The 121,896-nt window shown below is 36.2% G+C and overlaps 1 protein-coding gene and 1 pseudogene across 4 annotated transcripts; one reads left to right on the top strand and one right to left on the bottom strand.

Annotated features, from left to right (window-relative positions):
* The first annotated feature begins 5,831 nt into the window (after positions 1 to 5,831).
* SS18 (SS18 subunit of BAF chromatin remodeling complex) lies at positions 5,832 to 95,940 on the top strand. Of its 4 annotated transcripts, none has more exons than XM_019465504.2 (11): positions 5,832 to 5,960; positions 9,068 to 9,144; positions 17,674 to 17,758; positions 47,678 to 47,831; positions 51,914 to 52,135; positions 67,736 to 67,903; positions 68,559 to 68,663; positions 71,476 to 71,568; positions 72,280 to 72,402; positions 75,199 to 75,332; positions 94,165 to 95,940. In XM_019465504.2, exons 2-11 carry the CDS (start codon positions 9,068 to 9,070, stop codon positions 94,189 to 94,191), a joined length of 1,188 nt encoding a protein of 395 aa, XP_019321049.1. In that variant the 5' UTR covers positions 5,832 to 5,960; the 3' UTR covers positions 94,192 to 95,940. The 4 variants fall into 4 exon arrangements, with proteins under 4 accessions (XP_019321049.1, XP_019321053.1, XP_019321054.1 ...); XM_019465508.2 differs by lacking the exon at positions 5,832 to 5,960 and adding an exon at positions 6,329 to 6,468; XM_019465505.2 differs by lacking the exon at positions 5,832 to 5,960 and adding an exon at positions 17,529 to 17,565.
* Positions 95,941 to 118,405: 22,465 nt separating this feature from the next.
* Positions 118,406 to 119,473, bottom strand: LOC109276528 (ferritin light chain-like; annotated as a pseudogene).
* Positions 119,474 to 121,896: the final 2,423 nt, after the last annotated feature.

Below are 121,896 nucleotides of genomic sequence, written 5' to 3'. Positions count from 1 at the left end.
TCCGTTTTGCTCCTTTGCAGCCACCATGTCCCCCATCCTCATTCCTAGTCAACTACTGACCTACTTTGTCACTATAAATTGACTTTGCCTTATTTAGATTCTTATATAGATGGAACCTACAGTACCCTTTTGTGTGACTTTTTCTATGCAAACTAATGTTTTTGAGATTCATCCATTTTGCTGTGTATATTAATATTTCAGCCCTTTTTATTCCTGAGTAGTATTCTATTACATAAATGTATCATAATTTATTTATCTGTTCACCTGTGTTGAATATTTGGGTTGTTTCTAACTTTATGGTATTTTTATCAAAGGTGCTATGAATACTCATGTACCAGTCTTGGTGTGGGCAATACGTTTTCATTTCTTTTGGGTAAGGAATAAATACCCGAGGGTGCAATTGCTGGATCATACGATAGCTGCATGTTTAACTTTATAATAATTACTAGTTGTTTTTCTATGTGGTTGTATCATTTGTACTCCCACAGGCAATATATGAATGTTTCTAGTTGTTCCACATACTTTCCGAAGTGTTATGATGTCACTCTTTAATTCTGGAAGTTTTAGTGGGTATGTAGTGGTTTCTCACTATGGCTTTAATTTGCATTTCCATGATGATTAATGATGGAGAACTACTTTTCATGTGTTTATTGGCCACTCGTAAATCATTTCCAAGTCATGTGTCAAGTCTTGTGTCCATTTTGTTAGTAGGGTTGTTTGTCATATTGAGTTGTAGGGTCCTTTATATATTCTAGATACAAATTCTTTGTTTTAATGTTTCATAAATTCATTATCTTTTCTCCCAGATTATGGCTTGCCTTTTCTTTTTTCTTTCTTTTTTTTTTTTTTTTACGTTTTTTTAAAGTTTATTTATTTTGAGAGGGAGAGGGAGAGAGCATGTATGCAGGGGAGTGGCAGAGAGAGAGAGAGAGAGAGAGAGAGAGAGAGAGAGAGAATCCCAAGCAGGCTCTGCTCTATCGGCACAGAGCCCAATGTGGGACTCGATCTCACAAACAGCAAGATCGTGACCTGAGCCAAAACCAAGAGTCGGTTGCTTAACTGACTGAGCCACCTAGGCACCCTAGGCTTTCCTTTTCATTTTCTTATGATATCTTTGAGGAACAGAGTTTTTAATTTAATTTTTAGCTTTCATTTTGTTTAGCAATCTCTGTACCCAATGTGGGGCTCTAACTCATGACCTCAAGATCAAGAGTCACATGCTGTACCAACTGACCCAGCCAGGTGTCCCCCAGAGTTTTTAGTTTTAATGAAACTCAATTTATCAAATTTTTCTTTTATGCTTCTTGCCTTTTGTGTCTTATCTAAGAAATGTCTGCTTCACTCAAGGTCATGAGGATTCTCTGTTATTTGTTTTTTTGCAGAAGTTTTATAGTTTTACTTTTAAAACAATTGTTTTTTATTCTTTTAAGTTTATTTATTTTGAGAGGGCGGGGTGGGAAAGAGCAGAGAGAGAAGGAGAGAGAGAGAATCCCAAGCAGGCTCCACCCTGTCAGCACAGAGCCTGATGTGGAGTTTGAACTCACAAACTGTGGGATCATGACTTAAGCCCGACGCCCAACTGACTAAGCCACCCAGGCACCCCCAAATATTTTTTCTTATAATTATATCTGCCATTAGTATTGATGGGGTTTTGGAGTGATGGGAGTCTGGAGCTGATTAAAGCAATTAAAGCACGGAGACAGGACCCATGGGCAGAAAGAGCTACCTAGCCAAAATATTTCTTAAGGGTGGACTGCATATTAGGTATTTTAGACCATTTCATGTCTTGAAGTATGTATTTTTCTCTATTAGATTATTAAGTACAAATCTTATCCTTGTTTAGTAATTTATAATATCCTATGTGTTTTTACATATTTTATCCATTAAAATTGGGACAATCTTAAAGAGTCTAGTCTAAGATAGTCACTTAGTGGTAGTGCATAATAAGTAATAAACACTGTTATTTCTTTTTGTTAATGTTTATTTATTCTTGAGAGAGACAGAGAACAAGTGGGGGAGGGGCAGAGAGAGAGGGAGGCAGAATCCAAAGTAGGCTCCAGGCTCTGAGCTGTCAGCACAGAGCCCAATACTGGGCTCAAACCCACAAACTGTGAGATCATGACCTGAGCTGAAGTCTGATGCTCAACTGACTGAGTCACCGTAGTGTCCCTAAACACTTATTTTTAATAGCCTTTTAGATAGGGTGGTTATTTTTCAGGAAAGTGAATGAAATACGAAATGTAGTGTCCGGTGTCATGCCAAAGGTGGAAGAACTGGGGACTCCAAACCTGTGCATTTGTCACAGTGAGTTAAGATTGAATAGAGCTTCACATAAAAGCTTGTTTTAGAAAAGCAATACTTTGTTATAGCATTAACTCCCCAAATATATTTGATTCAGCTCCTCCTTAATTCATTCAATGCTTGATAATGTAAGAAGAGATGGAAATGCTCTGGGTAGTCTTTGTGATAGTCTACTTTGAATGAAACCTTCTGGAGTATTGGAAATAGTCTTTTGAGGAGAATTGGGAAAGGTGATTTGGTTTTGCCTAGCATAATGATTATTTATATAGATATATGCTGTTCTTCTTATGGTCTTGAAATGTGTGGAAGCCACAACTCAAAATAACTCATCAAATACCATGGAGACAGTGAGCAGAAATATTTTGAAAGATACTACCTGACGGGTTTTGCTCTGAGCCCAATTATGAGCAAACAGGCTTGGTCTGTGCCCCCTCCCCGTGTTCAAGGAATTTATGGCAGCAAAGGGGCTTCAAATATCAGCAAATTTGATAGTCTGAATATTATTATTTTTAATATGAAATTTATTGTCAAATTGGTTCCCATACAACACCCAGTGCTCATCCCAACAGATGCCCTCCTCAGTACCCCTCACCCACCCTCCCCTCCCTCCCACCCCCCATCAACCCTCAGTTTGTTCTGTTTTTAAGAGTCTCTTATAGTTTGCCTCCCACCCTCTCTAGCCTTTTTTTTTTCCTTCCTCTCCCCCATGGTCTTCCGTTAAGTTTCTCAGGAGTGAAAACATATGGTATCTGTCTTTCTCTGTATGACTTATTTCACTTAGCTGAATATTATTATAAAACAATATGTATTAAAGAAATGCTTAGATGAAAGTAATCTCAATTATCTATACATGTATGATTTTTTTGTGAACTGAAATAATTTTTAATGCCATGATTATAGTTTTACTTAATATTAAGCATATTCTTGGAACACCTCATTTTATCACTTTGGTGAAATACATTTGAGGAATATAAATTCATGTAACACAAAAAATTGAAACATTTGAAAAATCAAACATGGACAATTTTCTTACATTCATTAAATGTGTCTATATTCATTGGTATGAATAATCAAGAATGAATAGTTCATGTAGATTATTTTACTTATTCTAAACCACCGTATAGTTTTATTAGGATTATTCTCAGACAAAAAAAAAAACCCTTTCACCTCTTTGTTATATGACCTCAATTCCGTCTTCAGATATCTCAGACCAAGATGAATCTAAATAATGGGACTGATTTTTCTGGTTGGGAAAATGGTTGCCTGGGTAGGTCAGTTTTAAGTTCCTAGAGTCATTTCTCAGACTTGGGTCAACTTCCCATCTTCATTTTTTGTTTTCTCCTTAACTAAGTACTGGGTACTCTTTATTCTCCTTTTTCTCCCAAATCTGCTACCACTCAATTTGTACTTTGGGATTCCTTTCTCCCCAAACTAATGGTGAAATGAGACAAGATTTACTCTGTGTCCCAAACTGTCTTTCCCCTAACTCAAGGCTCTTACAGTTACAAAGACTCCAAAATTGTAAGAAGGTTCCTCCAAGTTACAACTTTTCTGCTCCATATCTGAATTTTCTACTTTTGCAGTTCAAGCTGACTGACCGTGTTTACCAAGGAAGCTTGAGAGTAAACATAGGGTCCCTTTAAAGTGTCTTCTGAGATCATTTGTATTTCCAGCTGGATCTTTACTCCAGTGGCCCCCTATCAATGTCATGTGATGGACATAGAAAATAATGGTATTTTTATGGCACACATGCCATCACAGAAAAGGCTGTGGTTATTTATGCCTAGTACCCTAACCTGCTACTCTGAAGAAATAAACACCTTCGGCTGACCTGTTACCTATTTTTCATTGATTTTTTCCTGATGTTGGGGAGCTAAAATTTAGACAAAGAAGGTGCTTATCTTTGGGTACCTCCTTGGAATGTAAGTCTCCTTGGCACTCTTTTTTTTTATACTGTAATACAGAAATTCAGACTACTCCCACAGGTTCATGTTAAGATTTTGGTGCTATCTGCCAAGCAGACATAAATGGAGCAGGATTGTTTCATTTTTCCTACTGAAATATTGCTCTTAACAATTTAAAGTACTTTCCTGTAAACATCGAGACATGGTGATGAAAGCCAGGTGTTGGACATACTGTGTTGATGGTGGACAAGAAGTAGGTTCTGTTCTAAATTCTAGTTTTTCCAATTTCATGTGATTACAATTAACTCCAAATAGAACAGTGGTTTTTTCTTGTTCGTTTTTTAAGGCTTAGGGTAGTGAAAGATAAAAATTTGTTGACAACACTGACTATTAGGAGTATAAGTTCTCTTCCCTTTATTCTTAGGATGGCTTGAGTCTTTATCCTTTAGATGTCAGTTTAAAGAGAAGGCATTCCACCTTAATTCATGTGAGTGCTCATCATTCTTTCAGTCCCTTGTTAGGCTTCTAGTCTTTCTTAGAAGTTTACATATTTACATATTTGTTTCTACTCTGTCAGCCCTATCAGAATATAAACTCCAAGAGAGCAGGTTCCATGTCCACGTTATTCACAGTTGAATCCTAGGTGCCTAGCATAAAGCACACAGAATACACCCACATTTGCTTACTCAATGAAATTTAGGACCTTTTGTGAAGAGCATGTATTTGAAACAAATATTTTTTAAAATTCGCATTTTTCTTAATTTTTCCAGTTTATTAAAAAAAATTTTCTTAACGTTTTTGAGAGAGAGAGAGAGAGAGAGCGAGCAAGGGGAGGGGCAGAGATAAAGGGAGACACAATCTGAAGCAGGTTCCAGACTGAGCTCTCACTGCGGAGCCCTGCGAACCCACAAACTGAGAGATCATGACCTGAGCCAAAGTCAGACGCTTAACCCACTGAGCCACCCAGTGCCCCTCCAGTTTATTTTATATGTAAAGGAAGGGCTTGATATTTGAGCCTCATTAGTGTTGGATGACATTTTACATAAACATTTCCTTTGTGTTATATGGAAGTCCAAATTTACAGAATAATTACCTGCCTCGCCCCTCCTCCAACACATTACCCACATTTGCCTGTGTTCCTGCCATAATTAGAGACCTTTGGGTCCCCCGCCGCCGCACGCATATTTGAAGCCTGGCAATTTGGGCCTAATTTACAAGGCATTAAGTATATAATTGTAAAAGAGTGAAGGTGTCCTATCTCAAAACTTAATCCCAAAGATCCAAGTCAGACGAAATCAACGCACTTTTCTGCTAAGGGCTTGTCCCAAGAAGCGAACTACTCTCCTCTGGCTCTCTAGCCAAGTTGGCCGACTGCCCCTGAGTACTGGACACAGCCCTCGTTTCCCGATTCGGGGTCAGGTTTACTTTCAAATTGTTAGGCATGCTTGTGTGTGCGTGCGAGACTGTGAAGTCCGAGGTGCGCCTTTGGGGCGTAGCCGAGCCGTTTAAACCAGCGAATCCGCGTTCACCTAGACCTTGCACACCTCTGCACATCTCGGCAGATGCTCCACGGGTTTGCACGAACTTGAGGGTCTTGACCTTCCTCCTTTCCTCTCCACCGTGCCCGGACAACCTGGGGCGTCCACTTCTTCCCCGGGGGCGCGGGGTTAAGATGAAGTTGGAAAAACTGAACCAGATCTAGAGCCGAGCGCCGAAACGCACTTGGAGGGAGGCTTCAGCGCGCCGGAGAGAGAGGCAAGTTGCACCCGCGCGAAAGGGGCGGGCCGGCTCGGGCCGCTCGCATTTCCTGTGACAGGGTCTGCCCCAGCCTCTCCTTCTCCCGCGGCGGCGGGACCATTTCCTGAATCGCTGAAGCGGAGGGAGGACTGGGGCGCGGCCCTACCACTAGCTTAAAAGGGAGGGGGGACGGGTCACGAAAGGAGGAAGGACAAGAGGTCTACCTAGAGCAGGGCAGTGCTGCGAGGCAATGCCTCGCTGGTAACGTGCCAAAAGAGGACTTCTATGGTCCGGAGTAACTCCTGTAGGCCAGGCCGGCTGGCTCTTCGTTCGGCGCCGGAGCATCCCCCCTCCCCGCATTCCCGAGGTGGTTCGGCCCGAGAGGCCGGCGTCTCTCCCCCAGTTTGCCGTTCACCCGGAGCGCTCGGGACTTGCCCGTAGTGGTGACGGCGGCAACATGTCTGTTGCGTTCGCAGCCCCGAGGCAGCGAGGCAAGGGGGAGATCACTCCCGCTGCGATTCAGAAGGTGAAGCCTCGTGGGGTCGGGGATGCCAGGCCCATCCTGCCCTTGGGAGCGCCACCCGGGGCCGGCCCGGGAGTCGGCCGGGCCAGGGGCGGAGGCGGGCCTGCTGGGAGGCGGTCGTGTGTGGGAACCCGAGCCGCGGGCTGTGCCTGAGTGGGTGGCGGAAGGCGGCGAACCGGTTCTCCCACGGAGTCCTTCGCGCGTTTGGGCTCTTTCCTACAGGCACAAAAGCCCAAGTAACCGCCGCCGGATTTCTCTAGGGATGGGGCGGCGTTCCGGCGGCGGGGCGCGTGCGCCCGGCGGCAGCGGCCGCGCGGGGAACGGCTGTTTGTCGGAGCCGGCGCCCCCCGCGGCCCCGCGCGTCGCTCCGGAGTTACTTTGGCGTCGCCCCGCCCAGCGCGCCGCGGCTGCTTCGCGCACACCCGATCTCGGGTCGCGGGAGGCCGAGGGGAAGTCGGAGCGCGGGTCGCCGCCCTCCGTTGCGCTGCGCACTCTGGCCGACTTGGGGAGCTCGCTGGAGAACTTGGAGGGGAGGGGGGACGCTGCAAGAGTCCGAGGGGCGGGCGAAGGAGGGCCCCCTGGACTTCGGGGTTACCCTCGGAGTTCTCCTCTCCCTCCCGGATTCACTCCCTATCCGTGTACATCAGGAGATACTCACTGAGCGCCTACTCTAGGTGCTGAGGCTACGGTGGTGAGCCATGGTCCCTGCCTTCATGGGACTTGGAGTCTAGTGGTGGAGACAATCTGATAATCGTGACCTATTGCAGAAGTCGTGATAAATAGTCGGGGAGGTGCGTCCCTTTTTAGAGGGTAGTGCCTCTGTCGCTGCTGTGTTACTGCCAGTTAGGGACACAAAGGTTCTTTATTGTCCGCTACCCCGTGTTGCCTATGAGCAAGACAGTATTCTCAATTTTAGTCAGCCAGACTTTGAAAAGTTACTTTCTATATCTAGCAGTTTACCTTAAATATTTCAGTTTTGTTGTATACACGGAGATGAGGACGGAAGTTGAAGAAAAATCAACTTTTCGTACCAGTCAGGGCACCGATGTATGCCTAGTAGATTATGTTAATGGGCTTCTGTTCACTGTCAAGTTCTTTCTGGTGTGGCATTTGACATTTGCCCAACTGTTGCTTTATTTTATGAACAAACCCGCTTGTCAGTGCCTGGAGATGCAGTGCATTCATAGAGTGCATTGGGCTAAGTCTGCAGGCTGGCAATCAGCTGCAAGTACATACAGGTTTCTGGAGGGATTCACTTTTTACTTTTATTTTTGGACTGTAGAAGAGTTCTGAGGTTGGTGGGTGGGTTGGTTTTCCGAAAAGAGTTTTTCTTCCATACATCTTAAGATGTTTATTGGTGATTAATTCAGGAGATGCAGATCAATTAGTGTTCATTCTCAGATGAGAAGAGAACATGGATTCCAAATTCAGTGCCTTATTTTACGTGTGAGGGATTGATGTTAGAAATGAAAAGATATATTCTAATGGTGAAGTTTGTTAGGTTGAGGAATCGACTGAGGAGACACGTTGTGAAATCATTAGACTGGACTAATGGATTTTAAAGACACATTTTTTTGGCATCCAGTGATTCTATTTAAGAAATAAGTACGCTTTTTGGAAGAGGATGTCACTATTTTTTTTCCTTTTTTTTTTTTAGCAAGTGAAAATTATTCATATGCAGGAAGAAAGTCACAATTAATGTTAAATGGATTTTTGTGTTTTTTTTACTTAAAAGAGGTACATTAAATTATTCAGATAGAGTGATTTTGGTATTATGTTATGCTTATTGAATTTGGGAAATGTGGGCCAAGTTCAGGAGGGACATCTACTCCTGTCCCTTGACCTTAAGATAAATCTGAGCCTCTAGAATCATAAGTGCTTTGCAAAGGATTGCAAAGCTGGCACTAAAACTAACTGGCCTTTTCGTTGCTACATCAGTATTCTTTCCTCAATGCCACCTTGTTTAGAGGAATTATTTGACCCTTAAAGCCAATATTGCTTTGAATTGCTATGAGACTGTAGAATGATAAATCGATACGTGCTTTTGTTTTTAAACTTTTGGGACGACTTAATTTTAAGGTAAGCTCATAAAGTCTGTAATAAATATTGTACATGCTTATAAATTATCTAGTTGATTATTCCATATTTGGAGAATCATAGAACCATACTGTATAACACAGGGAAACTAGCCAGCTATCTCCTCAAGCCTCATGGGCTGGTGTTTTCATGTATTCATTGTGGATAAGACGAAATTTTTCTTTACTACTGCAAAACATAAGAATGATGCAAAGTCAGCTTAGACCCTTACCTTTTAGTCAGGACAGACTAAAGTTTCTATTACAGGCAGTCGAGGTAATAAAATGTTTGAATACAAAAGAAACCTCTTCTGGGCTTCAGGTAATAATTCAAAAGGTGAATAATTGGAATAGAATTATTTAAAAGTTGTTGATTAAACATATCATTCCAGAGGTGTAGAATAAGATTGAGAAGACTTGAATGGGTTCAGTTCCTATGAATAAACATTTCTAGAAATCTGAAAGATTTTTGAAAATTTAACATGATGCACTGGATTTACGATAAACTTTTTCTAATTTTATTTCAGATGTTGGATGAAAATAACCATCTTATTCAGTGTATAATGGACTATCAGAATAAAGGAAAGACCTCAGAGTGTTCTCAGTAAGAATGATAAGAAAAAATTTTTTGTTTTCATATTTCCGTGTCGGTTAACTTTTTGCTTTTCTTTTTAATAGCAGCTTTACTGAGCTATAATTCATATACCATGCAATTCACCTGTTTTAAAGTGTACAATTCAAAGCTTGTAGTATCTTCATAGAGTTGTATTATTATTACTTCAGTCAGTTTTAGAGCATTTTCATCATCTCCAAGAGAACCCTATACCCACTAGCAGTAACTTTCCATTTCCACCTAATCCCTCACCACCTGACAACCACTAATCTGCCTTCTGCCTATGTAAGATTTACCTATTGTGAACATTTCATTTAATGGATGCTACAATACGTGGTCTTTTTTGACTGAGTTCTTTTACTTAGCATGTTTTCCAAGATTCATCCACGTTGAAGTGTACGTCACTACTTCCTTTCTATCACTGAGTAATTATTCATTGTGTGGTTGGTTATACTATGTTTTATTTATCCATCAGTAGTGGACATTTTCATTTCTTGGCTGTTATGAATAATGCTTCTATGAACGTTCATATACACATTTTAATGACTTTTCCTGATTTTTACAAAAGAAAAATTTGTTCTTTGGGATGCAGTGGGTATCTTTCTTTCTCTTTTTAAAGGTATCTTGCATTGTAAAATAATGACTTCAAATTTGTGTGTTGCCTGATCAGTGGAAAAGTTAGATCTTCACATGTATAGAATAGTTACCATCCATATATGTGGTTAAGAAAGCAAAGCAATAGAGAATTGGTTATCATTCATAAGAATCAAACTTGTTATTTTGAAGTGATGTGTTGGAAATAAATGGTATCCTTAATAGAATCTGATACAGTGGAGCAAGTTGAATATTTTATCAAAAGTCTCTAGAAGGGGCTCCTAGGTGCCTCAGTAGGTTGGGCATCTGACTTTGGCTCAGGTCATGACCTCGCGGTTCTTGAGTTCAAGCCCCCTGTCGGCCTCTGTGCTGATGGTTCAGAGCCTGGAGCCTGCTTCAGATTATGTGTCTCCCTCTCTTGCTACCCCTCCCCCACTCTCTCTCTCTCTCTCTTTCAAAAATAAATAAACATTAAAAAATTTTTTAAAAAAGTCTCTAGAATACCACTGTCCAGTAGAAATGTATTGCAAACCACAAATGCAATTTTATATTTGCTGGTAAGACACATTAAACAAGTAAGAAGAAACAAGAGAAATTAATTTTAATAACATTTTACTTAACCCATTATTTCCAAAATTCTATCACTTCAATACATAATCAGTATAAATATATTATTATTATTAATTTTTTTAAAGTTTGTTTCTTTTGAGAGAGAGCGAGAGAGCATGAGCAGGGGATGGGCAGAGACAGAGGGGGAGAGAGAATCCCAAGCAGACTTTGTGCTGTCAGTGCAGAGCCTGATGAGGGGCTCGAACTCACATGTGAGATCATGACCTGAGCCGAAATTAAGAGTTGGACACTTAACTGATGGAGCTACCCAAGGTACCCGAGCTACCCAGTATATACCCTATATATATACCCGGTATATATTGAGATAGTTTACACTCTTGTTTGTATCTAGTTTTTTGAAATCCCTTGTAAGTCTTACTCTAAAATGTCATTTTGAACCAGCCACATTTCTTTCTACCTAGTGAGTGCTTTGTTGGACAACACAGCTCTAGAATATTTTATTCTCACCATAGTTTTGTGACATCTGTCTTTCCTAGAGATCTCACTGGTCTGTTCCCAAGTAGATTTTCCCAACAGCCCTGGCTCTTGGCTCTGCATGGGCCTTCCTGCTGTGCTGGACTTTTGCTATCCCTTCATTCACGCTTTATCTAATTTTGAGTCTCTCATGGTTGCTTTGTCTTTTTCCTTTTTGTTTAACATTTTTGAAATGAAGAAGTCATGTAAAAAGTCATTGTAGAAAGGACATCATAGGGTGTAAAAGTCTATAGAGGTTAAAGCAAGTCACATTTTACTTTTCATTCTTAGGCTTCTCTCCTTTCCACAGGGGTAACTACTTTTGATGGTTTAGTACCTGTCCTTCCAAACATTTTTTGTGCATTTGCACAAAGTGCACTATTTTTTTTTTTTTTTTTAACGTTTATTTATTTTTGAGACAGAGAGAGACAGAGCATGAACAGGGGAGGGGCAGAGAGAGAGGGAGACACAGAATCTGAAACAGGCTCCAGGCTCTGAGCTGTCAGCACAGAACCCCACGCGGGGCTCGAACTCACGGACCGTGAGATCATGACCTGAGCCGAAGTTGGATGCTTAACTGACTGAGCCACCCAGGCGCCTCCAAAGTGCACTATTTTTAATGGGTTAGAATTTTCTAAATGGAATGGCTGGGTCAGAGACCATCCCTAATAGCCAAATTACCCTGCAAAAAGATTGTATTCATTTGCTTTCTCCTAGCCAGGTTTCAGAAGCTTGGTTTTCAACACCCTCTGCTAGCACTGGATATTAGTCATCTTTCAAAAAATTTTGCAATTGGTGAAAAGTGGTATCTTTTTCTAAAAATTTTTATTTTGAAATAATTTAACTCTTAGAAAAGAAGTTTTAAAAACAGTGTAAGAAATTCCTTATGCCCATCACTGAAATTCCTTAAATGTTAACATAGTATCTTACTTGCCTTATTACTCATTTTCCCCCCATATCATTCATTTCCTCTCCATATCGTTTCTCTGAAATATTTGAGAATAAGTTGCAGCCATGATTCTCTTATCTTTAACTACCTCAGTGTGTATTTTATAAAAACAGACACAAATACTTAAATAATCAGAGTATAGTCGTTAAAATTAAGAATGCAATACTATTACCTAAATTTCAGACCTGTTTAAAATTTTGCCGATTGTCCCATTAGTATATATATTTTTTTGGTCTAGGATCCAGTGCAGGATCAGATGTTTAATTTAATTGTCACACGCCTTAAGTATTTGATCTGGAACCGGTCTTCAATCTGTTATTGTTCGTGTTGTTGATGTTGTTGAAGCGTACATAGCAGTTATTTTGTGGAATGTCTCTCATTTTGGGTTTGACTGGTGTTTTCCTTGGTTAGGTTCATGTTACGCACTTTTGGCAGGAGCACAACGATGTTTTGTCCTTTTCAGGGTATTCTTAAGTAGCCATATGAATGGGAGCCATGGGAATAAGAATTTCCTCCCAGTATTTGTGAGAATTTTAATCAATTAGGATGATACCAGTTCCTCCACTGTGAAGTTACTATTTTTTTCTTTATAATTCATATGTGTATCTTGTTGGGGAGATACCTTGAGACGCACATAAGCTGTTTCGTACTTTCCCTTTCTTTCCTCTCATATTTTCACACATTAATTTTAGCACCCACCATGCAAGGATTCTTGATTGAAACCGTTATTACTGTGGTGGTTGCCAAATGGTGACTAAGTCCATCATTCCTTCTACATGTATTTGAAATCCCATTTTAAGAAAAAAATTTCTCGTTTCCTGCCTCCATTCATTCGTTTATATCTGAATGGACTTATGGGTTCTTAACTGTATTCTTTAGGTTATATGTAATTCTGTTTTCTTTCTTAAATTGTTTCTGATGTTGGCCACTAGAACCCCTCAAGATGGCCTCTTGATAAGCATCCATTATTTTTTGAGCATTTTCTTACTTTCTTGCACTACAAAATGTTCTAGGCTCATCTTATACTTTTTCCTTTCCCAGTTTGGAATCACCCATTTCTTCAAAGCCCTGATTGTATTTTGGAGAATGGTATTTAGAAACTTAAGTCTGAGTACTAGGGTATTTTATTTTCTAGTCACTTGTACGTTTTGTATTTTATATGACCATTTTCATTACTTTATGTATGTTGTTTCATATCTGTTTATATTTCCAAATATTCTTTTTTTTAAGATTTTATTTTTAATTAATCTCTACACCCAATGTGGGGCTGAAACCTATAACTCCAGGATCAAGGGTCACATGCTTTTCTGACTGATCCAGCCAGGTGCCCTTATTTCAAAATGTTCTTTAAAAAATAATTAGCTGATCTATTTCCTTAGTTTAACTATGGATAGTAATCAGTAGTAAGGAGCTCGCTACCTCAGATCAGCCATGGGATAATAAAAGTTGACAGGTTCTGATTAGAATACTTATTTTCACGTATGGCTTTTTAAACTGCCAGATAGCCAAGCGATTTTGTGGTATAGGACTGATTGAGTTTCTTACAGGACCCAGCTATACATGACATGGATGGGAAGTGTTGATCTAGAATCAAATTTTCCAACTTGAGTCAGCAAAAGTTTATACTGTTTTGTTCTTTATGTTCTCAGCTTTTTTGTGTATAATGATAATTTCCCCCTTCTTTGCATATTGGAATAGAGCTCATTTTCTCATGTATTTTGTGCAGATGGGGCTTAAATTGATTTAGATAGTCTTATACTTTGCTCTTCCTGATAGATTTAATTTCATTCTTAGAGTTCTTTAGTCTTTCTTTTTCAATTTGTTAGTGTTGTTTTGTGAGTGAAGAGAAAAAAATTCCTTGTCTCAACCTTAAATGTTCCTTTTTCTTGCATTGGGAAAAGGAAAAGGAAAATGAAGAGGAAATGAATAAATGACAGGCATCTGGGAATTGGTAGTTCAGTTTTAATTAAACAATTCCTTAAGATGTGATAACTTTGCCTGAAACCTTTTAAAATATAAAATAACTTTATTTTTATGAAAGCAGCATATGAATTGTAGAAAATTAAAAAACACAGGTAACATAAAAATGAGATCTCAAATACTGTATTCTCACCACCTAAAGATTTTTTCACCAGTAGCATGTTTGTATATATTGCTGTATTTTTATCTACATACACACACACACAGTCATGGTACACTGAATAAAATTAGTAAATCACTTATGGAGCTCATATGCACAAGTCCTCTTTAAATTCTGATAACATATGTGCGAGAATGTATTAAATGTATTATTATTATTATTGCTCTATGGTAGTGTTTGACTTGAGCATTTTCTATATCAACTTCTATATTTACTTAAATCAGTCCTTATTTATTTGTATTTTATCATGGGTGCAACTTTCAGAGGGTCCTGTAAGTGGTTTTCATGCAAAAATTTTGTAATAATCATTATGTAAAAGAGTTTAGTTTTAAATCTCCAGTATGGAAGATAACTTTTAATCTATAAATTATATTTCTATTGTCTTATAAATACTATCTTCATAGTTTCTTGGTGAAGGTTTTTTGTTAAAAATGAGATCTGACTTTGTCGGATTTTTTAATTACATAAATAAATTTAACAGTGGTTATTTTATGTTGTTCAAGATAATTGGTGGAGTGGTTCTTAGTGGAATCTTTGGGAAGTATAACTGCCTCTCATGGAATAGGTTAACAATTATGGGTGTACTGGAATGTCTGTGAGTGTGTAGTAGGAAGTTACCATCATCCAGTGTAAAATGTTGAAGTGTTTATATCTGCCCTTATCAGCACTCAATTTTCTTTTGTTAATGTAGACTGTTCTAGAGATAATAAGCATGTACATTAAAGTGATACTAATTCAGTGATAAATGTAATAGTGTTTGAAGTTTAGGAAAATGTTTCTTTAGTATTTATAGAAGAATCTGCTTTTTATTATCCTTTCATTGGGGTCAGCTGAAGCCAAATTCTTCTGGAATATTTGTTTATTGCTTTTTGGGTGACATATACACAAACTTGTAAGAGAATATGTATATATACTACCTTTTCATTACCGTTCATCTTTGAGTCTTGAATGATCTTAGAAAAAGCTTATTAGATGAATGCTGTAAAAATAATGCAGTTTTACAAAAAAGAAAACCTACTGAATATTGGTAAGATACCTTATATTAGGTAAAAAGATTTAGGGCTATTGGGACAATTGGAGTAATTTGAATGGGTTCTGTGGATTAGATGATATTACTGTCCTAATTAATTAATATAAATTAATTATCAGTTAATTAATATCAACATTAATTTGTTGTACTGTGGTTGTATATGAGAATTTCCTTGTTTTGGGGAAGTTTACACTGAAGTGTTAGAAGTATTATGTTTGTAATTGATTCTCAGAAGGTTTTGAAAAAAGTATGTGTGTGCTTGCATGTGTGTGTATATTGGTGTGTGTTTAAATATGGAGGAAGACATGTGAAATTCCAATGCTTGGGGAGTATGGGAGAAAGATATTTGGGAGTTTTTTATACTATTCTTAAAATTGTAAGTTTAAAATGATTTCAAAATTGAACGTTAAAAAGATTTAGGTTGGGGAAATGGCTTAAAAATTAAGGTACTCCATAATAGATGCTCTATTTATAGATATTTAGAACCATAAGGGACTTTGGAGATCTACTTTAACTCATTATCTTACAAATGAGGCTTTAAGACCTTGGCAGATTAGATTTAACAGTATTTTAACATTGACTTGTTAAGGACTAATCAGCATGACTAACATTTTTCCTTAAAGGGGTAGTTAGAGGAAACCATAGTCCCTTAGTAAGGTTTGTTATTTTTATTTTTGCAGGGTGGTCAGCAAATCTCATATCTGAATATATTAAAGCCATATTAATACTCAGAGAAGAAAAGAAAAACTTCATGGAGTAGACTTTGAAATGGGTTATATGTTCTAATTAAAAATGGCAAGATTTGGGAACCCTGTATCTTAAATTCCATTCAAGAGCTCTACAGAATAATGAAATAGTTCCAGCTAGTGGTGCCTGTTAGTGCTGTTGTAAGAATTTTGACCACATAATTAACCATTGTGAATAGATCAGTACAATTTAATCATTTCTGGTCCTTATAACAAACGTTATATGCTTTCTGATTGAGCAGCATAGGGTAATATGTGAGGAGAAGCGTTAATAGCCTAAATTATTTTTAAGCAAGAATAACAAGAACAAAAGGAAACAAAGGAACTTTGGGAAGTGTTGGGTATGTCTATTATCTTGATTTGTGATGATGGTAGTCACAGCTGTTTGTATATGTCCAAATTCATCAAATTGTACAAATTAAATATGTGTTTCTTTGTATTTTAGTTATACCTCAATAAATTTGTAAAAAATAAAATAAAGAGCATAAACTTGTCAGGAAAATTTAAGGTAATTGAGAAATAAGGTTTTTTTTTCTCTAATAAGAAAAAAGTAGTGAAACCAGTTTTAATAGAAAAAAAATAATGCAGCAAAAACTTTACTAGGATTCCTTATATAGCGTCTAGAGAATGACTTCATCTGGGATCTGTATTAGAAGACTTTATTTAGCTGAATAAAGTTCTTTTATCTTATTTTTATTATTTTAACTTGTATTTAATGTTTCTCAGTACACAAAATTCTAAAACAGCCTGACAGTTTGGTATAGGATTTAAGTTTATATTTGGAGGGTTGACAAACACTAGTAACTGGATCATTACTAATTTGCGAAGGTTAGCAAAACCAATTCATAAGATCACAATGAACATGTTTAACCACTTCATTGCAGTAGTGAGAATTTGCTGTATTTTTAAAAGTAAATTCTTGGGGCGCCTGGGTGGCGCAGTCGGTTAAGCGTCCGACTTCAGCCAGGTCACGATCTCGCGGTCCGTGAGTTCGAGCCCCGCGTCAGGCTCTGGGCTGATGGCTCGGAGCCTGGAGCCTGTTTCCGATTCTGTGTCTCCCTCTCTCTCTGCCCCTCCCCCGTTCATGCTCTGTCTCTCTCTGTCCCAAAAATAAATAAAAAACATTGAAAAAAAAATAAATAAATAAACGTTAAAAAAAAAATTTTTTTTTTAAAAAAAGTAAATTCTTAATGGTATTGGTGTCCTGTTATTTTGTTTCATATATATGATACATACATACATATATATATATGTAATTATTTTGTCTCATACATACATATATGAATATGTATGTATGTAATTGAAGACACCTGTTCATTGTCTTCTCTATATGCTGAGCCCCAATAGATGGGCAGTATAACTGTAGCAGGCATAAACTGTTGGTCACTGCTGCAGGAGAAGGAAAAATTGTGTGGTTCCTACCTCTTTTTTGACATTTTTAGCATGAGCGTGTTGCCTGTACTTGGCTTTGAAGTTTTTGGCAACATGAAAATGGCAGAGGGAAGGGAATAAACATACCAGTTTTGTTGAATTCTTTCATTCTAGGTCTCTTTTTTAAAAGCACATGTACTATGTATAGAGCCAGTACATTTCTCAGTAATTCCATTTACTAAGCTGTGCAACATTAATATTGTACATGTTACTAACTTTTCTAAACCTCAGTTGCCTCATCTGTGAAATGGAGAAAATATGAACTTTTACCTCATAGTGTTAGTTTAAGGACTAGATAAAATATATAGGTATATAAGACAACTGTAACAGTATCTAGCAAATGGTAAGATCTGTGTTTATTATTATCTTTGAATGTATTTATTATTTGGAATTATTTTGCAGAGGAACTAGGAAAAATTGAAGTGCTATTGATGTTCAGGTAACATAAATCTTTTATTAAACTCGAGAAATAATTAGAATGCTATTTGTATTTAAGCAGATAGGAAGAAAATTATTTTTAATATTGATATTTGTTTTGTTTTAATAGGTATCAGCAAATGTTGCATACGAACTTGGTCTACCTTGCTACAATAGCAGATTCTAATCAAAATATGCAGTCTCTTTTACCAGCAGTAAGTACCTTTAAAATAGTGTAAAGTAGACCATCTTTATAGAGTTATGTATAGTATAACACATTTTTGTTTAGTGATTTTTAAGTATTGTTTAGTAAATCCTGCCCTCTGAGAACATGAGGGTATTCTTCTATTTGTTCTAAAAGCTTTATTGTTTTGCTTTCATATTTAATTTGAATTAATTCACCTGGAATTGATTCCCTCCCTGAAAAAGTTATACCCATCCATCCATTCACCCACATACCCACTTGCCTACCAATTTATTTATTTATTTTAATTTGTAATTGCACAAATAATTTATGAATAAGTTTATAGTATTTCAAAGCAAATCCCAGGCACCCTATGCTTTCGCTGGTAAATACTTCACTATGCATCTATGGCAGAGAAGAACCCTTGTTCCACCCAACAAGATTAATCAAAATTCCTTACTTCTTATTATAGCCGGCCTATCTTCAAGTTTCACTGATTATCTTAAAAAATCCAAATGTTTTTTTTTCTTAATTTATTTAATTTTTTATTTTTTAAAATTTACATCCAAATTAGCATATAGTGCAACAATGATTTCAGGAGTAGATTCCTTAGTGCCCCTTACCCGTTTAGCCCATCCTCCCTCCCACAACCCCTCCAGTAACCTTCTGTTTGTTTTCCGTATTTATGAGTCTCTTCTGTTTTGTCCCCCTCCCTCTTTTTATATTATGTTTGTTTCCCATCCTTTATGTTCATCTGTTCTGTCTCTTAAAGTCCTCATATAAGTGAAGTCATATGATTTTTGTCTTTCTCTGACTAATTTCACTTAGCATAATACCCTCCAGTTCCATCCACGTAGTTGCAAATGGCAAGATTTCCTTCTTTTTGATTGCCGAGTAATACTCCATTGTATATATATATACCACCTCTTCTTTATCCATTCATCCATCGATGGACATTTCGGCTCTTTCCATACTTTAGCTATTGTTGATAGTACTGCTATAAACATGGGGGTGCATGTGTCCCTTCGAAACAGCACACCTGTATCCCGTGGATAAATGCCTAGTAGTGCAATTGCTGGGTCGTAGGGTAGTTCTATTTTTAGTTTTTTGAGGAACCACCATACTGTTTTCCAGAGTGGCTGCACCAGCTTGCATTCCCCAAAACATCCAAATGTTTTAGTGATTGTTTGCCGCAGAATCCAAACAAGGTCCACGTGTTGCATTGGTTTGATATGTGTCCTAAATCTCTTTTAATCTATATCAGTTTATCTTTTTTATTCTCCATTTATTTGTTGAAGAAACTGGGTCGCATATTTTGTAGCTTCTCACATTCTGGATTTGGCTGATTGTATCCTCATGGTCCTTTAACCTGTTCTTCCATTTCATCTCTTATTTCCTACAAACTGAAAATTGGGTAGGGAGGCTTGATGAGGGTTAGGTTTAGTTTTGTGTTAGGAATATTTCATTGATGGTGCTGTGTATTGTCTATTGTATCACATCAGGAGGAACATTTTGGTTGTTCCATTTTTAGTAATGTTAAGATTGATCGATGAGTACAGCCTGATCAATCTATTATAAAGTTCTCCATCAACTATTCCCTTAATGGTTTTAGCTGTCATTGATGCTTGTTGATCAGATCTGTTATTTTATTTTGGGATCACAGAATGATGAATTTCTAATTGTTCAGTTCCTCTTACATTTGTTAGCTGTACTTCTTTTAAAAAGAAAAACTTCCTTTCATTAAGTATTTGATTATCCTGAAATAGTCCCTATATGAGAATCATGATAAAGGCTGGTTTCTATCCTCTTATCAATTTTTAGAATAACCAGTTGGCGCCTGGCAATCGGTGAAAGTGACCAGTGATTTTTTTTTTTTTTATTATTGTCATCTAAACGTACAGGTTTTTATATTTTTAATGGGTTTAAGTCCATTGCAGTCATTCTTTATGACACTTCAAGTTATCTCATCTTTGGTCAGTGATCCCCTCTTCATTTGGTTCTTGTGTCCTTCTGACATGATTCCGGTATTCTTGTATAGCTTCTTTTCTTTTAGGAGTTGGGAGAGCTATCAGGCTGACTATTTCTGCCCCAGAGCTATTCTGCCTCAGCCATTTATTCAAGCAGTACTTTTTCAATGGGAACTGATATTTAGAGACCACAATTTAGATGTTTGGGACATTCATTATTACTGGGTTTTCGTTGTTTTTAGGTATTTTTGGTGGACAGAACTAGTAAACACGTTTTTTAGAAAAAGAAATAAAGTATTGAATTAGTGATATTTCCCTTCAGGAAAGGTTTTTTAGTTAGCTTTGATTTTATGTATTATCTTTTCTGTTTTATTCTAAAAATCTTGGTACCTTAATGATATTATTATAGTTATTTGGTTTATGCTACTACATATATAAAGTAATTTCGGTATAACAATACCAAGGTTGCCACTAACAATAAGGTGCTCATCCTCAAGATATATTCCACTAGGAATAGATAATCAATAAATTTCTTTTTGAATCAGAAGTAATTTATGTGATTATTATTATGGACTTGATTACCAGCTAGGTAGAATTTATTTTTGTGAATGGTATGAGGAATGGGTTTTATTTCATTTGTTTCCATTTGGATAGATCTCTGTCCCAGCATTATCTATTGGAAAAACAAAACAAAATAACCTTTCTCTATTTTGTTATGCCACCTATATCATATATCAGGTGTCCATATATGTGTGGGTCTTGGATCTCTATTCCATCCCATTGGTCTGTTTTTATAAAGTCCACTATCTTGTCACACTTGTCATAGTCTAATAAATCTTGATGTATGTTAGAAAACTTCTTACTCCTTGTGTTTTTCAAGAATACCTTGGCTGTTGGTCCTTTGCATTTCCATATATGCTTAAACATCAACATTTCCAACATAATCCTGTTGTGATTTTCACTGAGATTACCTTGACTCTAAATTAATTTGGGGAGAATTTATATCTTTACAATATTGAGGCTTTCAAATCATGATCGTTGCACGTATTTTTATTTATTTTGTCCTTTAAATATCTTTCAGTGGAGTTTTAAGATTTTCTCTGCAGAGGATTTGCATATCTCTCATTGGACTTACTGCTAGGCACTTCATATTTTTTGAGGCTATTTTAAGAGTCTTTGTTTTTTAAGTTTTCTAACTGCATTTGCTATTTACATGGAAATGCAATTGATGCTGAATTTCACAGTCTTGTTCAGTTCTTATTTCTAGCAGTTTTTCTGTAGATGCCTTCTGTTTTCTGTATTCACGAACATATTTGTGAATAATGAGTTTTGTTTCTTTCTTGCCAATCCTTACACCTTTTATTTCTTTCTCTTGCCTTACTTCTCTGGCTAGGACCTCCACTACATTCCTGACTAGAAGTGGTGATAGAGGACATCCTTATCTTGTTCCTGATCACAAAGGGAAAGCTTTCACTGTTTGACCATTAAGTATGATGTTTGCTGTAGTTTTTTTGTAGATGCCTATCATCAGATTAAGGAAGTTCCCTTCTGTTTCTGTTGTACTGAGTTATATGTTGAATGGATGTTAAATTTTATTAAATACTTTTATTGCACCTAATGAGATGGTCATAAATTTTTTCTTCTTTAATCTGTTAATGTGGTGAATTACATTGATTTACTTTTTAATGTGTAGTAAATCTTGCCTTCTTGTAATTAACCTGCTTTTCATGACCCACTTGGTAATAATGGTCTTTGGTTTGGTTTGGTTTGGTCCTGGTCTCTTAAAAAAAATTGCTGTATCCAGTTTGTTAAAATTTTGATCAAGATTTTTATATCTTTATTCTTGAGTGTAATTGATCTTTAATTTTCCTTTCTTATAATGCATTTGTCTGGGTTTTATTTTGAGGTTATGTTGGCTTTATAAAATGAGCTGGAGAATTTTCCTACTTTTTCTTATCTGGGATATTTTGCATGATAGAGCTACTGTTTCTTAAATGATTGGTGTAATTCTTTAGAAAAACCATCTGGATCTGGAGTTTTCTTTGCGAGAAAGCTTTTGTTTACTAACTCAAGTTCTTTGTTGGTTATAGGACAGTTGATAACTTCCATATTTTATGAGTTGCCTATTTTGGTAAATTGTGCTGTTTAGCATTTACTAAGTTTCAAATTTATTGGCATAAAGTTCATGAAATAATCTTATCTTTCCAGTATCCTCAGGGTCTGTGGTGATATTTTCTTTTTTATTTTTAACATAACTTATTAATGCTTTGTCTTTTAAAATGTTTTTGATCACACTTCCCAGTTGTTTTTACCTTTTTTTTTGTTTTTAAGTCTTTTCAAAGAATCACTTTTTTGTTCTCAACCCCATTATACTTAAAAATTATTGAGGACTCTGAAGAACTTTATATAGGTTATATATGTTGATATATTTGTAAATTTTCCTCAGTTTTTTAATTAAGACAGAAATTAAAAAATTTTTTATGTTTTATTTTATTTTTGAGAGAGAGACAGAATGTGAGCGGGGGAGGGGCAGAGAGAGAGAGAGAGACACAGAATCTGAAGCAGGCTCCAGGCTCTGAGCTGTCAGCACAGAGCTGGATGTGGGGCGCAGACTCATGAAACACTAGATTATGAGCTGAGCCAAAGTCAGGTGCTTAATCGACTGAGCCACTTGCGCAGCCCAGGAATTTTTTTTTTTAACATTTATTTATTTATTTTGAGAGAGAGAGAGAGAGAGAGCGCGAGCGCGCATGCGCATGTGTGAGAAAGAGCAAGTAGAGTAGGGGCAGAAAGAGGGAGAGAGAGAGAATCCCAAGCAGGCTTTGTACTGATAGCTGGGAGCCTGATGTGGGGCTTGGTCTCATAAAGTATGAGATCATGACCTGAGCTGAAATCAAGAGTGGGACGCTTAACCTGCTGAGTTACCCAAGTGCCCCAAGACAGAAACATTTTTAATTTTAGGAGTTCATTTAAATTGAATAATAATAAACCCACTGCATGTTAATACAAATAACATTCTTTAAAGGAAAAATAACTATATCTTTTAGAACAGATTTAGTGAGCTATGAATAGCATTGTTTAATAATATTGCAAATTTCTTTTAAATGTTTGACTTAACAGAAAATAGCTGTATTCTCTTCACTACTTTTTTTTTAAGTTTTTTTAAAATGTTTATTTATTTTGAGAGAGAGAGAGAGAGATCACATGCACTCTCTATGGAGAGGCAGAGAGGGAGAGAGAGTATTCCAAGCAGGCTCCATACCACCAGTGCAGAGCCCGATGCGGGGCTCGAACTCACAAAGCTGTGAGATTATGACCTGAGCCGAGATCAAGAGTCTGATGCTTAACTGAGTGAGCCACCCAGACACCCCTCTTACCTATTTCTGAATTCCATCTAGTGTAATATGTTTTGGTTGAAATAAAATAAAATTTAATCTCTCACTCAGATACAGAATCAGAAAAGGGAAGACTGTTTTAATAGCCTTTTCAGATTGTTGTACAATAATCTTCTTTGATAGTATGGAGGATCTCAACAAGTGTTTTTTCTAAAGGTTGTTTGCAGTATGGAATCTGAAACCATATCAATAGAATTTTCTTATTCTGGTACATTAAAGTTATGGGTCTGCCCTGCATTTTGGATGTATCTTCTAATCATGCATAATTTTGTAATATGCTTTGGTCATTTGGAAAATGTAAGTGCATTGAGTTATGTACACTTCTAAATATTGACATATTATATGATACCAAAACCCACATTTGATATCTCCACCAGTCTCATCAAAAGTAAGCATTGGGAAGCTGTCAAACTGAAGACAGTAGATACAAGTTTGCCAAATTCCCATTTCTTTTTTTGTTTTAATTTTTTTTTTTAATGTTTATTTATTTTTGGAGGGCCTGGGTGGCTCAGTCGGTTGAGCGTCCATCTTCAGCTCAGGTCATGATCTCACAGTTCGTGAGTTCAAGCCTCTTGTCGGGCTCTGTGCTGATGGCTCAGAGCCTGGAGCCTGCTTCGGATTCTGTGTTTCCCTCTCTCTCTGCCCCTCCCCCACTTGTGCTCTGTCTCTCAAAAATAAATAAATGTAAAAAAAAAGTAAAAAAAATAAATAAAATGTTTATTTTTGAGAGAGAGAGAGAGAGAGCACGAGCATGAGCAGGGGAGGGACAGAGAGAGGGAGACACAGAATCCGAAGTAGGCTCCAGGCTCTGAGCCGTCAGCACAAAGCCCGACACGGGTCTCGAATCCACGAGCTGTGAGATCATGACCTGAGCTGAAGTCAGACGCCTAACTGACTGAGCCACTCAGGCGCCCCACCAAGTTCTCATTTCTTGCTTGAAAAGTCGAGTTTATCATTGGCAGCAAATGCTGTCAGTTGCTTTCCAGGCTCACTGTGTTGATTTTTGAGCAAATGTCTGCCAGATACCAAGCCTGGATAACTATAGTTTAAACGTCCAGCAGTTTTTCTTTCAAGTAAAAATGGTATTCCATGAAAATGCCTGTATCAGCAAGCAACTCAGTGACAGGGTGCTTTTATCTTACTTTGATTTGCAGCAGATATATTTATTATTTTTTCATTTTGTCACAGAATATTTAACTGACATGGAGAATTTAATAAATGAGTACTTTTTACTTCTTCATCAAGGACATTCTTAAGTGAAAATGACTTTTTCTTTTTTATTTTAACTGTTAGTCTGTGGTAATCAATAATACAGTGATTTACTGTAGAGTTTGGTGCCTTGATTCATGCTTTAAGGCTCTTGCAGTTACGTCCACTTTTTTACTTTTGCACCATTGTTGTAAATATCAGCATAGCATAAAAATATTGTTATGGAAATTGTTTTGACCTTTTAGACTCTAAAAGAGTCTGGAGAACCACATTTTGTGAACTGTTGCTCTTTTGTATATTTTTGATTATGATTAATTTCTGATCTTTATTTCCTTTTACTTTTGCTGTATTTTGCTTTTCTTATTTCTGAGTTTTGAGGTGAATGCCTACTTCATCAGTTTTCATTTTTTAATGCTAATAATTTGCATTTAAGGGCATACATTTCTCTCTAATAGTGTGAATATGTAGTATATTCATATTTATTCGGTTTAAATATCTTCTAATTTCCAGTGTCATTTCTTCTTTAAACATGGGTTGACAAACACATTTTTTTAGTTTTGAGACATATGGGCATTTTATCATTTTCTTTTTATTAACGATTTCTGGCTTTGTTGCATTGTGGTTATGTAACATTTTGTATGATTTAGTTCTCTGGAATTCTTTGAGATTTGTTTTATGGTGCAGTGTATGGTCAGTTTTTGTAAGTGTTCGTGTGTAGTTAAAAAGAATGTGTGGTCTTTTGTCCCTGAATGCAGAGGCCTGTATATGTTTACTGGGTCAAATGTGGTGATCTTGTTTGAATCTTCTATAGCCTTAGTGATATTTTTTTTTTTAACTTTTCTGATACTTCGTTTATTCTATCAGTTATTGAGAGATGTATGCTTAAAATGTATAATTGTGGATTGTTCTTTTTTCTTTGTAACTCTTCCAAGTTTTTGTTTAACACAACATTTTGAGGCATTGTTAGCAAGTGCATATATATTTTAAAATGTTACAGCTCTGCGGTTCTTTGTAACATATCATTATGAAATAATTTCCTTCTTTATGTCTAATAATGCATCTTGCCTTAATGTCTGCTTATCTGAGATTCATGTAGCTGAGTTGGTTTTCTTTAGTGTTTGCATAGTATATTCACCTTTCCATTCCCTTGTGTTAGAGATAATGTGTTTTATGAATGGCATGTAGATTTTAAAAAATGGTTCAGTCTAGCAATCTTAATTTGGAACATTAAATCCACCCGTTTATATTGAATGTGATCACTCACGTTTCTGAGTTCAAAGCTATCATCATTCAGTGTACTTTCTGTTTGTCTCCTTTGTTGTATATTCCTTTTTTTCTTTTCGTTTGTCTTCTAATTATTTTTTTTTTTATTCCTTTTTTTCTCTTCTAAGTTGGAAATCATACATATATATACTTAATATTCCTTCGGTGGTTACTATACAGCTTGTAGTGTGCATCCCAGATCACGGACCCTTGGATGTTTTATTTCTGTTCATTCCTCATGACTCATTCATTGTTGTCATGCACTTTAAATCTCTACATGATTACTCACAAGTGATTCTTACTACTGTTTTTATTTTTAGTTAGTATTCATTAGAGTTATCATCGTTACCATTTCTCATACTTTTTATTTCTCCCTTCATTTACAACCTTTTTTCTCTGATCATTCTCTTTTTCCTCCCTAAAGCACATATTTTAGTATTTTCATTTGGACTGGTTTGCTGGCGACAAATACCTTCAGGTTTGTTGTTGTTTGAAAATGCCTTTATTTCAATTTCCCCATCATTTTTAAACAGTGTTTTTGCCAGGACAGGTTATTGTTTTCTGGCTTGTATGTATTGGAAATTTAGTTGTTAGTGTTACTATTTTGAAGGGAATCTATTTTCTCTATGTTGAAGATATTTTGCTTCATCTGGAGTTTTCTGAAGTTTTACTGTCCTATCTGTAGGTGTGGATTTCTTTTATTTATCCTGCTTGCTGTGTGTTGAGATTTCTGAAATCTGTGAATCGCTATCTTTTATCATTTTTAGGAAATTATCAGTTGGCTTTGTAGATTGCGGACATGCCTGTGGCAAATGAACCCCTCCTAAGTTTGGGCCCACTTCTCTGGATTTCCTTTCTTCTTCTGAACTTGGCCTGATCATTTTTTACTACCTTGTCTGCTCTTCTATATCTTCAAACATATTTTTAAAGTATCTTTCCAGTTTTTTTTCATTGTTCTCAGTGGAGTTGTTTGAATGTCCTAGTTTATCATTACCTTAGATAAGTCCTTTAAGTATTAGAATTGTATTCTGTTTTGCTGTCCATAGAATAACTAATAGAATATTAGTTACTTTTATGGCTACTCAAATATAACTGTTTGGAGAGAGAACAGACACTTGCAGAATGACTACTATGCATTGAGTCCTTCAGAACTTTTATTTCATCTTCAGAAGGCTTTTGGATATTAGTCCCATTCTACAGCTGAGGAAACAGTCTCAGATAGGTTAATTAACATGCCAAGGGACTCATAGTTGGTAAACGGTAGCATGGGATTTGAACACAGGCCTTACTGAAAGCAGTTTGGGCATTATGGTACCATGTCTTGTTGCTACTAGGATGGAATGGAAATAAAATCTTGCGTTTACTCTTGTTGGTGTATCAGTGTAGGATTCGCCCAGGTCTTCACAGAGCTTGAATCTGAATTTTATAACCTGCGATGTCTTGATTATTTTCTTGTGTTGTTATGGAAATGAATGCAGTGATCATTTTCATGTTGTTTTTTTTTTTTGGTCTAGCATTATTCTTATAATTAGGTATTAATTTTTAAAAAATGTTATGTGACTGGGTCTGCTTATAGTTTAGGGACTAAATGATTGGTTAAAGTGGCAGGTTAAGAATTTAGCTTATCATCATCATGGTGACCTGTAATTAAGTAATTCTTTTTTTTTTCTAATTTTTTTTTTTTTAATGTTTATTTATTTTTGAGACAGAGAGAGACAGAGCATGAATGGGGGAGGGGCAGAGAGAGAGGGAGACACAGAATCGGAAGCAGGCTCCAGGCTCTGAGCCATCAGCCCAGAGCCCGACGCGGGGCTCGAACTCACGAACCGTGAGATCGTGACCTGAGCCGAAGTCGGACGCTCAACCTACTGAGCCACCCAGGCGCCCCTAATTAAGTAATTCTTAACCTTGTTTCCCTGTTCTAGCACATCTGAAGATAGGACAGATTCTCAACATGTTCTCATCACTGACAACAATTATGGCAGGGATTCAAGTTTCAGGGTATTGAGGGTGGAAGGGGGGACATTTCCCTTTAGATAGTCTTACTAGAATCTTGTGGGTGGTTGGGAAGTGGTAGTTTGCAAAATGTCCTCTGCTGTTTCTGTATCCCTTCTACTTCCCTTCTACCCACCAATTGCAATTCTTTTTGCAACTTACGATCCAGTGCAAACTGTGGATTTTGTCAGTTTGTCTTGATTTGAAATATTGTCTCCATAAAATGTGGAAATGTCTTAAAGTCTTAAACATTACAGCCTCTTGGATATGTCCCATATACTCTCTAGCTACTATAAAAATAAAACATAAAAATATTTGGTCAGATCATGTATCTTGAGATTCAGTCACTCATCTTTTGCCCTTCTTGAGGAAACTCTTTGATTCTTGAGATGCCAATGTGGTAAAAGTGAGCTTACCATAGAAATGCATTATGGTACAACAAAATCTCTTAGAATTTACTGTTCTGTTGTCACCTGTTAAGTTATAAACTCTTAAGTGCATTTTTGCGTTTGTTTTTTTATAGAATTTTCATTTTTCCTTATAGATTAAATAGGACAATAAAAATCATTACCATTGTGTTCAGGGACAATATTATGTTATTTGACACCACCTGGTTAGGAACCATCACAAAGGAAAGAGACACATTTCATTCCTAACCATCTACCATTATTTCACTCCTTTAATATGGAGTCACCATTTTATATCCTCTTTTACTAACACATGGAAATACTACCATTTGTAGGGGCGCCTGGGTGGCTCAGTCAGTTAAGTGTCTGACTTCAGCTCAGGTCATGATCTCGCAGTTTGTGAGTTCGAGCCCCGTGTTGGGCTCTGTGCTGACAGCTCAGAGCCTGCAGTCTGCTTCTGATTCTGTGTCTCTCTATCTGTTTGCTCCTCCCCTGTTCACGCTCTGTCTCTCTCTCTCTCAAACATAAATAAACATTAAAACAAAAATTAAAAAAATACTTAAAAAAAATAAAAAGAAATGCTATCATTTGTATATTTTGAAATAAAATTTTTGCCTCCTAATATTGGTCAAAGTTTAATTTAAAATACATGGTCAAATTTTCATAAAAAATTCAAGTATTTTGAAAGTCAAATTGCTTGAGAAGTTGAGTTAACAAAGGAGGAGGAGTTTTTGAAAAAATAGAAATAAATATATTCTCATAGTAGGAGGTATTAATAAGAGAGACTTGAGGTAGTAAAGAAAAGTGGGGCTAGAGAGAGGGAAAAAATCAGCTAAAAGGTAAGTAATTGGATTGGAGGTGAAATAGGAAGTAAGGTAAATTTGGGAAAACCAGAATAATAGAAAAATAATGAATACAACCAGTCTGACAAAAGGGAGAATACTAGTCTGAGAAATTTTGACTCAGAAAAAAAGCTGTATGTTTTGGGGTAAAAAAGTTTTCCAGAATGGAGTTTTTCACTTTACTTCATTAACTAGCTGTTGGAATTGGAAATGTGCTTATAATTATATATAGGTTCAACTTTCAGGTTTTTTATGTCCCCCCAAAAGAAGAATTATGTATTTATAGTACTAGTCATGTATCTAGGACTAGTCTCCATCTAGCAAACTTCTCCTGTTTGAAAGAAAGTCAGGAATTCAAAAACCAGAAATAAATGTAAAAAGATTTACAAGGAGAAATATAAATTATAAAGCCAGTGCACTATGACTTAGGTATTTTACTTTTTGTTGGGCCCTATGTATTCTTTTCTTTAAAATTTTTTTTACATTTATTTGTTTTTGATAGAGACAGAGCACAAGTGGGGGAGGGGCAGAGAGAAAAGGAGACACAGAATCTGAAGCAGGTTCCAGGCTCCGAGCTGTCAGCACAGAGCCTGACACGGGGCTCGAACTCACAAACCACAAGATGATGACATGAGCGAAGTCAGACACTTAACCGACTGAGCCACCCAGGCACCCCTGTATTCTTTTCTTATGACAAAAGCATTATAAGTTTGTAACAGAAGCTATTTATTCTTAACCTTATACATATTTTAATAAGTTTGGATCTTTAATTTTAAGCCCATAGCTGAGAAGCAGCAAGTCAGAAATGGGAGAATAGATTCTGTAGGCAGACATACATACAAGCAACGTAACCAGACAGCAGACGTGGGGTGGAAAGAGACTGAATATTTATAAAAAGCTGACATAATTGAGAATATACACTACTCTGGCTTCTTTAGTATATGAGGGGCCTTATTTACCTTGGTAAACCTTGGAGGCATCATTTGAATATTAGTTCTCATGTTGGTTTTTACTTTCTGAAATAGCATAAACCATTGACATAATTATTTTCATCATGTGGACCAGGAACATTTTGTCAGTAGAAAATATGACTGTGCTATGTACGCATATGTGCTATGTGTAAGTCTTTGCTTTCCTTCTCAAATGTACTTCGAAGAAATTGCATTTTTAACTATTAGCCTAATGTTAGTTATCGTTCACTTATTTTTGTCGTCTACCGGTTTTAGTACATATGAAGTGGTGGGCACCATCAGTTTTAGGAAAGACTTATGAGAGAAAACTTTAAATCAAGGAAAGTTTTTGTTAATTTTTATTGGGGAAAAACTTGGGGGAGACAAGAATCTTTTTATTGTAGTTCATTTTAAGGCATACAGTTTGGAAATATTTCTGCAGTATTGAAAGTTTTAGAGATGGAAAGAACCTGGACAATCATAGTCTTGTGTTTCTCTGCCTTGGCTGCATATTTTAAAAGCTTCTTAGGTGATTCTACTGTGCATATAAGAATTGAAGACCTTATATTTCCATGCTTTTTAAATGAAGTATCCAGTGACATTCTGGGGATATACAAAATTTAGGAAAACATTCCTATTCCTGTACTGGCAACTTCATTTGATGTTGTAGACCACGAACCATTTTTGCGATATGAGGAAGATAATCCTTATTCTATAATGTTGTTGTGAGGATTAAATAAAACAATTCATGGTGTCCAACATGGAGGGAGCTACACAGGAAATAGTGATGATGAAGATGAAGGTAGTACACAGCTAGAAAGTATAAATTGGAAGAAAAGTCAGATTCGGGAGTATATGAAGTAAGACTGGCAGGATTCAATCACTCAATACATATGAAGGGTAAGGGAGAGAGTGGAGACTTGACCTGCCTTGACATTCACTGAGATTGAGTATATCAGCATGTCTGTTAATTTTAAAAGAAGGTTGAAGGCTGTTAGGAATTACTTATCTTGCTTTTCAGTGAATTCATTATGAGTATTAAGTTTTTTAAAATTCCTAATTTAACTAGATGTACTTCTTGAATATTAAGCTTTTTAAAGATACCTTTTGTTTGTCAGGTATTCTGTACAAAGAATAAAAGTCTGGACTATTAATGAAAATTGATTTAGAGTAAGTACAGTCGTCTTACATTTCGTATTTCCTAAGTTGCCTTTTTTTTTGGTGAGGCACACTCAATGTTCTCAGCAGCCCTCAGGCAGCACTTGCTGAACCTTTCATTCCACATGCTTCAGGAAAAGTGGTCACACAGAGTCTTCAGATGCGGTGACTGTGCTGGCAGAGCATCTGTGTGCTATGGTAATTCATTGGCTGAAATTGGGTATTCCAGAATTCATTGCTTACAGGTTTGACCCACCCGAAGTGAAGGAACGTGTGGTCAGAGCTGTGGAACATCTTACATGTGAGCAGAGTGTACATCATGTGTAAATTTTACTTTAACTTTTAGCATAGGTGATACTTTGATGTGGTTAGAACATCAAAAACTACAAAAAGTCATACAAAATTCTACTCTCATCTCTATCTTACACCTTTTTATGCAAAGAAAAGCCGATATAAACACATGCTTTTCCTTTTTTCTATGCATGTAGAACCTTGCCATAGCACACTGTTTTATTTTTTTAGTTACATTTTTTAAAAATGAAAGTGTTTACGGGGCACCTGGGTGGCTCAGTCGGTTAAGTGTCCAACTCTTGGTTTCGGCTCCGGTTCGTGAGTTCCTGGGATTGTTTCTCTCCCTCTCTCTCTGCCCCTCCTCTCTCTGTCTCTCAAAATAAACTTAAAAAAAATAGTGAAAGTGTTTAAATTCTTATTTAGAAGTATGGAAAGAACTTTCTTAAATATTGACATCATTTGAAGAATTTTTATTTTTGACTGTTTGATAAACATAATGTGTGTTTAGTCATTATGATACTGACTTTTTTCTCTTTTGAAACTTTTGTTGTTTGACTTTGTGATAGTTTTTTTTTTATTTTACCTTTCTAGCTATTCAGCTTCTTTAACATTCCCATCAAATGTTGACATTCTGTTCTTGAACATCTCTTTACCATATATACTCTTTTGGGGAGATTTCATCCATACTTCTGGTTTCTTACATTCCTGACTTTAGGTTCCATGTATACATCGATGACTTCCAAATATGTATCTTCTTGCCTGAGTGGGAAACATGAATACATCTTCCAGTAGACCTATCCATTTGGATATTCCACAGGTCTCCCAACACAGTGTGGGCAAGACTCCATTTCCCTCAGCTCACCCTCTGTTGTTTCCTGCTGCAAAAAGAAAAAAAGCCCACAAGCTTGAATTTTTATACTTCCTATCTCAAGTGAGTAGCATAAACACTGAGTTCTTTTACTCAGAAATGTTGTGGTCATCTGTGATTTACTCACCTGCTACAGCTAGTTTCCAAGTCTTCCTCTTGTGCATAATATGGTGCTGCACAATAAGAAGCGTCTAATTAAAACATTTTAGTATTAAAAACAAGCACGACCACAAGTGAAATGTCTTTTTAATTTTGTATTTGTATGAGATTTAGTATAAAGACGTCAATTATATATCTGATTTTGAGGTGGGGAAGACTTCATTGAGAATAAAAACAAAGGAGGAAACTATAAAGAAGATATTTAATTTCATCCTTTTAAAAATATTTAAAATCTTTTATGTGCCAAAAAGTTCTGTAAATGAAATTAAAGACAACTCTCAACCGATGGTAATACTACAGTGTAATATATGTTATTTTAGAAGTACTGGACATTTAAAAAAAAAAAAGAAGTACTGGACATTTAAGGTACATTTTCCATAGTAGAAGTGATAAGTTTTGCTGTTGAGTGTTAGGAAACGTTTCACAAAGGAGGTGACCCTGTATTTTGTGGAGAACTGAATTATGGAAGCATGTTCTCTGGATTAGTATAGGGAGTATTTTGCCAATATTATTGCCTATCCTGTCATTTCAGAATCTTAGCAAAAATCATGTTAACTCTCTGCTGGATAGTATATATGAAATTCAAGCACTGTCTAGTTGAGTCCAGATATGTATAGCAATTGGCTATATCTTGCTGTGAGGAATATAAATATTTGTGTGTATATGTGCATAAATACATTTTTTTTGGCAGAACTGTATTGTTAAATCAGTAAAAGTGGCTTCCGTATGTACTAAGTAAGGAACTTAAAGATTGTCTCTTCATCATAATTGAAAACAATGTATCTAGCTCACTTCTCTAAGGAGAAACATTTCTTTGCCATATAATTAAGAAAGAAAAGAACCTAAATGTTGGAAATTAAGTAATTCACTCTTATTTACATGGAATAAGTACAGAAAAGTATTTGTACAGGGCTCTTAATTTAAGCATTGTTTATACTGGCAAAATAAAAACAAACTAGGGAGCTAGTGTCAGTATTGGGAGTAGGTAAAAATATAGCTTATGGGGTACCTGTGTGGCTCAGTTGTTAAGCATCTGACTTCAGCTCGGGTCATGATCTCATAGTTCGTGAGTTCAAGTCCCACATCAGGTGAGCTCATGCCCTGCTTCGGGGGAGTATGAATCCTGCTTTGGGTGAGCTGGGTGAGCCCTGCTTCCCTCTCTCTCTTTCTCTGCCCCTCCTGGGATTTTCTGTCTCTCTTTTGCTCTTTCTGCCCCTCGGTCACTTGTGCTGTCTCTCTCTTTCAAAAAAAAAATAAATGTGTGTGTGTATATATATATATGTATATGTGTGATATATATATATATATATATATATATATATATATATATATATATATATATATGTATACACACACATAAAATGTAAAATAAAATAAAAATTAAAGTAAAATATAAAAAATTTATGTGTATATATGTATATGTGTATATATATGTATATGTGTATATATGTATGTGTGTGTGTGTATATATATGTGTGTATATATATATGTGTATATATATGGCTTATATAGTTGAATTCGTCCCTCTTTTTTTTTTTTCTGGGAAGAATCTTTTATTACAAATACAAACCAAATTTCTGTTTTGAAAATTTGGGTCATGGACATAGCAGCAATAAATATGAAGTATTTTTTTACTCTCTTGTTATTTATTTATTTTTTTAATATATGAAATTTATTGTCAATTTGGTTTCCATACAACACCCAGTGCTCATCCCAAAAGGTGCCCTCCTCAATACCCATCACCCACCCTCCCCTCCCTCCCACCCCCCATCAACCCTCAGTTTGTTCTCAGTTTTTAACAGTCTCTTATGCTTTGGTTCTCTCCCACTCTAACCTCTTTTTTTTTTTTTTTCTTCCCCTCCCCCATGGGTTTCTGTTAAGTTTCTCAGGATCCACATAAGAGTGAAACCATATGGTATCTGTCTTTCTCTGTATGGCTTATTTCACTTAGCATCACACTCTCCAGTTCCATCCACGTTGCTACAAAAGGCCATATTTCATTCTTTCTCATTGCCACGTAGTATTCCATTGTGTCTATAAACCACAATTTCTTTATCCATTCATCAGTTGATGGACATTCAGGCTCTTTCCATAATTTGGCTATTGTTGAGAGTGCTGCTATAAACATTGGGGTACAGGTGCCCCTATGCATCAGTACTCCTGTATCCCTTGGGTAAATTCCTACCAGTGCTATTGCTGGGTCATAGAGTAGGTCTATTTTTAATTTTCTGAGGAACCTCCACACTGCTTTCCAGAGTGGCTGCACCAATTTGCATTCCCACCAACAGTGCAAGAGGGTTCCCGTTTCTCCACATCCTCTCCAGCATCTATAGTCTCCTGATTTGTTCATTTTGGCCACTCTGACTGGCGTGAGGTGATATCTGAGTGTGGTTTTGATTTGTATTTCCCTGATAAGGAGCGACGTTGAACATCTTTTCATGTGCCTGTTGGCCATCCGGATGTCTTCTTTAGAGAAGTGTCTATTCATGTTTTCTGCCCATTTCTTCACTGGGTAATTTGTTTTTCGGGTGTGGAGTTTGGTGAGCTCTTTATAGATTTTGGATACTAGCCCTTTGTCTGATATGTCATTTGCAAATATCTTTTCCCATTCCGTTGGTTGCCTTTTAGTTTTGTTGGTTGTTTCCTTTGCTGTGCAGAAGTTTTTTATCTTCATAAAGTCCCAGTAATTCACTTTTGCTTTTAATTCCCTTGCCTTTGGGGATGTGTCAAGTAAGAGATTGCTACGGCTGAGGTCAGAGAGGTCTTTTCCTGCTTTCTCCTCTAGGGTTTTGATGGTTTCCTGTCTCACATTCAGGTCCTTTATCCATTTTGAGTTTATTTTTGTGAATGGTGTGAGAAAGTGGTCTACTTTCAACCTTCTGCATGTTGCTGTCCAGTTCTCCCAGCACCATTTGTTAAAGAGACTGTCTTTTTTCCATTGGATGTTCTTTCCTGCTTTGTCAAAGATGAGTTGGCCATACGTTTGTGGGTCTAGTTCTGGGGTTTCTATTCTATTCCATTGGTCTATGTGTCTGTTTTTGTGCCAGAATTCGTCCCTCTTGACGGAGATTGAATTGTATGTTGATCAAGAATAATTCCTAAAGAAGAATGAAAGAAATCAGAGAATAGTGTAATTCTACTTGTAAAAACTGAAAATACATATATATGAATTTTTAATAAGTTTCTGGAAGTATGCATATCAATTTTTAGCAATGTTTCTTATTTGCATGGTTTCTTAGTGATTACACATTAGTTTTGTAATTTATCCAGATTGGTATAAATGTAAAAATAATAAATTCAAGATTAAACAAATACATACACTCTTGTTTCTTAACGGATGGTATTATTACAACCTTAGGAAAGGCTTAGAGTCCTATCCTTCCATGTTTTGGGAGTGGATTAGTTGTTTTTTGAAGTATATTGTAGAGAATTCTGGTCTGGGAAGAAGGAAATTACTCTCTAAGATTCTGGACTGTTTAGTAATTAACCTCATTAAGGTTAGATGGGCTTAGTTTTTCATAGTGGAGATAGTCTAATGTTCTATTTGTTATGGTGGAGGTGTTTGCTGTTTCATAAAATAAAGGTTGAATTTCTGGGGACCCTGTTACTAACTGGGGAGTATATTGTTAGTGAGTGAGTCATTCTGGGGTTTAACTCCTTAGGAAGTTTGGAGAATCATCATGCTATGAAAATCAGTGGAAGACATTATTAGTTATAAAAGTTCAACTGGTCAGATTTTATAGTGGGTCTAAATTCTGTATTAGCTCTCTTACTTGAAGGACAAGATAACATGACAACATGATAAGATTATTAAATTGAGGAAATCATTTAATAAGTTTAAAAGCCTGCATCAGTTCAAGGCTATCCATGATGGCATGCTGACATTTCTTATGGGAATGAATGTGGAATCAGGGAGATCTTTGTGAACTGTTTCAGTTATGTTTAGAGCTCATTTTTGGTGAGACTTACATAGGACTAGGAAGTGAGGCAAATATAATACTGATGAGGGTTTTGGATCCATTCTTGGTTGACCAGTCCAACTCTTTCATTTGTATATGTATTGGTCATCAATCAGCTTTTGGCAGTATTTTATACATATGTTTCCTGTTTTGCTTAATAATTATTTTTAGATCTCCTATTCCTGTGTGTCATTTTACTGCCTCCTTGTGGGGAACCATACTAATGACAGTTATACAAATGATAGTTACACAGATGAAGGATTATTAAACTAAAAATTATATTTTACAGTGATATGTTTATATTTTAAAGAAACATAGAACATAATTTATAGTCAGAATTGTTTTTAATTTTATAATAAATAATTTAAGTTTGAGAGTTCATTTATTTACTAGATATTAAGTGGCTACTATGTGTCAAGCAATAGTTAGGTATTTTTTGAAACATCAGTTAACAAAATAGACAAATAGTCCCATTTTCTTGAGTTTTACATTCTAGCAAGCAAGGCAGGCATAATAAATGATTAAATCATATAGCTTATTAGAAGATAATAAGAACTATGGAAAAGGAAAACACAGGGCAGGGAGAGATGCGTTAGGAATGCTGGAGGTGGAGGATGGAATTTGCAGTATGAGGCAGAGTGGTCAGGAGGACCGCATTGAGAAAGTGACATTTGAGCAAAGATTTGACAAAGAATGTTTTAGGCAGGAAAACAAACAGTGGAAAGGTCCTGAAGTGAAACTCGGCCTGGCTTGTTCAAGGAACAACATGAAGCTTATGGCTAGGACAGGAAAAGGTGAGGAAGTTGTATGGACAAATCCTATCTTGTAAACTGTTGTAAGGACTTTAGTTTTTTTCCTTGAAATTGGAAGCTCTTAGAGCATTTTGAGCAGAAGAGTGAACAGCCATGTTTTAATAAGTTCATTCTGTTTCCTGTGTGGAAAATTTATGATAGAGGAGCATGGATCAAAACATGGCATCCAGTTAGGAGGCTGTTGCAGTAATCAACATGAGAGTTGTGATGGTGGCTCGTACCAGGGTGGTAACAGAGGGGGAGGTGGTAGAAATGGTAAAATTGTAGGTGTATTTTAGAGGTAGAGTCTAAAGGATATCTAAAAATCGAATGTGGGGGGCAGAGGATGAGAATAAGAGAGGTCTAAGGGATGACTCCATGGTTTTCAGCAGAGCAACTGGAATGAGGGAATTGCAATCAACTGAGACTCCTGGGTAAAGGGATTTGGGTGAGCGGTTGTAGTGGAGATACCAGGGATTCGGTGTTGTAGATTTCAGGTTTGAAATATCTGATAGGCTTCCAAATGGAGATGAGGAATGTAGAGAATTAAGCAGTGTTGACAATAAAAATCATTATGAAAGTTACCACAAAAATATTGGTCCCTAATCGAATTTGAAATGCTGCTTGTATTTCAAAGTAACTTTTTCATTTAGTAAATATTCTTGAGTACCTTTGTTTGATACTAGATGATTGGGGGCTACAGTGATACACAAGTATAATCATGGACCCAGTCCCTACAGAACTTAACATATGATGCAATAATCAGACGTTAAGTAATTGCACAGACATTTTATTTTTTTAATTTATTTTGTAAGTGTTTTTATTTATTTTTTGAAAGAGAGTGCAAGCAGGGAAAGGGCAGAGAGAGTGAGAGACAGAGGATCTGAATCAGGTTCAGCGCTGACAGCAGAGAGCCAGATGCAGGGCTCAAACTCACTAACTGTGATCATGACCTGAGCCAAAGTCAGACGCTTAACCGACTGAGACAATACAGGTGCCCCCACAAACATATTAAATGACAGTTGTAGTGAATGCTATGAAGGAAGGGCACCTAGGACTATGGGAGCAGATAATGAAGCCTGACTATTCTCATGGTCAGAGAAGGCTTTCTTGAAAAAGTGACATTTGAGGTGTAATTCACATAAAATAAGATTGACTCATTTTAATTGTATACATAGATGAATTTTTACAAATCTGTGTAATTATCACTACAGTCAAGATATAGAACAGGTGTGTCTGGGTGGCTCAGTTGGTTAAGCGTCAAACTTTGGCTCAGGTCATGATCTTGTGGTTCATGAGTTAGAGCCCTACATCGGGCTCTACACTGACAGTGCAGAACCTGCTTGGGATTCTCTCTCTCTCTCTCTCTCTCTCTCTCTCTCTCTCTCTCTCTCTCTCTCTGCCCCGCTCCCACTTGTGATCCCTTTCTCTCTCAAAATAAATAAAAAGGCTTTTTTTTGGGGCGCCTGGGTGGCTCAGTCGGTTAAGTGGCCGACTTCGGCTCAGGTCACGATCTTGCGGTCCGTGAGTTCGAGCCCCGTGTCAGGCTCTGTGCTGACAGCTCAGAGCCTGGAGCCTGTTTCAGATTCTGTGTCTCCCTCTCTCTCTGCCCCTCCCCTGTTCATGCTCTGTCTCTCTCTGTCTCAAAAATAAATAAAACGTTAAAAAAAAAAGGCTTTTTTTTTTTTTAAAGATATATTGGGGCATGTGGGTGGCTCAGTCGGTTAAGCGTCCAGCTTCAGCTCAGGTCATGATCTCATGGCTCATGAGTTTGAGCCCTACATCGGATTCTGTGCTGACAGCTCAGAGCCTGGAGCCTGCTTCCGATTCTGTGTCTCCCTCTCTCTCTGCCCCTCCCCTGCTCACATTCTGTTTCTCTCTCTCTCTCTCTCAAAAATAAATAAACATTAACAAAAAAAATTTTTTTTAATATGTAGAACAGTGTTGTCATCCCAAAAAAGTTTCCTGATGCCCCTTTCTGTCCATTTTTTATTGGGTTGACTTTTTTTATTATTATTATTGATTTATAGGAGTTCTTTATATGTTCTGGATATAAATCTTCTGTTGGCTATGTAATATTTTTTCCCTTTTTTAAAGTTTTTATTTTATTTTTACTTTTATTTAAAAATTTTTAACATTATTCATTTTCGAGAGACACAGAGACAGAGCATGAGTGGGGGAGGGGCAGAGAGAGAGGGAGACACGGAATCTGAAGCAGGCTCCAGGCTCTGAGCTGTCAGCACAGAGCCCGATGCAGGGCTTGAACCCATGGGCCGTGAAATCATGACCTGAGCTGCAGTCAGATGCTTAACCAACTGAGCCACCCAGCTGCCTCTTAAGTTTTTAATTCCAGTTAGTTAACATGCAGTGTAATAGTAGTTTCAGGTATACAATACAGTGATTCCATGATTCCATACAACACCCGGTGCTCACTACGAGTGCAGTCCTTAATCCTCATCACCTATTTAACCCATCCTCTCACTCACCTCTCTCTGGTAACCATCACTTCTCTGTAGTTAAGAGTCTGTTTCTTGGTTTTCTTTTTCGCCCTGTGCTCATTTGTTTTTGTTTCTTAAATTCCACATATGAGTGAAATCATATGGTATTTGTCTTTATCTGACTGACTTATCTTGATTACCATTATGCTCTCCAGCTCTACCAATCTTTGCAGCTGGCAAGATTTCATTTTTTTTTTTTAATGGCTGAATAATATTTCATTATATGTATCTTCTTTATCCATGCATCTTCTTTATCCATGCATCAGTTGATGGACACTTGTGCTGCTTCTGTATCTTGGCTATGGTAAATAATGCTGCTGTAAACATCAGGGTGCATGTATCCCTTTGAATTCGTGTTTTTGTTTTTGTTTTTTTAATATATGAAATTTATTGTCAAATTGGTTTCCATACAACACCCAGTGCTCATCCCAAAAGATGCCCTCTTCAATACCCATCACCTACCCTCACCTCCCTCCCACCCCCCATCAACCATCAGTTTGTTCTCAGTTTTTAAGAGTCTCTTAAGCTTTGGCTCTCTCCCACTCTAACCTCTTTTTTTTTTTTTTTTTTTTCCTTCCCCTCCCCATGGGTTTCTGTTTGTTTTTGTATTCTTAGGGTAAATACCCAGTAGTATTGCTAGATCTAGGGTAGTTCTATTTTTAACCTTTTGAGCAACCTCCATATTGTTTTCCAAAGTGGCTGCACCAGTTTGCATTCCCACCAACAGTGCAGGAGGGTTCATTTTCCTCCACATCCTTGGCAACACCTCATTGTTGTTGATTTTAGCCATTCTGACAGGTGTGAGGTGGTACTGCATTGTAGTTTTGATTTGTATTTTCCTCATGATGAGTGATGTTGAGCATCTTTTCATGTGTGTTGGCCATCTGTGTATCTTGTTTGGAGAAATGTCTGTTCATGTCTTCTACTCATTTTTTAATTGGATTATTTGCTTTTTGGGTGTTGAGGTTTGTAAGTTGTTTATGTATTTTGGATACTAAACCTTTATCGGATATGTCATTTGCAAATGTCTTTTCATTCCATAGGTTGCCTTTTTTCTAAATTCTGTTAATTGTTTTCTTCACTTTGCTATCTTCTCTCATTTTGAAAATTGTCTTTTTATTCTCTTTATGGTGTGTTTATATGAACAGGGTTTCTAACTGAAATGAAATCCAATTTATCAATCTTTGTTTTCTTTCTGTATCTTGAGAAATAGTTTGTTGTATCAAGGTCATGAAGATATGCTTCTGTTTTCTTCTAAACGTTTTTTTCTTAATCCATGATCCATTGCAAATTAAATTTGTGTATGATCTGAGTCTACGAGTCAAGGTTCATTTTTGTTCATATAATATTCAACTGATACAGTACCATTGATTGAAAATATCATTTTTTACCCATTGAATATAAGTTGTTTTGTTATAAGTACGGTAACTGTATGTGTGGGTCTATTTCTCACTACTGTTGGTGTATTTATTTATCCTTATACTAACAACATATCTCAAATTAGTATAGCAGTTTGTGGTGGTCTTTTTCAAGAGTATCCTGGCTATTCTAATTTCTGTGCATTTCCATATAAATTCTAGAATAAGCTTGTGAGTTTTCTTCAAAAAGCCTCCTGGGATTGTGATTGAGATTGCATGGAATTTCTAGGTCAGCATTGGGGAAACTGGTATCTTCACTATATTGAGCCTTCTAGTCAATAAAAATGGTATATCCCTCCATTTAGTAAGCGTTTAATTTCTTTCAGCAGTGTTGTATTGTAGAGCTATTGCACATCTTTCTAGATTCATTCCTAGTTATTGAATTTTTCGATGCTATTATGTATGCTGTTATTATTAAAAGTTCATTTTCTAGTTTGTTGGAAATATGTAGAAAATACAGTTGATTTTTATATATTGATCTTGTGTACAATTATTCTAATAATTTGTTACAGATTCTCTTGGCTTTCTGTGCACTCAATCATGTCAAGTGTGAATAATGACAATTATGTGTCTTTTCCAATTTTTTTTTACTTTTTTTAAACTTTATTCTTAATGCTATTGATTTGTTTATGGGTTTATTTATTATGTTGAATAGATATGGTGTTAATGGATACTCTTATTCCTGAATTCAAAGACTCCAATATTTCATCAGTAAGATAATAAATTTTTGTAAATTAGATTTATTGGATTAGGAATGCTCCTCTAGTCTTAATTTTTAAAAGTTTGTATTATGAGTAGGTATTGAATTTTATCAAATAATATTCCTTTATATATTGAGATAATTATATGGATGTTATTTTGGTAATTTTGTGAGTTACAAGGATTAATTTCCAGAAGTTAAATCAGCTTGCATTCTTATATAACCAAGTCCGTTGTTTATATAATGCATCATCTTTTTAATACAGTCTGAGTTTCATGGTATGCTAAAATTTTGTTAGGATTTTTGTTCATGAGAAAGTTTGGCTTGTAGATGTCTTTCTAGTAATGTCCCTGTTAGGTTTTGATATCATAGGTTTGGTGACCTCATAAAAGAATTGGGAATTGTTCTCCTTTTTGTGTTCTCTGAAAGAATTCATATGATTTGTAGTTTTGTATCCATCTATGTTACTTCCTTCATTGTACTACTTTGGATTTGATATGCTGTCTTTTCCTAGCTGCTTGAAGTGGAAGCTTTTATCATTATTTTTTTTACTTTTCTTAAACATGCATTATAAATATGCATTTTAAAGCTACAAATTGTCTTTTTAGCATAGCTTTAACTGCATCTCACAGATTTTGATGTTGCATTTTCATTATCTTTCAGTTAAAAGTATTTAAAAAATTTTTTTTGTGATTTCTTCATTGAGTAACAGGTTATTAGCTTTCTGTTATTGATTTCTAGTTCAATTCCACTGTGCTCAGAAAACATACTCTATATTATTTCAATCTTTTGTTATTTGTTGACTTGCTCTATGGCCCTTTATATGGTCTAGTTTGGTCTATGTCATGAGTACTTGGGAAGAATGTATATTATGCAGGTGCTGTGTATAGTATTTTACATATACTAATTGAGTTAATAGCCGTGATTTCACATCTTTTATATTCTTAGGGTTTTTCATTTTTGTTTTGGTCTCATTATTCTACCAATTACTAGTAGAAGTGTGTTATTCTGTTTTTCCTTTTGGTTCTGTTAACTTTTGCTTTATAGACTTTGAAGCGGTGTTACAGGATGTATAGAAATTTATGATTGTTACATATTCCTGTTGAACTGATCCTTTTATCATAATGAAGTATTCCTCTAGTATTTTGAGTAGTGTTTTTTGATTTAAGTCAACTGTCTGATATAAATATAATGATATCACCTACTTTTATTAGTGTTTGCATAGTATCTTTTTCTTTTAACATGTGTATGTCCTTAAAGTGGATCTTTTGTAAACAGAATATAGTTGGGTGTTTTAAAAATCCAATCTGATAATATTTGTTATCTAAGTGAAATGTTGGGTCCAGATACATTTAATGCAGAACATGATATAATAGGATTTGAGAATATCAGCCTGGTATTAGTTTTCTATTGGTCTCTTCCTTGCCTTTCTTTGAACTAATCAAGCATTATTTTTTCCTCTCTACTAGTTTTTTAGCTGTACATTTTTATATGTGTATGCATTTTTAAGTAGTTGCATATGAAATTACAGTGTACATTTTGGATTTATAAAGATTCCAGTCTAAATTTGTACTTTTAGCACTTGCTGAAAAATGCAAGAGACTTAGAACAGTGTACTTAACTTATTCCTTTTTGTGTTTGTCTTTTGTGTTAGTTCTGTCATATATTTTATACTTTTATGTCTGTTTAAACCATATAAGCCTTTGTTACAATTATTCTAAATATCAATGTTAATTTGTATTTGTCTAAACACTTACCTTTCCATTTCTCTGTATTAAGTCCTCTACTTCTGTGCTGCCATCTGGGGTTATTTTCCTTTAGCTTGATGAATTCCCTTCATCTGTAACAAGTTCTCTCAGCTTTTGTTTATTTGAAGCTCTTACTAATGCATCTTCATGTCAGAAGATATTTTCTCTTGTAGAACTCCAGATTGGTTGGTTTATTTTATTTTCTTGTTTTGTCTTAAGATTTTAAAGATGTCATTTTATTGTCTTCTATTTCATTTATTTCTGATAAAAAAAAATGTCGTTAGTCTTGTCCTTCTCCTGAAGATAATGTGTCTTATTTTTTCTGACTACTTTTAATATTTTCTCTGACTTTGGTTTTTAAGACTTTGACTCGGGTATCGTTTTCTTCATATTCTGGTGAGGTTTATAGAACTTCGCATGTCTGCTTAGAGACTTGTGTTAGCTTTGGAAAATTTTTGACTGGTATTTTTCAAATATTGCCTAAGATTCATTTACTCTGCTTTTCTAACTCCAGTTAGATGTGTGTTAAACCATTGTAGCATGTTGTACATGTCTTTATGCTTTTATTTTTTTAATGTTCGTGCCTTTATGTTTCTTGGTGTGTCATCTTTTTTATACATTTCTTTCAGTTTACCAATCTTCTATTTTGCTGTTTCTAAACTAGTGAGTTCTTAATTTCATTGATTGTATATTCCAGTTCGGAATTTCCATTTGACTTTTCTAAGAATTCTAGTACTTTGCTGAAATTCTCCATCTATCCTTTTTCTTTTTTAACCACTGAGCATATCAGTCGGTTATTTTAAGGTCTCTCAGATAACTCCAAAATATGAATGACCTGGGTGTCTTTTTCTGTGTTCTGTTATTTCTTTTAGTTTTTCATCTATTCTTTTTTTTTTTTTTTTACAAAAATTTGAGATAAAATTCACATAACATGAAATTCACCATTTTGACTTTTTGAAGAATACAATTCATTGGTTTTTAGTATATTCATAGTGCTATCCGACCATCACCACTGTCTAATTCCAAAACATTTTCATCAACTCAAAAAGAAACCTCATAAATGTGGGCATTCAATCCTAGTTTTCCCTCTGTCCATTCCCTGGTAACATCTAATTAGTCTACATTCTTTCTCTCTGGATTTACCTATTTTGGATATTTCATATAAATGGAATTATACAGATGTGTGGCCTTTTGAGTCTGACTTCTTTCACTTAGCATAATGTTTTCAAGATTTATCTATGTTGTATGTTGAAGTATGTTGAAGTATTGATACTTCATTTCATTTGTGGCTGAATAGTATTCCATTGTATGAATGTTTTTTTTTATCTATCATTTAATAGACATTTGAGTTGTTTCTGAGTTTTTTGGTTTTTTTTGTTTGTTTGGCTATTATGAATAATGCTACCATGACATTTGCGTGCAAGTTTTGTGTGACTGTGTGTCGTCAGTTCTCTTGGGTCTATACCAGAAGTGGGGTTGCTGTGTCATATGGTAACTCTATGTTTAACTTTTTGAGGAATTGCCAAATTGTTTTCCATAGTGGCTGCACCCCTTACAATCCTGCCAGCATGTATGAGTTTCATTTTTTCCACATTCTTGCCAACCCTTGTTACTTTCTGTGGTTTTAAAAAAAAATTATAGCCATCCTAATGAGTGTTGTCTGTTTATTCTTGTTTTTGGAATGCTTTGTAACTTTTCATTGAATGCCAGACTTATGAATGAACAGTTGTGGAGCTCTACTTGGTGTTATCTAATTCCAAAGAGAGTTAAGTCTTCCTTTGGAAGGTGAAGTACTTAGAGTACCTTGAGTACTGAGCGTTGTCTATAAGAGTTGTTAGGGCTGATGTAGTTGTTTTGACCTTAATCTAAGAAGAGCCTTTTTTGAAGTCTCAACAGAGAGCTTGCGTTATTTACAAAGGCCTTTCTGACTTGGTAGGGACTACTGCCAGTCTTTTGTTTCCCTAGCCCTGGGCAGAAGCTGAAATTTCTGCTCAGCTCGTTAGCCTCTTAACTGCTGTTCTATGCTAGTTTTTGTGAATTTTCATCCTGTTTGTGGTTCTTCCACTCTGGGATTTTGTTCTTCAGGTTCTAGCTTTCTGATAGTCCAGAATTCTTCCTCCTTCTCAGTCCAGTAGGGCTGCCGCCTCTGCTCGGGCTCTGTTTTCTTGTTACACAGCAAAGTTAGGGAAAAAGCCAAGGTGTTTGGAGGAGCTGATCTTCTGTGCTTCCCTTCTTTCAAGAGTTGTAGCCCCTCCTGTTTCTCTCCGTGTAGATTGCTCTTCAGTGCCTTCAAACAATTTTTACATTTGTGTAGATTTTATAACTTTTATTGGCAAATGGGTTAGTTTGATAGAAGCTACTCTGTTACGATGGGAGCCGTGAATACTGATGTTTCATGAAGTGCGTCGCAAGAAAATGAGAAAGCTCTTACCTATTGAGAGTGAGAACATACATTTTCAGCAGAGAATTTGGACAAGAATATAGAAGGCGGGATTTTTATTTTCAAATGAGAAGAAGGTCACAGTCAGCCATATTTGAAGGATAGTAAAGGATCATTTCAAAGTAAGATATGTGACACTGAGTTGATGTTTGGCAATTTTTTAAAATTCTGAATGAAGTTATTAAGTGTTTAAAGAATCTGAAGTGGATAAAGAATTTAAAATGAGAATTGAAGAAAAAATATTTAATAAAGAGCAGTTATTTTCTAGATTTAGTAGTAAAGGAACTAAGACTCTGAATTCTATTTATTTACTTATTTGTTTTTAAATTTGTTTTTGAATTTTATTTATTTTAGAAAGAGAGCATGAGTGGGAGAGAGGGGCAGAGGGAAAGAGAGAATCTTACATAAGCTCCATGCTCAGTACAAAGCCTGATGTGGGGCCCCCTCCTGGGCCCGATCCCACAGCCCTAGGATCATGACCTGAGCTGAAATTAAGAGTTGGATGCTCAACTGACTGAGCCATCCAGGCACTCCAAGACTGTGAATTTTAAATGGGTGCTATTAGAGTTGTACTTGGTTATTTGTGTAAATGTTGGTGATGTTAAATGGTTGGCGATTTGAGTATTTACGTGTGATGACTACAAGACAGTGTTTTATCGGTTAAGGGTATCAGAGAGGATTGTGTTCACAAAATCGAGATGGTACAGAAACAGTAACTAAGTAGCCATGTAAAAATGTGGGAGAAGGACACCCGAGTGGCTTAGTTGTTGAGTGTCCAACTTTTGGTTTTGGCTCAGGTCATGATCTCACGGTTTGTGGGATTGAGCCCTGTGTTGTGCTCTGTGCTAGCAGCGCTCAGAGCCTGCTTGGGATTCTCTGTCTCCCTCTCTCTGCCCCTCCCCACTTGCACTCTTTATCAAATTAAATAAATAAACTTAAAAAAATGTGGGAGGAAGAGAATGACTGAAGTATGGGAGCCAACATTATGTTTTTAGAACATAGAGAGGTAGAGAAAGAAGGCAGAAATAGATCTGTAAATAATAGCTCCTTCTCCTCCTGTAGGCTTAAAAATGGGGATTTGGAAAGAAACTAACCATTTGCTTTCTTCACCAAAATATCCCCAAGAAGGGAACCAGGTGTTGCAGACCACCTTGTATCTGTGTTTTTCCTTTCGCCCTTTTGTGAACTCTCAAGGTTAGTCAGTGATTTTCTTCACACTTTCATTAGGAAATTTGCCAAAGGCATCCTTTTGAGGCAGCTGTCTCTGTACCCTTGGAGGCCATCAGTAATGTTTCCGATCTATAGGAGTCATCGGCACAAAAATGTTGGACTGAACTGAGTCTTCGTAGTTTAAAACATTCCCTTGCCAAAATTTATTTCCCCCTCGAACAGTACAAAGTATATCATATTTAGGGGCTTCCTGTCCTTTTATAAATTTTTGTTACAGTGACTTTTCAGGTAAAATCCATCATTAATAGTAAATATGTCTAAATATATTAATAATGAAAGGAAACTTAATTTTTAAAACATAATTTAAGTAACAACAGTGAACACATTAAAATCCTTGTATATAAACAAATGTGAATTTTGGTATAGAATATTTAAAAAATTTATTTTCACTATTGAGATTTTATAAAGTAAAATATACTTTAATTGTGGTATTCTTTTGGTCTGAGGTGGTCAGAAGGTATCTTCACACTAATGATCTTGTTAAGTTTGGGGGTCATATTAAATTTGATGTAAATAATTTGTTATTAAAATGCATTAGAATAAGTTGAAATGTATTTGTGTTTTTGTTCCTATTTAGTTTAATAGTACAGGCAACTGTTACATGCATCTTTAATATATTAGTCTAACTGTTTCTCTTGTTTTACTAAACTGTCTTCTTTCAGCCACCCACACAGAATATGCCTATGGGTCCTGGAGGGATGAATCAGAGCGGCCCTCCCCCACCTCCACGCTCTCACAACATGCCTTCAGATGGAATGGTAGGTGGGGGTCCTCCTGCACCACACATGCAGAACCAGATGAACGGCCAGATGCCTGGTAAGTTTTTCTCCTCTAAGACATTAACACCAGAGTTGCTTAGCAACTGAAACGACATGGGGGCTCAAGGGATACTAGATTGTTGATGACAAAACTGCTTTGAATGCCCCCGAGTACAAGCTCTCTTAGAGTTTGTTAGCTACAGAGCTACGTGACCTGTATTCAGTGTTTATCAGGCTGCCCTTGGGCTTTGATGTAGCTGACACACAGCATTCCTCTGATGAACAGAACTGGCTAAATTTAGTCTGTCTGAAACTATGCAATACAGCTGGCTTTAGAAGCTTTTTGGAAAAAAAAGGCATTGCGCCATGACTTAAGAATTAAAATCTCTTTATAGATTATAAAGGTATTATAACATTTCCTTGGGTTTTGTATTTACTTAAAAACTTACTGGTCTCAGAAACAGTATTGCTGGAAAAAACACATGAGGAAAAGAAAGAAAACAATCTGTAAAGTGCTAATGTAATATATTTAGTATTTCCACATTGATACTATTGAAGCTGAGTATAAATTTTTACAAATATATATGTTTATGGCATAATATAAATATGGAAATTGATATTAAAGCAAATTTAAAGGAAAAATAATTTCAGATGTTTTAGATAATGAGTTATTCCTTTTACTATTTTTCCGTTCTAAGTTTGGAGCCATTTAGAGTATCTTCCAGGCCGTTGGATGCTTAATTAGTTACCTTTTGCTGATTTGAACTTTTAATCTGAAAAGTATCATTAAACTCTTTTGTTTTTGCAACAATAGCTACAACCCATACCCATAATTCTTGGTGGGTTGTTTTCTTCATTTAATGTGAGAATATTTTTACTTTCTAAAGACAAAGGCTATTTTCATTAACAAAGTATTATACAGATAGCAATAATGAAAGTAAATGAAATAACGAAGCAATTCATTTGTAAAATTAGTAATTAGCATCTTTAGGATTGTCTTGTCTTAGCTGATTGTGTTGGTTGGTAGCATTGGTATCCAGGGACAGTGGGTGTAGAAAATGAAGTAAGTGGGGCGCCTGGGTGGCGCAGTCGGTTAAGCGCCCGACTTCAGCCAGGTCACGATCTCGCGGTCCGTGAGTTCGAGCCCCGCGTCAGGCTCTGGGCTGATGGCTCGGAGCCTGGAGCCTGTTTCCGATTCTGTGTCTCCCTCTCTCTCTGCCCCTCCCCCGTTCATGCTCTGTCTCTCTCTGTCCCAAAAATAAAGAAAAAAAAAAAAAAAAAAAAAAAGAAAATGAAGTAAGGAGAACACAGAGCAAAAGAAGCCAGGTAGCCCGGTTTATAGAAGATGGGTGTGCGATTGATCGTGTAGAAGGGTGATGCTGTTTCAGTGGCTGTCTTCTGTTTCCTTTGGTGGCTTGCCACAGTCCATGGCCCCCATGACCCACACCATGGGAGGGGAGGAATAGGAATAAAGACCTCTAACTACTTGTTATGTTGTAGTCAAGAGGAAACTTCTGGTGAGTCCACATTTAGCTCATCAGGACCTGTTGCTTTTAGAACTGGAAGGGTAGTGCGAGTTAGGAGTTTTGTGACTTTTTATGGTCGTACTGTTAAGTAGAATTTTGACTTCTCCATATAAATTCAAGCTTAAGGCCAGAGAAGCACTTGAACAGCAATGTAATTATTGTTAACGTGACATTTGGGTTTTTGTATAAGGCCATCTGGAGTAGTTACATTCTTTATAAACCAGAGATTTTTCAACTAGTTATGACATAGGTTGTCCAGAACACTGTAGAGCTTCCAAAATAGTCTCTTATAGAGTGTTCTAGTTAGGTGTAGGAGAAATTGGTCCAGTTACTTGTGTTTCCTTTATTTAAAACCTGCTTAATAGAGCTTAGCCAACTTTTTTGTGCACACAAATTTGTATCTAGTCTTTCAGTTTCCTATTTTTGTGTTGTTTTTTTGTTATTTTGTAAATCTAAGTCATAGAGCTACTTATATCTTCTTTGATCTTGGTCAGATAACATCAGTTTCAGATTCCTTTTTAAAAATGTTTAACTGATTTGAAAAAAAATAAGATAATGTGTGTCTCTGGTACCAAAATCAAAAGGTACCAAAGGGTATACAGCCCTTACCTCCAGATACTTTGTTCCAGAGAGTCATTGGTGTCTGGGTATCCTTCAAGAGATAATTCTCTGTATCTAAAACATATGCATATGCACATTCCTTTTTCTTTTGTCTTACTCTTAAAAAAAAAATACAAGTTGTGGCATATATTATGTAGTATTATGTTTAATATTTTTCCCTCTTAAAGATATATCTTAGAGACCATAAGTATATAAAAATATATTTTGGAGACCACTCAGTACATAAAGAGCTGCCTTATGCTTTTGGTGGCTGTATTTCATTCTTTTTCATGGATGCCCCTAATTTATTTGAACTATTCCCTTATAATGAAATACAGGTCATGTCTAATCTTCCGGTATTAAAAACTATGCTGATGTGAACATGCCTGTAAAATAAAAGTAAGTAAACAAGTAAATAAATCCATATGCAGTTTTGCATTCATGGATGTATGCACACGAAGACCTGTATATTTATAGGATAAAGTCCTAGAACTGCAACTGCTGTGTGAAAGATATATGCATTTTAAAATATGGTAGTTATTGCCAGGGCACCTGGGTGGTTCAGTCGGTTGAGCATCTGACTTTGGCTCGGGTCATGATCCCATGGCTTGTGAGTTCGAGCCCACGTCGGGTTCTGTGCTGACAGCTCAGAACCTGGAGCCTGCTTCCGATTCTGTTTCCTTCTCTCTCTGCTCACAATCTGTCTGTCTCTCTCAAAACTAAATAAACATTAAAAAAATTAAATAAAATATGGTAGTTATTGCCAAATTGCTCTACATAAAAATAGTACTTATTTATATATTTATATACCTCAACAATGTATGAAATTACTTTTCTTCAGAGATCAAAACTTTGGGTCTTTAGAATCTGAAAAATGAAAAAAGGATCTCATAATTTTAATTGGCCTTTTTATTATAAATGAAGCAGGCAGTCCTCTCATATTTATGTCTCTTTGGTAGTTTTTGTGTGAACTAATCATTCCTGTCCCTGCCATTTTTTTTTTTTTTTTTTTAACTGCTGGTGGTCTTTTACTTTATATGTTCACGTAATTAGTTCAGTCTGTGATATGTCTTGTAAAAAATTTTTTCCTACTTTTTAATACTTTCGTTTTGTCTGGTTTAGTCATACTTACATTTTTTTATTTTTATGTAGTCTAGTCTAGTTTATCAGTTTTTTATGGCTCGGTTTTCTGGCATGCAAGAAGGCTGTTCCACTTCAAGAATATTTTTTAAAAGTTCTTTTTAAAATTCTCTTTTATGGTTTCTTTTCCTCATTTTCTTTTTTAATGTTTAATATTTTACTCATCTGGAACTATTTTTGGTGGAAGGAATGTGGTAGGACTTTTTCCAGATGGCTACTCATTTGTCACACTATTTATTGAATTTCACCACTATTATCATTTACAGAATTAGAAATTTGGGTGTGTTTTTAGACTCTGCTCTGGGTCCATTGACCTGTTAATTCATTTATATGCTAGTACTACACACTTTTCATTACTTCAGCTTTAGAGGCACCTGGGTGGTTCAGTCCATTAAGTGTCTGACTCTTGATTTCGGCTCAGATCATCGTTTCACGATTCATGAGATTGAGCTCTGTGTCGAGCTCTATGCTCTTCGGGCAGAGTCTGCCTGGGGTTCCCTCTCTCTCTGCCCCTACCCCGTTCATGCACACATGCTCTCTCTCAAACTTAAAAATAAATAAAAATAAAAAATTACTTCCACTTTATATGTTTGCTCTCTTGTAAAGCTAGTTGATCATTGCTTTTCTTTTTCAGAATGTTGCTGGCTTCTAAAAGCATTAGTTTCTTAATCTATAAAATGGGAATAAGTTCTACCTCACAGTATTTGCTCTCATTCATGTAATGCATTTACTTTGCTTGCTGTTGATTAAATACTCAAGTTATTGTTTGCTATTGTTATGGTATGCAAAAGAAAATAAAAAGCTCTTTAAAGTACTTTTTAATAGACCATGTGTTTTAACTTTCATATTTGGTTCTGACCACTTTTCTTTAAAGGGCCTAACCATATGCCTATTCAGGGACCGGGACCCAATCAACTCAATATGACAAACAGTTCCATGAACATGCCTTCAAGTAGCCACGGATCCATGGGAGGTTACAACCATTCTGTGCCATCATCACAGAGCGTGCCAGTACAGAATCAGATGACGATGAGTCAAGGGCAGCCAATAGGAAGCTATGGCCCCAGACCAAATATGAATATGCAACCAAACCAAGGTAAATAAGCTTGATATCGTTCTCCACTAGAATGCTATGTTAGCCTTTGAAAGTAAAACAGTTATTTCAAGTTGGTAGCTGATTCTTGAAAATACAGTTTAAAGTAAGTAATGGTCATTCCTATAAAAAAGGAACATTGAACTTGACACTAGTTTAATTGTTTTTGCATTTAGAAGTTAAATTGCTTAATTTAGCTTTTAAGCTTATTTCATGTCTTTTGGACAGTTCATTTGAGATTGTTGTATTTTTATTAAAAAAAATTTTTTTAATAGATGAATAGCCAAACATTTGTTTAGAGCTAGAAGGTTGAGAAAATATAATTTTATCTTAGCAAGTATAAGCTGTTAAACTTTTACTCGATGGTTTTGTTTTTTTTTTTTTTTTTACTTATTAAGGATATGTTAATTTATATGAATTTCCCTTGATTTTTATGAATGTTTTCTGATGTTGTGTTTCAGCATTAAGAGGTAATTTTAACGTAATTTGTTATTAGAGTTTTCAGTAGAGATGCTGCTGTATTCTTCTATTCTTAGAATGGGGTGAAGTCTATTAAAGTTTGTTACCAATCTCAGAGAATGAAATTATCATGTTTCTTTTTTAAATATTCTTGTGAATAATAACTAAAAACCAGTAAGTGGCGCTCTCTTCTGCTAATTGCCTGCTAAAACATTTGGCATATTGCCAGCCTAAAGCTATTTCAGTTGCAAAATGTGAGGTTAAGTGTAAGATAGAATTCATATTTGCAAAAAATTTTTCTAGATTTTGATTTTGAAAAACAAAGCACAAAAGTGCACCCAGATAAAGGGAGTTAAGGTTAATTTGTTGATAATTACTTATGATGAAATAATATATTCTAACACTTAAATAGTAATACAGAAGCTTTTATATTTTTGATGAGATACACTGAAAACAAAGAGAGCCAATATAATAAATTATCAGTGTAGCTTCACAAAAGTGGCACTTGCTCCATTTCTCCCGTCCCCCTCAAGTTGTTTAGTGCCCATGATGGAATTTCTTTTTTTTTTTTATAAAATTAGGTCAATTAAAGGTTTAGAATAACAGCAAGATCCAGTCAGTGGCAGGTCAGAGGGGAGTTCGGAGGTTTCTCCATACAGTTTGGTTACCAGGAGAGAGAGAGCAAGAAATTTGGTAATGATTCTCACAGCATCTACAGTAATGATGGCACACTATTTAGAAACTGTAATTAAGAAAATGATAGGGTGTTTACAAGAATGGACGTTGCTATAAGATTTGGAGAACAAAAAAATAATGCATATAGCAATGTGCATGTAGAAAATAGTAACTGATTTTTGGAGAAAGGAATTGAGGTTTTTATAAGAATTTTTTGTTCTAAACGTAGGGACCAACTGTTCTTTTTATTATTTATTTAAAAAATTTTTGTAATGTGTTTTTATTTTTGAGAGAGAGCGTGTGAGTAGGGGAGGGGTAGAGAGAGAGGGAGACACAGAATCTGAAGCAGGCTCCAGACTGAGTTCTCAGCACAGAGCCTGACATGGGGCTCGAACCCATGAACCGCGAGATCATGACCTGAGCTGAAGTTGGATGCTGAGCCATTCAGGCGCCCCTTTTATTTATTTTTTTGAGACAGAGAAGGCACAAGTGAGCAAGGGGCAGAGAGAGAGAGAGAGAGAAAGAGAAAGAAAGAAAGAAACGGGGCTTGCCCGGAGCTCATGTTTTACTCGAAGCAGGCTGGAGGTCACCCCAACTCATGAACTGTGAGATCATGACCTGAGCCAAAGTCAAATGCTTAACGACTGAGCCTCCCAGGCATCTGGGACCAACTATTTTTAAAAATGTCACGTTTTGTATTTGTATTACTAATGTATAGTTTTTCTTTCTACTATAGTAGTTCATTGCTTTTTGCTTTGTTTGCATAATTTATGAATTTCTTACTAGTCATTTTCTGTATAGTCTGTTTTCTGTGTAGGGATCTGACTTAAAGAAATAAAAGTTATTTTTCAGAAAACAATACGATGGAAATCTGTGAGGAACTTTTCAGTATTTTAAAAGTCTCTTCAGGACAAATAAACTTATCAGTTAAATTTTGATATTTCATATACAAAGAATGCCAAAGAAAATTATAGTTGCCAAAAAAAGAGAGAAAGTTATATGAGCTTGCAGGAATATCTACTTTCTTAATTATGAGTTCCTTGTACGACATTTTAATTCTATGATATCTATTGGATGAAAAAAAAATTTATATGAGTTTTATTTAAAGTTTTAATATTCATTGCACATAAAACATTTTCTTAGCTTTAAAAGTAGGCTTCATGTTTTACATTAAAAGTTTTGTTTTGATAAATAGGTGGAAGAAATCAGAGGGGACCACTTTTTAAATAGTTCTTTGAGGAATGCTTAGAAAACATCAAAATCCTATAAAAGGAAACAATTTAACTTTCAGAACTCTTTAACATTTGTTGAGATATTATTAGCTGTTCTTTGAGTTAAAATCAAAATATCGAAATCTTTTGGCTATCCCTGTATTTCTACATACATATTTCTGTATCAAGAGATCTTAGAAAAACTGTTAAATCTACTTACCATTTTTTAAATAATGGGGTTAATTAGTCAAGGAAAAGAAACATTTGTGGGATTTCTTACATTAAACTTCTGTCAAGTGACAAAAAAATGGAAAAAGACTAATGTGGAGAATTTTTATTTTAAAACAGAGTAATTAAAAGGCAATTACTATTACATTAATTATTATTTAAGTGACATATTTGGGAGCTTTAACTGATAATGTGGTAGTAGTTTTCTAAACAGAACGTTACAGATCAAAGTCTAGATGCATTTATTCTGATAGCTTTGAAGTGACTTTTGTTTTTCCCTTTTTCTTCCCTTCCTTCTTTCTCTCTCAGCTTTGAAAATGAAATTAAGTGGGGAGGGGAAGTAACTTGTCTAAAAATGTTGTCATTGTAATTTAGGAGTCTGATGGAAATTAATACAAAGAACAGATAGACATTTATAATTTATCGTTGTGATTGTTTAAAAAAGCAGAGAAGTATTCTGTTAATTTATACTATTAGCTCTAGTATAATAAGGCACATTGTGTACTAGTGTTACAATAAAAGTACTATCTCTAGGAATGAAATTGTAGAATCTTTTGAGCTTCATTAGTTCTTTAAAAGCTGTTTTTAGCTTTTAAATGTTTTACTGAAAAATTAAATCAAATCAGCACAAAGACCGTTATAACTAAAACTTGCAGACCAACGACACAAAATATGTCTTTTCAAAAAGCTACACAAAAAGTTGACCCCATTAAATTTACTAATCGTATATTACTGTGTTCATGGTTAGTAAAAGAAAATTCAGCAGTTAATGTTTTTTTTTACTTAAAAAAAATGCATGTGTAATAATGGCATTGATATTGGTGATTTGTAGTTGATTTGCAGTTTTATACATATCTGTGAATTGAGAAGACTGAAATACTTTTTAATTTAGCAACTAAGTTTATTACTATAGCACAGTATTTTTCTCCGTGTTCTCTTAGAGGGTCTACTACTTCCAGATAAAATGAAAAGTTTAGGAACTTTTTAAGTTGTTTCTTATACTGGTGGCAAAATGTTGTAGTCAATCCAGCATAAACTTTCCTGTGTTATTTTCACTATTATCCAGATAAAAGTTCAGGGATTATTACTTTGAACTTTAAGAATAAGACTTGTATTCAAAGTAAATCACCATCCTCTTACATAATTAGATCTGCTTACTCCTATATACAGCATAAACTTCACTGGAATTCAAATACTTGAATTCACTAGAATTAAAAAAAAAAAAAAATGGAGGAAGTGTATCTGTTTTGTTCTAGTTCCTAGAACAGTGCCTCAAAGTAGGCATGCAAGATCTGTTTCTTCAGTGAATAGGAAGTAAACCCAAATGTTACATGATGACCTGGAAATACAGAGTTAGTACTTTAAAGTTATCTCTTTAATAAAACAAGTGGTATGTTCATTAGAGTATTAAAAGTCAAGTTAGAATAGCAAGGCTTTCTGAAAGTGACCAACAGTTACATTTGGTAGAATCTGCAGCTTTTATTCCCAGGCATTAATATTTGTAGTTTTTCTCATTTAACATCATTTTAGTAATTACACATTCAAATATAAAGAGTTTTCACAGATTACTTTTTGCTAAAACATGTATTTCACAAGTTCTGTGTGGATAATTCTTTAGACTTGGATCCAAATCTTGGCCCAGTAGATTATTGTATGTGGGACCTTTGACGAAATTACTTAATAAGGAAGGTGAAGTGAAATGATGCATATACAAATTCTGATTCAGAATTGTTTGCATAATTTGTATGAAATTAGTTGGTCAGAATAAAAAGCTTTTTAAAAAAATACTTATTTTGAGAGAGAGAGGGAGAGTGTGAGTGGGGGAGGGGCAGAGAGAGAGGGAGAGAGAAAGAATCACAAGCAGGCTCCGTGCTGTCAAAGGCAGCACCTGACACGGGCTCGAAATCACGAACTGTGAGATCATGAAATCAAGAGTTGGATGCTTAACTGACTGAGCCACCCAGGTGCCCCTAAAAAGTATTTTTTTAATAACAACAACAAAAAAATTGAGATAAGTTTATTAGTTGTCTCTTTTAGGCACATCAATTTATTTCTGGTTTTAGTTTTGTTTGAATAATATTAAGAAAGTCCTGATTCACTTAGGTAATAAGTTACAAATGATAATGGTCTAATCTGGACGCTTGATGTTAGAGTACTGGGAAATTTTTATCTCAGTACTTTTATTATGTAAATATGAAGGACAAAGATTATGTATTATCATAGCTGGGAGTGTTATATGTATCTTATTATATTGTGGATTATTGTCTGATAAGAGCTATACCAAGCAGATGTGCTTGAGATGAGCCTAGCACTTAATTGTATATGTGATCATAGTAGTATATTTCTTTGCACCTCTTTATTATCAGTATTTGTAGATCTACCTCATTTTAAAAATAGCATTCATGATATGGATCTAACTATTTAATTAAACCATATCCCTCCCCTTTTTTAAAATATGGATGGTTTTATTGGTTGATTTTTTTTTTTTTTTAATTAATGTATTTATTTGAGAGAAAGTGCAAGTTGGGAAGGGGCAGAGAGAGGGAAAGAGAGAATCCCAAGCAGGCTCCATGCTGTCAGTGCAGAGCCCTGCGACGTGCGGCTCAATCTCATAAACCATGAGATCATGACTTGAACCAAAACCAGAAATTAGATGCTTAATTGACTGAGCCACCTAGTCGCCCCACCGTATACCCCTTTTGATAATGCTTCTAGTCTTTTACTATTATAACTACTTCTGGAACAAACATTTTTGTATATAGACTTTGTGTACTTAAACAAGAATTTAGTAGAATGAAGTTTAGAAATAAAATTGCTAGGTAGGATACATAAATACTTAAAATGAGAGGCACAAATATTCAGCCCATAGCATTTGCTATTTGCATTTTTTCTGTGAATTGCCTATTGTGTTCTATATTCTGTGACTTGTCTATTTATTACTAATTTGAAGGAGTTCTTTATAGATTAAGGCTAGTCACCCTTTATTTAGTATATATAAACATTTTGGAAGTTTTAGAACACTAGGAATTTAACTTTTTTAAATGACTTGTTCTAGTAATAGGATTCTGAAATGGTAATGTTACTTTTGTGGAAATATGTAGTTATTTATTAATTATGTCAGGCCTTTTGTTCAGCATTTGTTAAATTCTGGTCCAGATAGACTTAGGTAATAATTATTGCTAAAATGCTTTGGAGGACTCTGCCTGCTTGCTAGTGTGTTAAAACGTCTCAGAAGTCCTACAGTAAAGAAACGGATTTGATTTTGGTTAACACAAGTGTTTCACAAGTATAACACAAGTGGTAACACGAATATTTTTTGGGGGGGGGGGGTGCATATTACTGATCAAAAATAGGAACTAATATTCAGCGAGTGCCAGGTATGTATGTATCCAATTTAATCCTCACACTATCCTTGAGGTAGTAGTACTATGATTGTCTTCAGTCCCTGCATGAGAAAACACGTCCTGTAGAAATCTAGGCAGGCCTCGTTTGTGCAGTTCTGGTATGCATGAATTTGAGTTACCACAGTTTGGTTAAATGACACCTTTTACCCAACAGCATGGTTCAGATTTCAGTTATGGTAGATGAGCTGTGAGCCCTTGTATGAAGTACAAACTTAGCTTCTGTCTCTTCAGTTTACGAATCACTGCATAAATAACAGATGACTGTCATAATCAGTGACTATTCATGTCACTTTTAGATGCTGCCAGTGATTGATCGCTGTGTATTTATCAGTTTATGCACATAAAGCAGAGTATATAGCTGTATTGCTTCCTTGGTTCCGAGTTATAAACCTTCATGATATTTTATGAAAGATAGAAGTGTAGTAGGGAAATGAGAAGTAACACTGCTGGAAATGAAATCCAAATCCTTTGTAAATAAAGTTAGAGAAGAAATTGCTGACTGGGAATGTTGACACTACTGCCATTTGAGAGACTCTAGATGTGCACTGCAAGTACTTTAGTGAAGGTGAACTCATTGATAACGTGAGAGTACTGGTTGTGATGAAAAGAACGAAGCTGTCCCAAAGAAAGTAAGACTGACAAAATACTTCCTGTTGAAATTCTTGGAGACATTTCATAACATTGAAAGTAGAAAGGATAAAATGTTGGAAGCTGACCCGGACTTAGAAAGGAAGATGACAGTTGGCCAAGTTGTAAAAAAGATGCTAGCTCTGAGAAGTTAGCCGACTGCAAAGTTATCGGGAACGGTTCCTAAGACTGGCCTCACTTATGACACTGACTGCAAGTTCTGGGGTTCCCTTAAGCACTCTCGGGTTCAGAAATTTACTGGAAAGATGCACAATACTCACTGAAAACTGTTACACTGAAGAATTATGATTTATTATTATTAACATCAACCAAGGGAAAAAGTGCATAGGGAAAAGTCCAGAAGAGGTACTAAACATGGAGGGTCTCTTTCCATGGGAGTCAGGATGCATTGCTCTCCTGGTCCCAATGTGTAACAATATGCACAGAGTATTGCCAGCCAGGGGAGTTCACCTAAGCCTCAGTGTTCAGAGGTTATATTGGGGGTCCATTATGTAGATTTGATTACCCAAGTTATTAATCTTAGTCTACAGTATGTAGTTCTTCTGAGTATGACCCAAAGTCCCTACCCAGGCTCAGGAGCTGTACGAATCCCCAAAATTTAACAAATATAATAAATCTTCAATATGAAAAAAACACTAAAACTTTTTTCCTTCCAAATGCAACACAGAAAATTTACAAATGAAGACATTATTTCAAATATTGTATCCCATGGAAATGGCATGTTTGACTTCTAGTTGATTTGAATATGTGAGAATTGTGTGTACACTCATCTCTCTTCACTGTTAAAATTGGTAAATCTATGTAATATTGCTTAATATTGTAGGCTTCTGTTCCGTTTCAGGTGTATGCAGCAATTATATCATAGTTCAGATTATATTAGATATTTGTTTATAATTTGATCACTATTGCTGTCTTGGATGAGTTTTTCAAGGTTGTAATTTTTTCCTCAATGATGACATTTTTCTGGTTATGAAAATAACTAATATTTAATATGAAATATCTGGAAAATACAGAAAAGAGTAAAGTCTAAAAATCACCTGCAGTCTTACTCTACAAGTTTTAAGTTACTTTACAGACAAGGTACAGTCCACCTAGGTGTAGTAGGTAGACTGTACTTAGGCTCTTTGTAGCAGACGTTTGTTTGAGTACTTGTAATTACATAATTATTTGTAGTATCTGTTTAATTATTTTTTCCTAGACTCTTAAGTTCTATGAAGTCAGGAGCGTGTCTTGTTCACTACTTTGTCCTATTTGTTGACCGATAGATAAGCTAGGTTTCCTCATGTCATAACAAATTAGAAAGCTAGCATTCTTCTCTGTGCTATTGTCATCCATCAACTGTCATTCCAGAAATGAACCAAATAAAGAAGTGTCAGTTACTGTCAGATAAAACAGATGACCATCAGTTTACTGAAACCTTTTGGGTTTAGGGGACAAAATCCAGATGAGTTTCTTCAATAGATTATAAACTCAGTTTCATTACATTTTTTATTTAAAGATTTTTTTTTTTTTATGTTTATTTACTTTTGAGAGAGAGAGCATGTGTGAGCAGGAGAGGAGCAAAGAGGGAGGGGGAGAGGGAGAATCCCAAGTGGTCTCCTCGCAGTCAGCACAGAGCCGGACACGGGGCTCAATCCCATGAACCAGGAGATCATGACCTAAGCTGAAATTAAGAGTCAAATGCTTAACCCAGGCGCCCCAATGATGCATTTTTTTAAAACTTTATTTTGAATTAATTACAGGTTTATAGGAAGTTACAAAGGTAATACAGAGAGAGCCTATGTGTCTTACCCCAAGCCATCTCTAATCCCTCGCAACCACTGTTACGCTTTCATTTTTATACTTTTGTCATTTTCAGAATGTTATATAAATGGAATCACACAGTATGAGACCTTTAGAGATTCACTTTTTTCACTCAACCTAATTAATATTTTTCCAAGTTGTTGCATGTATCAGTTGTTCATATGTTGGTATTGCTGAGTTAGACTTCCATGGTATGGATATACTGGTTTGTTTAACCCTTGAGGGATATTTTAGTAGTTTCCAATTTTTGGCTTTTTACGTAAAGGTGCGATGTACAATTGTGTACAATTTCGTGTTTTTATTTGCACGAAAGTTTTCCCTTTTTTGGGATAGATACCAGCAGTGCAATTGCTGGGTCACATAGGTATATGTTTAGTTTTTTTAAGAAACTGCCAAACAGATCACTAAAGTAGCTGTACCATTTTAATGTTGCCCCCCAGCAACGTATAAGAGGTCTGCTTCTTCTTTTTTCTTTCTTTCATTTTTATTTTTTATTTTTGAGAGAGAGGGAGCATATGTGTATGCACAAGTGAGGAAGGGGCAGAAGGAGAGGGAGGGAGAGAATCCCAAGCAGGCTCCACACCCAGCACAGAGCCTAGCACTGGGCTCAATCCCAGGACCCTAGGATCATGACTTGAACTGAAACCAAGAGTCGGATGCTTAACTAACTGAGCCACCTAAGTGCCCTGAGAGATCTGCTTTCTCCGAATTCTTGTCAACATTTGGTATTGTCAACATATTTTTTTTTAAATCTTAGCTGTTCTAAAAATGTGAAGTGATATCTCATTGTGGTCTTAATTTGCATTTCCCTAACGGCTGCTGATACTGAACATCTTTTTTGTGTGCTTATTTGCCATCTGTATGTCCTCTTCAGTGAAGTCTCTTCATGTCTTTTGCCTATGTTCTAGTTGGATTGTTTGGTTTTTTTACTGCTGAATTTTGAGAAGTCTTTATATATTCTCCTAGGATTAATTTTTAAATTTTCTCCCAATATTTTTTTACATAAAATTCAAACATGCAGGACACTTGAAGGATTGTATCTGTATAGTTGCCACCTGCATTCTACAGTTAGTATTTTACTAAATTTGTTTATTGTCTGTCTGTCCATTTACTAATCCATCAATTGTGTCTTATTTTTCAAAATGCATTTCACAGTAATCTGCAGATATCAATATACTTTACTCGTGAACACTTTAGTCTGCATGTCATTAGGACTTAACATTGTAAAATTTTATTTATTTTTAAAATAGTCTTTTTAAGGTAACATGTATATGCAGTGAAATGCATAGATCTTAATTGTATCATTTGATGAGTTTTGATGTATTTATAACACGAATTCCTTATGTTTTTTTTTTTTATAGCTAACACCTTAAGTACTCTATGAGATGCAATCTTACTCCAATTTAAACATTTAAAAAAAAATTTTTTTTAATGTTTATTTTTGAGACAGAGAGAGACAGAGCATGAACGGGGGAGGGTCAGAGAGAGAGGGAGACACAGAATCTGAAGCAGGCTCCAGGCTCTGAGCTGTCAGCACAGAGCCCGACGCGGGGCTCGAACTCACGGACCGTGAGATCATGACCTGAGCAGAAGTTGGATGCCCAACCGACTGAACCACCCAGGCACCCCCCAATTTAAACATTTTATATGAACCATAATCCAGCTTCTTTTATGGTCGAAGTGGATGATTGGTTATTCTTTCTCTTAGAACTCTATCTCATCATGTGGTCCTAAGACTACATGGATTGGAATCACCTGGGGTAGTTGTTAAAAAAAAAGATTTGTGTGCCCTATCCCATACCTGCTAAACCAGAATCTCTAGGAATAAATTTTAGAGATTAAATTTTAACAGATATTCTAAGTCATGCTTATTTATTCCCTCAGAATTTTTCTGGGCAGAGTAATCTCATATGTGCCAAATGGTTTGTAATTTTCCAGCTTTCATGCTAAGTGACACAAAACTATATGTTCTAATGTAGCACATCTCCATGGCTTTCTACTTGGGCTTGTTAGAGTTCCTTTCAGTCGATTATGATAGATGTTTAGCACTGACTTTGTTTTTGAATTATTTATAGTAAAGTCAAAACTATGTATGAGGTCCAACTCTTAAGAAATTGCCTAATGTTTTATTTTTCTGGATTTATTAAGCAACAATACATCCCTTTTCTAACTTTCAATCACCAGAAAGCTAAATGCATACTCTCATTCCCAGACTAGTTTGTAGAGATGCCTATGATTTACAATTATGCTCTTGAGAATCCAGGGTTTCTTGACTCAACACTGTTGACATTTTGAGCTGCATAATTTGTGTGGAGGCCTATCCTATGCCTTGTTGCGATATTTAGCAGTAGATCTGTCCTGTCTCCACTAGGTGGCAGGAGCACCACCACTCATAGCAGTTGTGACCACGTAAAATGTCTCCTGGGGGACAAAATCACGCATGGTCGAAAATCACAGCTTTAAGAAATGGTTAATATGAGGATCTGCATATAAGGATGGTCTGTGTTACTAAGGAAACAGCAACAAGAGTTATTGATACTAGTATGTTTTAATACTTTCATGAAAATTCCTAAAAATTTCATGTTACGGAAAAGTTTATATCTCTTAGTGAACTTTTTTTACTAGCTGATATCTATCATGCTTCTGTTTTTTTTCATTGGCTGCTAGGAAACTCAGCTAAGTTTGTATTAGTTACAGTGACTTTACTAAGTTTGGAGGATTTTATTAGTTACTTGGCTGTTCTTTTGTTTTTGATATTATATCTAAATGCCTTATGAACTATTGAAAACTTGATGAGGACAGATGTACATTGTAGGTATGTAAAAAATTCCGTTCATTTTAAATGGCTATTTAATAGATAGTGGGTTAGCTAATTGAGTTTGCTAGAATACTGGAATTTTTTTCTTGAAAATAAACTGTTAGTAATACCTTCAAATGAGAGCTACAAATGGTTTAGTTTGAGATTGAAAAGTTAAGAACAGTAGTAAAATGTGGTGAAATATGAATAGGAAAATATGCTTGGAGGGCATTACTTAAGCAATTTCATAGTCTAATTCTTTTTTTTTTTTTTTTTTTTAATTTTTTTTTTTCAATGTTTTTTATTTATTTTTGGGACAGAGAGAGACAGAGCATGAACAGGGGAGGGGCAGAGAGAGAGGGAGACACAGAATCGGAAACAGGCTCCAGGCTCCGAGCCATCAGCCCAGAGCCTGACGCGGGGCTCGAACTCACAGACCGCAAGATCGTGACCTGGCTGAAGTCGGACGCTTAACCGACTGCGCCACCCAGGCGCCCCTCATAGTCTAATTCTTATTATAGCATATAGATAGAGGTGGGGTAAAGAAACTTCTTGCATTTTAGGATTTTTATATTACAGTATATTAGTACATATGATACACTATTAGTGTATTATTAGTATAGTAACATCTATAAACTATAGTGTGTGTGTATATATAGATATAGTATATTATGGATAATGTTACCTACTAGAACTGTTATACTGGGATATATTACATGGGAGAAGTATGATTTGACTTTGGAGAGGAGATATACATAGTGGCTTTAAAGTTGTCATCATTTACTAGCTGTGCAACTCTAGGTAAGATTCTAAATGCTTGTAAACCTTAAATTAAATTTTCTTACCTGTAAAGTGAAGTTGATGATAGTATTACCTGTTTCATAGAGTTTGGGAAAATAAATAGTATACATAAAGCTCTTAACTTAGTACCTGGCCTGCACTAAGTTCTCATTAACTGTTAGCTGACATTTAACCTTTATTTAAAATCGTTCATAGATTAATTATATGATTTATAGAGTTTTAGTGTATTGGTTTCCATTTGAAGATGTGAATATATGTGTGTGTATACAGAATTTTTAAAAAAATTACATAATCTTAAATTTTTCACAGATTAACTAAAACCTAATGTTATTTTTATAGTTGACTCTAAAAAAAATTTTGACCAGTAACTTAAGATAAAACTAAGTATTAACCATCTCATTGGAACAAAGAATTCCAATGACATAAAATGTGGTGATTTGGGAATATTTTACATATGTTTAAGATACAGCACATTATTTCCATAGAATGTCTGTTACATATGAAACTCAGAATGGAAAGAAATAATATTGTGATGAACATTTGTTATATGTTCTCTTAAAACACTTTTACAAAACATATGGTAGGTAATTAAGACATTAAGATCTTTGTGTATGTAATATCACACTTTGTTGCGCATCTTAGCGTCAAAATGATTTATTTAAAAGATGAAGAACAACTTTTAAGCCCTATAGTAATGTGTGATGTCATTGTTTGTAGAAAATGGTTATAATGGACTCATTTTGTAATCTTCCTTCTGTAGTACAGATTTTTACAAGTAATTTTGGTGTAAACTTTTGAGATTCAACTCTCATTTCCATTACTGTCTCAAAGGATGATAGACATTTGCCAGTGTAGCATATTTCATTATCACATGGAAAATAATACTATTCTTAAACAATCAAAGTTGAAGTCCTAATTTTTTTTTTAATGGGTAAGGCTTCAAGGAAAAAGATGAAAAACAACATGTTTTAGCAATGCTATCCTCCTCCATTCTCTGTGGTTTTAGGTTTGATCCTGACTGATGTGGAGGATCCTCGGAGGGAGGGAAGTGACAAAGAATAAAACGGTGGTGGTAATTGAGCTCTTTGGGATTGGAACTGCTGACAGTCCCAAAAGATAAAGCACAAGTGCCATGGTCTTTTCTATTTGGGGCTTAAGCTGGATTACTTTTCTCCTTTAGAGCAAAGCTTAGAATTTTTTTGTTATTATATCCTTTTGGATTTCCCCCCCAGCTATGATGTTTCTGCTTTCTTCCTCCTCTATTTGAAGTTCTGGTTCCAATGCATACTATATGCATTAGTTTTATAGTTGCCTTCTGTGAGACAGGAAGCCTTTAATCAGTGTTGGAGAAGAGAGTCAAAGCAAAACCTTCGTTTACTGAAAATGAGTTACAGAAATGCCTAATCATACTGCCTATTAGATTATACCCGCTAGTGTTCAATACTTTATTATATACAAAATATATTTTAAAAATTACAACTTCAGTTAAACTAGTTTCAAGCTTGTGTTTTGTCTGGTTCCCAGTTGGTTATCTTGATCTTTGGATTCCTTAGCTAAAAACTAGAAAATTAGGATCCTTACCTCTGTTAGTTGTTGGTGGTTTACATGAAATAAATATGAAAGTATGTCTGGCAGTGTTAAGTGCATTTAGTGTTAAGTTCTCTTCCCTTCCATTCTCCACCGAGCCATCTTATCCCTACTATAAAGAGTTTATTTCCTTGTTGAAAGAAAAGTCCTAGTGTAGCCTTTGAAAGACTTCTATTTATGATAAAATTAGAGGGAAAGAGGAATTTGAAACAAAGTAGAAGGACAAAAGATGGCAAATAGGAGAAAAAGAGCCCTGATAAATCACTTTAGATAATACAGGTCTTCAAAGTGGAAGAGAGTTAAATTCTTTTTGCTAATGTTGTTGCTGCTTTTATAGGCTAGTAATATGTTTAAAGAGGTAATTGTGTTTTGTTTTTAACTTTTATTTAAATAAACGATGAACTTTTGGCTGTTCTGCGTAATTTCTACTGTACAAGTTTTCTCAGGCCTCTAACCCTTTACTTTTGTCCTTAAATTGTCCGTGAGTCAGTAAAGGAGGAGTACGTAGCTGTTTAAGCAGTAAACTGGGGGATGACTCATATGTACTTCTGAGACAGTAATGGTTATGATGGTAGAATGATGAGTTCTCCATACCATCACTTGACCCAGTGAACCTCTGAGGAGCTGTTTACATTGTTAGGTGGCAACACAGAACTTTATGGCCATTGTTGATTATTTCACGTGATATATTTTTAGTGTTGCCAATGTGATACTATAGCAGTGGTAGTGTGGCTACCTGGATATTGCTTGCTTTGGAGGCTGTAGTTCTTTTTTTTGTTGTTTTGATTTTTTTTCATGTTTATTATTTATTTTTGAGAGAGAGGGTGAGAGAGCACCAGTAGGGGAGGGGCAGAGAGAGAGGGAGTTACCTCCTAATCCAAAGCAGGCTCCAGGCTCTGAGCTGTCAGCACAGAACCCAACGTGGGGCTCACACTCCCTATCCATGAGATCATGATTTGAACCGAAGTTGGATGCTTAACCTACTGAGCCACCCAGGTGCCCCTGGGCACTCTAATTCTGATACCTGACTCTGTGGCTTATTACAGTTTTCTGCCTAGGTATTTTTGATTGTGTGTGTGTTAGTACTTACTAAGAAGCACCACAACCCTTTGATTTCAGGAAGACCTTTTTCATTTATAAATCTTATAGATGGAAAAGGGAAAGAAGACCCTTTAAAAATTTAATCCTAAAATTAAAGTTTATGAAATCCGCCAATGTAAATGTATTTATAAATGTGTCGTTTCCCTATCTACCATTATATAATGAAATGAGTGGGAATTGAAAAGGGGGGGAAAAAGGGATGTTCAGAGATTAGGTTTCTTTCCTAATCTGGTTTGACCCCTGCTTTGCTGTGTGATTTTGTGAAGTTTGTTGTGGTATATTTTCTTATATAGCTTAAAGATTTGGGGCGCCTGGGTGGCTCGGTCGGTTGAGCGTCTGACTTCGGCTCAGGTCATGATCTCACAGTTTGTGGGTTCGGGCCCCACATCAGGCTCTGTGCTGATGGCTTAGAGCCTGGAGCCTGCTTCAAATTCTGTGTCTCCCTCTCTCTCTGCTCCTCCCCCGCTCATGCTCTGTCTCTCTCTCCTTCAAAAGTAAATAAAAACATTGAAAAAAGAAATTAAAAAGAAAAAAAAGATTCTGTTTTTCCCAGGAGAATTGTGTAGATAAATATTATGTAGCATATCTTGAAAAATGCATATATTCAGGATGTTTACATATTATATTCACTTTGTTTTTTAAAGAAATTACTAGAACACTCCTTCAGTGGATTTCAGATGAACTACCATGTATTAGTTGTTTTCCCTCGTTTGCAGATTATTTTTGGCATGTGAACTTCAACTGAAAGATTTATTTTTATTGAAGTCAGTTTTCACTATAATACCTTACATATTTTGGGGGTTATATGATAAAATACTTTTGTATTTCTCTTAAGGTATTAAAATTACACGTAAAAAAATTGTGTGCATAATATTTTGTCTCTTTTCAGCTCCAATGATGCATCAGCAGCCTCCTTCTCAACAATACAATATGCCACAGGGAGGTGGGCAGCATTATCAAGGCCAGCAGCCTCCCATGGGAATGATGGGTCAAGTTAACCAAGGCAATCATATGATGGGTCAGAGACAGATTCCTCCTTATAGACCACCTCAACAGGGTAAGATTACATTTGGGAAATTTCCTGCTTAATATAAATAAAACTGTAGTTGAAAGGCTTTACATTTTAATTAACATTTCATATAGGCAAATTCAGGGCTTTGTGTTTCTTGATTTTTAGTATTGTTATTATTATTACATATTTTTTTCTAAAAGGTAGTGGATATAGTAGGTACAAAGGTTCATGGAGTGGATAGGAACTTCCTACTACACAGCTTCCTTTTATTTTTTTCTGGGAAGAGGTTATATCATAAAATTTTATATCAAAAGCTCACTAATGTATAGCAGAAAATACAATTTTAATTTTGAGAAGTTACTTAATATATGGTCAGAAACAAACCCTAGTTTATTCCAAACTGCTCTAACATCAAAAAGAAAATTAATTTTCTACTAGTTTGAACCTTTTTTAAAGAAGTTAGTGTTTGTTTTTTTAAGTTGGTATTGTTAGATCCTGTATGTATGGTCGTAATAATTTTTGTGAAACGTGGTGTTGCTGTGTGTTTATGGATGTGTGTGTATAAAAATGGTTCAAAGTATCTCAATTGCCAGAGCATCTACAGGTGAGAAATAATCTCTGACAATATCAGATAAAAAAGAAAGCCTTTGATGACATAGAAAACAAATTATTTATGTCTTGACTGGTTGTGGTTTTTCAGGCCCACCACAGCAGTACTCAGGCCAGGAAGACTATTATGGGGACCAATACAGTCATGGTGGACAAGGTCCTCCAGAAGGCATGAACCAGCAATATTACCCTGATGGTAAACTCTCCTAATGTTAACTTTCCCATTTTCTATTCCCTCCCCAATATTAATGCAGATAGCTGTTCAAAACATTTTAATGAGGATGAAGAAACTAACAATATGTTTCTTCTAAATTTAGAAACACTTTAATAATCTAAAGCACCAGTGATTGCATTAGTGTATAATCTCTATCAAAGTGTATTTTGTCTAAATAGTCCATATTAGTACCATCAGGAATGACATTCTGTCATTGGAATCCTTTCTTAATATAAAAGAAGATTGAACCAAAGCAAATGTTACTGATTTCACTTTTTTTAATAGCAGCTTTATTGAGATAATTCACACACTGCAAAGTTCACCCATTGGTTTACTTTTATGCATTGTATAAATACATAGAAGATAATAGTTCTTGAGTCTGTTTCCAAGTTTTATCATTTTAGTTAACGTTAAATACTTCTCAAAGAACTGTGGTTTATATACATTAGCATTTGCATTTGAAAATTTTGGAGGCTAAATTATACCCATAATATAACTGTGTATAGAGTTAGTAGACTAGGAAAAGCATTTGGAAACCAGATTTTAATTTTAATTATTTAGCTTAATGGTATTTTTTTTTAGTGGGAAGGGGCTTGTGAAAAGGTGGTCACTGAAGATGTATTGCATTTAGTAATGATCCAAGCAGAAGTAGGCTTTCTCACTGTACAGGGCTTTCCATTTTTCTGTATGTTTGAAATTTTATGATACAGTGTTGAGGAAAAAATAATCCAAACATACAAAACTACCTGTGGTAAATTGGAGGTAGCTGTTCACGTTACAGTATGATTTGTCTTGTTATGAAAGGATTTGTCAAAATCTTCATTTATCCAGGAAGCTCCCCTGGTATATTTAAGTAAACTATTTAACAGAGAAACTTGGAGAAACTAAAAATTAAAAGCTAAAGTGTTGGGACTGGCGATTTGAAGCTAATGTAAACTAGTAAGAAGATAGAATGTGGTGTATTTAAAAAATCATTTAGCTGCCAGTTTTGGGTTCATATGTAAAGCATAAAGGTACATCAGTATAAGGATACTGGTTTTTACTGCAGAGGCAGAGCAAACACTCACCTGTAGAATTTTGCATATGATAAATGTTTTTGCCAGTGATAGGATGTGTACGGATATTTCTTATAAGAAAATGACATATTTTTTTAAATCTCAGGTTTTCTTGCCCTGAATATTCAGAATGTTGGATTTTTTTTTGGTTGTTTCACATGTAGACATTATATTAAGATTTTTTTCAGTGAAAAACTTCAGAATGTTTATATACTGTGGATGTTTTAAAGAAGTGAAATCTAGTTTGTTAAATTTATTTATTAGGAAGTCTGAAAGTAAATAATTGTTTTAATTTGTAAAATGCGTTTTATATAACTGAGTTGAATTTGACACTATTATTTTGGTCCTGTGTATTTCCTGAAATGTGTAATATATGTTGTTATAAATATGACCTTTCTATTCAGAATAGATAGACATATTATTTTTGTATATATCAGAACTTTAAGGTTACTGTAAATTACTTATTACATCAGGGAATTAAAAAATCTAAATGGTATCATTTTTGCACAGGTGTGTATTAATATCTTTTTCTCACATTTATGTAGAGTATTCCATTCATAACAACAGTTTTCTGAAACAGCATTGGATATTTTCTTACCAGATATTTATGCCAGTAAATATATAGATTAGGAGTTGGCAAACTTCTTTCTGTAAAGAGGCAGAGAGTAAGTATTTTAGTCTTTGTGGGCCATATGGTCTTAGTCTCAACTACTGAACCCTTGTTGTAGCATGAAAATAGCTGTAGGAAATATGAATGGGCATGCCTGTGTTCCAGTAAAACTTTATTTACAAAAACAAGCTACTGGCCATATTTATACTGCAGGCCATAGTTTGCCAACCCTTAATGTAGATATTTCTGAGGTAGTTTGGGAATGTTGGAATCCTAAAACACTACTCAGTGTAAAACATTTATTCATAACTGTATTCCTTCTTAATTAGGCATTCTTTGAAAATTTAGTTTAGATTTTAGCTAACTGAAGTGTTATTTCCTCTATTTTCTTAGTACTGCTTAGTTAAAAGAACTAGACTATTGATTTTCATTAAAGTCCAGTCATAAAGTTTATCGAGCCTTAATACTAAAGGGGTACTCTAGCACTTAACACAGTATTAATTTTATGTAGGTATATGTTTATGATACTCTAGAAATACTTTCTAAAGACTTCTAGAATGGCAGCGTTAAGCAATAATGTTCTTATATCTGAAAATAACTTTATGAGATACATTATGCAAGTAAATAGAATGTGAAAAATTTGTTTCAGTTTCTTTCAGGGGAAAAAAACTTATGGAGCTTTTTTATATTTTGCATTGTTTTAGCATATGCTGTGGAATTGGCGACCAGCAGAACAGGTGTTTGACAAAATATGATAATTGCTTCCTTTGTTCATTCTAATTTAATTCAAGTTATTTACATGTGAAAGGCCTAAATGCTTTCATTCTCTCTTTTTTTAAAAAAATTGAAGATAAAGTTTTTCTCCCCCCCCCCCCTTGATGAGGATGATCAGTTAAGACTAAGTGTAATGTTTCTAAAACTGCTGTTTTTGCTTTTAAAAAATTTGCACGTTATCTCAATATGGAAACAATCACATTGGTAAATATTTGGCTAATGCAATTGAAATTATTTTTTATGTATTTCCATTTCTTTTTCTTTTTTTCAATTTTATCTGAAAGTTTAAATATATTTAGGGTTTTCACTCAGTGGCCATTAACGTTTCTTCCTGTCTCTTGTCGAATTGATGTAGGTCATAATGATTACGGTTATCAGCAACCGTCGTATCCTGAACAAGGCTACGATAGGCCTTATGAGGATTCCTCACAACATTACTACGAAGGAGGTATCTATATACCTTCACACACATACACATATATATCCCCTCCTACAGGAATGAAAATTCTTGCATAAGACAACTTCTACCCATGCAAAGCTCTTGTAGAATACTAGTTGCTGGCTGTCTTGAAAGTTACAGGGAGCCCAGAACAATTAAAATAATTTCCTTACAAATATTTAAAATGTGTAACCATGACTTGCCATTTCTAACAACAATAAAAAGACTAAAACATTTAAAAATAATTTTTTCCTCAGTGGAAATTTTCTATTTGAACATAAATCCATCAATCCAATTTTTTTTTCTTGTGTGTGTTTACATATGTATAATTTTACATATAAGTATAGTGCCTTTAGGAAACAGCTTGCTGATCTTGTGTAGCTAGTGTGTGCTCTTGTAGCTGTCTTTAATTTTGTCTTTTTTATTTTATTTAGCATAGTCATGATCTTATGACTGTGATGTTCCAGTAAATGTAATGCTCGTATGGCAGAGACGCTGAAAATGCTGCAGTTCAACCTTGCAAAATTGGCTTTAACTGCAGTTTGTTTGGCCGAAATCCTTCTGTTTGGTTTGAGTTTTTTCTTTGTTTTGTTAACTTTCAAAAATCAATATGGCATTTCATTTTGTTCTTGTGTTGTTGGCTATGCATCTTAGAGTAAAAAAGTTAATTAAGCAAACTTCTCAGTTTTTTTTTTTTTCTCTTCTCCAATTATCCTGTAGGAAATTCACAATATGGCCAACAGCAAGATGCTTACCAAGGACCACCTCCCCAACAGGGATATCCACCCCAGCAACAGCAGTACCCAGGGCAGCAGGGCTATCCAGGACAGCAGCAGGGCTACGGTAATAGTTTTTTGCAGTTTTGTTTTGAAATATTGAAGGACATATTTAATGTTTATTTCTCTAAGAATTCTTCTTGTCAAAAATACGATTTTAGCTCAGTCTATTACTGACTGAGTAATTGAAAATGTTTTTTCTCCAGTAAACTGGTAATCCATTTAAAAAGAAACATAAACTAGAGGGGGTTCATTGACCAAAGGTAAGGTATGTAATCATTTAAAATGAGTTCTTAAACCTCGTTGGCATTCATGCCCAGCCAGTAGCTTTGTGTGTGCTTGGAAAACCGATGAATTGGGTGATTATTGACCATATCTACATAATTCGCTTAGCAAACTTATTTCTAAAACTAATGACTGTTACTATGAAAAATAACATTGATTTTTGGAGTACAAATGAGATTTATTTGGAATGCATAAAGAAAATGTTTTTGTCATTCTTTGGTTAAATAGCAATATACGCATCCATAGGGGTGTATTTATTGCTGTTATGTATCTTACAGAGTTTGGGGAAGTATAGCTGTATTTTCTTATTATAAACTCACTATAAGAGTTATAGTAGCTGGATATCTAGCTTTAAATAACTTTATTAGACAGGGAGTGGGAATGATAAAGACCTGATCTCTCATTCGTAAATTTTAGGCCACTGTCACTACTCTCTATATATGAAAATATGGTTCTAATGCTAGAGAAGTAACTGCTTATTAATCTGACATCATCTCTTGCTAACATAGTCTCTTTTTTACATCAGTAATATTTTATTATTTTTATTCATTAGTTTAAGCTCTGAGATTACTCTGGGCACCTCTCTCTACTCGTTATAGCAAGTCTCAGAACCAAAATCAGATTGAAATTCTCTTGTGTCTTCAACTTATGCATTGAAATTTGGTCAGGTATTAGGAGCCAGGCATTTCCCCCCCAAACTGATAAGTTCTAGTTCTTTAATTTGAGATATGATTTTAGAAATATTCCATGGATGGTGCGCCTGGGTGGCTCAGTTGGTTAAGCGTCTGACTTCGGCTCAGGTCATGATCCCACGGTTCGTGGGTTCGAGCCCTACATCGGACTCTGTGCTGACAGCTCAGAGCCTGGAGTCTGCTTTGGATTCTGTGTCTCCCTCTCTCTCTGCCCCTCTCTCGCTTGTGCTCTCTTTCTCTCAAAAATAAACATTAAACAAATTATTTTAGAAATATTCCATGGATTTCTTGTTTGTTTTTGTTATTTGTTTTGTCTTTTTAAGTGAGCTCCAGCATGGCTTAAACTCACGACTCTGGGATCAAGACCTAAGCCGAGATTAAGAGTTGGACACTTAACCAACTGAGCCACCCAAGCATCCCGGGATTTCTTGTTTTTACAAAGGAATTCTTGCTCTTCTCAAATGGCATTTTCATTTCCTGACCATTGAATATTTGTATTTTGAATAAGTATTCTGGTTTTACTGTGTTTACGTGAAAACAAATACGATGTGGTTAAATCAGGTGAATTCATTTATTTAAGATAAATATTATTTTCAGTGGGAAGAGAGAGTAAATGAAATGTATTTTTGGTTAGAGTAGTTAACTGCTGTTTTGTTCGACCTTGGGAATCCCAAAGGAGAAGTTGCCATTTTGCTTATTTGTAGGCTTGTGTTGTCATACTTTCTTCTAATAGAAGAGTTAGACTTTTAATAATTCAGTGTATAATAATTAAATAAATAATAGACCGATGGAATTTATTTAAGCTTGAACATTTATTCTCTTTGACACTTTCCTCTGCCATCAGTGTTTTTTTATGGCAGATTTTGAATGGCTATGATAGAAAACATTTAAGTGTCAAAGCTTTTCGGCTTATGCTTTATAAAGCATTCTTTACAATAGGCAGTAGTAGAATTTATGAAACAGACATATTTGTTTGGCAAGCCAAATTAGTCCCTTGCCATCTCTGGAATTGGAAATCATTCATTTTTATGGGTTAAGTATTAAAGGTGATTGGTACACAGAGTGTAACTTTTGAATCAAGTTTTTTCACATGCAACCTGTGGCTTTTCAAGTCTTTGGTTTTGGTTTGAAAATATTGTGGTAGTAAACTTATTAATGCAGAGCATAAAGCATTCTTTTGGTGATTGCAAATATCAATCTAGAATTTCATGGAAAATTATTCTTTATGATTCTCTGGTGATTGCAAGTGTAAATCTAGAGTCATACAGCTGTAAATATCATTGATTCTCAAACTTTATTCAGAAATTATTTCAGTATTTTAATTTGAATCTGCTTCTTGCTTTCTCTTTTATTTACTTTTTACTTTTATTTTTAAAGTTTATTTATTTTGAGAGAGCGAGAGAGAAGGAGAGAGCCTGAAGCTGGGCCCGTGAGGGGCTCAGACTCATGAACCGTAAGATCATGACCTGAGCTGAAACCAAGAGTTGACACTTAACTGACTGAACCACCCAGGGCCCTTGTTGCTTTTTCTTTTACCTGTTGCTTATAGTGGTTAACTTTCTAGTAGTGGTGTAGATGAATTTTCTTGATACCATGGAATTAACCTGCTTAACAACTCTTGAGTCGCTTTTACATATTTGGAAAAAAATTCATGACTAACACATAGCTCACTGGTTACACCGAATCAAAACATTTTGTACATGGCACTATCCTTATAATATTTTCATTCTTAGAACCTTTGGAATTTATTTCAAAAAGCATTTGAGAAGATCAAGATACCAACTATCTTTTTTGTTTAGATATAAAAACGTGATAACACCTGGTTCTAAACCCTTTCAAGAATTCTGTTTTTATCTGGGCTTTTGTTTATGTTAATTATTTTGCAGGTCCTTCACAGGGTGGTCCAGGTCCTCAGTATCCTAACTACCCACAAGGACAAGGTCAGCAGTATGGGGGTTATAGACCAACGCAGCCTGGACCACCACAGCCGCCACAGCAGAGGCCTTATGGATATGACCAGGTAAATTATTTGGCCAACTGTGTGATTGCCCCATTATTTGCTCACCCTTGATAAGGTTGTTTTTCACTTGAAGGCTTGTTTTTCCCTCCTCCTGTTCATAGTATATGAGTTAACAAAAAAAAATTTACTTTTAAGTCTTTTTCATAGAATGCTAGCACAGCTGACCATAGTTACTGTCACATGTAAAACATGTCTTATCTCTGAGACCCAGCATCCATTCATACTCATATTCTCTTTCTCTTTCTCTCTCTCTGGTCTTTACCCGGGCATTCCAGACATCATTCCCTCTTCTAAAGCCCCTGATTTCTCTCATCTCCTTCACATTTATTGCTGAAGACTGTGCGTTGACATATAGAGACATGGAATCCATCTGTGTCAACTCTCTTAGTAGCTCTTGTCTTTGTTTCAGCATATCCATTACCTTCTGCCACATTGGTGGTGTCCTGTCTCTTTAAATCCATAGTTACTTCTGCCTCTGTTGCCTCCTTTCATATCCCTTATTTCAAGTATTAAAAATGTTTATCTCAGGATGCCTGGGTGGCTCAGTCGGTTGAGCGTCCGACTTCGGCTCAGGTCATGATCTCATGGCTCGCGAGTTCGAGACCCACGTCGGGCTCTGTGCTGACAGCTCAGAGCCTGGAGCCTGCTTCGGATTCTGTCTCTCTCTCTCTCTCTTTCTCTCAAAAATAAATAAACGTTAAAAATTTTTTTTTTTTTTTAACGTTTATCCCCTGTTATCTTTCCTTCTGCTTTCACATATGTAGAGATGTAGCTCATTCTAAGATGACTGTATCCTCTTGAACCTAGTATTTATTTAAGTTCCTTCTTTTCACCAGTAAACTTTTCAGACTTAACTAATCTGTGCCACAGTCATTGTTTTCTGAATCTTGCTGTTATGCATACTCTAAATTATAATGAAAATGATGTATTATGTTGGCAGTTTCCTTAGATTGATTTCAGATTTGTCTAATGACCTTCTAGTGAGGAAAATCTGGTCTGCTCACTACTTAAGCTACCTAAAACAACTTATTTTTTTTTGTAAGTTATGGTTCCAGGGCCAGTGTTGGTGATCTGGTTTGAGGAACAACACAGTGCAGTACTAATCAGAACTTGAGGTATGAGCAATTTTTTTATCAGTGCTCTCTCAAGCCTACAACCCCTTGTACTGACACTTCCTATTTAAGTGATAAAAGAGATAAAAGAGACTTAAAAGGGTAAGGACAAATGAGTAATATATTTAAAAAAACACTATTAATCAAAGGGTTAGGCAGAAATTTTATTTAGATTTTAAAGTAAAAAAAGTCTTGGCTAATGAGTGCTTAAGGGCAAGATTCCTGAGCACAAGGTTTAGGCTCATTCTAATCCACAAGTTAACTTTTTAATTTTTATCTATTTATAATTAATTAATTGATTGATTGATATTTTGAAGTAGGCTCCACGCCTGATGTGGGGCTTGAACTCACGACCCTAAGATCAAAGAGTCCCATGCTCCACTGACTGAGCCACCCAAGCACCCCCACAAGTTAACTTTTTAAAAAATGAGCTTCTGATCATTTATTCTTTCAGTCAACAAATGTTTATTAATTATCTTCATGTGCTGGGCACTATTTTAGGTCCTATGCTCCCTATGGCTGGTGGAACAGCTAGCTCTTTTGGTCTCTCTAACTTCACTTTTGGATGTTTATTGTTTATTTTGAGAGAGAGAGTGCCTGTGCACGAGCAGGTGAGGCACAGGGAGAGGGAGAGAGAGGATCCCGAGCAGGCTCCACCCTCAGTGTGGAGCCCCATGCGGGGCTCAATCCCACGACCGTGAGATCATGACCTGAGCCAAAAATAAGAGTTGGACCCTCAACCAACTGAGCCACCCAGGTGCCCCTCTTGCCTTCACTTTTGACACATTTGACACATGTTCCTATTTTCCATTCCTGAATGGTCTTCTTTGCTTCTAATTACTGTGCTTCTTTACTTCTCTTAGATTTCTAGTGATTCCTTCTTTATTGTTTCATTTTCTTGTCTCACTTGTTTCTTGTCTTTCTTTTAAGTAAAAATGTTTGGCTCAGTGTTTTTCTTGGTCTCTCTACTCACCCTGTCTTATATTTTCAGTATCCTTAGCCCACCCTCTGCAAACCAACTTCAGCTCCATTTTTTCAACTTGTACAGAATATCTCTATTTGGATGTCTTGCCATTGCCATCAACTTCAGCATGTTGTGCACTAAACTAACTGTTTTCTCTCTAAATGACGTATTTCTAAATCCCCTAAACTTAACATCAGTCATTAAGTAAATGTTTCTTGAGCAACATTTATATGCCAAGTATCTACGATCGGGGTACATTGGGAAATAAAGATAGACATAAACTCTACCTTTATGAACTTAAATCTAGATAAATCTAGGTGAGATCCAGAAGAATAAACAGGTGATATAATATAGTGTGAGAAGTCCTTGAAGTCAAGACTTTTGTGGAAGGGGGATACTAATCTAGATCACAGAAAAAATGTTCTTTGGGAAGTATTATAATAGTGTGAGGGCCCAAGGACGAGTAGGTATTAGACAAGTAGACATAGAAGAGGGAAGTGTATTCTAGTCAGAAAAAGGTGCATTCACAAAGGACTACTAGTGTTAAGGGGTGTGGTTGAGTAAAGCAGAAGCATGGGGAGGGAGAGGCAAGATTGGAGAGAGAAGTTAGGTTTAGATTGGGAAGACTCTCACAAGCCATGTTACAGGACTTGGACTTTATCCTGACATCATTTGAAGCCTTTATAAGACATTTTAAATGATGTATATAATATATTAGCTGTGCCTGGCACTTGGTGAACATGATATGTGAAAGATTATGTGTTGTGATATATAGCATATATGATAGATATGTGATACACTACCTCTTTCATTATAATTATTCCACTCCATAAAGTTCCTAGGAATTTGGGATGGTACTATAGAAAAAGACCCATGACGTTTGGCTAGATGCCAGCCACATCTCCTTCCCCATTAGAAACGGCTATGAAGAGGGGACCATTTTAGCTACTTCAGTGTTAGTAGTCTGCCCATATTTATCAGAGATTTCACCTTATCTGTATCCCCCAATCCAAACACTTGTTGGTCTTTTCATTTTAGGTAAAGTAGTTCACCTCTTCAAGATAATGAAGGGAACAGAAAACTAATACAGATTCTTAAATCCAATAGTAATATAATTATAGTGGTGGTTTAGGCAGATGACTATTCTAGCGGTGTGCACAGTGAATTCAAAGGGGGGAAACTGAAGACAAGCCTTGCTAGGGGCTGTTGTTTCTCCATCATTTCTTCCCATATCACTAAACAGCAGCTTGATTCTTTCAGTTCCTCAGGCCAAGAACCTGGAGTCATCTTGGCTCCCCTCTTTTTTGCAAATCAAGCATCTTCTCAACCAGCAAATTTCATCACCTCTCCCTTCAAAATATATCCAGTATCTGGCCATTTTTACAACCTTCTGCTCTTACCCAAGTCAGAGTTACGACTGTCATTCACCTGAACTGGTCTTCTGCTTTTGTCCTAGCTCTGCTATAGGATATGCTCCACATAGGACCCAGAATGATCTTTTAAAAACATTAGATTATGCCACCCCACTGCTCAAAGCCCTGTGGTGACTTCAGTCTTACTTAAAGTAAAAGCAAGACCTTAGAATAACCTACAAAGTCCTGCATGACTTGTGCCCCCACTACCTGTGCCACCACTTCATCTCTGTATTTTTAGAATTTTTTTAATGTTTATTTATTTATTTTTGAGAGAGAGAGAGAAAGAGCGAGCACACAAGAGGGGGAGGGGCAGAGAGAGAGAGAAGGAGGCACAGAATCTGAAGCAGGCTCCAGGCTCTGAGCTGTCAGCACAGAAACCGATGTGGGGCTCAAGCTCAATGAGCTTTGAGATCATGATCTGAGCCAAAGTTGGACGCTTAATCGACTGAGCCACTCAGGCACCCCTCACTTCATCTCTGTATTTATAGCTGCTCTCATTCACTTTGCTTCAGTCACTTTACTGTTCCTTAAACACATCAAGCATATTTCTACCTCAGAACCTTTGTATTTGCTGCACCCTTTATTGCCAGAACTCTTCCCCGAGACGTATAGTTGGCTTCCTCCCTCTCTTCAAATCTCTGCTCTGTTCTGTCACCGTATCATATCAAGGAGTCCTTCTACCTATGTAAAACAGTAACATCTTGCATTGCCTCACTTTATAGTAGCCCACCTTTATCCACAGAGGATACGTTCTAAGACTCTTAAAAACCACAGATAGTACTGAACCCTGTATATACTATGTTTTACCTATGTAAATACACCTATGGTAAAGTATAATTTTAAATTAGGCACAGGAAGAGATTAACAGTAAAGAATAGAAAAATAATTGTAACAATATACTGTAATAAAAGTTATACAAATATGGTCTTTCTCTCTCAAAATATCTTATTGTACTGTACTCACCCTTGTGATGATGTGAGCTGATAAAATGCCTACACGATAAGGTGAAGTGAGGTGAAGATGTATGCATGTGACATGGTGTTGGGCTGCTATTGACCTGACGATATGTCAGGAGGATCATCTGCTACTGAACCGCAGTTGACCACAGGTCACTGAAATTGTAGAAAGCAAAACTGTGGGTAAGGGGGGACTACTGTATTTTCCTACCCTTCTGTATTTAAACAACTTTTTTGAAGTATTATTGACATTCCATAAACTGCATATATTAAAAGTACACAATTTGATACTTGTCAGTGAGTTAGTCTTTTCAATTTTACCTATTCTGGTGTATGTCTGGTATAGTTTATTGTGCTTTTCATTTTCATGTCCTAAAGGACAAGTGATAATGACTTATCTTCTCATGTGCTTATTTTTCCATCTATGTATCTTCTCTGAAATATCTGTTCAAATCTTTTGCTTATTAAAAAAAAATTCAGTCCCTTATTTTCTTATTGAATATTGAGAGGTCTCTGTATATTGTACATACAAATCCTTTATCAGATACATAATTTGCAAATATTTTTCTCCAGTCTGTTGCTTCTCTTTTCATTGTTTCAACATTGTTTTTTGAAGACAGGAACTTTAACATTTTTATGAAGTCGAATTTATCAACTTTGTCTTTTATGGATCATGCTTTTGGTTTTATGTGTGGGAAATCTTCACTTAACCCAGAGTCACAAATATTTTCTCTTAATGCTTTCTTCTAGAAGCCTTATATTTTTTAAAAATTTAATTTAATTTTATACTTTATTTTTGGCAGGGGCGGGGGGGAACATGAGCAGGGGAGGGGCAGAGAGAGAGGGAGAGAGAGAATCCCAAGCAGGCTCTGTCTGCACTGTCAGCGCAGAGTCCAACATGGAACTTGATCTCGCAGATCAGGACCTGAGCTGCAATCAAGAGTTGGGTGCTTAACCCATTGAGCCACCCAGGCATCCCTAGAAGCCTTATTTTTTTAGGCTTTACATTTAAGTCTATAATCCATTTTGAGTTAATTTTTCTGTGAAGCACGAATTGAAGTTTGCATCTTATTTTTTCAAATGGATAGCTAATTTTCTCAGCACTATTTGTTGAAAAGATTAACCTTTCTTCACTGAGTTGTCTTTGAACCTTTGCTGAAAATCATAAATATGTCTATTTCTGGACTGACCTATTTCTCTGTCTTTATGTCAATACCATGCTGTCTTTATTACTATAGTTTTACAGTAAGTTTTGAAATCGGGTGTTGTTAGTTTTTCAGGTTTAACCTTTGCAAAATTGTTTAGGCATTTGGGTTTTTGTATTTCCATATGATTTTTATAATCAGCTTGTCAATTTCTACAAAAAGCCTACAGATATTTTGATGGGAATTGCCTTACACATATAGATTCGCAGAGAGTTGTATCTTAACATGAGGTCAGTGAGTATCCATCCTATGAGCATGGCATATGTCCCTTTAAATTTTTTTTTTCAGCAGCGTTATATAGTTTTCAGCATACAGGTCTTAACATAGGTCTTGTTAGATTTATCTCTAGGTATTTTTATATTCTTGATACTATTGTAAATTTTTTAAAATTTTAATTTACAATTGTTAATTGCTGGTTGTATAAAAGTACAGTTTATTTTTTTATATTGATATTTTACCAGAACTGTAATATTAACTCACTTATTATTTCTAGTAGTTTTTTTGTAGATTGTCAGAATTTCCACATAGAAATCATGTGTGTGGAAAAAGACTTATTTTTTCCTTTACAATCTGAATGCTCCGCTTTTCTCCCCCTTAATCTAACCTCACCTTAAAACCTTTAACACAATGTTGAATATAAATAGTGAGAGTGGACATCTTTTGTCTTACTCCTGCTCTTAGGGGGTTAACAGTCGGCCTTTCAGCCTTACATGAGATGTGTAGGGTTTGTGTGGATATCCTTTATCAGATAGAAGATAGAACTTGTTGCTTGTATTCCTAGTTTGCTGAGAATTTTTATCAGGAATGAATACTGAAATTTGTCAAATGATTTTTCCATATCTTTTGAAGGAATCATAGCTTTCCTTTTTAAATTTAGTATGTTAAATAATATTCTTTGATTTTCAAGTTTTAAATCAATCTTGCGTAGCTAGGATAAACTATGTATTATCCTTTTTATATGTTATTAGAGCTGATCAGCTAAAATTTTGTTAACAGTTTTTGCATCTATGAGGGATATTGGACTCTAGTTTTCTTTTAATGCCTTTATGTGGTTTTGTTATCAAAATAGCACAGGCTTCATAAAGTGAGTTGGGAAGAAATGATCCCTTTTCAGTTTTCTTGAAGGATGTGGATGAAATCAGTATTATTCCTTCTAAAATGTTTGGTGCAATTCACTAGTGAAGCTGTTTGGACCTGGATTTTCTTTGCAGGAAGGTTTTTAATTACAAACTTATTTTCTTTATTAGACATAAGGTATTCAGGTTATCTATTTCTTCTTGAAGAGATGTTTCTATTTGTTAAGGGATTTGTCCATTTCATTTGTTTTGTTGATTTCTTTTTTATCCTTTTAGTATCTCTAGTATCAGTAGTGATACTACCTCTTTCATTTCTGATATTGGGAATGTGTATCTTCTCTTCTCTCTTTTTTTCCCCCAGTTAATCTGCCTAGCAGTTTTTATGTACTTTATTGATCTTCTCAGAGAGCCAGCTTTTGGTTTTATAGATTCCCTCCCCCCACCCCTCCCCCATTTGTTTTTCTGTTTCCTTGATTTCTGCCCTCTTATTATTTCTTTACTTCTGCTTGCTTTGGGTTTCATTTGCTCTTCTTTTCTGGTTTCTTGAGGTAATAGCTGAATTCTCATTGATTCAAGAACTGCCCCGCTTCCTAATATAGATGTTTATTGCTATAAATTCCCCTCTAAGTATTTCTTATGTTGCAGCCCACAAATTTGTGTATATTATGTTCTTATTTTCAGTCAGTTGAAAATATTTCCTGAGTTTGCTTCTGATTTCTTCTTTGATCCAAGTGTTATTTAAAAGTATATAATTTACTTTTTAAATATTGGAGAGTTTCCAGATATTTTTCTGTAACTTATTTCTGTAACATTTAATTCCATCCTCATAATAGAACATACTTAATGTGACTTGAATTCTTCCACATTTATTGAGACTTACTTTATGGCCCAGAATCTGGCCTGTGAGGATGTTCTGTAAATGTCAGATCAAGTTGGTTGATAGTGTTATTCAAGTCCCCTATATCTTCACTGATTTTCTTTCTACTCTGTTAGTTATTGGGAAAAATATTTTAAATCCCTGGCTATAATTTGTGTTTGTCTATTTTTCCTTGCAGTTCTTTCCATTTTGCTTCATGTATCTTTTTTGTTTTTTGTTTTTTGTTTTTTGTTTTTTTGAGAGAGAGAGAGCAAGCATGAGTTGGGGAGGGGCAGAGGAGAGGGAGAGAAAATCCAAAGCAGGCTCCACGCCCAGTGTGGAACCTGACACAGGGCTCTACCTCACAACCCTGAGACCTTGACCTGAGTCAAAATCAAGAGTCAGATGCTTAACTGACTGAGCCACCCAGGTGCCCCTGCTTCATATATCTGAATGCTACCTTCTTAAGGTTTACACATTTTTAGGATTTTTATGTGTTGATTAATGTACTCCTTTTACTATTATGAAAAACTTCCTTTATCCTTGATAGTATTCTTTGCTCTGTGGTCTTTTTGTCTGATATTAATATAGCCACACCAACTTTCCTTGGATTAGTGATAGAATTATAAATCTTTTTTATCCTTTAATTTCTTTTTTAAAGATTTTATTTTTAAGTAATGTCTACATCCAACATGGGGCTAGAACTTAACAACCCTGAGATCAAGAGTTGCATGCGCTACCAACTGAGCTAGGCAGGCACTCCTTATCCCTTTTGTTTGAACATATTTGTGTTTTTATGTTTGAGTTGTATTTCATGAAGGCAGCATTTGTCAGGTCCTTCTTTGTTATCCAATCTGACAATCTCTGCCTTTTAATGGAGGGGCTTTGAACGTTATGTTTTATGTAATTATGAATATGGTTATATCTGTCATCTTGATTTTTTTTTGATTGTTCTTTATTCTCCGTTTCTTTTTCTGTCTTATTTTGAACAATTTTTTTCTGCTTTTAAAAAACATTTTTTATAGATTTTATTTATGTATTTATTTATTTATTTATTTATTTAAGTTTATTTTGAGAGTGTGAGTGGAGGAGGGGGAGGGGAGAGAATCCCAAGCAGGCTCTGTGCTGTCATTCCATAGCCCAATGCGGGACTCAATCCCATGAACCATGGGATTATGACTTGAGCCAAAACCAAGAGTCAGACTCTTAACCAATCGAACCACCCAGGCTCCCCAGAAAACCATCTTTATTGATTAATTCATGAACTTCAATTCACTTAACATTTTAGAGTGTACCATTAAATGGGATTTCTTTTTCCAGTATACTCATTTATCTCTAAACACCCAGCCCTGGGAAACAGGTAGTTTACTTTCAGTCTGTATAGATTTTCCTATTCTGGATGTTTCACATAAATGGAATCATGCAACATGTGATGTTTTGTGATTGGCTCTTTTTACTCAGCGTAATGTTTTTAAGGTTCATCCATTTTGTAACATATTTTAAGTGATGTTATACCACCTTATGTATAGTATGAACCATTTCAATAGTTTACTTTCATTTTTTCCTTTTCAACTTTCTGTTAATGTTATAAATTTTACTTGTACATATGTTATAAACTATATAGTACATGGACTTTTTTTGTTTTTTAAAAACAGTTATCCTTTAAAGATATTTCAGTAATAAGAAAAAATCTTACATATTTACTCATGTAGTTACTATGTCTGGTGCTCTTCACTCCTATGGTGGATTCATTTCACTCCTATGGTGGATTCATAGTTCCATCTGGTATCATTTTCCTTTTCCTGAAAGACTTTGTTTTAATGTTTATTGTAATGCAGGTCTTCAGCTTATGTATGTTCAAGAAGGTGCTTATTTCTCTTCCATTATTGGAAAATACTTATTCTAGGTATAGAATCGTAGGTTGACAGGATTTTTTTTTTTTTTTTTTTTACTTTGAGCACTTTAAAAATGTGGCTCTACTGTCTTCTTGCTTATATTATTTCCAAGGAGGCATCTGCTGTTATCTTTCTTTTCTGGTAGTTAGTGTACTTTTTTTTTTTTTTTTTTTTTTTTTGGCTGTTTTTTTACGATTTTCCCTTTGTGAAATTATCTGTTTTTTATGCTTGGGGTTCATATAGCTTCTTGGATTTATGGCTTCATGGTTTTGATCAAATTTGGAAACATTCTGACCAAGTAGTTTTCCTGTCTCTTACCTCTGTATCCCTTTCTGTCCTTTTCAATTATGTGCATATTTGATTGCTTAAAGTTGTGCCATAGTACACTGATCCTCTATTTTTTATTTTCCCTTTTTTTCTGTTTTGTTTTGGGTAGTTTCTCTTGCTATATCTTAAAGTTCATTGATGTTTTCCTATTCATTTTTTATCTGCTTTTAATCCATTCCCGGGTATTTTTCATCTCAGACATTGTATTTTTCATCTCTAGAATTTCAAGTTGGGTTTTTTAAATAGGATTTCAGTTTAGGGCCTTTTTATATCTTCCATGTCTCTGCCTAAATTTTTAAACATATGGAATACAAGTATGATAACTATTTTAATATCCTTCTCTGATAATTCTTAACATCTGGGTCTCTTTTGATTAATTGTTTGTTTTTTTCCTTCTCATTATGGGTCATTTTCCTCATCCTCTGCATGCATGATTTTGTTTCATTGTATGTCAGAAACTGTGAATAACACTTTTACTTCGTTGGGTGATAGATAAGGTATGTCTTCTTAGAAATATACTGGAGCTTTGTTTTAGGATACAGGTAAGTAACTTAGACACAGCTTGATCTTATGAGGATTGCTTTTAAGGTTTGTTAGGCAGGACCAGAGCAGTGTTTAGTCCTGGGCTAAGTATTTCTACTACTGAGGTAAAATCTTTTTGAGTACTCCACCCAGGCCCTTGAATTGTAAGGTGTTTCACTCTGGCTGGTGGGAATAGGCACTATTTCTTTATGAATGCCAAGTATTGTTTCCCCTAATCCTTGCGTTGGTATTTTTCCTTGCATACATTTGCATATCAGTACTATGCTGAATACTCAAGAGAATTCCTCTTCAGATTTCCACAATTCTCTCTCTCTGCATTTCTTTCCTTTCTGGTACTTGATCCTGTGAACTCTAGCTCCTGTTCTCTTTCCAGACTCTAAGCTTTATTTCTCTAACTCAGACTCAGCCTTAGTTTCACTCCGCACACTGCAGTGTAGAGACTGTCAGTGCAGTAAAACATACAGAGGGCTCACCTCATTTGTTCCTAGTTTCTCAGATTGGTGTCCTTTGTTACTTTGTGTCCTGAATAGGATTATTTCATATGTGTTGAGTGGTTTTTGGTTGTTTCATGCTGGAGGTCCATCTTGACTGGAAACATTTTAATTCTTGTTTTAAATTTATTTTGAGAGACAGAGAAGAGCATGCGTATGTGTGGGGCTGGGGAGGGGCAGAAAGAGAGGGAGAGAGAATCCCAAGCAGGCTCTGTGCTGTCAGCGCAGAGCCTGATGCAGGGCTGGATCCCGTGAACTGTGAGATCATGACCTGAGCTGACATCAGAGTTGGACACTTAACTGACTTAGCCACCCAGGCGCCCCATGTTTTAATTTGTTTTTTAAATAGACTTTCTTTTTTTGAGGAGTTTTAGGTTCACAGCAAAATGCAGCAGAAAGTACAGAGAGTTTTCATATATGGGCATAACCTATATATGTATAGCCTCTCCTGCTGTCAATATCCCACACCAAAGTGCTCTATTTGTTATAGTCAGTGAACCTACATCAAGAGATCTTTATCACCCCAACCCCATAGTGTACGTTAGAGTTCACTCTTGGTGTTGTACATTATATGGGTTTTGATAAATGTATAATGACATATATCCACCATTATAGTATCACACAGAATAGTTTCATTGCCCTAAAATTCCTCTGCTCCCTTTATTCATCTCTCTTTCCTCCCTAACCCCTGGCAACCAGTGATGTCTTCATATTTTTACCTTTTCCAGAATGTCATGTACTTGGAATCAGGTAGTATGTAGCCTTTTCATTTCACTGGCATTTCACTTAATAATATGCATTTAAGGACTTTTTGTGGCTTGACAGCATATTTCTTTTTAGGGCTGAGTAATATTCCATTGTCTGGGTGTACCACAGTTTGTTTATCCATCCATTTACTCAGAGACATCTTGGTTGCTTCTAAATTTTGGCAGTTATGAATAAAACTGTAAACTTCCGTATGCAGGTTTTTGTGTGGGCATAAATTTCAACTCATTTCGATAAATACCAAGAAGCATGGTTGCTGGATTATATGGTAAGAGTCTTTTTGTTTTGTGAGAAACTGCCAGACTGTCTTCCATTGTGACTACCATTTTGCATTCTCAGCAGCATTTATTGAGAGTTTCTGTCTTTCCACATCCTTGCCAGTATTTGGTGTTGTTAGTGTTCAGGATCTTGGCGATTTGAATAGGTGTGTAGTGGTATCTCATTATTAGAATTTGCGTTTCTGTAAATGACATGATGTGGACATCTTTTCGTATCCACTTATTTGCCACCTTTATATCTTTAGTCAGGTGTCAGTTCAGGTCTTGGACCATTTTTTAATTGGGTTGTTTGTTTTCTTATTGTTGAATTTTAAGAATTCTTTGTATATTTTGGGGAACAGTCCTTGTTAGATGTGTCATTTGCAAATATTGTATTGTCTTCATGGCTTGCCTTCTCATTCTCTTGCTCTGTCTTCTGTAGAGTCGAATATTTTACTTTTAATGAAGTCCATCTTACCAGTTATTTTTTTCATGGATTGTGCCTTTGGTGTTGTATCTGAAAAGTCATTACCAAATTCCAGAGTCATCTAAGTTTTCATCTATGTTATCTTCTAGGAGTTTTACTCTTTTGTATTTTACATTTAGGTCTAGGATCCAATTTGAGTTCATTTTTGTGAAGGGTGTAAGATCTGTGTCTTGAGTCATGCACGTGGATGTCCAGTTATTCTAACTGTTGAAAAGACTATCTTTGCTCCATTGTATTACCTTTGCTTCTTTGTCAAAGATCAGTTTATTTATATGGGTTGATATCTGGGCTCTCTGTAATGTTTCATTGATCTACTTTTCTGTTCTTTCACCAATACCACACTGTCTTGGTTGCTGTGACTTTATAGTAAGTCTTGAAGTCGGAAGTATCAGTCCTCTGGCTTTGTTCTTCTTCAATACTGTGTGGCTGTTTCCTTTTCTGGGTCTTATACTTCTTGTACTGTAAACGTTAGGATCAATGTGTCAGTAACCACAAATAACACTGGAATTTTGATTGGGATTTTGTTGAATCTTTAGATCAAGTGAGGAAGAATTGACATTTTAATAATATTGATTTTCCTATCCATAAATGTGGGACATTTCTTCATTTGTTCAGTTTTTTTTTGATTTTTTGCATCACTTTCTTAGTTTACCTCATATGTATCTTATACATATTTTGTTAGATTTGTATCTGATTTTCATTTTTGGGGGTGCTGACATAAATGGTACTGTTTTTAATTTCAAATTCCACTTGTTCATTGCTGGTATATAGGTAAATGATTGATTTTTATATATTAACCTTGTATCCTGTGATCCTTGCTTATTAGTTTCAGAAGATTTTTTTTTGTCGATTCTTTGGGGTTTTCTACTTAGATGATCATGTCATCTGCATATCTTTATTTCTTTCCCTTATTGCATAACCCAGGAATTCCAGTATAGTGGTGTAAAAGTGTGGTGAGAGGGGACATCCTTGCCTTGTTCCTCATTTTAGTCGGGAAGTTTCATTAATTATGTTATATGTTTAAATTTTTCAACATAGCATATATCTCCATTGACAGATTATATATTACATATTTCATGCTCCCTTCCCCTAGAATGTCAGTCCTTTAAAGACAGCACCATGTCTATTTTTTATCACTTTTGACTTTCCATCACCTAGTAGAACATCTCAAGTAGTCAGTAGATACTGATAAATAAAGTATAAGTAAGTGAATAAATAAGGCCTTTACTTCCTAAACATGGATGGTGATCATAAGAATACAGAAAGAGAGCGCCTGGGTGGCTCAGTGGATTAAGGATCGCACTCTTGGTCTCAGGGTCATGAGTTTATTAAGCCCTGTGTTGGACTCCTTGCTGGGCGTGAAGCCTACTGAAAGAAAGGAATGGAAGGAAAGAGAGAGAGAAGAGGGAGGGATCCCTAAAAAGTACTGTGACAGAATAATTTTAAGACTTATTTGATTAGATGAATAAAAGAAATTTTGGGGCACCTGGGTGGCTCAGTCGGTTGAGCGTCCCAACTTCAGCTCAGGTTATGATCTCACCATTTGTGGATTTGAGCCCTGCATTGGGCTCTGTACTGACAGCTCGGAGCCTGGAGCCTACTTCAGATTCTGTGTCTCCCTCTCTCTCTGTCCCTGCCCTGCTCACACTCTTGTTTGTCACTCTCCCTCTCTCAAAAATAAATAAGCATTCAAAAACATTTAAAAGGAAGAAATTTAAAGATGATTGGTATTGTTCAGGTTTCTAGCCTAGAGACTCTTCATTCAATATACTCTCCCTAGATAATCTCATTTACTCACATGGTTTCAGTTTACCATGCCGTTGACTCCTAGATCTCTATTTCCAGTCTGACTCTTGCTTCTCAAAATCAGATGCCTACTGGACATCGCCACTTAGATGTATCATAAGTATATCAATGTAGCATAACCAAAACAAATTCATAATTTTTCTACCCAAACTTAACTCCTCCTTTCTATATTCTCTATCAAAGAAGAGAGGTATTATTAAGTTAGAATGCCAGGTGCCATATTTGATATTTAAGTCTTCCTCCCTCTCTCCATCTTATACATGACAGAATCTTGTTAATCCTCCTTCCTAATACATCCTTAAATCCATCCAGTTCTCTGTAACCACTGCCTTATCTTAGTTGAGACCATCAACATCTACCTTCATCACGGCAGGATCCTTCCACTCTGTTGTCTTTCTTTCTCATTATTTCTTTACACTCTAATCAGAGGAATTTTGTAATGAAAAAAAAAAAATTTGAAAAAGCAGACATAGAGAAACTGAGGTTTAGAGAGTTGTAGTGACTTACCCAAGATGACAGAGCCAAGAAGTGGTACAGCTGGGTGGCAAATTCTGAGTGACCAGAACCTGTACTGACTAGAACTCACTTTCATAAGCTGTCTCCAGCAATGTCAGTTCTTGAGTAATCCAAAGAGCATTTTCAGGTTTTTCTTCTGTAATAACTTTTTCAGGTGGAGAGTATGATCACTCTTCCTTGTCAGGTGAGAAAATCGAGGAAAGGAGGATAGGTAACTTTCTCAAGGGCAAGAAGCTGTTAAGTAGTGGAGTTCATCCTAGTTCATGTTAAGTAGTGGAAATTGGTTTCTGGCTCCCAAACCCATACTTTTAACCCTAGAATTTGCTAATGGTTGCAGATATACAGTATACTTTTTTGGCCTTGCTTGTGGTTTCATTTGATCCCAGCAGTGGGATCAAGTGTGGGTCAACTTACTTAATTTCTCAGTGCAACTTCTTCATTTATAAAGTGGAGATAATATTTACTGTATAGGTTATAGATGGACACAAAGCATTTGTTAGTGTCTGGCACACCAAGGTGTGTATAAGGTGTTAGTTATTGAGATATATTAAGAGTTAGCTATTATTAATATTAGCCAGACTTATTTCTGTTACTCCAGGTTCTGTATTACCAAGTAATTACTAGCTTCTGCTTCTCATTATTGTATATTCCTTTTTTACTCCCTACTTGCCTCAGCATTCTTTACCCGTTTTTCCATCATACCTTTGCTTGAGCTACTCCTTTATTTGAAATACCCCTTTTTCTTTTCTCTGCTATTCATATTTTTACTATTTTCTTAACGTTTCTACATTCTCTGAAATGTTTTTCTAATTATTTTAGCTGTGTTAACCTTTTCATTTCTTTTTTTTTCTTTTAGTTTCTTTATTTTGAGAGAGAGAACATGAGTGGAGGAGGGGCAGAGAGAGAGAGAGAGGGAGAGAGAGGAGAATCCCAAGCAGGCTCCGCGCGTCAGCACAGAGCCGGATGCAGGGCTTGAACTCACAAACTGTGAGATCATGACCTGAGCTGAAATCAAGAGTTGGATGTTTAACCAGCTGAGCCACCCAGGCGCCCCTAATCTTTTCGTTTCTGAACTCTGTAGAACTTCTATCATTGTACTTTATTTATTTCTAAGTTTTACCTTCCCTGTTTTTCAAATTTATTATGGTGATGAGCATATAATAGTTGCTCAGTGAATGTTTGTAATTGGTTGAATAAAGTATTTGGCATACATTATTGAAGAAGTCTTATAAATTAGTGTCAGGCACTCTTCAGTACTTGGGGTATAAGGATGGCTAAGACCTCACTACTGTCAAGTAATTCATAATATAGTAGATAAATTATAGCTTATATTTATATAGCTTATATATAAGAACTTATATATAAGTTCTTAACCTCTCTTCTGCTTTCACATGATTCATAATATGTGTAATCACTTTCATCATTAATACTTCATTACACACATTGACTAGGGGAGCTCTTCCCTCCAGCATTGAGGCTTGCTTATTTATGATACCTTATAATTTTTAAAATGTCCTCTCTTATTTAAGTACCCTAACAAACTGATGAGGTAGGAATTAATGTCACCATGAATGGAAAGAAAATTAAGATCTAGAGATGGAGATGTTAGTAGTCTTACATTTTAAGTGAAGAAACTGAGTCTCAAAGAGCATTTTTAGACTCAGAAAGTTAACAATGGAGTTGGGACTTAGATTATCTAAATACTATGCTGAGTTAAGCAATTGAATAAGACGTTCCTAGATGCTAAGCATTGACTGCCTAGTTCTTGTTCTAAACTTTGTATTATAGGAATCTTTATACAAATACAAAAGAGAGGATATCATGGATCCCTGTATACCTACCAACCAATTTCAGAAATTATCAACATTTTGCTAATGTTGCTTTTTATACCTCCCATGCTACCTTTTTCTTTTAAGAGTTTTGTGTTTTTTTTTTTAATTTTTTTTTTTTAAACGTTTATTTATTTTTGAGACAGAGAGAGACAGTGCATGAACGGGGGGGGGGGGGGGGGGGACGAGAGAGAGGGAGACACAGAATCTGAAACAGGCTCCAGACTCTGAGCTGTCAGCACAGACCCTGATGCGGGGCTCGAACTCACGGACCGTGAGATCATGACCTGAACCGAAGTTGGACGCTTAACTGACTGAGCCACCCAGGCGCCCCTCTTTTAAGAGTATTTTGAAACAAATTCTAGATTTGATAGTCTACCCATAAATATTTCAAGATGAGCACTAACTTTAAATTTTGCTGAATATAACTATAGGAAGTACATTAATATTTTTAAAATACTTAACTCTCTTTATAGTGCATGATTCCATTAGATACAGAGTGGCATTCAAGAGATTTTCAAATATATCTTCTTCTTTAGAAACATAAACTTTTAGGGTACTATCCTAAGGTATAGAAGTAGTTTAATTCTAGAATACATTCTCTTTTTTTAAATTTTTTAAAAACATTTTATTTATTTTTTATTTTTTTTAATTTACATCCAAGTTAGCATATAGTACAATAATGATTTCAGGAGTAGATTCCAGTGATTCATCCCCTATGTAATACCCAGTGCTCATCCAAGCAAGTGTCTTCTTTAATGCCCCTCACCCATTTAGCCCATCCCCCTACCCACAACCCCTCCAGAAACCCTCAGTTTGTTCTCTGTATTTAAGAGTCTCTTATGTTTTGTCCCTGTTTTTATATTGTATTTTATATACATTGTATTTTGCTTCCCTTCCCTTGTGTTTGGTATCTTACATTCTACGTACGAGTGAAGTCATAGGATATTTGTCTTTCCCTAAGTTTGCTTAGCATAACACCCTCTAGTTCCATCCATTTTTAAGTTATTTATTTTGAGAGAGAGCAGCATGAGTGGGAGAGGGACAGAGAGAAAAGGAGAGCGAGAATCCTAAGCAGGCTCTGAGCTGTCAGCGCACGGAGCCTGACACGGGGCTCTGTCTCTTGAAACCGTGAGATCATGACCTGAGCTGAAATCAAGAGTCAGACTGAGCCCCTAGAATACTTTCTTGAAATAAAATAATGTGACTTGGAAGGGGAAATTTAGCCAAAGGAAACAATTAGCTGATTATGTGCTTCCTATGAGTACTGTTTTTGGAGAATAGGTGCTTTTATGAGCATCTCTTTTAAACACAGTTAATAAATCTTTTTAAAGTAGGTTCTCTTCTACCTTTCTTCTTCCTTTTCAAGGAGGAGATGTTCCTTCTCTTCTCCAAAATCTAACCCTACCATGTTTTTTTACCTCCCTTGTAGAATTCTACCTCATTTATCACTTCTTTTTATCTGTACTCTTTTTTCTCTTCTGTCCTGTCAGCCCACAGGCTCAAGTTTACCTTATTAAAAGCAACAAAATCAAGGGGCACCTAGGTGGCTCAATCGGTTAAGCGTCTGTCTTTGGCTCAGGTCATGATCTCACTGTTGTGTGAGTTTGAGCCCTGTGTCAGGCTCTGTGCTGACAGCTCAGAGCCTGGAGCCTGCTTCTAATTCTGTGTCTCCCTCTCTCTCTGTCCCTCCCCCACCCCTACTCTCTGTCTCTCAAAAATAAATAAACATTAAAAAAATTAAAAAAAAAAAAGAAACACACTTCTCTTGACTTTATGTACCAGCTGCCTGTCTGAATGCCTTTGCTGACATTTTGTTGGCCTCAGGGAAAAGCCAAGCTTCTTCAGTATGGATGGAAGGTTCTTTTCTCTTTATCTCCCAGGTGCCTTTCCATCCCTGCTACTTATTACAGGTGCCATTGATGTTAATTCATAATAGTAATTATAGTAAGGTAAACAGTCACAAAGTTGTTACACTAACACATAATTAATACACAATACATAACCACACCAGGATTCAGAACCAGAACTCCTCATTCATTCTTGCTCAGTAGAGTTCCAACAAAATTCACTAAACATTTAAATTCCTACTATGTGACAGGTACTATTCTAGGTTCAAAGACTCTGAAATCCATTTACAATTGAATGTAATATCAGGAGCAATTACAGAGATACTGTGTACTAAATATATAACAATTTCTGTTTGTTGTTGATAAAGTTGCTTTTGTAGTATGACAGTGTTAAGATTTATTTATAATTTTCTATGCTAAACTGTTATGGTCAAATTATGGTCAAATCATTATCTAATTGCATTTTTAAATTTATCTTTTAGGGACAGTATGGAAATTACCAGCAGTGAAAAAGTACTTACATTCCAATAGCCAGTATCTATTAGCAGCCATATTGTCACCTCAGCACTGTGGACACCTCTGTGTGAAGAGATCCTTCCATTCCATCTAGTTTTTGGAAAAACCTTGTGGATAAGTGGCTGTTTCATCAGTAAGCAGCCTTTGTGGCTTAGTTGTAACAAGGCTTTAGTAGCTAAAAAATACTCTTGATTTCACATTTCTACTCTAGATGGCAACATTGGACAGAAAATACAATGACATAACCAATTTGCAATGATTTGGGAACTGTGTTTCAAATGGACTGTTACAGACTGAAAGGTGTGAACAGCTTTGTATGTTTATGAAGGTTAAGGGAATTTAATACTTTTCCACAGATTCTTTTGTAAGGGGATGAGGGAAATGTACACTTTTTACAGCAGCAATATTTTGTATATTATGTTTATTTCATGTGAATATGCAAGGCGGTACACTACGCATTGGACAGAATCAGAAATCCTCTGTTGATGTGGATTGGAGCATGGTGGATGCTTGATTGTGTGGGTCTCAAAATGGTGTACTATTAAAGATGAAGGTGAGGGAGAAGACAAAGCACACCATATGTCCACTGTTAAGTTCTTTAGAGGAAATTCAGATCCCTTTTATCTGTGAGATAATCAAGGGCACTGTGATAGTTTTGAGTAAAAAGACATTTTTTTAAAAGCTTTCCAGTTTTGTGGATTAAAACCTTTTTATAAAGATCATTTATAATACAGTTTTAAAATGTGAGGCAATAAGAATTACTTCATGTGGGATCTGAGGAATCTAGGTAGCAGTTTCATGTAAATGAAGTGGTAATTCTCTCCTAAAATAGCAATAACTGAAAATGGAAGTGTTAATTTTACTTTCTTTGAATAATCAGGGAACTTAGTGAATAATATCAAAGCATTTTTTAAATGATATCAAAGAAGAGTCAACACTGATCCAGTAAGTTTATTTTTTAACATTAGAAGGATAATTGGTTTATAAAATAGAATAGTTCAGAAGACTTTACAAACCTTTATTTCAACTTTCTTCACTGGAAATAATGCCATTTATAAAAGGACACATTTAAGTTTTTCCCTTTTTTATGTTGGTTCATATAACACAAAGAGATGTTTAGGAAAATGCTTATTGATGAGGTTTATTCTGATCTGTATTAAAAGCATAAAGGTTGCAGTCTAGATCACTTTGTTAGCATGGCATATTTAATCATATTTGAGACTGTCCTGTGCCTGATTATTTTAGGTAAATTCAGGGATATTGCATTGGGCAGGAAATCATGCATTGTGAAGTTTATAACCACAATTATTTAAGCATAATCTGAAAACATCTAGCCCAAAGGTAAGTTGCTATTTTCATCACAGTTGCCTATGCCCAGGGAATAAGATGTATTCTTTATAATTGAATTGGTTTTTCCCACTTCTAACTGGAAACAAAACAGAAGGGGTGCCATAAATTTGAATAAGAAAATGTACTGTTCTCAATATACTGTAATCGAAAGGAATTTTAATGTGTTTCTGTGTGTGTATGAGAGAGAGCGTGTGTGTTTTAAGGTCAGAATAGAATTTTTTCAACTTGGTCAGTAGAAAATGGACATCAAGTTTGAACAGATAAAGCATGGACAGCCTTATTGTGATTGAAAATGCTTATAGGTTCTGTGCCAATTTTCCACCACTGTGTACTTTGTTGCTATTTAAAACTGTATCAACTCTAACGGAAGAATAAATTATTTGTGATTTTAATTTTCTCATTTGTTTCTTTAAATTAGATCTCTTTGACTCTCTTGTTTTGTCTGGAGACTTTGCTGTGGGTTTTTTATATAAGTTAGTCTAGTATAAGCAGACTATATTTGTATTCTAGGACTTTATCAAAATTCTCTTGCCATGCCCAAGTTAATTAGAATTAACTGTTCAGTAATCAGCATGTTGTGTGGGCTGTTTGTTATAGAATTCTTTCTCTGAAAATGAAGTCCATGAGGCTATAATCAAGATGACTGAATTAGATAAATGAGTTGAGGAGACAAAATTGTACTGAACCCAACCTGGTGTAGATCTGTTATCTCATTGGAAATAAGCTCAACTGACATTAAGAAATAATTTGTCTTGCCAACCCATCTTCTGTTGTCTTATTCTCCTTTTAATGGAAACTAAAATTGCAATTTTAATAAGCAGAATTTCCTCCAGGACTTTCTTCCTAGAGACTAGTGCATTTGCAAGGTTTAATTGTTTTATAACAGTCCTATTTCATAAAAGTTTTTAATTGGTGGTGACAAAAATTACCGTACTCCTTCGATGCCTACTCTTCTTAAAGAGTAACTTTACCAGGAGCTTTCTACCAAACTTGACATCTCCATATAGACTATATTCCCTAAAACTGAAGTTATTATTTTAGCAAAATGTATTATAATGAAGAAATATCATACCATCCTATAAAATTCTAGAAACAAAATTTTGCTAAGTAAAGAGCATGGTGATCATTGATCAACATTTAATAATATTCAGTTTTGCTAGTTTAGTTGTTTAAGAATATCTTATTATTCTGTAGAGTTGTGATGGTACATTGTTTTTGGCACATGTTTTTAACTTTTTTAATGGAATATGCAAACATATGCCAAAGTAGAGAGTATGTTATGACAAGCCCCATGGACCAGTGACTTAACGTAGGTTACTGGCTAACTTAGGAAGCCATGGCTAATCTTGTGTTGTCTCTACTTCAACTCAGAAATGGAAGCAAATACTACATCCTTGAATTATTTCACTAAGTACCTCTAAATAAGGAACAGCTCACCCTTGAGCAACATGGGTTTGAACAACTGCATGAGTCCATCCACTTACATGTGGATTCTTTTGATAGATACATTATCATGCTATAAATCTATTTTCTTTATGATTTTCTTAACATTTTCTCTAGCTTCCTTTATTGTAAGAATATAGTATATAATACATACACAAAATATAGTCAACTGTTTATGTTATTGGTAAGGCTTCTGGTCAACAGTAGGCTATTAGTAGTTAAGTTGTTGGTGAGTCAAAAGTTATACATGGATCTTTGACTATGTTAGGGGGTTGGTGCCCTTAACCCCTTTGTTGTTCAAGGGTCAACTGTACTCTTTTAAAAACACCTTGCTACTAGAATTCTTCCTGCTCTTGAAATTTTTTAATTTCACTATTAATTAGAAACCGTCTCAAAACTTGTATTAATAAATCACTGCTTTTTCTTTCATTTAAAAAAATCATTTGTGGGGTGCCTGAGCCTGACCAGCTCAGGTCATGATCTCATGGATTGTGGATTCGAGCCCCACATTGGGCTCTGTGCTGACAGCTCAGAGCCTGGATCCTGCTTTGGATTTGGTGTCTCCCTCTCTCTCTGGCCCTCCCCCACACTCTTTCTCCCCCACTATAAAAAAAAAAATGAAAGCTCTAAACCTTACAGTGTTCAGTCAATTTTAGAAAAACAGAAGCAAAAAAACTCACATTTTTAAAATAAATTTGCAAGTTAGGGAAGTTGCAAGAAGCTATGAAATTGAATATGTAAAATCTTAAACCTTTAATACAGTGAAAGACATCATAACCTAAGTTAAAAAAAGACTGAAGATGTGTAATATATAGAAGACATAGGATTAATATTTGGATATGGAGCTATATATCTTTCTCAAACATAAATAAACACTTAAAAAATAAAATTTTTTAATAAAAAATTACGTTAAATAATTAAGTCAGCAAAAATAGGTTACACAAAAAGTAAACATGCTCCATAATTTAATCTTTTAAAGGTAATAGCTATAAAAAGTTTGATATATTTCTTCCAGCTTGATTATACACGCATAAGCCAACATCTGTTAATTGTTTTGTCTCTTTCAACAAAAAATGGAATTATATACTACCTATACTATATTGTAACTTCCTTTTTTAAAATAGTTTTAGAAATATCTCAAATGCTTCCTATTCTGTGTTGTGCCTAATTTTTAACTATTAGGAAAACAAAGCTTTCATAATCGATCTGGTAAGGGTTTGGGTTTTGGTTTTCTGTATGTTTATTGAGATATTTCTATATGGTAGATTTTGAATATGTTAGGTGTAAGGCTATGTACATTTTAAAAAGTGTCCTCCTAAAAGAGATAGCCTTGCCAGCAACAGATTATTAGCCTTATTAATTTTTACAATTTTAATAGGCTTTAAAAAGTGTTATCTCGGGGCGTGCCTGAGTGGCTCAGTCAGTTAAGCGTCCGACTTTGGCTCAGGTCATGATCTCACGTTTCATGAGTTCGAGCCCCGCATCGGGCTCTGGGCTGACAGCTCAGAGCCTAGAGGCCACTTCAGATTCCTTGTCTCTCTCTGTCTGCCCCTCCACTGCTTGCACTCTGTCTCTCGCATTGTCTCAAAAATAAATAATCATTAAAAATTAAAAAAGTGTTATCTCAGGATCTAATTTGAATTACATCTGGTTTATTTGTTAAGTTTGAGTATCTTTTCAAATGCTTAAAGACACTTTATTATTTTGTGCTGTGAAATGCTTCTTAATGTCCCTTCTTCATTTTTCTATTGGGATGTTTATTGTGTCAGAGAGAGGAAATAATATAAACACATGTGCACCAATAAGTATAATTATATATAGCTCTCTATCCAGTATATTAATCCTATGTCTTCTATATATTACACGTCTTCAGGCTGTTCATTATTTAAAAAAATTTTTTTAATGTTTTATGATTTATTTTTGAAAGAGAGAGAGAGACAAAGCATGAGCAGGGGAGGGGCAGAGATAGAGCGAGACACAGAATCTGAAACAGGCTCCAGGCTCTGAGCTGTCAGCACAGAGTGTGACGTGGGGCTTGAACTCATGAACTGCAAGATCATGACCTGAGCCAAAGTCGGACTCTTAACTGACTGAGCCACCCAGGTGCCCCTCCTGTTCATTATTTTTTAACTTAGGTTATGATGTCTTTCACTGTCTTAAAGGTTTAAGATTTTACATATTCAATTTCATAGCTTCTTGCAACCTCCCTAACTTGCAAATTTATGAAAAAAAAATGTTTTATTTTTTGCTTCTGATTTTCAAAAATTGATTGTACATTGTGAAGTTTAGAGCTTTCATTTTTTTCTCTGTGGATAACTGGTCATTTTAACGTTATGTATCGAATAAACCAACTGATTTGAGATGTCACCATATTCTATTAAACACTAATTATAACTAAGCCATGTTTGATTTAATGCCATTTCAAAGACTAGTTAGATTCACTTAAGTACATTTTCATTGGCACAAAGTTGTGGGTTCTTCCCCCCTAGCAAGCTATGTTTTATTGGATAAGAGTTAACTGCAAGAGCATAAACAACAACTGGCTTCTTAACAGCAAGAGAGTTACTGAAATGTGATTTTATATAGAATGACTAGAACCTCTTGGAGAGTTTTGCTTGTTGGAAGTTTTCAAGGTTTTTTGTACCCTACTCATTAATTACCTTCATAGCTGCCCCAAAGTATTTCAGTATTTCAAAAAAGAAATCACTATAAAATCTCGTTTATTTTTAAAACCCCAACTCCCAGAAATATAATTTTCATTAACTCAATAAAGACGTATACATAGGGTGATCATACAATTTATTACTTAATCTGGGAAACTTTTGATAATGAAGGGAGGATATTATATATACACACATTTATGTAATGTATATACATTGTGCACAGGCATAAAGATGTGTGTATGTGTGGGTTATATACTTGTACATATGTGGATAAACGTGTATATTTTGTATTTTGTCTTTTTCCTGATAGAGATCTATAGTTTAAGACCTTAGATACGTGAATGATACATTTGTTTAGGCTATAATGTTTAACTGTGATAACCTACCAAGAAGTTTCTCATGAAACAGTGCATTAAAAATAATTATTTAATGTTAAAATAGGTGAATAAAAAATCCTGAATATTCTCAGAGGCTTTTACCATTTTTGATCTGTATTAGAGAATATGGCTTATTCCCTAATACTCTTCTCTCTCTTAAAAAAAGTAATCCCCAAGTTTTGGGTGGGTACATAACTACCTGCCCAGTGACTGCATTTAGTAGCTTCCATTGCAACTAGGTATGGACAGTGACTGTAAGTTCAGCCAGTGGAATGTGAGGTGGAGTGATGTGTTCAGCTTCTAGGTCACATCGTTAAAAATGCGCTCCATTTTCTCTTTCCCATTTCGGAAAGGCTGGAACGTGACCTATTAGTGGGAAGTTTTGGCCTTATAGGTAAGAAAAATAATCTGGTAGCACAACAGAAATCCCCTGAATGGCCTCATGAAGCCCATTCTATTGCCTATTGGTGTGGACTCTGACACGAGAGAATTAACCTTTCTGTCTCACTAAGCTTTTTGTGATGGCATCAAAGCCTGTAGTCTAATGTAAGGTCCTGTAGTAGAAGGCCAGTTCACACCACCCTATAGCATGTTCTGTTTGGAGTCATAATTTTTAGGAATGACAAGCCTAGTATACTGTGTGTATGGTGTACTTCACAATCGTTCAGTGACTAATCATTTTTTTAAGTTTATTTATTTATTTTGGAGTCAGGGTGGGGGGGAGGGACCGAGGGAGAGGGAGAGAGAGAATCGTAAGCAGACTCTATTTCCAGCCTGGAGTCCTCTGTGGGGCTCAGTCTCACAACTGTGAGATAATGACCTGAGCCAAAATCAAGAGTCGGACACTTAACCAGCTGAGCCACCCGGGCACCCCAGTGACTAATCATTCTTGACTGATGAAGTAGGGCAAACTATAATTCCTTTAAGATCATCGTCTGTTTTCCATCACTTGAATGAACTGAATTCTATATTTGGTAACAAGAGGTTTAGTTAATTTTAAAGTACTGGTAAAAATATACGTCATATATATCATTTTGGCACGTGTGTAGTAATTTATAAATAGTATGTTTTCTAAGTACTTACATTGAGAATTGTGTTAGGTAGGACTTCGTAAAATCTCTTAGGTTTTTAACTTTATTTTGGCTTCTGCTTCAATTTGTCCTTTGGACTTTTTTCTCTAATGCTTTTTTGTGGTTTCCTTAGTCTTCCGACTTTCACTATATGAAGTATGTACTTTGATTCTAGCTAGTTTCCCTGCCAATTTTCTTTTGGAAAAAAAAAAAAAAAGATGTACCAAAAGCATTTTATTTTTACATTTATTGTGGCTCTCATTATTCAGCTTAGATCAAATATGAAGAATTTTATATCTGTAAGAAATATAACTCTATTACCTGTGGAAGGAGATTTTGGAATAATGGTTAATTTTCATATACCATTTCATACTGATCATCAAATTTTTTAACTTTCAGACTCCTGATCTTAGTAGATTAAAATACTGTTTGTATGTATGAAGGATTTTATCTTCTATCAATATGACTATACTAGGGAATTATTTCTGTTAATGCTTAGTAAATTAAGAGCAAGGAAGTGTGGCTGTGGCTTTCTTTTCAGTACTAATATTATTCTATCCATAGAAATCCTATTTTCTGTTCATTAATTTCAGTATTCCATTCTTTCCCAAGATCTCACTTCACAGCAAGCTTTCCTACTTCAAGCTCAACATGTTAGTGCTCAGTCCTCATTCCCACATAAACACAACCATTTTGAGAACGTGAACTGATATTAATTACCCCCTTGGCACCAAAAAGTCAGGATTTCCTGATGCGGCACGCTAATGTAAAATGCATTAGTGCAAACGCTGGCTCCAAGGGGTAATACTCTCTAAATAAACACAGCAATGTTTTTCTTTATTCACGACTCTCAGGCTATTCTGAAAGTCATTCATCTCCATACCCCCCCAAAAGCATTTTGAGTTTTAATAAGTTATAACTGGATTTTCATAAGAAGAAATTGAATTCCACGCTGCAAATCCATGGCATTTAACTCTTTGGTTCTTTGGAATAAAATCTACTTAAATGTTCCAATGATTAAATAGCATTGAACCACAACTTGCAGTAGTTTGTTGGAAGATAACAGTTCATGTTTATTGATTCGTGCCACTAAAAATGTGTTATTTTGACCTGAAGAATGTCACTTCAGGCCAGAAATAAATAATATGTATGTGGTTTTTGTTGTTGTTGTTGTTGTTGTTGTTGTTGTTTGTTTTGGTGCGGGTGTGAGTGTATATGTGAGTTTGAACATTCAGTGTAGACTTCTAGTCAAGTAGAAATTATTTCATGCTTTGATGTACCCTCTCCAAACATACTATTGCTACTACTGTCATTACTACTACTGGGTAAAACAAGTGAGCCAAATCAAAGATGGCCAGGCTCAAATAAGCGAAGATGTAATATGGAAGAAAGTGGAGTAAAAATGTAAATTGGTGAGCAAGGCCGAAACCATGGACCTCCCACGTTTGGAGTCTGGAAGCCGGTAGTAGTGTCATTCGACAAATTGGCTCCCATGAAATTGAGATTAAAAGTATTATAAGATCAGATCCTGGGGCAAGGTTAACTGCTTGACCTCAGAGGCTAGGATGTGACTCCTCCCTGTTGCTCCCACTTAACAAAAAGTGACTTAAAAAAGCTTGCTGCTATTGACTATTATGTAGATCCTTGTTCCGAGGAAGCTGAGCATAATGATGCTGAAAACTACGTATTTAGCTTCTTGATCTGGAGCTAAACTAAGATATTCTGAAGTGTGGTAATTAGGTCTAAAATATTCCTAAAATAATCTTTGTAGGGAAGAGTTCTAAAATGGTTGATCTTGGACTTGGTGCAGGGGCCTCTAGGTGTAAGTGGAAGTACAGAAGAAAGGAGGGAAAGAGAGAAAATTAAAAGACAAAAACCTTTTACTTTAACCCCATGAAACTAAAATTCTGAAATTTGTCCACAAATCTCTTGGCAGAACATGTATTCCCACCCCACATAAAGTTAACTTTATAGGAGAGTCTGACATTTAAAAAAAAAAAGAATGTTAAAGACACTTGAGGACATAAATCCATTCGCATAGATCCTCAGATATGAAATTATAATGCAAAACTTGGACAAATTAAGCAGGTATATTTAAAAACAGAAACCTTATAAGCAAAGAAATACATACATATAGCCATTGAGATAAGCACAATTGGCATAAACTGTAGGCTGGACACAGTTGAAGAAATTTGTGAATTAGATAATAGTGAACAAATTGTTCCATATTTAAAGAGATATGGAAGGGAATGCAGAGTTTTAATAAGGTAGCTTAAGAAGGAAATGGGGGGTTGGTAGAAAATCTATATGTAAGAAAATAGAAGTTGGCAGTGTTCCACAATTAAATCTATAAATACTCAGATTATAAATACACCCTAAGTCCAATCAGGGCAAAAAAAAAAGAATCCATATCCAGATACAACATGATGGTATTCAGAAAGAATAAAAAAATCTATTAACATAAAAGGCACGATTAGACTGGAAAACTCTCAGCAACAGTCAAAAGATAGAGGTGTCAAGTGCTGAGGGAAAATAAGTCAGCCTAAATGTTATACCCAGCTAAACTATAATTCTGTAGTGAGGGTAAAATAAATGTTCAGACTTAAAAAGACCAAGAGAGTTTATCATTCAAGTTGTACTTGAGCAAAAAAGAAAACCCAAAAGAAGGTATAGGATTAAAAAAAATTACCTAAAATTTGTCAAATATAGCTATTTATGGAAAACATAACTTCTCTTTTGGGTGCAAAGAAAAGGTAAAGTTAAGTATGATAGGTTGATTGCATTCATGACCTCAATTCTTTACCCTTCTCTGAATTCATGCCCCTTTGCCATGTGACTTTGCAGTTCCTCTCACTGAAGAGGTGCAGTCAAACTTCTTGTCCCCTTGATTCTGAGTTTGGCTGTGTGACTTGATGTGGCTGGTAGGATATTAGCTGATATGACTCAAAGAGCCTTGTAGAAGCACTGATGCAGTTCTGCTTCCACTCTGTACCTCTGTCTTTGCCATGGAAATTTGCCCAGGCTAACCTGCTAAGGAATGTGAGAAACATATGAGGCAAAACCAAGTCAACACTAGCCAACCCCCAGCCAAGATCAGCAGAGCCACCCAGCCAGCCAGCCAACTGACCACAGGTGCATAAGCAAGTCTAGCCCAGATCAACTAGACTCTGCAGCCTCTTTAGCTAAGTAAATGTTTATTGTGTGTTAACTGATTTGTGTGTGTGTGTGTGTGTGTGTGTCTTTGTTATGCAACACTGTAGCAATAGATAGTTGATATAATAGCAAGATACAAGATAGGAAACATGATGAATGAATTTATAAAGCCCACAAAGGGGCTTTCATGTTCAGGAGAATAATAGAAAGACTGAAAAGCTTTAGGCTTTGTTGGAAAGTTTTCAGGTAAAACTACAAGAGTAATGTTTAAAGTATTAATACAAAAAAAGTACGAGTCATGATTTTAAGAAGAAAATACAATTCAGAAATTTAGGAGCCAGAAAAGAGAGAGGAAGAAAAAGAAGGAGCAAGAGAAATAGAGAATATGTACTAATCCAATGGAAGGAAAGAATAAAGGAGTAAAAAGGGGAAAGATAGCAAGAAACTCAAAAAATAATAGGATAGGATTATATCTAAACATAGCAGTAACAGTAAATATAAAGTAAACTTATTTATTAAAAGACGTTAAATTGGGGAGAGGACCCAGCTATATTATTTTTATTAAGGGATATTACTAAAAATAAAAAAATTGGAAAATAGATACAGGTGTGTAAATACCAAAGTAAAGTTTAAAGCAAAAGCATTAGTAGGAACAACAAAGGATCCTAAGTAATAATAAATAGAAAAAACATTTAAGATATAATAACTTGGGAATATACAAAGCAAAAACAATTGAAAGCAAAAATATAAAACTTAAAACCATAGTGGAAAGATTTCAATCTACTTAGAGCAGAAACTTGGCTCAGATAAATAATAAGGGTATAGAACGGTTCTATCTAATTGAAATATAATGTCAGCCCCATATGTAAGTTAAAATTTTCTAGTGGCTACATTAAAAAATGTAGAAACAGGGAAACTATTTTAATATATTTTATTTAGCCCAATTTATCCAAAATACTATTTCAGCATAAATAAAATTCATGAGACACTTTAATGTTTGTTTACTTTTGAGAGAGAGATGGAGCACAAAGCAGGGGAGGGGCAGAGAGAGAGGGAGACACAATCCAAAGCAGGCTCCAGGCTCTGAGCTGTCAGCACAGAGACCAAAGTGGGGCTCAAACTCATGAACCATGAGATCATGACCTGAACCGGAGTTGGATGCTTAACCAACTGAGCCACCCAGACACCCCCACGAGACATTTTATATTCTTCTTTTCATAGAAAGTCTTAGAATTTAACTTCTATTTCAACTTACAGTACATCGCTAGTCACATTTCAAGTGCTCAGTGAGAGGCTACTGGTCTGAGGCTACTGTATTGGATAGTCTTGCTGCAGAAAACCTAATAGGGAAATCTCAGATCCTGTACCTGACGGTATACATTTTTCAAGTACATGCAATATATACAAAACTTGACCTTATGGTAATTTACAAAAGAAGTCTGATCAAATTTTTAAAAAATCAATATTATATAAATCACTTTTTCTGGAAATAGTACATTTGTTATGAACTTTCAAATTTTATTAATAACTTGTGGTTAAAGAGAAAATTGCAGTGGAAATTTAAAAAATTTTTAGAACTAAGCTATAATAAAAGTTGTCAATAGCAAAACTTGTGAGATACTGATAAAACAGTTCTCAAAAGTAAACTGACAGCCTTAAATGCCTTTATGTAAAAACAAAAGACATGGAAAGTAAATTCAACTCAGGAATATAGATGAAGCTGAAATTAAATGCAAATCAAACAATAACGAAGGGTTTTGAAGGGAATAATAAAGATAAGAGCATAAATAAATGAAATAAGAACAACAAAATAAAAGGATCACCAAAAAGAACCAAATATCTTTTTGAAAAATAATAAAAGCTATAAATTGACCAAAAAAAATAAATTAAGGCACAAGTATACAGTTTTAGAAAGAGGAAGAGGAATGTGGCTACAAATGTGCTATATATTCCAAATATTTGCTAAAAGTGTACCATAAAAGGGCTGTTTAGCAAGCCTGGTTTGAACTTCTTACATCTGACATTAATATCACAAAATATAAGTAGGTGTGACATAGGATGTGGTCTGGCACCTTTAGGAATCATGACTAGATTTAGGAATCAAACAATTGTTTAATCACTATAGGCCATTTATGAATTTTCTCATTGCCCAAAGGGAGTCACTGTCAGCTCCCTGAAGACAGGGACTTTGTTTTTGTCTACTGCTGGTCATTTAGTACCTGGAATAATTTCTAATATGTAATGGATGGGAGTCTCATAAGTATTGGTTGAAAGAGGGTATTGGCAATGTTGGTTATGAATTGGGATGTATGCAGAAATTTAGAATTCATGCATTGTAAATGAAGTAATAAAACAGGTGGGTTAAAAGCCAGGGCCTTAACACAGTGCCTATAACACACTGTCTCTGATGCCTTCTCCACTGTTCACAGTCCTGGCTTATCCTGAGGTATCTGGCTACAAACCCTGGCCTGACCTCTGGGAGGTTATTTATAGTCTGTCTGTATCAGACTCAGATTCCCCTGGAGGTGCCATGTACTGTACTGTATATGAACGCATCTGGTCCTAGGAGTTTTGGATAAGGGAACATGAACTTGTGTAAATACCTATCCTTGAGCCATATAATAGAAGGATGCATTTCTTTTTAAATAGGCCTGGTCGTACTGGTGATTTATTAATGAATTAGAGCATCGCAGTCTTTTTATAAATGGTTACAAATTGGTAAGCACAGTGATTTTCTTCTGTTTCCCCTTGTTAATAATAATAATAATAAAGTCTCCTTGGAGGAGTATATTCTTGTGGGAATGCAGATGGAAGAAAAATGGCATTGATGATAGCATTCCTTTAGTTCGGTCTCTGTTATCCTCTGGTCTGTGCCCGGAGCTAAAGAAACCACAGGGTTCTGCAACTTGCTAGGAAAACGTGCTGTTTTGCTCCTGCAGCAGTGTAGCCAACTATATGATACATATAATGACCTTACCATGGTGAGCTTCCTTGGGCCTCTCCTCTTCCCATCTCCTGGCCTTGGCCGTATGCCCATTCTGCCTTAACAATGCTCCTTCTGTTTCCCAGGGTTTGTCCCGTTCTCTTCATTACCCTCCCGAACATTCCATCACATTCCAAGTGGCTTTCCTTACTGCATAATATTCACTCAACCATGTTCAAGTTGCCTGTTAAACCTGTTTCTTTTATTAACATTTTCTGGCTTCTTGCATTTCCAAGTTCCTCTCGCAGACAGTTGGCTTACATGAGGGGTGATGGGCTTCTGGCCTGGCATGCTTAGTTAGTAGTAATAACTTCTCTTCTGTGAAAACGAGATAGCAAGAGCTCCTTGGTAAGCATGCGTGGGATCTGTACACTCATCTCCAGGCTGACACATCAATAAGTTTGCCACAAAGGAAGATGAATGAAAATTCAGGCTGAAAAGGATAAGAAGCCGTATCATATCACTTGCATTTGGAAACTCAGATATAAAATTATCTTCAAAAAGAAATACTACCTCCTCATTTGAACTGAATATACTGTGTTTCATCTAATCTAAGACCCATTTAGTTCACATTGTAGTGTCACTAAAATAGAAATTTTTTTTCCTCTCTTGATAATACATAAAATAATGATGTGTCTTACAATTAACAGTGTTATATACTACACGAATTACAATATAAACGGTTTTAATTTTTTTTTTTTTTGAGAGAGAGAGAGAGAAAGAGAGTATGAGTGGAGGAGAGGGACAGAGGGAGACGAGAGAATCCTAAGCAGGCTCCACACTCAGCGCGGAGCCTGATGCAGAGCTTGATCTCACGACCTGGGGATCATGACGTGAGCCTAAATCAAGAGTTGGATGCTCAACTGACCCAGCCACCCAGGTGCCCCACAATATAAATGTTTTTAAAAGTACGCCATTTATTTTCATCTTTTTCATTTTCTTAATAAAGTTTCTTAGAACCTATAATAAGTGAATAAAAAGCCTTAATAGAAAAGCCATATCTTAAAAAAAAAAAAAAGCATACTACATTATCTGTGCTATCTTTTGCTTAATCATTTGTCCTATTGTAAAAGATTCGGCTTTCCTTATGAAAATGCCTATTATCATCATTGCTGGGGTAAACATCTTTGTATGTATGCTTGTTCACCAAAGAGGCAAGATAGCAGAGTGGTTGAGTACATAGGATTCGGAGTCAGACTGCCTTGTTTTGAGTCTTGGTTCCTTCACTTATGAGTTATGAAAACTTGGGCAATGACTGAACCTCTCTGAGCGGCAGGTGCTGCATCCCTAAACTAGAGATAATAGTATACCTACTTCACGGTTGTTGTAAGAATTAAATGAGTTAATATATACATTATTCAAACTTCCTAATGTCATTACATATTAATAGAGTAGTGCCTGGCACATAGTGCTATATAAGTGTAAATTGTTATTATTTGGGATTATTTCTTTAGGATAGATTCCAAAGTGGGCATAAACATTTTCTAAGGCTCTGGGTAAATACTGTGACTTTTCTTTCCAATTAGATTATATTAAGTTACACTCCTGGAATGGATTGAGTATATATTATCCCAGTTTTGCCAATTTTTAGCATTTTTAAAGATAAATCTTTGCTAATGTCATAGATGAACATGATAGTTTATTCTAATATTTATTTCTTCAGTTATTAGCCTGGTTGAATTGAATATTGGCCATTTGTATTTCCTTATTTTTTAAAAATCTAAGCCTTTATTTATTACTTAATGATTTTAAAAGACTTCTTATATATTTGGATAAGTTCAACAGGTAATAAGTTGTACTTTTATACTCTATTTGAATAAGTTATGTAGTGAGTTATACTTTTTTACTAGTCTGTTTTTTGATTTTGGCCTTTTGTTTTTATTTATTTATTTATTAATATTATTATTTTTACATTTTATTTGTTTTTGAAAGAGAGAGAGAGAGAGACAGAGCACAAGTGGGGGAGAGGCAGAGAGATGAAGGAGACACAGAATCCAAAGCAGGCTCCAGGCTCCAAGCTGTCAGCACAGAGCCCGATGCAGGGCTCAAGCCCACAAACCGTGAGATCATGACCTGAGCTGACGCCAGACACTTAACTGACTGAACCACCCAGGCGCCCCTCATTTTGGCCTTTTATACATATATAATTTTGATTTTGTGTAGGAAATATATTTTGTTGCTTGAAAGCTTGGAAAAATCCTTTTTTTCTTTGTTTTATGATGTTTAGGTTTATTTTTTACAAGTAACTTTAATTTGTAATATTTTTCAAATATTTTTCCAGAAGTAGCTATCTAGTTTCCCCAACACGTTTATTGATTAATTTGTTCCTCTTAAAATACGTTTTGAAGCAACACATGCTAATTTTAAAACAATTAGAAAATACATAAAAGCTCATAAGGAAGAAAACTAAAATTGTCTATAACTGTACTATTTAGTAATAACCATTACTAATATTTTGGAGTTCTTCCCTCCTTTTTTCCCCTCTGCACGATGTAACATTGTTATTCTTGCGGTTTCCTTTACTGCATATTAGAGTCTTTGAGGGGGGGGGGGTCTCTTTATCTTGTTTCATTGTTCTATCCTTGCCTTAAACCCCACCACTTTAACTGTTTTAGCTTTACAGTCTGTTTTAATGTCTCACTTCACTACTGTTCTTGAACATGCCGATCACACTTCTGTCTCAAGACCTTTGCTTTTGCTTTTCCCTCAGATAACCACATGGCTCACTCCATACTCATTTCTTTAGCTACAGAATGTCACTTTATTGGTATGGTCTTCTCTTCCACCCATTTTATTTTATTTTATTGTTACTATTTTTAAAAATATAATTTATGGTCAAGTTGGCTAACATACAGTGTATACAGTGTGCTCTTGGTTTCAGGGGTAGATTCCCATGATTCATTGTTTACATACAACCCCCAGTGCTCATACCAACAAGTGCCCTCCTCAATGCCCATCACCCACTTTCCCATCTCTCCCTGCCATCAACCCTCAGTTTGTTCTCTGTATTTAAGGGTTTCTTATAGGTTTGCCTCCATCTCTATTTGAAACTATTTTTCCCCTTCTCTTCTCCCATGGTCTTCTGTCAAGTTTCTCAAGTTCCACATATGAGTGAAAACATATGATATCTGTCTTTCTCTGACTGACTTATTTCACTTAGGATAACACTCTCTGGTTCCACCCACGTTGCTGCAAATGGCAGGATTTCATTCTTTCTCATTGCCAAGTAGTATTCCATTGTATATATAAACCACATCTTCTTTATCCATTCATCAGTTGATGGACATTTAGGCTCTTTCCATAATTTGGCTATTGTTGAAAGTGCTGCTATAAACATTGGGGTACAAGTGCCCCCATGAATCAGCACTCCTCTATCCTTTGGATAAATTCCTAGTAGTGCTATTGCTGGGTCATAGGGTAGTTCTATTTTTAATTTTTTGAGGAACCTCCACACTGCTTTCCAAAGTGGCTGCACCAGTTTGCATTCCCACCAATAGTGCAAGAGGATTCCTGTTTCTCCACATCCTCGCCAGCATCTGTTGTTTCCTGAGTTGTTCATTTTAACCACCCTGACCAGTATGAGGTGGTATCTCAATGTGGTTTTGATTTGTATTTCTCTGATGATGAGTGATGTTGAGCATCTTTTCATGTGTCTGTTAGCCATCTGGATGTTTTATTTGGAGAAGTATTTATTCATGTCTTCTGCCCATTTCTTCACTGGATTATTTGTTTTTTGGGTGTTAAGTTTTGTAAGTTCTTTTTGGATTTTGGATACTAACCTTTTATCCAATATATTATTTGCAAATATCTTCTCCCATTCTTTGGTTTCCTTTTTGTTTTGTTGATTGTTTCCTTTGCAGTGCAGAAGCTTTTTAGGTTGATGAGGTCCCAAAGGTTCATTTTTGCTTTTATTTCCCTTGACTTCAGAGACATATTGAGTAAGAAGTTGCTGCAGCTGAAGTCAAGGAGATTTTTGCCTGTTTTCTTCTCTAGGATTTTGATGGTTTCCTGTTTCACATTTAGGTCTTTAATCTGTTTTCCACCCATTTTAAAATAGCAACCTCTTATCCCTGGGTACCTCCTATTCTCCTTCTTTATTTTTATTCCATGTTTATGTCATTAAATCACATACTACGTATACTACTTCTCAAAATAAAAGATTCCTTTCAAAATATTACTGCTCATTGACAATGCCTCTGGTCACCCAAGAGGTCTGACGGAGATCTACAATGAGATTAATCTTGTTTTCATTCCTGCTAACACAGCATCTGTTCTGCAGCCAATGGATCAAGGAGTAATTTCGACTTTCAAGTCTTATTATTGAAGAAATATATTTCATAAGGCCATAGATGCCATAGACAGTGATTTATGATTCCTTAGATGGATCTGGGCAAGTGAATTGAAAACCTTCTGGAAAGGGTTCACCACTCTAGATGCCATTAAGAACATTCGTGATTCATGATAAGAGGTCAAAATATCAACACTTACAGGAGTTTGGAAGAAGTTAATTCCAACCCTCACAGATGACTTTGAGGGGTTCAAGACTTCAGTGGAGGAAGTCACTGCAGATGTGGTGGAAATAGCAAGAGAACCAGAATTAGAAGTAGAGCTTGAAGGTGTAACTGAATTGCTACAATCTTATGATAAAATCTGAACCAGTGAAGAGATGCTTCTTGTGAATGAGCACAAGAAGTTATTTCTTAAGACGAAATCTACTCCTGGTGAAGATGCTGTGAAGATCTTTGAAATGACAACAAAGGATTTAGAATATTCCAAAAAACTTGGTTGAGAAAGCAGTGGCAGGGTTTGAGAGGATTGACTGCAGTTTGGAAAGAAGTTCTGCTGTGGGTAAAATGCTATCAATTGCATCACATGCTACAAAGAAATCCTTTATGAAAGGAAGAGTCAATTGATGTGGCAAACTTAATTGTCCTATTTTAAGAAATTGCCACAGCCACCCCAACCTTCAACAATCACCACCCTGATCAGTCAGCAGCCGTCAAAACAAAGGAAAAATCCTCACCAGCAAAGATTATAATTTGCTGAAAGCTCAGATGATGGTTAGTTTTTTTAAGCAGTATTTTTAAATCTGTCTTCTCTCTCTCTTTTACAGTGAAATACTAATAGAAGTCTGGGGTAGACTGCTCAATGGGTTTTGGTAAATTCATACAGTTGAGGAGCCATCAACATAATCCAGTTTTAGAACACTTCCGTTACTCCAAAATATTTCTCATACCCATTTGTGGATAATGTCTGTTCTTGTCCCTGATCCAGCAACCACTGTTCTGCCTCTGTTGCTATAATTTTGCCTTTTCTAGAAATCTCATGTAACTGTAGTCATATAGTATGCTATCTTTTATTTCTAATTTTTTTCATTTGACCTGTTGATTTTGAGATTCATTCTGGTTGTGCATATCAGTAGTTTTCTCTCTTTTGATTGTTGAGTAGTAAGTATTCTATTGTATGGATATACCACATTTTGCTTTTTCATTCATCAGTTGATGGCCATTTGCACCGTTCCCAGTTGTAGGCACTTATGAATAATGCTGCTATAAGCATGTGTTAACAAAGTCTTTATGTGTCCATTTATTTTCACTTCTTTTTGGTACATATTTTGGAATGAAATTTCTGGGTTTTATGGTAAATGTATTCTTACATTTTTTTTTAAATGTTTTTATTTATTTTTGAAGGGGAGAGAGACTGAGCGTGAGCAGGGGAGGAGCAGAGAGAGAGAGGGAGACATAGAATTTGAAGCAGGCTCCAGGCTCCGAGCCATCAGCCCAGAGCCGGACGCGGGGCTCGAACTCACGAACTGGGAGATCATGACCTGAGCCGAAGTCAGACGCTTAGCCGACTGAGCCACCCAGGCGCCCCGTATTTTTACATTTTTAAGAAACTCCCAAACATGCACAAAGACTTGAGAGAGACCATGAAGGGTTTAAGTTTGAACTAACGTGTTGCTGCTAATAGACAATTGCAAATCTAAATACAGAACCAAGGAGACAGGGTGGGGCTAGAGCTAGAGACTCAAGAGTCATAAAGCACAGGGGTGGTGTTGATGCCATGGAGTGGATGAGATGACCTGAGGAGTTCATGTAATATAAGGAGGACTGAACTCCAGTGACATAAGCATTTGTGAGATCAAGAGCATTAGGGAGACAATGTGAGAAATCAGGAAGTAAGAGAACCAGGAGAAATTATGTCACAGAAACCAAGGGAAGAAAAGTTTATACAGTAAGTGTGATCTCTGCATCCAAACACACATCTCCAGCCTTTCTGCAGAGGGTGACTAGGTCTCTGGCAGAACCCTTCTAGTCAGGGTATGTTTCGGGCTAAGGTTCCTGTTAGAGACAGTATTTCTCAAACATAGTCTCCTACTCCGTGGCTGCAGACCACTTCTCCCTGCCTTTCAGGTGTACCCTTTCTTCTGGAGTGAGTTAGCCACCAGTCTGCTGTGTTCCCCAAGCCCCAGGAACCTCAGGTGATACATTCATCCCACAGTCGTTGCAAAGGGCATCCTGGGCTTTAAGTGAGGGGAATATGTATGGGGGTATCACTCACAGTCCTTTGAAAACCTCTCTTCAGAGAAATTTCCATCCTCACATCACTGTGACTTTATACATTTTGTGCTCTTACATTACGTGTCGAGAAAAAAAGCCTTAGCTACCTCCTTAGCAAAATCCTTTCTAGGTGGGCTAGGACCTTATTTGGAGTGGGTTTTGGACCTCAGCCTAAGGTAAGACTGAAAGGCCCACTTTAGTACACTGGATTTCTAACCACTTGAGAGCACTCCAAAAACAATTAAAATAAATGTTGAATGCGTGGACAGATGATTCCATAAATGATAATTTTCATTCCTTGTGATCGCCTCTTGGGTGTCATTTATACTGTTGGCCACTCCCTGATTCTTGACCGCCTGACTGCCCTCTGCTGCCTCCATTTCTACTTTATCAGGTATTTCTCATCTTTTCCCATGCTTACCTTTTAATGCCTACCCTTTAAATCTTGGTTTCCTCCAGAGTTTCATCCTTACTACCTTCCCTTACCTTTTTATTAAATATATTTTCCCTGAGAGAATTCCATCCGTATCCCTGGTTTGACTACTACATATATGACTTTCTGTCCTGGACCAGGTTACTCCACTTCACTTTAAACTAATGGTGTGTTGCAGCTGGCTTGTACCAGGTCATGAGAGCCAACTTTTCCAGAATTTTGCGAGCCAGTTGCTAAACCCAGCCATTATTAAAATTACATAAACTTACAATTAAGTTATATTAAGAATAAAGGTAATAAATATTCTTGCTGTTATGCCCAGAATTCGTGATCCCCAAAGACCACCAGGGAGCCGAGTCCGATGCAAAAGCAAAAGAGCCTTTATTCGAGCTAGCTCGAGCTCAATCCCCTACCTGCACTGACGCAGCGGTGAGATACCGGAGAGAGAGGGAGTTTCAAAAGCACAAAGGTTTTATAGGGGTCTTGGGGCAGTTGGTGAGGTAATGGCTGTGGCCTCAGCCGATTGGCTGGGGAAGGGTCGTGGCCTTGGCCGATTGGCTGGGGAAGGGTCGGAGGTCGCCAGGCGTGAGGTTACTCAAGGGGAGGAGGTGTGGTCTGAGGTTTCTGCGATTTTCCCAGAAAGGGGACATGTCGGGGACATAGTCACTCAAGGTGGAGGACACAGAACAAGATGGAGTCGGCCGGCGTAGGTCCACTCTTTCTTTCACCTGCTACTTTTTAGTATCGATGCTTTTGAGATTTTGTATGTCTATGGTATCTTTGGAAATCCTTGATAATGGTGTGCTATGGTGCCTCACTTCCAATTCTGCATTTGGCGATGTCATGTTGGTCCCTTGAAAATGGCCACAGTGGGAGTGTTTCCACCATGGACATTAGGAAATGCTGCACCTAGGGGCTTAGTCTATTGTTTTGTTGATTGTTGAGGCTTAAACGACCAAGAAAATGTTAATAATGTAGATTAAGCTTAATAGTGTGTTGCTCTACAGCTGTTAGGTTGTGAGTACACAAAGAATTGAAGGAATATTCTAATAGTCTAAAACTATTATCCAATTTAGCAAAAAAAAAAAAAAAAAAGTGCTCATCTCATTGGTGAGCAAGAGAAGTTTTGACTCATGTTTCCAGTGTTTCACTTTCTCTCACTTCCTAATGTCAACATAAATAACAGCCATATTTATGCCCTGAGTGCACTCATTCACCAGCTGCAATCACGGGTTGCAAGAGTTGGGCAATAGTCAACAAAAACATTCTGCAAGAATTGATTGGCGATTAGAAATTTATGCTAAAGAGTATTATATGCTCTATTATTATTTGTATATTAGGAACTACATAGCCTCCATATCGGTAAATTGTATAAAACGTATGTACATATATATGCATGCATTCCCCCTGTCTGCACGAGAGCCAGTTAAATATTTACCATCACATCACTTCTTGAAACCCTCAGTATCAATTGCTTATTAGACATTTCAAGTTTACTATGATAGGCATCGCAGACTTAACATGTCAGAAGTGGAATTCATTTGCCTTCTAATGTCTTTTCCTCTTCTGATACTCTGTATCTTAGAGAGTTACCCTACCCTAGGAGGTAAAAAAAAAAAAAAAGTGAAAACAGTGGCTGTAGATTGCTTAAAAGGGAGATAAAGGCTTGGTGGAGTTTGTTTAGTATAGTTTAGTTGTAAGAAAGAATGATCTTGAGCATATTCATATGGGAATGAGACAATGGAGAGGGGAGAATTGGAAGCTCCAGGAAAGAGAAGGAACAGATAACAGGACAGTCTGGGATAAGGAAGGAGAGGGCAGGGTCCAGAGCACATTGGCCTTGGACAGAAGAGAGTCACCTCTTCCACACTGACAGGAGGAAAAGAGATAGGGATCAGGGTGTGTCTTAGGTTGGGTTCTCTGGGAGCAGAGCCTGAGACAGGGATTCTTGTTCAAGTGATTTGGGTGAGGGGTGCTCTTAGGAGAAGGAATGAGAGAGGTATGAGAGGGTAGGGGAAGCAGGCTAAGCGAGAGTGTGATCTCGACTGGATACTAACGTCAGCTTACTCACCTTGAGGCCCGGGACTGGCCTTTTCCCCCTGTGCCAGTCACTCATTGGTCGAGGTCTGCTCATCAGAGGAATGGGGCTTAACCTTCCAGACCATGTGGGTTCTGTCTGGCTGAGGGCAATTCTTCAAGGAAGGCAGTAGCTGTGACTTTTAAACAACCAGCCCTTGGAGCAGCTGAAGGACAAGAATACCTGCCACAAAAGGGGATCTGAGTGGGGCACCAAGAGCATCCACTGTCGTGTGGATACATAGGCATAGATGGGGGACAGATGCAAGTGGAGAAGAGACTGTGACAGTTCCTCGTGAGTGGTCTCTCTCTAAAATAGTAATCCAAATTACCTGCTGAGGGTGTGGAGGAATCTGGTGGGCACAGACAGCTTGAGTAGGGTGGGAAGAAGTTGAGCAACTGCTATATGTAAGAGTGGGGGAGGGGCAGCCCTGGGCGGTACTCAGAGTCCAGGGACTGTTGGAGACATGGAGCGAGTAGTGACAGCACTTTGCATTGTTACTTACATTCTTCTGAGGTCTCCGTGTGGGAGTGCAAAAGGCAGGTGGTTGGCTTACCCAGTGTTGACATTTTGCTGGGTAAGTATAATGCAGGCAGAAAAGGGTAAGTAAAAGGCATGAGGATGATGGTGAGAGAGTTACCGAAGGCTCTTACTACCTTTTGGGAAGGCAGAAATGTACACAATAAATTACAGGGGCAAGAGAGTGTGTTCACAGTGCATCAATAGAAGTACAAAGTAGCGGGTAAGATCACAGAAGAAAGTGAAGCATTTTCTGGGTTGAGGATGCAAATTTCTATGGCTTCACATAAAGGGGACTGCATTTAAACTGCCTCTTGAAGGGCCAGTGGGAGAAAAAAAAGTCTCCTTGGGAGGATATGGAAGGGAAGGGTGTAGAGAAAGCCTGGAAAAAATGCATGAAAGCAATCTGGTTAGAGACTGATGATTTAACAGTATGTGTGCTAAAGCCTGCAACAAGGCACCTGCAATAAGTAAAGTCAGATAGAGTGGCTGGCATTGGCTCTTGTTCTTAGCCCCATTCTCAAACAGAAGCAGGCTAAGTTTCTTATACTGGAGGTAAGAGGGTGGCAGTGGGTTTGGATAGAGGCCTGGCTAGGAGAGTAGCTTGCGACGCCATCTTTGGAAGCAGGGAGGCAAAGAGTGTGTTGCCACATCTCGGTACTCTCTTAGACTTATTTCCATGGCTGTGAAATGGGTACCAATTAACAAGGAGATAACTGGATTGTGGGCACTGCCTTTGAAATCTCGGCCAGCTATGAGCCCAGAGCTGCCCCTATTGATGTTTAAACCAGAGTAGACATTGCAACTGGTAGGCAAACCAGACCTCATCCAAACCATATTTGGACCCAGCACCTGACCCAGGACTACTGGCACCTAGCTGGGCCGGCTCCCTTAAACTTTCATTAACTTTATAATAACACATTTTACTCAATCAGTATTTTGGTTTCTGCACATGTGGGATTTTGATGGGGTTTTATCACGTAGAGGTGGTAGGGCGGACAAAGTGAAAAGAGTTGAAAAGGTGTTTTTGAAGACAGAAAGTGAAAATAGTTAAAAAGCTATTTTTTATTGAAAAAAATGAAAGTAATACGTATTCTTTATAAATCAAATAATGTAGTATAAGAAGAAAAATCAAAAGTAACCGTCCCCTCAATCCACCAAAAAACCCTTTCTTCCTAGAGATAATCATTAACAGTTTGGTATATAGCTTTTCATGCATACATAAACATATAAGGCACTTACATTTACATATAATATACTATACACAATATTCTGGTATTTAACCTAATACTTTTCAGTCAAAATATATCGTGGGGTGTTTTAATATGATTAGTGTTGCTTGTTTTCATAGCTACCTAACATTCCATGGTATTTGAACAAATTCCCCATTGATGAGAATTTAAGTAGGTTCTATTTTTTTATTATAAACAATAGAACAACGAACATCTTACGTATTCTTCTTTTTGTTCGTAATTACCTTAGATCAATTCCTAGAAGAGGGATTATTGGGTCAAAGGGTATGATGGTTTCACGTATCGGTTAACTACCTGATCTACATTGCCAGACTGCCTTCCAAAAATTTGCATAAATTTACTCCCAGTGAACAGTGTAGAATAGTGCTTATTTCTTTACCAACACAGAACATTATCAATATTTCTATACGATGGGTTAATTTTATATGTATGTAAATATATTAGTATGAATATATTCGCTACAAAACCCTTTATTGTTTCCATTCGGTCTACGGCTTGGGAGAGGGCTCCAAGGTGGTTAAAAAGCTGCCTAGTGGCTGCAGGGAGAAGCTCAGGCACAAGCCGTGCAAAAGGGGGATGCCAGTGGACCCCCACCAAGGTTGCTGGGCTCCAGAGGCTCCTAGTTGTGCTTGCGGGTGAGCTTTTCCAAGAGATACTCGTGCAGCCCAGCCTGGAGGCGGCCAGCCCGCCGAGGTGAGCCAGGAGGTCGCCATCTTCTCGGTGAGTTTCCCTTGTTCACCCAGGAAGTCAGGAAGTGGAACTCCAGGAAGTCACAGAGATCGGGGTCTGCGCGGGCAGAACCCGGAGTATGCAGACCCAAACGGGCGTGGTTCAGGTTCTTCTCCAGAACCAGCGTGGCTTCCATGGCGTCCGGGGTTGTACCCACTCATCTTCCCGTGGCTTCTGCACGTCCTGGAGGAGGGCGTCGCCGCCGCGCTGGTTTTGCCTTTTCAAGAGACGCTCAGCACAGCACGCTTGCGCTTCTCAGCCAACCGGCGTAAGAAGTGGCTCATGCCCTCCGGCTCAACGCCGTCCTGGTTGAAACAGAAGCCGAGAGAGAGGTAGGTGTAGGAGGCCTGCAGAGGCATGTTGACCAGGTGGTTGACGGCGGCCCTCCACCGCGGTGGAATAATTCTGACGAATCTGGGAGTTCATCGTTGATCGGTTATGAGGAGCTAAGCTCCAAATAGGGTGTTGGCTGGTCCCGGAGGCAGAGGGTGGCGGAGGAGATGGCTCAGAAGGTTGCTACCGGAAAGAGGTTAGAGGGTGGCCGGAGGCTGATAGAAGGGGCGTCCCTGGGTCTGTTCTGGCTAAACACTGTAGACAGATCCGCCGGACCGCCAGGTGCACGCCAGGAGCTCCCGGATTAAAGTTACGTTTTAAGAAGGTTTTTTTTTTTTTTTTTTTTAAATAGTCGTAGTGGTAAAAGGTCAGCTTCCACCAGGAGTCCTAGCTGATACTGCAGATGGAAAATACTCTCTGGGTAGTTGAGTTCAAAAGTATGTTTAATAGTTAAGGTTACTGAGGTTCTGTTATAAATTTACTGAGTCAATGAAGATGGTATAGAAATCCTGGGACTGCTGATTTCAGTCCTCATTAGTTTGCAATTCTACCCAAAATTCCTGGAGATGGAATTCACCTCTGTGGTTAGAGATGGCAACTTAGTAGAATGTCTTGTATTAGGAGTTTACTTGTGGGGCGCCTGGGAAGCTCAGTCGGTTAAGCGTCAGAATCCTGATCTCAACTAAGGTCTTGATCTCTGGGTCATGAATTAAAGCACCACCAAAGAGCCTACTTAAAAAAAAAAAAAAAGTTTATTTGTTATATGCAGAAATGACATGATCAGAAACTTTCGGTATGTGGGGAATGCTTCTCAGACCTAAGCTTTCCGTATTATATGGTCATTTAAAAACTATTTAAAAAGAAAAATTTCTTAGATGATTTTATCAGTAAGAGGAGAATAGGTTAATGTCAGCCATTAGAATTATTGTATGTATAACATATTTTGCTTATGCATACTATGAAAATATACACATAGATGGAAAGGAAATTAAAAACATCATTATTATAACAAAGGTTTTGTTGTGAAAGCTTGTGTTTCTGTATCTCCATCTTGATCTCACTCTCTGGACCATTTTTCCAGACTTTTTTTGATATGTAAGTTTGGAACAAAATGTGATTGGAATTCTTGGCCTCACTCTTCACCCTTCCTTGCATTCACATCCTTGCTAGATCCTCATGACATGGATGGAGTGACTTTCCTGCTCCTTGACTTTGGGCTTGTCATTATTCCTTGCATTGGCTAAAAGAATGGAAGTTTTAGTTTTCAGTCTAGAACCTTGAGGTGAGCACGCCTTGGCTAGCTGACTGGTTCAAGGAAGATGGGAGACATGAGCAGATTCAGTGTCGTATGTGAGGCAGAACCACACCGAACGATTGATAGAACCATGAGAACAAGGGCTTATTGTTGTATGCCACTAGTTTTTATGGTTGTTATGCAGCATCATTTTGGCAACAGCTAACTGGTATACATTTTTTTTTTTTTTATGTTCTTAGTGCTCCTGTAATATTTCCACTGATTTTTAAGTTCAGTACTTAAAGTACTAAAAAGTACTTACCTCTAATATGTTTTGAATTTGATGCTTATGATCTTATGATCTTTATTTTGTACAAGGATTTCTTAGTCAAGTCACAGCCCAAGAGAAAATTCACCCAACTTTTTTCCCCTCATAAACTCATAAATATAAAAAAGCAAACTCAATTTTACTTTCCTCAAATCCCTATTTAATTCTAAATAAACCTTGCCTGTTCTTTTAAAGTTTTTGCCAGGGTCACAACAATGAGAAATGATATCAAAGTTCTTTAAATGTTTACTTTTTGCATTCCGTTTTCAGAATTCTCTTCATGTCAAGCAGGTCTGAAAAGTTAAAAATAACTACCTCCAGAGATTTCTTCTTGGGCTGTATTCTTCCTTGGGAACCTCTAAGCTTTTCCCATCCAAACTGGGTCATCATCCTTGCCTAATTTAAAAATCTCCCAGATCCAATGCTCTACAAAAATCAATGAGATCTTTCCCACCAGATAATCCCTGCAGCCACACGTTATATTCTCTGGTCTGATTCTGCATGAGTTTGATTTTATGTACTCTATTGTAATAATTTATTAACTTGATAAAATCTGCTGACTCCTCATGGAAAATATTCTGTTTATATTTTATATTTCCTGTGGCTTTCTTTCCATAGCTTTTATTATTGAGTATTTACATGAGAATAGGGCCTTTGTTTTTTAAAAGTTCATCTGTGCCTGCTGTTTCTTGTCTCCCCTGAAGTCAACAGCCCTCTGTTTGTGACATACATCGTGCTTTTCATATTGAAAGCACTCAGTGAATCCCGAATAATTAATCTTCCTACCATGTCTCTGAATTACCTACCTGGGTGAGTTGAATCAGCCCCATTTTACAGCAGGGCAACACACAGAGAGATACAAGGTAGTCACTTGATCATGTCCAAGTTCAAGTGTAAAGCCCTTCTATCTCTTGTACTAGATGAAACCCCTCTCCTTGCTTACAGTTAGTTCTGCTGGGTTATTTTCATGTGTATCTTATTATGCTTACTTTTTCTCTGCACATTTCCAAAGGAAAGATATGTCAGTGGGAAGGGAAAGGTGAACACTCAGTGATAAAACTTCACAAATAGTCATTCCAGATAATTCTCAGGGGAGTGGTTGCTGGATCATCTGTTGGTAAAGTTGAGGCAGTAGCCTTGTATAATAACACCATGTTTGCATGGACTGAGGGACAAGTTCTCATTTTGAACTC

This window comes from Panthera pardus, unplaced genomic scaffold (genome assembly GCF_024362965.1).
Source record: "Panthera pardus isolate Hobbes unplaced genomic scaffold, ASM2436296v1 HiC_scaffold_15, whole genome shotgun sequence".
NCBI classification, from domain to species: domain Eukaryota; kingdom Metazoa; phylum Chordata; class Mammalia; order Carnivora; family Felidae; genus Panthera; species Panthera pardus.
This window is presented reverse-complemented; position numbering and strand designations above follow the sequence as displayed.

What these genes read in the sequence shown, in the direction of transcription:
- SS18 (XM_019465508.2), top strand. Translation starts at nt 6,400, where the DNA reads ATGTCTGTTGCGTTCGCAGCCCCGAGGCAGCGAGGCAAGGGGGAGATC. An exon ending in GATGAACGGCCAGATGCCTG is followed by an intron (nt 47,832 to 51,913) that starts GTAAGTTTTTCT and finishes TTTTCTTTAAAG; the next exon opens with GGCCTAACCATATGCCTATT. An exon ending in CCAGCAATATTACCCTGATG is followed by an intron (nt 68,664 to 71,475) that starts GTAAACTCTCCT and finishes GAATTGATGTAG; the next exon opens with GTCATAATGATTACGGTTAT.